Source organism: Leopardus geoffroyi, chromosome D2 (assembly GCF_018350155.1).
Source record: "Leopardus geoffroyi isolate Oge1 chromosome D2, O.geoffroyi_Oge1_pat1.0, whole genome shotgun sequence".
Taxonomy (NCBI): Eukaryota; Metazoa; Chordata; class Mammalia; order Carnivora; family Felidae; genus Leopardus; species Leopardus geoffroyi.
In genome coordinates, this window is record NC_059334.1 from 22,028,707 (window position 1) to 22,172,885 (window position 144,179).

At 41.4% G+C, this 144,179-nt stretch overlaps 1 protein-coding gene and 1 non-coding gene across 3 annotated transcripts; both read right to left on the reverse strand.

The window, feature by feature from the left end:
- Positions 1 to 8,531: 8,531 nt before the first annotated feature.
- CCDC6 (coiled-coil domain containing 6) lies at positions 8,532 to 119,296 on the reverse strand. Of its 2 annotated transcripts, XM_045437473.1 has the most exons (9): positions 118,183 to 119,290; positions 67,771 to 67,920; positions 49,438 to 49,566; positions 35,063 to 35,166; positions 33,083 to 33,243; positions 27,301 to 27,457; positions 25,870 to 25,970; positions 13,865 to 13,989; positions 8,532 to 12,826 (listed from the first exon to the last, which is right to left on the reverse strand). In XM_045437473.1, the coding sequence occupies exons 1-9, from the start codon at positions 118,489 to 118,491 to the stop codon at positions 12,632 to 12,634; spliced, it is 1,431 nt and encodes a 476-aa protein (XP_045293429.1). In that variant the 5' UTR covers positions 118,492 to 119,290; the 3' UTR covers positions 8,532 to 12,631. The 2 variants fall into 2 exon arrangements, with proteins under 2 accessions (XP_045293429.1, XP_045293430.1); XM_045437474.1 differs by lacking the exons at positions 8,532 to 12,826; positions 13,865 to 13,989 and adding an exon at positions 23,720 to 23,983 and having other exon boundaries at positions 118,183 to 119,296.
- On the reverse strand, positions 17,671 to 17,774 carry LOC123577576. Its single transcript, XR_006701934.1, has one exon. It is a non-coding gene; the product is annotated as a U6 spliceosomal RNA (small nuclear RNA).
- Positions 119,297 to 144,179: the final 24,883 nt, after the last annotated feature.

The window sequence follows — 144,179 nt, forward strand, 5'->3', positions numbered from 1 at the left end:
TGCTAGGACTTCCAACACTATGTTAAACAATAGTGGTGAGAGTGGACACCCCTGTCGTTTTCCTAATCTCAGGGGGAGAGCTCTCAGTTCTTCCCTATTAAGGATGATATTAGCACTGAGCTTTGTATATATGGCTTTTATGACATTTAGGTATGTTTCTTCTATCCCGATTTTCTTGAGGGTTTTTATTAAGAAACTATGCTGTATTTTGTCAAATGCTTCTTCTGCATCTATTGACAGGAACATATGGTTCTTATTTTTTCTTTTATTAATGTGATGTATCACATTGATTGATTTGTGAATATTGAACCAGCCCTGCAGCCCAGGAATGAATTCCACTTGACCATGGTGAATAATTCTTTTTATATGCTGCTTAATTTGATTTGCTAGTATCTTGTTGAGAATTTTTGTATCTTATTTGAGAATTGTTCATCAGGGATATTGGGCTGAAGTCTCCTTCTTTGTGGGGTCTCTGTCTGGTTTGGGAATCAAGGTAATGCTGGCTTCATAGAATGAGTCAGAAAGTTTTCCTTCTGTTTTTATTTTTTAGACAGCTTGAGAAGGATAGTTATTAACTCTGTTTTAAATGGTAGAATTCCTCTGGAAAGCCATATGACCCAGGACTCTTATTTGTTGGGAGATTTTTGATAACTGATTCAATTTCTTCACTAGTTATGGGTCTGTTCAAATTTTCTATTTCTTCCCATTTGAATTTTTGTAGTATGTGGGTGTCTAGGAATGTTTCCATTTCTTCCAAGTTGTCCAGTTTGTTGGCATATAAGTTTTCATAGTATTCTCTGATAATTGCTTGTATTTCTGAGGGATTGGTTATAGTAAGTCCATTTTCATTTGTGATTTTTATCTATTTGGGTCCTCTTTTCTTTTTGAGAAATCTTGCTAGGGGGTTATCAACTTTGTTTACTTTTTCCAAAAACCAACTCTGAGTTTCATTGATCTGTTCTACTGGTTTTTTGGATACTATATTGTTTATTTCTGCTCTGATCTTTATTGTTTCTCTTCTTCTGGTGGCCTTGCGGTTTCTTTGTTGTTCTGCTTGGAGTTCCTTTAGGTGTGCTGTTAGATTTTGTATTTGAGATTTTTCTTGTTTCTTGAGATAGGCCTGGATTGCAATGCATTTTCCTCTTAGGACTGCCTTTGCTGCATTCCAAAGGGTTTGGACTGTTGAACTGTTTTGCTTTCATTTGTTTCTGCATATTTTTTAAATTCTTCCTTAATTGCCTTGTTGACTCATTCATTCTTTAGTAGGATGTTCTTTAACCTCCATGCATTTGGAGGTTTTCCAAACTTTTTCCTGTGGTTGATTTCAAGTTTCATAGCATGGTGATCTGGAAATGTGAATGATATGATCTCAATTCTTTTATATCTATTGAGGGCAGTTTTGTGACCCAGAATGTGATCTATCTTGGAGAATGTTCCACATTCACTCAAGAAGAATTCTGCTGCTTTAGGATGAAAAGCTCTGAATATATCCGTCAAGCCCATCTGGTCAAGTGTATTATTTGGGGCCATTGTTTCTTTCTTTCTTTCTTTTTTTAATCTTCATTTATTTTTGAGAGACAGACAGAGTGTGAGCAGGGGAGGAGCAGAGAGAGAGGGAGACACAGAATCCGAAGCAGGCTCCAGGCCCTGAGCTATCAGCACAGAGCCCAATGTGGAGCTCAAACTCACAAACCGTGAGATCATGACCTGAGCTGAAGTCAGACGCTGAACTGACTGAGCCACCCAGGCGCCCCTCAAGGCCATTGTTTCTTTATTCATTTTCTATCTAGATGATCTGTTCATTGTTGTAAGTGGAGTATTAAAGTCCCCTGCAATTACCACATTCTTACTAATAAGATTGCTTATGTTTATTGTTTTATATATTTGGGTGCTTCCGAATTCGATGCATAGACATTTGTAATTGTTAGCTCTTCTTGATGGATACACCCTGTAATTATGATATAATGCCCTTCTTTATCTCTTGTTACAGCCTTTAGTTTAAAATCTAGTTTGTCTAGGTATGGCTACTCCAGGTTTCTTTTGACTTCCAGTAGCATGGTAGATGGTTCTCCATCCCCTCACTTTCAATCTGAAGGTATTCTCATGTCTAAAATGGGTCTCTTGAAGACAGAAAATAGGTCTTGGTTTTTTTTTAATCCATTATGATACCCTTTGTCTTTTGATTGGAGCATTTTAGTCCATTTACATTCAGTGTTATTATTGAAAGATATGGATTTAGAGTCATTGTGTTATCTGTAGGTTTCATGTTTGTAGTTATGTCTCTAGTAATTTGTGGTCTTTGCATCATTCCACTTACAGAGTTCCCCTTAGGATCTCTTGTAGGGCTGTTTTAGTGGTGATGAACTCCTTCAGTTTTTGTCTGGGAAAACCTTTCTCTCTCCTTCTATTCTGAATGACAGGCTTGTTGGATAAAGGATTCTTGGCTGCATATTTTTCCTATTCAGCACATTGAATATTTCATGCTACTCTCTTCCGGCCTGCCAAGTTTCAGTAGATAGGTCTTCTACTACCCTTATGTGTCTACCCTTGTAGGTTAAGACCCATTTGTCCCTAGCTGCTTTCAGAATGTTCTCTTTATCTTTGTATTTTTCCAGTTTCACTATGATGTGTCATGCAGAAGATCGATTCCTGTTACGTCTGAAGGGAGTTCTCTGTGCCTCCTGGATTTCAACGTCTGTTTCCTTCCCCAGATTGGGGAAGTTCTCAGCTATGATTTGTTAAGTACACCTTCTGCCCCTTTCTCTCTTCTTCTTCTTCTGGAACTCCCATGATACAAATATTATTATGTTTCATGGAATCACTTAGTTCTCTAATTCTCCCCTCGTAGTCCAGAATTTTTTTCTCTTTTTCTCAGCTTCATCTTTTTCCATAATTCTATCTTCTTTTTCACTTATTCTCCCCTCTGCGTCTTCAATCCTCACTGTCACCAGTGACAATCCTCTGTCAATCCTGTCACCACCTCTAGTTTATTTTGCACCTCATTTACAACATTTTTTAATTCATTATGACTATTTTTTTGTTCCTTGATCTCTGCAGCAACAGATTCTTTGCTGTCTTCTATGCTTTTTTAAAGGCCAGTGATTAATATTATGACTATTATTCTAAATTCTTGCTCAGATATATTGTTTAAGTCTGTTTTGAGCAATTCTCTAGCTGTCATTTCTTCTTGGAATTTCTTTTGAGGAGAATTCTTCTGTTTTGTCATTTTCACTAGTTTTCTGTCTCTTATGTGTTTTAAAAGTTTGTTATATGTCCTGCACCTGAGAGCTCTGCTATATTAAAGAGTGGTCATACACTGTCCAGGGCCTGGCCCTTCAGGAGGTGTTTTTTGGAGTGTGTTACTTGCTCTCTGTTTTTGTGACTCTGGTTGCTTTATCACCCTACTCATAGTTTGTTTTGGACTCTCCACCAGGTGTGTTTTGATTTGTTCATTGAAGTAGCCCTCTGTTTCCTTCTCAGGTGCACATCCTCCACTTATCATTTTTAGCCATGACACAATAGATGTCAGTTGCATTTATACAGCAGCTTTACAGACTGTTCTCAATGGATTTTCCTTCTCTGCTGAGCTTCAAAGTTTCTAAGATCTTGGCAGCTAGGAAGTGAAAGGCAGAGGGAGGGAGTGCAGGGCAGGAGTGGCATCTGGGTGTGTGCCCACTGGGGAGGCCACCTGAGGAACCCAGGATCACCATGTTCCTTATTTTGGGGGGTGGTGTATGAAATACTTTCACTTGATTGCAAAAATTAGAATTTCCTATGGTAGCATCTCTAGCACTTTCTCAAAACTCCCTTCTTCCTTTCCATCCTTAAAATCTCTTGATCCCCTTGCCTCTATTTCTGAAAATTTTACTGTAAAGTTCTCAAACATACAAAAGTGGATAATGGAATAATTATCTCGTAATTTAGGCAATCAACATACTGCCCATCTTGTTTTCTCTACACTCACACCCACTTCCTCACCCTCCCCCATAAATTATTTTAAAGCAAACCTCAAATACCCTATCATTGCATTTGTAAATATTTTATTTATGTATTTCTAAAAGGTCTGCTCTAAAAGATGCATCTAAAAGATGCAGACCTTTTAGAAATGCTACTTTTATTTACAGAAAAGAAATAGGCCAAATATATTATATACATCAATAAGAAGAAGGAAAAAAATAGCAAAGGAAAAGTAGAGGGATTTAGAAACCCCATAATTCAGGACTCAGGTAAGAGTTAGCCCACCTCAAACCCACATCTTCTGCTGCTTCAAGGTCTTCCCTTTTCCAGCCATACTCTGGGGCCCGCTGGCAACCCTGTCACCGTCCTGATGGCTCTGCCGAGTCAGCCTTTGGACTCATATTTAAGTGGAAAGCTCTGCCAGGTGCATAATCTGCCTAAAGCCCTGGAGAATCTTCCCCATATGGATTTCTGTTTCTGTGGCCTTCCCCGGCACCTTCCTTCCAGAGTCCTGACATTTCTCAGGGATCTGGGGCCCAAGTTCTCAGGGAAATAGCCACTGACAAGGATAAAAACCTGAAAGAAAAAAAAAGGCAATAGCCACAATACCATTATCATAGCTGGAAAAGAAATTAACAGCACATCTTTCATACCAACTAACCAGGGAGTGTTCATTTCCCCTTTGATTCAGGCACCTTGGTCTCTTGCACATATGCATACACATAGGTCAGGGGCCTCGGTAAATAAAGTTCACAGGTTTTCCTTCTTTCCAGTCTGAACCACCCCCAACCTGTTTTGCTACTATACTCTAGACAACATCCCAAAAATTTTGTAGCAGCTGCCAATGACCATGGCTCTAGAATCCCTTGTCTGTGAGGCCTGCCTCACAATCATATGTCCACTTTGTCCCCACATTTCTTTTCCATCAAGAGATCACATGTCCTAGAGCCAGATGACTTGGCCTTGCCACTTAACAGCTTGATTCACCCCAAGTTCATTAAACATGTGTCTTAGTTTATAGTCCAACAAAAGGGAACACTATACAGGGCAGCCTGTCTAGTCTAGACTGGCTTCCAACAAGTCAGGGGAAAATGAGCACCCTGCAGGGCTCCTCAGCCCCCCTCATGATGCGTCTGCTTCTGCGGAATAAAGTCCTGGCCTCCTGTCTTGGCTGCAGGATAGGGTGGTGGGGAGAGAAGGTAAAGGCAGAGTTGAGTGGAAAAGACACGTGGTGCCTTAGAACCCGCGTGCTCAGGCTCCTGAGGTGAGTATGCTGGGTCTAAGCAACAGTCTTGTACTTGACACGTGGGATGCTTCCCACAAGAGCAGATGCCTCACAGCCTTGAGACTCCTGAGGGACTCTCACCCATCTTTTGTCCTCTGCTGAGTCCAGACCCCAGCCTGCTCTCAAGCCTGCAGCTGGGCTTGGCGTTTGGGGTCCCCCAAATAAATGACTTTCCCCACTGTCACCACTGCCTTTGCAATAGGACACACACACAGCAGAGGCTGGAGCCTCCTCTGATTGCCCCCTATCCCCATCCCTCCGTGCTCCCAGCCAGAGGTGCCCTACAACTGCCTCAACAGGCTCACAAGAGCCGACTGTCACATTTCCAGGAATTCTGTCAGCTGGCTGTTAAACATAGACACTATTAAAAATTAAAGTATACAAATTTATAATTTAAAAGACTGTATTGAAGCAGTTAATAAATACTGAAAATATCTTATATCCAAAGCTGAGAAAACCAGAGTTGGGCCAGACTTGAACTCACAGGACACCTGCTAGTGTACTGGCTCCCTTAAACCTGAGGCTTGCTGCCCAGCACTGCAGTGACTAATAGGAACAGTCAGTTCCCAAAGTTGAAGATCCCCCAAGAGCGGCTCACCACCACCCCAGCAACACACACACCAGGAAAGGGGGGAGGAGAAAGGTAGGTCAATTAGGCTGAACTTGAATTTTAGGAGTGGCCTTTTATTTTATTTTTTTGTTTATTTATTTTGAGAGAGAGAGACAGAGACTGAGAAAGAATCCCAAGCAGGCTCCATGCTCAGCATGAAGCCCAACGCAGGGCTGGAACCCATGAAGCATGAGATCACGGCCTGACCCGAAGTCAAGAGTTGGACGCTCAACCGACTGAGCCACCCAGGCGCCCCTAGGAGTGGCCTTTTAAAGGAATAAAGAGCACAAACAGAAATCCACAAAAGATGTAAGTATCAAGTTTGTTGTTTTAAATTCCAGATATTGTATTTTTTTGTCTCTAGAAATTCAATTTGGTTATATTTTGTATTTTTCATTTTTCTCATCATGCTCATGCTTTCTTCTGCCTTCCTAAACACATGGAGAAGGTTCTCATATTCCTGTCTACTAATTCTATTGTCCATTTCACTTCTGAGTCTGGCTTTTCCTTTTTAAAATGAAAAAAAAAATTAAGTAATTACTAAGATCTCTTTTGGGGACAGTTATCTTGAAAGTTACACTAAACCATTTATAGAGTACCAGAAAATATGATCTTCAGAAAAAGCTCTAAATGTATTTAGTTCAATAGCATTCAATGTACTGTGGAATTAGGGATGATACCAGAAAACTTCAAAGGGCAAGAATTCAATCTCTCGTGTCAACATAAACATTAGACACAAAATATAATCTATCACACACTGACTTCTTCCTCTATTTCCAAAGAGAATATTAAAAACGTTTGGGCCTGGATTAGACATTAGTGACTGAATACAATTGCATTTTCACAAAATTTTTAATACTCAAATGTTAAAAACAAAACCCCAGATTTATGTAGTTTTATTTACCTAAACACAAAGTTTCTATCAAAACTGTTTCAATTTCAGATGCAGCAGGTGGGCATACCGCCTCTAAAAGATATCAGAAGAAAAAAAAGCACACATGTAGCTTAAACTTTACTTACTTGTTGTTAAAGCACTTTGTTTAAATCCTGTTTTCATCAAACTCTACCTAAAATAAGAATGGCTATCCCCATTATACAGATTCAAAAAATGAAGCTTGCAAATGAAGCCAGGACTTGAATTCCAAGGTCCTGGGTAACTCCTCAGGTAACATTTTTTGCTAAGACCTAGCTGCCAGGAGTACAGAGGTCTTCATCAAAGGGCTAACCAAATTAAAAACTCTTTCATTAACTAATAGTTAACACGGAATCTGGCTTAAGCCAGAGTGAGTCAGAAATTACTCGATTCATTTAGCACTTGTATACAGAAAAAGGCCTAGATTCAAAGTCTGCCCTCAGAAGACTGTACTGCACCTGGGTTCTTGAAAACTAGACTCCTAATTAGGACTATGCTCCTAAGGCAGGATTCTGCTCACTACTGCGCTTTCCCCCATTGGATGCTAGGGGCTCACAAAAATGCAACTGACAAATGATACTGCCCCCAAATGGTGAAAAGTCAACCCCAAACACCCATTCTAAGTTTCTTCCCAAATGAATGGCTGTGGGGCTAATCTGTATCTTGTTGTGTGAAGGACAACACTAGAGGCTCCCGTCTTCATCTTCTCATGTTAGTAAGGCAGATAATGGTATTTCACAGGTGAGGGACTGGAGTTCCAGAGTGGTTAAGTAACTGGCCCAGTTAAAGAGCTGGTACTCAAACCTGGAATGGATTCTGGAGCCGTGCTTCCTAAAAAAGTAAAAGAGTAGAAGAGTAAATCACAAGAGACTTTAAGAATAAGCTCGCAAATATACCAGATGTAATATCCAAAGCCTCAATGTGTGTGCATGTGGGTGTCTATATATGTATGAATCTACACACAATATAGACACACATATATATATTTGTGTAACATTTTGGGAATGAGTGTCACTTTTCATAATTTCCTAGGTTTATGGTTTTAAATTGAAATATAACAGTTATGGAGCAGTGCACACAAATCATAAGTATACAGCTCAGCGAATTTTCAGAAAAACTCAATACATCTAGGTAACCAGCACCCCATTTAAGAGACAGAACAGTCCTAGCTCCTTTTGTGTCCTGTCCTTAAGTTTACTTTCTAGGGGTGCCTGGGTGGCTCAGTGTTGGACTCTTGGCTTTGGCTCAGGTCATGATCTCACGGTTCATGAGTGCATGCCTCCTGTTGGGCTCTGCGCTGACAACGTGGAGCCTGCTTGGGATTCTCGCTCTCTTCCTCTCTCTGTCACTCCCCTGGTGGTGCGCTCTCTCTCTCAAAATAAATAAACTTTAAAAAGAGTTTTTTTTTTTTTTCAACGTTTATTTATTTTGGGGACAGAGAGAGACAGAGCATGAACGGGGGAGGGGCAGAGAGAGAGGGAGACACAGAATCGGAAACAGGCTCCAGGCTCCGAGCCATCAGCCCAGAGCCCGACGCGGGGCTCGAACTCACGGACCGCGAGATCGTGACCTGGCTGAAGTCGGACGCTTAACCGACTGCGCCACCCAGGCGCCCCTAAAAAGAGTTTTAAAAAAAGTCTACTTTCCAAGGCAGACTTTAGTATCTAGAATCAAAGTTAGACGTCCATCAGAATCAACAGGGAAACAATGTTCATTTTCTGACTCAAAGACCAGAAACAAAGAGACAGGTTTTAAGGCTCAATAGGTACATTTTAAAAAATTATCTTTATTTAGGTTTCTGATTCAGCACATGTATCAAAGACTAATCAACATAAAGAAGTAAATAAGACATTAATTGGAAGTCTTACAGCTCTCTAAACTCTGACCAAGTATGTCAAGATTGCCACTATCACCAGAACTCCAACCTAGTCAAGTTGTAAACAAGCTATCATGAACAACATACAGTGTGCACGGAGATGCAGAGGCAAAAGACAATGCTAGCACTTGGCTCTCCTCTCTTCCTTGTTGATGTCTTTCTATTTGACAGTCCGCTTTTGTTTTCCATGCTAAGTTCCAAATGAAGTCCAAAGGCTCAGGGTCAACCTGATCAAACACTCTTCCGGAGGAATGCATTCTCAAACTGTTGTGCCTGCAACTTTGTTTTTGCCAGGATGAAGTTCAGATCGAGATGTACAGTACAATCTCGATGACGGTGCAGACCAAGTCAAGAACTAAAGTTGAGCAGTAACTCGAGTTAAGGCATGAATGCACACACACACACGTGCACACACACAGCACCCACGTGATCATGAATGCAGGATTCCTTCCACTGCCTAATGAGAGATAACCAGAGCTTGGCAGTTAACTGTAACTGCTGAGCATTCTGGAAGATGCTCCTCATTTTATGCTAACAGGTGTGTGTGTATGTTTTTAAAAAAATAGAAAAAAGAAAACAAGAAAAAAAAAAAACAAAAAAGAAACTAAAAACCCCTTAATCTCTTACAATGGCTCTTGAGCATGGAACTCATGTAGCAGCGTCAATGGCTGGTTCTTTAATAAATTTGGAAATAAAAGGTTGTTTCACTATGTATTTCTTTGGTAGTTATCACTACAAAGTTTTCAGTGTTGGTTACCTATAAGACAAGTACTAGACAGAAGATCAAGTTACACAGAAATGACTCTTCTGTACTGGTAAGATAAAAATATTGCGTTCTCGAAGCACAGTTACTATGCTTTTTCTTGCCTTATTGAGCATCCTCTATAAGCAAGGCTTCGTGCAGGAAAAGTTCATGTCTACCTAACAAAGGGCGATACATACTCTATTTTCCTACAATTGAACAGTTAACAAAAATTCACATTATCAATTATCTCTGGTCAAATCAGTTAGAAGCCAATTACAAAGGGACAGCAGCACTTGGTGTCAAAGCCACATTCTGGTCACACATTCATTCCATGGTTGTGGTATCTCAGGAGCTCAGAATTTAAAACTCCTTTCAATTAACAAAGGAGCAAGTTAAATTAAACCTTAAATACTTCCACCCTCTGCCAAATTTCTAGAATTCTGTCCAGAATGCCAGCATGCTTGATGAGAGAAAGCAGTTCAGAGCCCAGAGAGGTGTCAGGTATTACAGAAGTTAATTTGGTTTTGTATAGAAGGCATGGTAGTCTGGCAACAGAGTACTTATCCTATTAGCAGCACAGTGGTAGCCAAGGGTCTCTGTCAGCAAGACAGGAAAAGGAAGTTACTGAAGCTACTGCTGTTCCCGCCTGCCTTCATGATGGCTACGGATTTTACAAAGGCCTTCGGGGCATCAGTCCAGGGTTACCCTGGGTGAGTGAGCAACAGGAATGGCAGGAACCATATTTAGCCCCAAAGAGAAGAGCCTGAGGTAAGGCAGCTTCCCATGGGTGAGGGGACTCCTGCCTCTACGGGCTTGGGGTCTGAATTTTATGGGTCCCTCATGGCTAAACAATCACTAAGAAATGGCCCTAGCATGTGTACCGCCCATGCGGGACAGGCTCTACGTGGGGTCAAAAACCCTTTAGAAGTACACAAAACAGCATAAATTCAAAATAGTAGTGTTTGTTCTCTCAATTCTGAATGTCTGCAGGGAGAGGCAACAAGATTTATGTTGAAAAGTGCTGTTTGAAGGAGCTGTGGTCTATATTGAAAGGAACTGACTAGTCCAGGGGCACCAGCACTACAGTTCTGCAAAGTCTGAATATCAAGAACCTGTTTCTAAAAGGCATTTGTCAGGAACGGTCTGCTCACGCCAAGTGCTTTCTGTTCACCACATGGCAATGTCTGGACTAGTGTGCTTTCAGGAGGTAACTCAATGGACAGGAAGCAGAGGAAACTCGTTGCTTTATGGACGTTCCGATGGGAGTGCAAGCTGCTATTCAACAGCATTGAATTCTATCATCTCAAGCAAGACTCTTGTAAACACAGACCACGCTTTTCCTAGGAGAAAAACCAAGAACTGTACCATGAAGGCAAACCTTGTTTGCCCCTTCTCAGAATTCCTCGGAATGGCAATGTACCGGGAGGGACAGCGGGCTGTTGGTGAGATCCCCGGGTTTGATATGACCTCGTCTGATCGAATTAAAAACCTAAAGCCTCAATAATTAATTGCCGAACTTCTTCCCCATATTTGAGAACTGCACTATGATTATGCATATTACGTACACGTTATAAATAACATTTATATAGACCAACTGGGGAGTGAAGTTCTCAGTTCAGGGGTGGAAGCAGGAAGAGGTGAAAAATCCTACTGTTGCTTTTACTCTCAAGTTCTTAAAATGCTAGTCAAACACTATTATCCAACAAGACTTGTTTCATTCTGTAATTCTTAAATATGCATTCGAAGGCAAAAATGGAAGTTTCTATACTGTACACTATTAAATATCTACAATGTCACGGTTCCTTATTTTTAGGAGTGTGTTCAATAAAGAGCTAGCTATTAGAGATGGTTGTCACAAAACAGGGACTCTTAAAAATTACTGATAAATTAATTTTCAGTTCTCTGATTATATCCAACAGATACACATTCTCATCATAAAATATACATTCTCTAGTAAGTTATTTTCATCCACAGCATATATAAATATGCAAACACAAGTGGTAAAAATCACTTTACTACCAAAGTACAAAACAGTAACTGCTGAAAAGCAAAAAATAAAGATGTTGCAAGTATTAAGAAAAGAGTGACTCACAGTGTTCCACTTCAAAGTGAAACCAAACAATTTATTTGTGCTGAATGAATGGAAATAATGTATTCAGAGTATTCTTTGTACACTGCACTTGCTTATACTGGGCGATGTAAGCGGTCATCAATGCTAATGTGCTACTTTCTTCTACAACTCTTCTCTTTTCTGCCAAGCAATAAAGTATTCTGTGGCCATTATGCCAAGATATTCCTATAATGTTCATTTCAAATAGTATTTTCTAATATTTTGCACCTTTAAAATATTTGTTCAAACTCTATTTTAGGGGAACACAAAGAATGGAAAGGTAAACAGCTGTTTTTGTTACAATCACATTGCCCTCTGCAGCAGAAATCAAATAGCATGTTCTAACCAGCCATCAAAACCACTGGTTGGTAGGACAACATTTATCGACTCATGTTAGAGGGGCCCGGTCTGGGTAGATTAACACTAAAGATAAGGAAAGAATCACACCTTAATCTACAATAATTATCCATCCCACATGTGGAAAAGGTACAGCCACGTGATCCATCACTTCGGCCTGTTTTACAAGAGAACGGATGTTGACGTATACTGAAAAAAACCTATAAAAAGTGTATCTGTAAAAAGCTCTATTAAAGAGTTTATGGTCTTGGGCACTGATCCATCTAACTTTCCATTCTACACCGAAAGCTAGATTTTCAAAGGTCTGAATTGTAGTGCTGAATTACTGGGATGTTTGGTAAACACCATTATAATGGGGGTTAGGGGTGGGATTAACAGCTCAGTAATTTTCTGCAAATTTATGAAAACAAATATAAAAAAGATATCCCTTTTTATTTTACAAACCTAAAAGCCAGGAAAATGAAGCTCTGGGGCCAAGCAAAAATTGCACGCTGCTTCTGAATTACCAAATATTGACTAGCAGATGCTCCAGCCAGGGAATGGACGTACATGTAGATTCAAGTAAAACACTGATGGAAAAAGTCGTCTGTTTAGTGTTGTAGACCCACAACACTGGCTGCGTTTCCGACAAACACTTACAACACAATTAATAGTGAAGCCTAGATAACCTCAGTGCAAATAAGTCAGATCCAAATATGCCAGGGAAGGAAGCCTTTGGCGTCGAGGAGACGGCTCCACTGTACGAGTCCCAACGTGAGATGCAGACCAAGCACATGCATTAAGGCTGGGAGGAGGGGTGCCCCGGATGTTGTGAAGGGGCGGGTTGCGAGGTGGCTGCCGAGGGGGCCGCGGGCTGCATGGGCGGCGGAGGTGGAGGTGGAGGGGGCTGCACTGGGGTCTGTGTGTTGGGAGACGGAGGAGGCGTAGGCCGTTTGAATTTGTCAGGACTGTTGCTTCTCCGTGGTGAAGGCCTCTGTAGACAGGACAGAACAACAGGAGGTCAATCTGGGTCCAGACAGCTCATTTCTAACACAGCCTGACAAGCAGGAGCTAGTGAAAAAGGGGAGCAACAAAGACCAGAAACTAGGGATTTCCTAGTCTATCCCTACTGGTTTCTGAACTACTGATGAAAACAAGGTGGAGTTTGCATCTACACTCACGAAAAAGCTATACATAATTACTATGAAACTTGCATTGACCAAACAATTGGACTTGGGCCCTTCCAGGAGACAGCCCTAGAATTAAAAAACAGCTGTCTCATTCTCCACTTAAATCTTTTCTGTCCATTGTATGTCCCCAAGTTCCTTCCATCACTCAAAGTAAGTTTTCAACCTCCTATGAGCTACAGCTCAACCAAATGTTTCTGCTTTTACATAAAGCCATCAAACCAATAAAAACAACTTCAGAAATACCTTACTGCTTTTCCAGAATAAAAGTCTTCTTTTAAAGATTCCCTTACTGGACATACCCTCACATCTCTCCTATTCTCAAACCATTAGCTACATTTCCAACTGCTCTATTAGTCAACTAAATAACCAGGTCTAAAGAAAAAACTCCCTAGTGAAGTCTGAACCAAATGCACTTAAGGTTCCTTCTAATCCCAGGAGAGAAAATTCTGAGTGAAACTAGAAACAAGGCTAATTTCAGAAAGAATACTGGGGATCAGTGAATTGTGAAGATGCAGACATTGTGGCAACCAGCAATGATTCGTTATGGCAAAGAGCCGGCCAGAATCTAATCGAGGCATTGGCCAGAGTTCAAATAACATTTCACAAAGAGCAATTTTTCACAGAAAGTGAAGCTGAAATTTTTGTCTCCCAGGAAGGATTTTACTTTCAACACCAGAACTTAGTAACAAACTGCTGGAAGTCTCTACAGTTTGAAGGTGAACTGATGGTGGGAGGGAGAAGAAAGGTAAATGTCTAAGGGCATCGGGCCTGGTCTCCTGAGGAGGTCCTGTTGCTACCAGCAGCAGGAGTAAAGTGTGGCTTCCTGCCCTATGGCTACTTACTGTGATGCCATGGGATGCTCCCATGTGCTGCACATGAAGACCCGGGGAATTGTAGTAAGACATTCCGGCTCTAGTCAGTGAAGTTGGTGGCGTGAAGCCAACTGTATGACTTGCATATGATAGACCTGAAATATGACAATAACAAGTATTATTTCAAACTCAATTATCTGCTGTCTTCAACCATCTAGAAGACCTTAAAATGCAAACGTTCTCCATCACCAATAAAAATGAACACATATGAGAAGAGTGCTGGGCTCACCGAATGGCCTGCTAGGTCAAAGGGGAAATGATAGTCAAGTCCTGGAACAGAACACAGTGCCCAGAGATAGGTCCATGCATAAACGGTCAAATAATCTTCAACAAAGGGGCCAAGAATTCATAATGGGGAAAGCCTAGCTTCTTCACCGGAGAAAATTGGATATCCACATGCAAAAGAACGAAACTAGACCTCTATCAAACACCATACACAAAAATCAACTCAAAATGGACCAAAGACTCAAACATAAAACCTGAAACTATAAAACCCTGAGAAGAAAACACAGAGGAAAAGCTTCATGACATTGGTCTTAGCAATGATTTCTCAGATGTGACACCAAAAGCACAGCCACAAAAGCAGAAAATAGACAAGTGGGACTATATCAAACTCAAAAGCTTCCAGAACGAAACAGTCAACAGAAAGGGAACATATGGAATATGAGAAAATATTTACAAACCATGTATCAGATAAGGGATTAGTATTCAAAATATATAAAGAACTCCTACAGTTCAATATCAAATAAATAATCCAATTAAAAAATGGGCAAAGGATTTGAGTAGACATTTCTCCAAAGACATACAAATAGTCAAAGGCATATGAAAAGATGCTCAACATCATGCAACATAATGTTGCAAGAGCAAAGATGTATAAACAACCTAAATGTCCATCAACAGATAAATGAATAAAGAAAACACAGTATATACATACAATGGAATATTACCCAGCCTTTAAAATGAAAGAAATTCTTTTCAAGGAGAACACGGATGAACTTGGAGGACATTATGCTAATATAAGCTAGTCACAGAAGGGCAAATACTGCATGATACCAATTATATGAGGGATTTAAGTCAACTCATAGAGGGAGAATACGGTGGTAGTTGCCAAGGGCTAAGAGTAGAAAGAGAATTATTGCTCAACAGGCATAAAGTTTCAATTATACAAGAAGAGTAAGTTCTGGAGATCTACTGTACAACACTGTGCCTATAGTTATAGTTAAATTTTTGTTAAAAGTAGATCTCATGGTAAGTGTTCTTATCCCAATTAAAAAACAAAACAAAACAAAACCAGACCTTGTTAGGAGTCCAACTAAGATGTAGGGAAGTAGTGAAAAGACAGGAGAAGAAATAAAAATCAAGGAGAAAAACAGAGCAAAGGGATAAAAATCAGATGCAAGAAAACAGGAAGTGTCAAAAGAGACACCAACAATGAGACAAAACCACTGTGTGTGTGTGTGTGTGTGTGTGTGTGTGTGTGTGTATGTGTGTGTAGCTGTTATAAAGGCAAACAAACAAAAAAAAAAAAACAAATAAAAAATCACCACGGAGAACTTCGCAACTTGAGGATACTCAACAAAGAAAACAGAAGCCCTATATATGTCACTGCTCCCCCAAAGCAGCTGATATTTAGGAAATAACCCCCAGCCCACTATCATGTTCTACATAGTCTCCATCTAGGACCCCAGAATCATCTCCAAAGTGTTTTTAAAATACTCAAGCCCAGACTTTCCTTAGATAGGTCTGGGTTGGGGAACAAACAGCTGTGTTTTTCAAATAATCCAAATGTTCAACCTAAGCAGCTCAGGAACTACTGGTCTAGAGGTCTGGGGCATTGCTTATTTATCAGTGAATAAATACAGCTATCTTTACATCTTTGAGTTCCCAGCATCTACCAGGGTTATCCAGCACAGAGTACATCCCATATGAATCAATGGAATGAAAATGGAAACAAAGGGGCAATTCGGGGAGTTTGGGCAGAACAACCTATTTTCAATCACTTTGGTTTTGTTGTTATTTTATTTTAACTTCCATATCGTTAAACATACAATGGTATATTAGTTTCAGGTGTACACTATAGTGATTCAACAACTCCACACATCACCCTGTTCTCATCACAACAACTGCACTCCTTAATCCCCCCATCACCTATTTCACCAATCTCCAACCAACTTCTCTTCTGATAGCCATCAGTTTGTTCTCTATAGTCTGTTTCTTGGTTTTTGTCTCTTTTTTCCTTTGCTCATTTGTTTTGTTTCTTAAATTCCACATATAAGTGAAATCATATGGTATTTGTCTTTCTCTGACTTATTTCACTTAGCATTATACTCTCTTAGAACCATCCATATCATTGCAAATGGCAAGATTTCATTCCTTTTTATGGCTGAATAATATTACATTGTATGTATATATACCCTCTTCTTTATCCATTCATCAATCGATGGACACTTGGGATGTTTCCATATCTTGGCTATGGTAAATAAGGCTGCTATCAACATAGAGGTGCATGTACACCTCTGAATTAGTGTTTTTGTATTTTTTGGGTACTCAGTAGTACAATTAATGGATCATAAGGTAGTTTTACTTTTAACTTTTTGAGAAACTTCCATACTGTTTTCCACAGAAGCTGCACCAGCTGCATTCCCACCAACAGTGAAAGAGGATTCCTTTTTCTCCACATCCCCTCACCTTTTATTTCTGGTGTTGTTGATTTTATCCATTCTGATAGGTTTGATGTGATCTCTTATTGTAGTTTTTGATTTGCAATTGTTGTGCATCTCTAATAATGAGTGATGTTGAGCATCTGTTCACATGTCTGTTGGCCATCTGTATATCTTCTCTGGAGACATGTCTGTTCATATCTTCTACCCATTTTAAATTGGATTATTTGTTTTTTGAGTGTTAAGGCTTTTTAATTAAAAAAATTTTTAATGTTTGTATTAATTTTTGAGAGAGAGACGGAGCAAGTGGGGGAGGGGCAGAGAGAGAGACAGAGAGACAGACAGACAGACAGAATATGAAACAGGCTCCAGGCTCTGAGCTGTCAGCACAGAGCCTGACTCAGGGCTCAAACTCACAAGCCATGAGATCATGACTTGAGCAGAAGTCAGATCCTCAACTGACTGAGCCACCCAGGTGCCCCTGGGTGTTCTTTTATAAGTTCTTTATATATTTTGGATATTGACCCTTTATCGGAAAGGTCATTTGCAAATATCTTCTCCCATTCCATAGGCTGCATTTTAGTTTTGTTGTTTCCCTTGTGGTGCAGAAGATTTTATTTTGAGGTAGTCAATAGTTTATTTTTGCTTTCATTTCACTTGCCTCAGGGGATATAAGATATATCTAGAAAGAAGTTGCTCTTGCCAATATCTGAGACATTATTGCCTACTTTCTCTTCTAGGATTTCTATGGTCTCAGGTCTTACTATTAGGTTTTTAATCCATCTTGAATTTATTTTTGTGTATGGTGTAAGCAAATGGTCCAGTTTCATTCTTTGGCATGCAGCTGTCCAATTTTCCCAACACTGATTTGTTGAAGAGACTTTTTCCCATTGGATATTCTTTCCTGCTTTGTTGAAGATTAACTGACCATATCATTGTGGGTTTACTTCTGGGTTTTCTAATCTGTTTCGTTGATCCATGTGTCTATTTTGGGGCCAGTTTTTGATTTTTTGATTACTATACTTTTTTGATTACTATGGCTTTATAATATAACTTGGAAGTCTGGAACTGTGATGCCTCCAGTTTTGCTTTTTCTTTCTCAGATTTGCTTTGGCTAAAAAATACAGGCACTCCACAAACCTGCATGTCATCCTTGTGCAGGGGGCATGCTAATCTCTGTATCATTCCAGGTTTAGTATATGTGCTGCTGAAATGAGTGCCATTTTCAATCACTTTGAATCTAAGATCAGCCAATGGATGTCAAGCGACATGAACTCCACTTAGCCTCTTTTCTGAATTACACAAAAACAAGAAGCTGTTAAGGATGCTTTTTTTTTTTTTTTTTTTGGCTTCCATGGCTGAGACATGCAGCCACCAAGCCTACCTTTAGTTGTCTTTATTTATATAAAATAAATAAAGGTTAGGGGCGCCTGGGTGGCGCAGTCAGTTAAGCGTCCGACTTCAGCCAGGTCACGATCTCGCGGTCCGTGAGTTCGAGCCCCGCGTCAGGCTCTGGGCTGATGGCTCAGAGCCTGGAGCCTGTTTCCGATTCTGTGTCTCCTTCTCTCTCTGCCCCTCCCCCATTCATGCTCTGTCTCTCTCTGTCCCAAAAATAAATAAACGTTGAAAAAAAAAAAATAAATAAATAAATAAAGGTTATTTTATTTCTTGGTTTGACCATCAATTAGTGCTATTTCACATGTTTCTATTCCATTTGTGGATCTTGAGTTGACATTTAAAAAATGGAGGGCTGGGGGCGCCTGGGTGGCTTAGTTGGTTGAGTGTCAGACTTCGGCTCAGGTCAAGATCTCACAGCTTGTGAGTTCGAGCCCCGCATCAGGCTCTGTGCTGACAGCTCAGAGCCTGGTGCCTGCTTTGGATTCTGTGTCTCCCTCTCTCTCTGCCCCTAACCCACTCACATTCTTCTCTCTCTCAAAAATAAACACAAATAAACAAACAAACAAACAAACAATCTTTAAAAAAATGGAGGGCTTGGGGCGCCTGGGTGGCGCAGTCGGTTAAGCGTCCGACTTCAGCCAGGTCACGATCTCAGGGTCCGTGAGTTCGAGCCCCATGTCGGGCTCTGGGCTGATGGCTCAGAGCCTGGAGCCTGTTTCCGATTCTGTGTCTCCCTCTCTCTCTGCCCCTCCCCCGTTCATGCTCTGTCTCTCTCTGTCCCAAAAATAAATAAATGTTGAAAAAAATATATTAAAAAAAAAAAAATGGAGGGCTAAAGTATAAGTCTTTGGAAACTAAGTGATCATGTTTATTTTTAACCACAAGGGCTTTGCTCAGCTGGAGGAGGAAAGAAGAGGTTTTATTTAACCCTAATTCTGTTTCTTATGCAAGTGATGAAATTTAAGAGATAAACTATGGATCCTTATCCCAAGACAGAGAAGCTCATAATAATAATAATAATAATAATAATAATAATAATAATAATAATAATAAATATCTAGCCTATTTTGTAGCATTACAAGGTTATTGGTATGTTAAACGCTAATCAAGAATCTTCAAAGACTCCCTGTTGTCTACCTAAGTTGAAGAAAAAAGAATGTCTTCTCTGGCTATTATAAAGGCCTCTGCACTTGGCTCCAAACTGTCTCTTGAGTATCAAAGCCCTTGCCCAGCCCCATATCCAATGAAATCAGAATCCATGGGAGCAGGACCCAGAACAGCCTGTGGTAAGAACCACAGTGACCTTATCACTCTTGATTCTCACCTCTACTGCTCAGTTCACACCAGCCCTTTGCCTGGGATGTCTTCTCTGTACCTTCTCTCATGTCAATCAGGACCTCGATCAGCCTCTGAAGAGGCAAACAGCCCAGACACTCTAGAGCTGACTGTCATATTAGCTCAGACTCTAGTTCTGCCTCTTGGCACCAAGTGACAGTGGACTTCAGATCCATCAACTGTAAAATGAGATTACTGTAGTGGCCTCGTAAGGTTGTTGTGGGGATGAAATGAGTAAATATCACAAAGTGCTCAGAGTGCCTGGCCAACTATGGCCTCATTAAGCTTCAGCTCATTAAGCTCCTTTAAGGCCCATCTCTAAAGTGCTCTAAGCTGGTAGCTCTCTTTGTTTAATCTCTTCTTAAACTATTTAGATTTTTTTTCAATTATAACTTTTTATTTTGAAACCATTTACCATCCACATGAAGTTGCACACACACTACAGGGGTCCTGTGGGCCCTGCAGCCAGCCTCCCCAGGAACATCTTCCATAAGCACAGCACAGTGTCAACCCAGAACACGAACACAGGTCTACCACTAGTGACCAAGGCAGAGACTTGAGTTGGATTTCATCAGTTTTTATTGTACTCTTCCTGTGTGCATGTGTGTACACAACTCAAAGTAATTTTATCACATGTGTAGATCCAAGTAACTCACGACAACCAGATGCAAAACTGCTCCAACAACACAAAGAAAGCCGGTCATGCCCATCCTTTCCCTGGTCACACCCTCCCCCTCATCCTACACCCTGGCAATGACTGGTCTGTTCCCCATCACAGTAATGGTGTCACTTTGAGAATGTTCTAGAAATGAAATTGTACATCATATAACCCTTTGAGAATGGCTTTTTTCATCCATCGTAACACTCCCCATGCTCCATCCAAGTTCTCACACGTTATCAGGTTAGTTCCTTTTTACTGCTGAGTAGTAAGTATTCCACAGAGTAGATGTACCACTGTTCAACTACTCAATTTTTACATAAATTCATTATGCTTGGCCTTATAAAGTTTCTTGCAAAGAATTTGTTTATTGTATTTCACCCCCTTCCCCAGGCCCTACTGTTTGTTGATGATAAGCTCTTAGAGGCCAGAGACCAGGTCTTAGTACTTTTTGTTTTCCCTTAAGTTCTAATCATCTTGCATCTGACCCGCTAGCCCATGAACACAGTACAGGAGGAGATGGCGTGCCTGGGTAGCTCAGTCAGTTGGGCATCTGACTCTTGATTTTGCCTCAGGTCTGAGCCCCCTGTCAGGCTCCGTGCTAAGCATAGAGTTTGCTTGGGATTTTCTCTTTCTCTCTGCCCTTCTCCCACGCTTGCACAAAAAAAACAAAAAACAAAAAACAAACAAACAAAAAAAAAACAAAAGAAAAAATACAGGATGAGAACACAAAAACCTAGGTTGAAAATGCCAACCCCCAAATACCAGTCTACTAAATCGAATACTACGGCTTTTCAAAGTTATTGCTACGATAAATTTCTCTGGCTCTCATAGAAATGCATTAACTAAAGTAAAAATGTTAAGACTTATTTCACTGTCCACAAGCTCAAGGCTGCAAAATTAAAAGATGATTAATTAAAAGCAGTTCATGAGAAAAACTACTAAGCAAAATGAGGCAAATACAAAATATATATAATCTGTATGAAACCACCTCTCCAAAGGAACATTGTAAGAGGAGGGGGGTAGGGAAAGGACACAACTGGAAACACTAAAATATTAACTCCACCTTTGGATAGAGGGATTCTGGACTCTGGAAAGAGGGACTTTATTTCTGCTTATATCCTTCCGATTGTCCCCAAATTTTCTTTAGTATCTTTTTGCTAATGAAAAAAAAAAATGTAAAACTGGACTAAAGGCAGATATACCTTTTCTTCCTTTTAAGATTATTTTAGGGGCGCCTGGGTGGCGCAGTCGGTTAAGCGTCCGACTTCCGCCAGGTCATGGTCTCGCGGTCTGCGAGTTCAAGCCCCACGTCAGGCTCTGGGCTAATGGCTCAGAGCCTGGCGCCTGTTTCCGATTCTGTGTCTCCCTCTCTCTCTGCCCCTCCCCCGTTCATGCTCTGTCTCTCTCTGTCCCAAAAATAAATAAACGTTGAAAAAAAAAAAAAATTAAAAAAAAAAAAAAGATTATTTTAAATTACAATTTTAAGAGATTTTAGTTCTACAAATCACACATAAAAACATTGTCTTTGCAAAAACACAGACAATATAGACAGGATTTCCTCTTTAAATCTCCCTAATGTGGCTCTGTCTCCATCCCTCCACCAAGACTGCTCCTGCAATGTCAGCAGTGTTTCTGCTCTGCCAGCTGCAATAACCATTCTCCACTCTTCATTTTACTTGACCTTGGAGAACATCTGACGAAGCTGACCACTCTCTTCTTGTTGAAAGGCTCTGTGAGATCGTATTCCAATTTTTTCCTTCCACTCCCCTGGTAGCCACTTCCCAATCTCCTTTGCCAGTTTTTCCTTCTGAACTTGACCTCTAAATATTGCAGTTGCTTCAGGATCAGACAGGAGGGTGTTTCTCTGCTCCTTTTATCTATTATGACTAGGTGAGATCTCATCTATTTCTGCAGTTTTTTGTTTGTTTGTTAGTTTTGTTTTTTAATTAACTTTTAGGGGCATGTGGGTGGCTTAGGTCAGTTAAGTGCCTAACTTTTGATTTCGGTTCAGGTCATGATCTCACAGTTGCTGAGATTGAGCCCCATGTTGGACTCTGCACTAACAGGGTAGAGCCTGCATGAGATTGTCTCTCTCACTCCCTCTACCCCTCTCCCACTCACACACTCTTTCTCCCTCTCAAAATAAACAAACATTTAAAGTAAGTAAGTAAATTCGGCACCTGGGTTGGTCAGTGGGTTGGGCATCCAACTTCGGCTTAGGGCGTGATCTCACGGTTTGTGAGTTCGAGCCCCATGTTGGGCTCTGTGCTGACAGCTCAGAGCCTGGAGCCTGCTTTGGATTCTATGTCTCCCTCTCTCTGCCCCTCCCCCACTCGTGCTCTGTCTCTCAAAAATAACATAAACATTAAAAAAACTTTAAGTAAGCTTCTAATTTTAGAATAGTTTTAGGTTTACAGAAAAGTGGCAAAACCAGTACAGAGAATTCCTGTATAGACCACACTCTGATTTCCCTATTAACATCTTATGCCAATATGACACATTTTTCACAACTAATAAACCATTACTGATACATTATTAATTATTAATATTATTATTATTAGCTCAGGTCCATACTTTTCTGGACTTCCTGAGGTTTTACCTAATGTCCTTTTTTTTTGTTCCAGGACCCCATTTAGGATGACACTTTATATTTAATTGCCATGTCTCCTTAGGCTCCTCTTGGCTGAGACTGTTCCTCAATTTTCCCTGTTTTTGAGGAGCTTGTTAGATTTGGGGTATACTGATGAGGTATTTCATAGACAGACTATCCTTCAATCAGGATGTGTCTGATGTTTTCCACATGGCTCAGCTGGGGTTACGGGTGTTTACAGAGTAAGACCACAGAGGTGAAATGCTATTTTCACATCAAGGATACACACTCCCGACAAGGCTCCCCATTGTCGATGTGGACCCCGATGGCCTGGCTGAGGTCACATATGTCAGGTTCCTCCATGGTAAGGTTACTCTTTTTTTCCCCTTTTCCATACTTATTCTTTGGAAGGAAGACCTTATGTGCAGCCCACACTTAAAAGAGTGAAGAGTTATTTCCACTGCCTTGACAATAGAGTATCCAAAAATTATTTGGAATTCTTCTGTATGGGAGATTTGTCTCTTCTCCCTTATTTACTTATTCAGTCACTTATTTATATTAGTATGAACTCATGGATGTTTGTTTTATGTTTGGGTTATAACCCAGCATGACATTATTTCTTGTGTTGCTCCAACAGTTCCAGCTTTGGCCTCAGGGGGCTCTTTTGGTTGGCTCCTGGGTCTCTTTCACATACCTTCATCTTGTTTTTTGAGCACCTCCTTACTTGGCAGCATTATCAGATTTTTCAGGTTCATCCTGCATATCCCCTTCTCTAAGCCCTAGAAACATCCAGTTCTTTTCATTGGAGAATGGAATTAAAAACCAAGATCTGAGCAGTGAGTATGCTTGTTGCTACTGGGGTGTAGACCCTTTTTCAAACTTCCTTAGTCCCCATCTCTGATTTAGGCACATCAAAATATGCTAATTGGGAGTGTCTTTTGTCAGGCTGCATCAAATAATGGACAACCTGAAAGATAACTGTTGACAAGTAATACTCTGCTCATATATAATCCACATATGTAACACCACATATTATTAAAAGGATCTTTCGTAAATTCTAGGAAATACACTTTTCAGTCAAACTGAAAGAGAACTTAAAACATTTCAACAACTTGATGAAACCCGAGATTGCCAATGTCAATCAGAAATGGTAAAGGAAGAAACGAGCCAAAATGCTTAGCATGGAAATGGAAACTATTTTTATGAATAATATAATTCTACTAAGAAAGTGATTACAGATTCTTAATACAAAGAACCACAACTTCTTCCAATAAAAACTAAATTGAAAAGCAAACTTGAAAATTCACGTTTTGCTGATGAACTACGTATGGGACAGCAAGGGACTAGATTAGGAGTAATTCTGCTGCCAAGTACGAGATAAAATCAACTTCGATGATATTATCGAGCTTAAAATAAGACACACATGTTCTTCTCACTTAGGCTGGCTGAAAGAAAAAAAAAATCTAGGTGTTACTTATTACTTAGTTTAAGGAAAAAGCAAATGGCTTATCTATACAGGCACGTCCCACACTACAGGGACAGGTGCAGTGACAGTCAAAATTATGTACACAGAGTAAGATCTTCCTATAGAAGATCTGTTACAATAGAAGTTAACATTCCCAGCCAAGGTCTGACTTTTGCTTTTTTTTTTTATTCAATGACCACATTAGGTTTAATGAATTGGAAAATACATGTCTCTAAGGATTTCTTCAGGTTTAAATAAATCAAACAGAAGGCTAAATTATACTTCATATGAATCAACATCACCATCAACTATAAAATCTACCCCCATCTTGCTTCTTCCTAATGCATGCCTTCCTTTTATATCAATAAATCAGAAGGCAAAGAGTTTTATCATGGTAATGAAACCCAAGCATTATTTGGGGAAAACTGAGAGGCAGCAAGGCAGAGGAGCTTTCGGAGAGATTTAAAGGCCATGGGAGAACAGGAGAAACAGATTCCAGAACATCCTTTTGGGCAAGAACAAGGGGGAGATGATCATGCATTGATCTATGATACGAAGTCCTTTTGGTTTGCAAACAGCTCCTCTTTACCCTGCCTGAACCAGACAAAAGTTGCCATGCTTAGTGCTGGACATTCTTTTGATTTCTCCTCTTAAAAAACAAACAAAAAAAGGTCACAGCAGTATAGCACAGGGCTGAGATCCTAACCTCACAGCATGTCTGTGGCAACATGCATTACTGTAGCATTTCCCCTCATCCACCTGAAGGGCATTCCTCTTTGTCAGTGTTGCAACAGACAAGGTGAGGCTGTACCTAACATGTAGCTGTTTTACTTTCCAAAACCACAAAGCCTTTCCTGTGCCACTCTTCCAAGCAGGCACCTCGCGTTATTCCACTGTGAAACTCCTCCCCCCGACACTCTTTTTCCCCAACTCTGTTTAAAATCTGTTTACCAGCAAGGACAAGAAACTCAGACTCGTCCCCTCGGTCACAAGACACAATCCTTTGGCTTGCTACCTTTTCTTTCCTCCCTCCGCTCCACTCACCCACCCCCGCCCCCGGCTTCCTCTTTCTTCCTTGCTGGATCATTTACTTGCCCTCCTGGCCCGAGAGCCCCACGCTGTGCTGGTTCTGAGCCAGAGACCCTGGGGGGAGAGAGTTTTCGGGGTCAGATGAAGACAAGCACGCCTTTGAGGGAAAGGCTTCTGAGCAGCAAAGCCAGATGCAGAAGCAAAGCCAAAAGCAAGGCCAGTTCCTTCTTGCATGGCCTGCCTACTAGGGCCCCGTCCCACTCACCCATCAGTGGGACTATCAGGAGGCAGCTTGTGCTCAAAAGAATACAAGCTTTGGAAATAAGAGCCACCCTGCCTTGCAATTTCCTTGGATCTAAGACCAATAGCCAATGAATTTCTGAATCACTGCTTCCTCAATTTTAACATGAGAAAAATGATGCCTACATGAACTATTCTGAGGATAAAAATGAGATAACGTACGTACAACATAACAATAGAACCCACAGGAGATATGCTATGATCCATCTTAGAAAACATCTATCCAATGCTTTGTCAATCCACAGGCACTTAAAATCAGTCTAAGACTGTCTTTTTAAAAAGAATTTTTGGAGTTAAATCCTTTTTAAACAACAACAAACAATCTAAAAACACCAGCTGGCACAATAAAATTTATGCTTAAAAATTTCAGATTAAAACTCAGTCTTGATAGTGATTTGTTTTAGATGTTTCTGAAAAACACAGGACCATTCACCCTCTGTTTACAAGATTTTTATATGCTGGAGGGGAACATATTTGGAGATGCCTATTAGATGTCCCAGATATCAGTCACAGAAGTAGCTGAGGACGTGTACTTACCGGGTGATATAGGCCTGCTGGAACTTGGAGAAGGTGTGTAAGGGATCGGGCTGGACACAGTGCGAGGTCTTAATCCTTGTGCAGACATCTCATTAAAATACCTAAGAGGAGAGGGGGGAGATTATCAGAACTGTCTGCACTTCAGTAGTTCCTAAGAGACCTCCTATGAGAAAATGTTGGGGGTTCATATTTTGAGGTCAAACTCGGGGTATTTACAGAGTGATGTATAAAGCTAGGAGACATGTATAAAGTGGACTTGGGGGTCACACAGCTCCACCGCTTGGCAAAGTCCTCTCTCTAGGGGTACGGGCTAGGGAATTTGGAATGTTCTAGCTCCAGGTGGAGGCTTGCCAACAGAGCTGCTCCAGTCAACAGAGAGGACTGGGCTTTCCTTCCTCATACAACAGCTATGTAGAAGTCTACCTCCGCTATCCCAAGAATTACAGACACATCCATGCTTTAATGGCTACATTTAAATTATTATTTGAAACTCAAAACCAAACAAGCCCTCTCAGATTTATGTCATCAAATTAAAGCTTAAAGATAATGGTATTCCCATGAACTGGAAGTCAATCATTTACTACACAAGCTTTGCTTAACAAACAGTCACACGCTAGAATGTAGTAACAGACACTAGCACAGCACATGTACCGCAGCCACACTTGGCCATGCCATTCCTCCTGGATGTGGAAGTCATATCAGACCTGAGAATACTCAGGCGTGATTGTTAGGGAAGTCAGCCTTTATGCTGTGAACAAGCACAGAATGCTGACAAGGAGAGATTTCAGCTTGAGAGACTTCCCAGTAAGCTCACCTTCAGAGGCCATACAGCCAAAGGAAGAAATGGCCGTGTGTGCAGACATCTTTATGCCAGGGAAGATCTCAGCCCTGATTGTCAATCAGTTTATGAGAACATGAACACAGCCGTTTCCATGCTGGTTTATTTGGCTTAAAGAAAACCAGGCTCCGAAATTTCACATGCATCTCTCAGCTACCCACTGTTGACTCTTCCTGCCCCTCCAGGGCAGCCCACCGTGGTGGCACCTACATCCTGCTCGGCAATGAAAAACACCTCTTCATCTTTAAGGAATAAACAACTTGGAGACATCTCAAGTTTCCAACTATTTTCTTTCTCTCAAATGTGACATTGTCATTCCTAGTTCAGTATACAATATAGCTGCTCAACTAAGACTACTACTACCAAGTAGTAACTTTGAAAAGACTTTTTTTTTTTTTTTTTTTTCGGTCTGTGATTAAGGAAAATGGCCAATGCTCTTCACTTCCCCATCCTCAGCATCTACTTGGATGCGGGCGGTGGCATCACCATGGCGAGCGCGAGCCATCTCCTTCCACATCCAGCAGGATGCGAAGGGAGACCTCTCGGGACCTGGTTTCCTTTATTTTTCCACAAGGCTCAGAGGACGTGCACACCTTTCATCATCCATTTCCAGGCTGGACTCGCTCTCAGAGAGCTGCCGACAGAGGGCTTCCCTTCTCTCCATCTCCCTCTGCAGCTTCCTCTGCAGCCGTAAGTTCTCTTCCCGCATGTGGCGCTCCTCCTCCAGATACTGCGCCATCTTCTCGGAATCTGAAAGGCCAGAGCTCTCCATTAGACCACGGCCAGAGCAGGCGCCGTCACACCCCCACGTGTACTGTGAAGGCCGCCCAGCAGCAATGCTGAGGCAGCGGCTCTCCCCCACCCCTACCCTCTCGCCCGGGGAGATCTGGATCTAAGGCTTCCCCTTCGTGTTGAAGTTTACCCACGGTTTGCATTTAGAAAAACACATGCATACAAAGCGGCACTCGGAGTAGTTAGGCACCTTCACTCCCACTTACTTGCCTTCTAAAGTGATGTTTGTGGAAGAGGAAATGGTGGAGCTGGAGCCAAGTAAGGGCGCCGCTGGAGCCGAGGGGGGAGGGGGCCAGCCAGGGAAATTGCGTCAGCCCTGGGCTCCCCTCAAGGAGGCACCAATTCTGCTGCCCCTCAGCTCCAGACACAGAGGGAGCCCATCAGCCTGTTAGCACACCAGTGAGAACCAGGCTACTAGAACACGCGGTAGGTTAGAATTCTCTTTATAAAAATAGAAATTGACGTAGTGAATAGCTTTAGATGGAATATGTCACGTCTAACTTTCCGGGTGTGTGTGACTCTACTTCCCTGACTCATGCACAGCCTGAGTCAGACGGCAGGTACAGACCCGTGTGCAGGTAGGCTCCAGGGACGGAGTCCTGCTTATGACAAATTCCCGTTCCTCAGGAGCTGCCCCACTGAGCGAGGCCTCTGCTACAGTACCCGTCTCCTGGACCAGGGTCAGTTAGCCTCAGGGCTGGATGGAACCAAGCCAAGCCCATCAGATTCTCCATACAGAAATCTGAAATGTGGAACTGACATCTTCATGGGGCTCTACAACGTCCTTGTGCTGAATTCTCTGGAGCTTTCACAACCCCTGCCCTTCTGAGATCACTCTGTGCAGGACTGTGGGGTACTTTCTGGCACCATTCCAATTAACAGTAAAACGTGACCACCCCCAGCCCTTTGCTGGTTTACATCTGACAGAATGTGTTGTTACTAAGTCACCAAAATAATGTTAACACAAAATGTAGGGTCAACCCATCTTCTTGCTTCCATCCTTTTTCCCTCCCTCAGCCAATGAACATCCTGGGAAAAATAAAATCTCCACCTATTTCTCATTTCTAAAAAATAGCTACAAACTCAGAGCGGTCATGGTCATGCTGAGGAAACAGTCCTATAAACTATTGCTCCATATTACTAGCCCACTCCAAATTTAAGAAGGAAGGAAGGTGTGGAATGCCACAATGACCACCTCTTCCCCACAAAGTGACCCTACTTCAACTCTCCAGTCCAAATTACTTTCAGTTTTAAGCACTTCTATGAAGTTCTGATGTTTTAGCAAATAATGACTTTTGATGCTAAGTATTCAATGATTTCTAAGACCACATCATTACAGAACATATAAAAGTTCTTGAATACCCTTATTTTAGAAATACAAATAAAAATACCAAAATTATTAAACAGTTATGTGCACTAAACACTAAATCCCTCAGTTGTTTTCAATATAACCAGAAACCCTGCTGTCTAATCCAGATGCAAAAATTTCTTTAATTGAAGGCATGCTGGGAAAATATTTACAAAGTACACTTTTAATATAAATGATTTAAATTATTTCATCCCAAATATGCAAGCATGCAGAATTTTTCACTAGCTCTACAGGAAGCACTAGATTGGCCCCTTGGAGTATTATTGTTTCTAGAACAAGAGGGACGGCTGTTGGAGCAAGTTGCCTTTCTTTTCCATAAATAGGAAAGCTTCAGAGAACTGAGTATTTATGAGGCTTCAAGAACAATCAATTTAAGAGAAACACTGTCTTTCAGATGCAATCCTTTAGCATCCGAGGAAATCAGCAGGGGAATACTTAATAATCTATACACAAGAACATCAGTCAGCAGGAGTGATGGCTGGAAGACTTTCATGGCAGTTGGGCAATTAACCCAGAAGCTAGAGGACAGAGAAAGCACCAAGCCCAACACCTCTGAGTGTTACAGCGCTAGCCGCAGATGGCTGACACCATGGTATTCCTTGGGTGCCCTCTGCTGGCACACTACCACACTGGATTTCAAGAGACTGGATTTACTCCCATGAGTGAGTCACCACCCTCTCACCCTCTCTCACAGAGTTCCCAGGACTCAGGGGGCACAGTTGATGCTTCCCCCATTTTCAGCCATCTTGGAACACTTAGTCACAAAGTTAGCATCAATAGAGGATGACTTCCAGACAGACTCCAAAGAGGCAGTTCCCATATGATCCAAAGATGGCCTGTACATTTTGCATCCCTTTCAAGTTTACACTTTTAGAAAATGCTGATGCCCGGATCCTACCCCAAACAAATCTGAATCCTGAGGATAAAGCCTCTCCACTGGGATACTGAAAAGCCCCCAAGGGATTTTCATGTTTATCCAGAGCTGAAGAACTATTGGGAGAGAGGTTCAAGTTTTGATACCGCTGGACTTGGAGGGTAAGGAGCCAACTGTCCCATCAGCATGGCAGAGAGGTGGGGTATCTGACCTCTGGAGGATGAAGGAAAGTCACTAACTCATCTTCTCAACCAATCCAGACCAAATGTGAGCAGCAGGGAGCCACACGCCCCTTCTTCCATTCAGCTTTCTCTGCCCTCATGAAATTGAAATAGCACTTATGGATGCTCCTGTAGTCATCTGCAGTCTCTTCAAAGACCAAATAGTGCCGTAGGAAGAAAGTTATGGGAATGAAAAATTCTTCCCCAATTTCTTCTAAAAGTTTTGCTGGGGCATAAGTATACATGAGAAAGAACTGTAAACTGACAGCACTGGAGGAAGTTCAGAAAGGGGCTAAAAGACATCTGTCTGACACACCAAAAATTCAAAAAATATCCTAACATAACTAGTATTTGAAAACTGATTTGTTTTCATGAAATATAAACACGGGTTTTCAACCCGAGGTACACATCAGAATTCTTTGTATTAAAACAAATGGAGGACCAGGCTGTACTCCTAGAGTAAGCCCAGAATCCTGTATGAGGTTAGACAGAATGGACCCCCAAAAGATGTCCACATCCTAATCCCTGAAGCCTGGGATTATGTCACCTTACATGGCAAAAGGGACTTGGTAGCTGTGACGAAGTTAAGGACCTTGGGGATTATCTGGCTGGGCCCAAGGTAATCAAAGGGTCCTTGTAAGAAGGAGGCAGGGGAGCAGGAGTGAAAAGATGCAATCCTAGCTAGATGCAGGTAGAAGTGATGCCAATGCAAGAAGGAACTATGACCCAAAAGTACAGGCAGCTTCTAGAAGCTGGAAAAAAACAAGGAAACAGAGTCTCTCTAGAGCCTTTTACCAGAAACCAGCCCTGCTGACAGCCTGAGTTTAGCCCAGTGAGAGATATCTTGGACTACAGACCTCCAGAACTGAAAGGTAATATATTTGTGTTGTTTTAAGCTACTAAATTTGCAGTCATTTGTTACAGCAACAAGAGGAAATGAACATTGTTTTTTAATGGTTCCAAGGATGATCCTGAGTCACCATCCCGGATGCACTACTGGACTAGAATCTGCAGTGAACTTTAGAGAAGACAATGTTAAGGTATGAATCACCAAAATTTTAAATGCACATTCACGTGACTCAACAAATCCACTTCTGGAGTTTCTCCTGAAGATGCTCTTGCTCAGGTATCAAATGTGTGGACACAGATGTCCACTGTGGTTGCAGCATCACAACTGGTGTTAACTAAATTATGGTATAAGGTATCCAAGGGCGATGTACTCCAAGATCCCACAGTGGATGCCTGAAATCAAGGAGGGCACCAAACCCTACATATACTAGGTGTTTTCCTCAATATACACACCTATGATAAAGTTTAATTTCTAAATTAGGCACAGTAAGAGGTCAACAAAGTAATAACAAAATAGAACAATTATAACAACAATTATAGCTACATGAAGTTGTCTCCGTCTCTCTTGTAGGGAGGGCAGGCCACCCAAGATGGGCCACTTTGGCACGAACATTATTTTGAAGTAAAAGCAATCCAAACCCAGCAGATTTAGGAAAAGCTCTTTACCTTCCCCTCCAATGCCTGCTTGTACCAGAAAGAGAGCTATAAACAGAGATTCCTCTTTACCTAAGAAACTTCTCTACATAATAGGGCTTTGTTTTCCAAACATCTCCTCTCACCTTCCTCCTGATGGTCTGTCTCTCCTTTGTATCTTCAGAACCCTCCTCCCTTTGTCCAAATAAGCTTCATGTTGCCTGTAGGTTTCCCATACATATGCTATTAAATTTGATTTTCTCCTGTTAATCTGTCTCATGTCAATTTGATTCTTAGTCCAACTAGAAGGACCTTGAAGGGCAAGGGAAGGTCTTTGTCTCTGACACTCTCAAAATATCTTACTGTGCGTACTCACCCTTCTTGTGATGATGTGACATGATAAAATGCCTACATGAGGAGATGGAAATGAGGTGAATGACACAGGCATGTGACATATCATCAGGCTACTACTGACCTTCTGACGCTAAGTCAGGAGGAGAACCATCTGCCTCTGGACTGCAGTTGACCACAGGTAATGGACACCACGGGAAGTGAAACCGGGCGTACGGGGGCACTAGTGTATCCACTTAACCAAATACCAAGCATCCTTTTATTTTTTTTTTAAATTTTTTTTTTCAACGTTTATTTATTTTTGGGACAGAGAGAGACAAAGCATGAACGGGGGAGGGGCAGAGAGAGAGGGAGACACAGAACCGGAAACAGGCTCCAGGCTCTGAGCCATCAGCCCAGAGCCCGACGCGGGGCTCAAACTCACGGACCGCGAGATCGTGACCTGGCTGAAGTCGGACACCCAACCGACTGCGCCACCCAGGTGCCCCCCAAGCATCCTTTTAGAAAAGGAGTAAGACATCTCTATGTATTAGCAAGGAAAAAATTACGAGATACAGTAAGTAAAAAAAAGAAAAATACAAGAGTGTGTTCATTGTGCTTTTTGTATAAAATAAGTTTATCTGGAAGAAGAAATAAATAAAAACTGTGTAATTGTGAGACCTGGGTGGTTGGGGTCAGGGGTGAGAAGGACAGCTACTTTTCCCTGCATATCTTTCACTACAAGGTCTATTCAGACCCATATGAGCAACCCAACTGCATAAACAGGAGAAGCCCAAGCAAATACACAGTGCCCTAGGCAAGTGTTCAGAAATCTAGTTCCTTTGATTTCTAACTCAACATCTTGACCTTTTCCAAAATAATCAGTATAAATTTTTAAAGCATTTATTCCTTAAGTATGATGAACAGATGTTATCTGATGCTAAAGTTTAGTAGTAAGGAAAATAAATACTATATTCTCTGCCTTAATTCCCCAAAAGTACATTTGTTACTGCAATCTTAGAGATGAACATGGGGCAGAAGATTAATAATAGTGCCTGATTCTGGACCCTCCTCAAATTATTTGATTTTCTAGAAGTATTCTAAACTATTTGCCTTGTCCCACTATAATACTTTCAAAAATAATCTATTCCAGGATGATAGAAAGATTTCTAGACACATGTACTGGTAATGAAATACAGTATGGATTTGATTTATGCAAATTCAATGGTAAATACTGGTAAAATCCTGTAGCTGGGAAATGGATTAATTCTGTACTCAGAAGACCAGTGAAATCAGAGGCTACATACGCTGTAACTGAGCGGCTCTCAGCTGCTTCTTCAGCCTCTCCACTTCATTCTTTAAAAACCTGATGTGGCGCATCATGTTTTCTGGAGAGTCTATCTCCATGGAGATGTCTCTAGGCGACGGGGGCGCAGAGACCGGCTGGTCTAATTTCTCCTGCAGGATTCTTCAGTGAAAAGAAAAATTCCAACAATGAAAAACAGTTTGCCTTAAAAGACAAAACAACCTACTAGCTGGAGGGTTTGTTTTAATAGCAAACTCCTGTAAATCACCAGAATTCACAGGGTTGCCATTTTATATCTACTTCTGAGCTCCCTTACCTAGTAGGATCCAGTCAAGGTCAAAAGGCAGGGCTGTAGGATCCACCCTTTTTTTTTCTTTTCAGGGACCACTGATAATTAAGCACTAGCGAGAAAGTCTGCAATGTCTGCTTCTGCTTATTATGCCTGGCATACAGTAGGCACTCAGAATTATCTGCTACCTAAACATTCATCATATTGATTTGTATAGTTGACTAAAGAAATTTCACTCAGTGCTGGTGAAACTTACAAACTCCATATTATGAACCCCCTTGGAAGGTGGCTTCACATAGACTCCACTTCTAAAATTCCCTCCTGAAAAACCAATCCTAACGGCATGACAAACTGGACTGAAGGCCCTTTACTTTTGGCCATAGCAGAGGCAAAAGGATAAAGAACAAAATAAAACGAAAATCACTGGGTTAATAATTGGTGGTCCCACCTTCTCTACCAATTATCATTATTTTGAAGCACATGGAATGTGAATATTCAACAACTTTTGACCTACAGATGATAATTTCATATTACTTAACACAATACTCTGGTACTTATCTATACAAAACCTCCAGCTGCATTCTGCAAAGGAAGGCAGACTGACAATGGACCTCCAAGTCCCCTTTTATAAGCTGCTAGGGTTTTGGTTTGGTTTTTAACTTTTTACCTGTAAATTTGCCCAAATGCAAACTGTGAATCACCTTCAGGCCTGCCCTTGTTGAGAAAACTGGTATGTTAAATACTATAATGATCCCTGCATTTATTATATTAAGTAACTTTTAATAATTCAATTTATTAGTACCACTACAATAATGCAAAACAGCCAATTCACCTACAGCTTGAATATTTCTCCCAGGGATAGAGCTCTATTTTTCACTTAAAGACAGGACTATATTTTGCAAATTTAGAGATGAACTCAAAATAACTTACGGATGTTCACGCAGACCAAATAGTTACGGGAAAAGGACTCTGGTTAGCAAACAAAAGATCCTAGTAAAAGTAGCTTAATGAACATTTTTAAAAAACTCCCTTTCCATACCCATGAACACATCCCACATACAGAACCTCCCTGCCATTCTTCAAGCCCTGCTCCATCACCCCCGCAAAGTACATAGTACATAGAAATTAGGGCCTGACAGTGTTTTGCATAAAGGGGTTCAAGAAACATTCGCTGTTGAATGACATTTCACATCCATGTACCTACTTTTAGCACAATTCCTAACCTTAACTACATCAAGTTTTTTACAGTAAGTTTTAAAATCGATAATTTTCCTGTTAAAATCTCAGCTTTCCTCATGAAATACATTCTAGAGATGTGTAATCATTAACTGTACACAATATACATCCTAACCACTTTAGAAAACTGGGAGAGCCAGTTCAACAAGGTAAAAAGTTGAAATTGCAACCACCTTTCAAACAATTTAAAGGTGAAAAATAGCACTTTAGCTAATCTCTTCATAGCCTTTAACCCCAAATGAAAGGAAATTTTACTAGGACGATAAGAGAGAAATATAAAGAGGTGACCAGCATGAGAAGAGTTCAGAAGGCTGTCAACACTTTTTTGGTTTGGCAAATTAATGAATGAGTGCATCACCCAGGGCATCACAATGCCCCTTCTGTTATCCTTGTCACACCCAGCTCAGCACCCCAGACATGCACACACACCGTACTGAACAGCAAGACTAAACAAACCGCTTTTCAGCTTCAAGTTTGTCCATCCTTTTCCAGAGACGATTAACTAGTGCTTCTTGTTCTTGTTCCAAAGTATTTTCAAGGTCGATCTTCTCTCGTCTCAACTAAAGGAAGGGAAAAAGTTTTACTGAGAATAGTAGGCCATTTAAACCTTGTTAATGAGGTTTTTTGATTGGACCATTAGGACCCCCTTGCTTGGAGAAATCTGCAAAGAAATGGCCAGTTTCCTGGCACAGACACATTAAGAGCATCTAGTTCTTAAACTTCAACTGAGAAAACTGAGAGAGGTTCACTCTTTGATGTGAATGCTTCATTGCCCTCTGGTACATGAATCACACTGCTTGTTTCAACATTTAGTCAAGACACACGAAAATCTTCTTTAAAGAGGGTCTGGGGGAGCTGTGCTTACCACTCACACCAGGATTTATCTGGGTCTGTCCCCCCCAGGTTCTGCATGTAGTTAAACCAGAAAGGTTATATTACCATGTATATAAAGAACTCAAACACCCCAAGACAATTCTACATACTGGTTAAAGGATGCACAATACTAGTAACTTCTGAGGAGGTAGGGAAGAGAAAGATCTGATTTGGGGGAAAGTATGCAGCTGCAAAGGAAACCCCCAAATGCACTCTACTTCATGAAAAGAAGCAAACATGGAAAAATTCATTTAATCAATCAATACTGGGCAATATGCGAATACTGTGAACAAGGCCACTGGCAGGGAACCAAAAAATCAGAATTTTCTGCCCTTCATGACACTTACATTTTAGTGGGGGCATAGATAGTAAGTGAAATAAGTTATATACTTTGGTGGAGAGCAAAAGAGAAATGAAGAAAAACAAGGCTGGCAAGAGGGATAGAGAGTGCAATGCTAAATTTCACAGCCACAGTAGAGGGAATGTGTTATATCATTCTTACACTTCTCTACATGTTTGAGATATTAAATAATTGTAACAGATTTTTTTTTAAGAGAGAATGGCTATGGTACTGCCCCTGTGCTGTCTCTTCAACCAGTAGCAATTCACTTTTTCAATCACCGAGTCAACAAATTATTTCTGATTGCACAGCTGCAAAGATGTCCTTAGCAGGTCACAGAGACTCCTCACTGATCAGAGGTCCCTGTGTACACAGTAAAATGAGACCAGTGCCATGTATAAACCGTAGGCTTTTAAAGCAACCAGAGCAGATCTTATTAACAGTGAATAAACCAAGATCACATGGTCAAATGAAAATACAGCTTGGAAATACCTTCCCTGCATGGGGGTGGGGAGGGGGGTGGGGACTCAGAACAAGTCAGAAGCATTCTGTGCAGTGAAGCTGGGAGCACGCGAATGCACAAATGCTCTTCGGAATGTCAGACACTTTCAACCTGCAGCAACCGGGAGAAACCCTGGAGCAGCTCATGGAACCCCTATTAAACTGCGTGATTCTCTGCACTGACCACATGTTTAGCCAAGCTTTGAAGTACAATTTACAGCCATTTTTTTAAAGAAACAAAATTCCAAGGCATTTACCCTGTAAGGATCCTGTTCCCATGTTTAACTAAAAGCATTATAGAGAGTACTTGGCAAGCAAGGAAAATTTCAAGCTAGGAATTGTTTTACCATAGGGATGCCTAGTAAACTTATATCAAATTGCTTTTAATTTTAGAGTAATCATGCATAATGCTAATCAATAACTCTGAAAAGCAAAATCAAGACAAAGCTGTCTCTACCCATGTACAACTTACTAAGCATGTGGCTATTAGCAGATCCTTATCCACTAAATGAGAAGCCTGGCCTACCTGACCTGTGTGGTCCCCTCCAGGACTAGCCACTATCATTCTCTGTGAGGCTTAAGATGGCAGCTGTCTTCAGTCTGAGCCAGTTCAGCTCCAGACCCTTAGAGATGGAGGGAGCAAGAGAACCATCTAAGGCCATCCTTTCATTTCAGCGCCAAGAGACCACTGCCCTGGGAGATCGTGTGACTCTGGCAAAGCGACATCACCAGGATAGGAGTGGGAGCAGTCACCACGGTGGCCAAAAGAACTGGGTCCTGTCCAACCCTCAACTATGGGGATCCTGAAGGGAAAGTAAGATTTAGGGTAAGTTACTCTGATTTGCGAGCCAACAATTCTTGGGAGCAGCAGAGCAGAGGGTAGTTTAGGAGTCTGACACGATGCCCACACAGGTAAGAGAGCGGGAGAAACAAGCAGAAAAGGTACATGAATCTCAGGTTCTTTTCAGCACCTACTGGTTGAGCTACAAGTTATCAATTTACTGCCTTCAGTGAACCAAGGCTTCCTGTGAAAGCTGGGTTTGCTGTACCAATGCTCTATGAACTTACTTCCATGAAGCAGACGACACAGGAGGCCCCAGCTCAGCGGCTCAGACGCAGGGGTTTCATTACACAGGTGGGCAGTGCTGTAGGAGTCCACATTATCTTTAAGCCTTAGAAAGGGTAGGGTCTTTCGGGGTTTTTTCAGTTTTAAAAAATCTCAACTTTTCAATAAATGAATTATGAATGAATGAATGCTTTTAAAAAATTAAAAATCTCTGGGGCGCCTGGGTGGCGCAGTCGGTTAAGCGTCCGACTTCATTCAGCCAGGTCACGATCTCGCGGTCCGTGAGTTCGAGCCCCGCGTCGGGCTCTGGGCTGATGGCTCAGAGCCTGGAGCCTGTTTCCGATCCTGTGTCTCCCTCTCTCTCTGCCCCTCCCCCTTCATGCTCTGTCTCTCTCTGTCCCAAAAATAAATAAATGTTGAAAAAAAAAAATTAAAAATCTCAACTTTTCTGCATTGCTGAGGAGCTCTGACACTAAAGGGCAAAGAAGTTAGAGGAAATGATATTATCATGATTAATTATGATTATGATTAATACTCTCTTAAGTTCTGGATCAGAGTTGCCCTTCCGCCTCTTGTCTAATTCCACAACCTATACATCTGGAGCCAGAGCATACACACCAGCTCTGCCGATTCAGACAGAAGTAGATTTTTCCATGCTTGCACCGTCCTGATACCAGACAGTCCTCAAAACTGACAGTGTATGTTGAGTTTACAGAGTAGGAAGTCAGAGAGTCTTGTCTGAATGGAAACATCAGCCCAGTGACACACTGCTTTCCTTATGCTGGTCTCTAACTGTCATCCTCTCCCCAGCTCCTTCCTAGTAATACCTGAGGGCTTTTTACATTCAGTGTTCGTACAACAGGCGCCCATTCATCTATCGCCAACATCAAATTCTCGGGCAAACCCAAGCCACTCTGACTGCTGATTCTGCGAGCACTCAGCACCAATGGATATCACGGATTTGTATAATACTCATTTGAAAGCCTGCTTTATAATTAAGTCAGTTCAATGGACTGCCAAATTCTTTTCTTCTCTTCAGTAGCTCTCCTTTCCATCGCAAGTTAATTAATGTCAGACCAGGAGTTCTTATTATGTTCCCAAAATAAATATAGAAACTTTAGTGGATAAACTTTGAGTATAATAAATCTAGCTGGCTCATCTGAATTCACAGCCCATCCTATCTGTATCTTCTCAGTGGGCAGATACTGACCCATTACCAAAAAAGCAAAAGGTAGGGGATGGCCGAGAGATGGCTCCAAACACCATCACACTGCTTTCTCACTGCAGCATTTTCTGATTTAAAGAGAACTGGGACACTGGGGGCAGAGGTATGAGAAAGAAATGGTTAGCCAAAAAACCTCATGAGAACTTCAGCCTAACCATCGTGTTCAATCCTAGAATCTTGGAAGGTCTTAGTGAACTTTGTTCAATCTATATTAAAAAGTTTTAGTCTAACAATATTATCCTTGTTTCCATGGGAAAATATATTTCGAGCCCCAAACCTATGGCTTAAAAAACAAACTTTGGAAGGCAGCCCATTACAACTAATCCAAGATAATAAAAGAGAGGGAAATGCCCATGAAATAAGAGCTATCATACAAACAGAACACAGACACACAGTTTGCTACAACATACAGGAGAGGGTAGTTTAGGTGGTGACAATGTAAGGAGAGTACCCCATGTTTAAAAAAGAAATCACAGAGTCCTCTAAGACCTATATTAACCAACTCTTAGTTGACTAGATTTTTTTTCCCTAAAAGAGAGAGATAAATCCTAAGAAAACAAGTGGGTACTATGGATTAGCACAACAATCCCCCCGAACTTTCCAAGTTAGGTAGTATCTGAAGGCTATTGATAATTTAGCCCAATTGCCAATCAATTTGTTATATAATACCATTATAGATGTTCAAAGTGGTGACCCTGGAGATACAACAGAACCACTTGGGAAAATAACAGTAAATATTCAGAAAATGACTAAATTACAGTAAAAAACAAAACAAAACAAAATGTATTTTTTCAATGGCTGAATGTTTGTGTCCCCCCCCCCTCCCAAATTCATATGGTAAAGCCTTAACCACCAATGTGATGGTATTTGGAGGTGGGGCCTTTAGGAGGTAATTAGGTTTAGTTGATGTCATGAGGTCATGACCCCCTTGATGATGGGATTCATGTCCTTTCTAGAAGTCAAGAGAGACCCTGAAGCTTGCTGCTGTCTGCTCTCCCCCGCCACATGAGGATACAAGGGGAAGTGGGCAGACTGCAACTTGGAAGAAGGTCCTCATCGGGACTCCATCACACCAGGATCCAGATCCAACCTCCAGAACCATGAGAAATGAGAAACAAAGCCAGTCTATGTTGTTCTAGCAGCCCCAATGGGATAAGACCCTTTTGTTTCTACTACAAGGAGTAGAGCCAATAAAAGATCTCATCCCATCCTACTTTGCCAATACATTCGAGTTAATCAAGGTTTTACATAGACATAGGAAAGAACGGGATTCATGAGGGGGCTATTAAAACAGATCAGGGGCAACTCACATGAAAAGAGTTGAGTATAATAATACATCATGGTCCTTACTCTGTGGCAAAGCCTTGTTCACAAATTAAAGCAACAGACATGGAGTAAAACTTAAAAGCACTGTTAGTGCCTCTCTTGGTGTCTGTTCAGGCAATCACTGGAATTTTGCTCAGCCCTGAGAATGCTCCTCCTAGATGGAAGATATCTGACCCTTGCCTTCTGAAGAAAAAATAATTTTTTTTTTTTAAGAAATCAAACTGCCAATTTTTATTACACATTTTATTACAGATGAGTTAAGACAGGTGTTCATAGACCACAGAGCCCCCAGGTACCTATCTGATTAACCAAGCTGCAGGCTGGTTTCAAAATTAAAACCAAGTTCTAGGTCATCACCACTGCTAGTGTAATGCAAATCCAAATAAGAACCGAGGGAAGCTGGTCAGTGAAGAGCAACAAAAAAGGAGAGAAAGGCTGCTCACTTTTAAGTCCAAGAAGTCAAAATCACAAGTGAAAAATCTATCTATGTACATCAGGAATATACTGATAGAGGAAAAAAAGGAAAAAGATGTTAAAAAAAAAAACATAAAGAACTATACAGCAAGATAATTAGGGCTGCCCCTTGGGTGAACAGAATATTGGTGATAATTTCTCTTCCCGCCTTTTCCTGCTCCCACCCAATTCTTTAATGAACACTTACTATTTTTGTAACAGAAGAAATTTAAAGATGTCTGATCTTAAAAGTGAAAGTTCCCAGTACAATTTAACAGTACATCCATTAACTGAAGATGATAATTTATATATACAAAATCCAGAATAAGCCAATAAAATCTCAGAGGATAATAGTCAAGTGTCAGCTATTTGAAATACTCTGAGAATTTTCCAGATAACCCAGAGTCAACCTTCTATACTACAGCTTCCAAATGTTTTCTCAAAGACTTCTCCTATAAAAATTAGATTTGTTTTCTGATGAACTGAACTTCAGGACAATATTAATATCGCATCAATATTAACATGTAAAAATGACATTATTTCATCATTTTACCAGTTTAATAAATTTTATTAAAGTTTAAAACTTTTATTCAGTGATGTTGAGAAATGAAGGCCTTTTATGAAAAAAAACACACACACACAGAATTATTCAGATTTATATGGTTTCTGGACTTAAGTTTTCATCACTTAACTGGGATAATATACAAATATGCATAGTGGGTAAATAATTCTAGGGGACTTTTAACATAAGTACCATTGATGGAACAGGGTGTACATTCTTTTGCTACATCCAGACTGCAGTGGAGAAGACCTGGGAAAGAAGTCATAACACAGGGTATGTTGTAGATACAGTATCACATCAGTGGCTACCGCCAGTCCATTATCTAAAATAAGCTTAAGAAACTAACATTAGGGAAACTTCTCTTGATATGCTTTATCCAAAACGGAAGTTTCCATGAAAAGTCATAACTGCATCCATCCCACTTCCTTTATGCAGAGATGTTGGATTTACTTAGACATTCATTCATTAGCCATGCATGTTTAGCTAAGGAGAATGCCCTTTCTAAGTCATCAAATTACTGCTCTGGTCATAAACAGATTTCATGCATTTCAAAATCACAAGCAATGAAAAAGCCTGAGTACAGTACTCTCTGGATGTTATTGCCCTTACTGTAGCATACCACAGGACTTCAATTTAACTGGCGAGAGTTTTCACACACATACATGCATGACCAGAAACACACACTGTTGGATCATGGGGAGGTATCTCTTTCCTTGCACAGGAAACACATTTTGAATTTTTTCCCTGCCACTATGTAACAACATTTGCACCAACTGATCCACATGGCAGGTGTTATCTGATACTTCAAAATAAAGTCTGACAAGATGAAACACAGTACGTTTTTCTACTTAATTGAAATGAGATCTAGCAAAGAAATTCTGAGGGATTTTCCCCCCCATATCCTGCAGGAAGACTTCCTTATCTGTGTCCCTGACAGAACTCAGAGTTTACTTTCCCAAGTCTGGAGTTGGGACCTCTCAGTCGGCTTCATGACATCCTTGGCTTCATGACATCCTGTTTTCTGGATTACAAAACAAATCAACTGAAAAGAGAGCCCACTGATGCTTCCTTTGACTACTGGAGGAGTGCCCCCAGCTTGCTTGCTTTCAAGGCACAAAATTCCACTAATTTTTCAGTTATGCTTTGAGGCTTTTTCCCAGCTCTCCCAAATAAGCAGTAGGTAAGATGCTTGTACCCAGGCTTCTCAAGCAACCCAAACACCCTCAAGGACTTGCTACAATCAAATTGCCACCCAGCTAACTTCACAATTTACTATGATTACGTCTGGCTGTACCCTAATGCATTTTGCATAAATATGCAGGCACAAGTTATGATGTTTTATTTAAAAATAAAATAAAATCAGGGTAGCAAATTGTAATACCCCACAGTTTTTTTTTAAAGGAAGAACAAAGGAAAAAAAAGGGGGAAGATGAAGAAGAAATAAGAATAGTAGTTATTTGAGGGGTGGATTGTAATCCAGGTAATGTTTTTATCATTTGTGTACTTCTGTGTCTTCCGATTTTTCTTGAAAGAGCAATAGATTATTTTCATATAAACATTTAATTAAAAACTCCCATGATTTCCATAATTTGAGATTAGCACTTGATATCAAATTTCAAAGTATGCAGTGGTCACTAAATTTCATCTCTTTAATGGAAGTAAACCCCAAGTAACATGGTTGTTCTTTGGGGGGAAAAACGGCACACAGAAATCAGCAGGTACTACCCAGATTCCTCGCACTGCAAGAATCTGCAAGGGCAGCAGTTAGTGTGAATGGAATTCTAATAGAACCCAGTAGGGCCACATTCCCTGTGAATTTTAAAAATACCTTGGCTCCACAGCAACTAAAAAAAGATCAACCAAAGATGCAAAACTGGTTTGTATTTTGAATGAATTATTTTGTATACAAGTGAGAAAGGCCATTTTGTATCCTTGACTAAGAGCAACTATTCTAAGAGTTGGAAACCTAAAACTTTCCTTTCTTTCTTTAAATTTGTATTTTAGAGACAGAGAGAGAGAGAGAGAGAGAAAGCACACATGCTCAAGCAGGGGAAGGGGAGAGGGAGACAGAGAATCTTAAGCCGGATCCACGTTCAGCATGGAGCCCAATGCAGGGCTCCATCCTATGACCCTGGGATCAAGTTCACCTGAACTGAAATCAAGAGTCAGATTCTCAACCGACTGAGCCACCCAGGTGCCCCTCCTTTCTTCCTAATAGAACTTAAAATACACTAAATGTGTCCTTGTTTCACTTAAAAAAAAAAAAAAAAAAGGGACAAAATTAAATCTTGTCCTAAGGATTGAAATGCATCACTCTAAACCACAGCCTCTGCATTTGCTGGTTACAGATGGTGAGAGACACCAGGATAAGTGGGTGTCACCTCTGCAACGATCCTGTAAGCTGGGGTCTTGTCAAGCCTCTGTAAGCACCTGATGCTGCCAGGCTGAAGGTAACCACTGAGGCCTACAGCTACGTGGTTGCCTCATGCAAAATGCTGACTGTAAAGATAAACTATGCCCTCAAAGACACCAAAGATGCAACTCCTTCTCTTTCCTTGCCCAGTAGCAAAGAGGAAGGATTCAATTTCACATCTTCATGAGCTCTCTTCTCTGTCTCCAGTATCTCTGCTCCACACAGTGCTGACACTCACTTTTTACTGCATGTCTTCTCTCCCATTGTCTCCTCTCAATCTCTCCTTCCCCGCAACAAGGCTGGATTTAGATCTATCCAACCACGTGTGTCCATTAACAAATAATTAAACCCGGTGCCAAGGAGCTTTTGGGTGTCTCCCATGGTTGTAGGGGAAAGGGGGTCGGGGCCACCACAGAGGCCTCACTGCTCCCCTCCACCACAGCCACGCATACAGCATCCCTCTTCACTGGCCTTCCTGGAACAGGAGATCAGACTGCACGAGGCTGGGACCTAACATCATCTTTGTTAGCAGAGTTTGTGCAGAGAGCAGGCACATAACAAAGATGTGCTGAATTAATACAGGATATGTACCATACAAATGCACTAACTATAGCATGGGCACAAAAGAAAGCCAAAGGGGCTGGGTCACAAATGACACTTGAGCACATTCTGACTCATAAATTGAGGAGACAAGGTCAAGGAAGGTGGTAAGACATTTGTGGCTCAAATAATATGCATTCTCATTTTCCTGGAAAATGGGTAGGGTAAAGTACCATAGTAATTAGATGGAAACTTTCATTATTAACAGCAGCAGCTACCATTTTTGGAGAGCTTAATAGATGTGAGTCACCAGGATACGGTGGTGAGGTCAACATTGTGCTTTCCCTCCTTCAATTTATTGGAAAACTTATAGGGAAGAAACATTTCGTATAATTGTTTGCTAGTTGCTGTTTGTGTACCAAGTATTACAAGAGAAATAGTGATCATTATGTAAATACTTTTACAGCAAACACCCCTAACTGCCTGGAGGAGGAAAGTCAGGTAAGATGAAGGACAATGGGGCAGGCGAGGGAGAAAAGCGGTCCAGGCAGAGGAAACAGATCCATGGAGATGTGGGGGCAAGAAAGCATGGCACACAGCAGAGCATGATTTTCAAACTGCAGGTCATGAACCATTATTGGATTGTGAAATTAGTCCACTGTGACCTACATTTTGCTAAAAATGAAATGGAATTCAATAGAAAATCAAAAGAAATGTTGTCTTATGGAACTTGTCCCAGTCATATATATATGGGTACAAAAACATCAGTGTACTGGGTTGCCATGTTAACTTATCTCTTGCTGTGCAGTCCACACTGGAAGGATTCTGAGTGGAGGAATGAAGAACTTCAATATGCATGTAGTGTGAGGAAGGGCAGGATGCAACATTAATCCCCTCAACACACCTAGGAATTAGGTACTAATGTCTATTTCACAAAAGAGCTCAAATTGCTTGCCTGAAGGCATACAGTTTATTCAGATGGAAGGAAGATTTGAACCAAGGTGAGAGTTTCCCTAAAAACTACATGGGATACGATGTTTATAAACGGATGCTAATGAGGGGTGCCTGGCTGGCTCAGTCAGAAGAGCAAGCAATTCTTCATCTCAAGGTCGTGAGTTCGAGCCCCATACCGGTTGAAGACATGACTTAAATAAACTTTAATACAGATTAAAAAAATGGATCCTAATGAATGAAATTGCCATCCCATTCTGAATACAGCTTTAGACAAACAGTGTCTCTGCTTTGGGAACAGGAAACAGCTCAGATAAAAGATGATGCACCAAATTCCAGAAGTAACAGAGAAAACTATACTCACTATGCCAGCTAGAGAAAAGAAAAAGAGTAGGGCATCTGGTAGCTGGCAGGCAATCCTGTTCACGATGTAAATGTTAGCTGAATTATGGGACTAATTCTCCATTAACTTATTCCACTTTTTTCTGTTGTACTACCTAAGAATGATTAAGTATCTAGTCCACCTGCTTATGGCCACTATTTTCTTCTTTCCCATAGTTTTCCATGCCAAGTGCACAGAGGGCCCTCCAGAGCTGCTGAGTTGAACTTCACTTAATAAATAGGCAAATGTGGACTACCTTTTGATGCTAGTTATCCTTCTCCAGAGAAATAATAAAAACTCTTCCTGGTTGGCAGAAAACATTCAAGATTAAGATATCTTGACACTAAAAGAATATTCCAAGTTCTAGATATTCTTACTGTCTCCTAAGAAAATGTGAATGCCGAATAAGAGACAAACAATGACCATGTTTAAACAAAAATTCTCAAATAAGGGTTTGCAGGCAGTGACCACCAGTTAAAAAAACAAAACGAAACAAAACATAAAAGCACTAAAGTCATGTTGACCAGACTAATCCTAGTCTACAGTGAGGGGGTCCCCTGGCATGTGAGTTGCAAATGATATATGTGATAAGGGAAATGTATCTAGAATATATAAGGAACTCTTAGAATTCAATAATAAAATGATCTTGAATGGGCATTTTTCTCAAAGATATAAAAAATAGCCAATTAGCACATGAAAAGATTCTCAAAATCATTAGTCACCAGGGAAATACAAAACCACAATGAGATACCAGTTCACATTTACCAGGATGCTATAATCAATATGGCACAGCCACTTTGAAAAACAGTCTAGCACTCTCCCCAAAAGGTACACATGGAGTTACCATGTAATCCAGCAAGTCCACTCCTAGGTATACGCCCAAGAAAAATGAAAACATATATCCACATGAAAAACTGTACGTGAATGTTCACAGCCACATTATTCCTAATAACCAAAAGATGGAAACAACCCAAAATGTCCATCAAATGATGAACACATACACAAAATAGGATATATCCACACAGTGAAACATTATTCAGTCAGGAAAAGGAGTCAAGTACCGATACATGCTATAACATGGATACAAGCCTTTTATTAAATGAAAGAAGCCACTCACAAAAGATGACATACTATATATGATTTCATTTTTATTAAGTATCCAGCATGAGCAAATACAGAGTAGTGGCTGCTTAAAGGGAATGGGAAATTCAGAGTGACAGCTGAAGGGTACAGGGTTTCTTTTTGAGGTAATGAAAATGCTCTAAAATTGTTTGTGGTTTTGGCTACACAACTCTGAATATACTAAAAGCCAATGAGTTGTACCTTTTAAATGGATGATTTTTATGGTATGTGAATTATATCTCAATAAAACCACTACCACCACTACTACCCACCCCCAAAAAGTGAACTAAGATATTAAGCAGAAGAACCAGGTTCACATCCAGTTCCTCTTGAATCCAGTATCCAGGCCCCGAACACTATACTGTACCTCCTTCCAAAACACAAATGACAGTTACCTGGCCAAATCTACACTTAAACTCTTCCAGCAAAGCAGCGGTATACCATAAGACACATGGGATAATTGCCTTCAAATAGCTTACAGTTTAAAAACTATGTTTATTGTCAGAAGAGCAAAGCCATGTACTACATATAAATCTATATAATACATAATATAGTACATGCCTTTGCTCTTCTGATAACCTATGATACAGAATATATTCTATAACAGAGACTGTGACATATAGTATATCATATGGATGATAATCCTGAGAGAGGATCAGATCACATTCATAGAAACAGAGATTTATTTCTACTGGAGGGGAAAAAACTGTTCCCCCTTAAGCATTGACTAAAATTATTTGTAGCTAAACAGAATACAGCAAAAGATCCCCAACATTTAATCATCCTGGACATACTAAAACAAAGCAGGGGTCGGGGTGGGGGCAGTTTCTCATCTTAATTAAAACAGGACCTTGAGGGGCCCCTGGGTGGCTCAGTCGGTTAAGTGTCCGACTATGGCTCAGGTCATGATCTCATCCTTTGTGGGTTTGAACCCCGTGTAGGGCTCTGTGCTGACAGCTCAGAGCCTGGAGCCTGCTTCTGATTCTGTGTCTCCCTCTCTCCCTGCCCCTTCCCATTCGTGTGCATGCATGTGCGCACTCTCTCTCAAAAATAAGTAAACACTTAAAGATGTTAAACAGAAACTTTACATCCCAGATCTGAGGCTTATTTTCAGAATAGGGCTTTACAATGCATATATTCCATTGTGGAAATCCATTTCTTAATTGTTGAGGTGTGAAATAACCCTAAACGTGTATTAAGTCATTAACCTGGCAAGAATGTATGCCTTGGAATCATTTTAAAGGGTTTCCATGATGAAAGTCGCTGGAGCCTTTAGACAGTACAACAACTCGTTCTCTCTCTCCCATAGACTAGAAGACCAAACTGTCCTCTCTCTGATGTCAGACCACTACCTCCACCTTGTGGCCACACTAAACCCTGGAGTCACAGCCCCTGTCCCATAGACTCCTTAAGAACTTCTGCAAATACAAGAAAGAAGCCATTAACACTCAGCCATCACCATGAACGCTGTGACCAAATGAAGTTCTCACAATACAAAGCACTGAGAGTTTCACTTGGTCACTTGGTTAGCTCTTGATGAACAAGTATCAGTACTTGGTGTGTCAGAGACCTTCAATAAGAATCTTCAAAGCTTTAACTTGAACGGAACTGGTTGTCCCCTATCCTAGGAATTAAACAGGTGAACTCTGGAACAAAATGTTTTCCAACAGCGTGTGGATTTTTCCAAATTTAGATACTGCATCTGAATTCCAAAGATGAATGGTAAGTATAGATTACTCTGGATGTATATCAAATAGCCAACCTTTGAAAATAGACCTTTTTTTCCTTTTACCTGGAAGGGATAGAAAAATGTTTTTAGGACCATTATTCACAATCTTAGAAAACCCAGTGACATCCCTTTCTTTTGATATAGGGAGATACAAGAATAACACAGAAAACAAAAGTCAGTTAGATGAGTTTAAAGCCAACCTGGACTTCTTCCCAAACCTGACATTCCCATCACCATTTCGTTCTCAGGTAAAATAATGGAACTAGAACGGCCCTGGGTAGATTCCACAATCAGTCAGCATGAACTAAGATACAGAGAAAGACCCTAAAGTCGGGATAAATCAGACAACTTTGCATGAAAGGCTTAGCCAAACCGTCAAACTGGCAATCAGGATTGAAATCACAAAGAGCTAAAAGACCTTCGTCAATACGCTGAATTTTACATGGAAACCACATCGCTGTACAGTATGGTCAGCTTCTTATAATTAGCTTAGGGAAAGTAAAATTTCAGGACATTCGATTGGGGCAAAAGCATTAGGGAGCATCTAGACTAGGGATAACAGGAACTTTTATCTGACATACTAACGCAGATGGGCTGACAATGGCTGCCCACAGTTCTGTGTGTTGAAGGAGCACAAGACCCAGTCTGGACTCCCAAGGCGAGGACCCTGCTCAAACACCAACATGTGTGGAGGGCAGTGGACAAAGGGATTGTACACTATGACTTGCCACCTTTTGTACCTGGTTAAGCTTGCCATTCCTGATTTTAGTTTGCCCTTCTCTGTTTACAAATGGAAAAGCTGGGCCCAGAGAAGGTAATGCAAGGTCATACAACTAATGAGAGGCTGAGTCAGGATAAGCAACCAAATCTATGCCTCCATATCTGTACCAACAAATCACATTGGGAAAAGATAGGGTTCATATCATATTGCTAATAATTCAAAGAAGAAAAATGCTAATTGCCTCTTCTCAAGAACCCCTGAAAAAAAGTTTTAGTTCCACAGCAACACTGTCTCAGGAACTTTCACAGAATCTATCCTGTGGTTAAAAATACATTGTTCCCCCTTTGTAAAAGGAACCTAACATTTCGTACCTATAAGTCAGTACATCACAGTATATCTCCAGAAACTTTATTAATTGCAGTTAAAAAAAGAGAAAGTGTGAGACAGAGAGAGCAGGTGCTCCACAGACTTGTCAATCTTACTACAAAAATGAAGTCTCCACTGTGGGAAGAAACAGCTGAAAAATATTTTTCACTCACATGCCCCAGGGTATCTGAGGCCAAAAAGAATAAGGTGAGGGAGAATAATATGAGGAAAAAAGTGTATTGAGAAACTATAGATTCTTACCTGCTCTAATGTAAGCTGCTTCGAAATGGTATCATTCTCCAGTTTTTTAATTTTCTTCATCAGTTTGTTGACCTGGAATTCCTGCTCTTGTTCGAGATGCTGTTCTAGTTCGGCTTTCTCATGCTGCAACTGGAAAATGGAAAAATCACAGACGTGGGAATTGAGACACTCAAAAGCCACGGAAACACCGGCTCCATAAGCTGATTACACCAAGTAAGAAGTATCATCACAGAAGCTACAATCCTCATTTCTGCTGATACCCAAGTGCACACCTAGTGTGTAACCTGCTCCGAGGGTCCTCTAATTCACGACCACAAGTTAGAGTCCACGTACGTACGCTCCTGGCCTGAGCCAAAAGGCCACAAGTGACAGGGCAAATACACCTGAGCATCAAACCATGATTAAATACAGATTGTTTAGTTTTTAAAAACATAGAAGTTGTTGCCTCTGTAGAGAGGAATTGGGAAGCTAGGGATGAGGTAAGGATGGAAACTTCAAATATAAAACTAACGTTTTCAAAAAAATATCCCTATTCAAACACACACACACACACACACACACACACACACACACACACACCCTTCAGTACTTTTCAAACTATATAACACCATAAAAATTATATTAAAAATAGAAATTTTACAGTCAGTTTTAATTAAATGAATTAGTTTACTCAGATTTTTATGTGTGTAAAGAAGGAAGAGATGTCACAATCACAAAACATATTTAGTAAATTATTCTGAATGCTATGTCTCAATACACTAATAAGCATCCTTTGGCAAAAACCAGTAGAATTAATTATCTTTCTATAATGAGACTGTACATCACACCTCCTACGTCTTTCCTAAAAGCCCAGGAGGGAGGCTTCTTATTTATGCAGGTAAAACATAAGGTTAGGGTTGCCTGTGTGGCTCAGTCGGTTGAGTGTCCAACTCTTGATTTTGGTTCAGGTCATGATCCCAAGGTCATGGGATCAAATCCCATGCAGGGCTCTGCATTGAGACTGCTTAAGATATTCTTTCTTTCTTTCTTTCTTTCTCTCTCTCTCTCTCTCTCTGCCCCTCTCCCCCTGCTCACGCTCTCTCTAAAAAAATAAAAGAAACAAAAGATAAGGTTATGGTGTCACTGAAAAGTTTTTTTAAAAGGTCCCCCAACCATCAAAACCAAAAGGGAATCGAGGAAATGACAACCGGGGTTCTATGCATTATTTCTAACATTCTCAATTGGGAGTGTTCATTCACAGCAGGGGTTGGAGAGAATGACAGCAACAGGGCCCAACAGAGATTAAGTAAAAGCCATTAAAAACAATGAAACACATGTACTTTTATGTGGGGGTCTAAGAGGACACTGATGCCTACTTTCACCCTCAAAATCACTTCTTCAGGCAGACACTGTGTACCAGGTTCTTCATATGCATTAGGCAGGCGTGATCACTCCCATTTCCTATGTGAAAAAACAGGAGACTGGACCAAGATAATTCAGCTGAAGGCAGTGAAGGCTGGGACCCACATTCTGCTCTGAACCCCAAGCCAGTATTCTCCCACTGGATCCTGAGCAAACCTAGGAGGAATCAGCTTCAGACTCCGCTAGCATCTAGTGCATCTTTGGCGTTTAAAAAGTCAAACGACCCGGGGCGCCTGGGTGGCTTGGTCGGTTGAGCGTCCGACTTCGGCTCAGGTCATGATCTCACGGTCCGTGGGTTCGAGCCCCGCGTCGGGCTCTGTGCTGACAGCTCAGAGCCTGGAGCCTGTTTCAGATTCTGTGTCTCCCTCTCTCTCTGCCCCTCCCCTGTTCATGCTCTGTCTCTCTCTGTCTCAAAAATAAATAAACGTTAAAAAAATAAAAATTAAAAAAAAAAAATCAAACAACCCAACAGAAAACAGGACGCCACAGACGCTTGCCTGGAGGACGCTGTGTCTCTGGGTAAACCCTGCATATGGCATGATGGGCAACCCAAAAAGATTAGCCAGGCCTGAGCAACCTCCATACAGCTGCACCGAACCCTCACCACACCGACACAATTACCACTGCTCTGCAAGCACATACTTGGTTAAAAAAAAAAGGTTAAAATCTGACAGTTTTCTAAGCTGGAAATGTTGACTAAACAGATGCTTCTTTCTCCAACTGTTTTTGATGTGCAACTTCAAGAAAATCTGGTCAACCTTGCAGGGACCCAGGAAAAAAGCAGATGCAAGGAAGTGACAAGTCTATTTTTAGCTCGTTCTTTAAAACTCAGGTTCTGCAGGATCAAGCAGTAATTACAAGAAACAAGAGAAACCAACAGAGAACAAGAAGAGCTCTTCAGACACAAAGACCCTGATGCAACAAGACCACTCACGAGGAAGAAACAGCAAAGCATGCCCATCCCCACCTAACACTTTTACTCCGTTACATACCTGTGTACCTTCCATCTGTAAGTACTATGTTAGACGCAGGGGACATCTTGAGTGAAGATGTCACCCTCACCCTAGAACAGTTCATGAGCACCAAGCTTAAATGGTATCTACTGGTTTTAGAAAAATAAACTTTAGTCTTAAAACCTTTAAACATTCTGCATAGTAGTTTTTACACCAGGTATGTTTTCCTCCAATATGCTTTCAATTGTTGCCATTTTTATTTAAAAGAACCCCCTCCCTTTTTTTTTTTTTTAAGCATTATTCTTCTGCCCTGAGGTAAATTAAAACAATCAAGGATGCAATCTAACATTGAAACATGTCTGGCCCACAAAGCTAGAATGTTAATCTGAGAAAAAGGTAAGGCTGTCATTGGCTTACAGAAAAATATTCCTATTTAGACAGATGGTCTATATTGTCAATATCTGATGAGGTATTTCCTTTAAGAATACAGATTAAACTAGTAATAAAATCCATAAAAGCTCTCCATTTTAAGAGGCTTTTCCCTCTCAAGAGATATCCCCTAAGGAAAATTTGATGGTAAAGCTGTTGTCACCAGAACTCAAGTGAGATCCCTGGGTTACACTAACCCATTTGGGAAAGATCAAGCCATCTTGAGATCTGTCTGCCAAAGATGCCCGTGTTCATCATCCCCCAAAAGATGCGCGTGTTCATCATCCCCCGAAAGTCAGGGCTGGAACAAACAGCTTTGCTGCTTGCTTTGTTCTGACATCTCTCAGGTGACAGCCAATTTCGGGGCAGAGCGTGGAGTTTCTGAACAGAGCATTAGAAACAGGAAATAGGTTCTTCCTTGGAACAAAGAAACCACCAATACAAAGAGAAACACACAGATACAGAGACACCCCCTTCAAAGTCATGAGAGTTCAGATGAGCAAGAAGGTGAGAGGGCAGAAAGGGATCTTGAGGAACTAACAACTGCAGAGTCCACCTGAGGAACATTCAGAAATTGTTGGTTTTTTAACAGATACCATGTAAATCCAAGTCACTTGGCCCCAACGGGGCTTGAACCAACATCCCCAGCTCATGACATCAAAAACCCTAAAAGGAGCCTCGTTCAGGCTGACACAAGCCAGCTCTCAGAAATAAATTTCCTACGTGTAGGCATAAAATTCAAGGCATGATTTTAAATTTCTAATCAAAGGTCTTAACATTTTATGAGCAACTTTAAATCTTCCAAGAAGGTCAGTGATCCTAAACCAGAGCAAAAATCATTCGAACTGAGAAGTAAACAGTCAAGCAAATTCTATTAATGTGAAATAAACTCACGTGTGTGCCTTAAATATATCTAAAGCAAAAGGCTTAGGCAGATTAATTTTTTAATCAGAATTTTCTATAAATACACTTTATAAAGTCAATCACAAAGATTATGCAAGGGTTTTATGACTCCTATTTATGCAATATAGTTAACATTAATTTTGAAAAGTGTAGAACGGAAATTATATTATGTAACAAATGATCCACTGGCAGCACATTTTCAATGGAATTAGGGCTATATGAATAAAAGTTTGCTACTTAGGTTTCACCATCAAAAACAAAACAAAACCAACATAACTGAAAGCCATAAGCAAAGATACAAACTATAAACCTATGAATTTCTAAGTATTAAAACTTGAGCATTTTGTTACCATATCCACTCATTATATATGAAGCCCTAAAGCAAGCTTCCAGCCTGTTAAAAAAGACAAGTATAACATTAATTTGATCTCAAATAGGCTAGGCTTAAGCATCATTCGATCACTCACAACTGCTATCTTACAATTTATAAAGACTTTCTGGAGCCACTTCTGTGAACCAGGCCTCTTGTATAAGAGACTCCAGAATTCTTCACTGCATGACCTTTATTCTGGGTCGAATTCTCACTAGCAAGTAGAAGCACTGCAAACTGTTCACCTAAGAGAACCATCACAGGTGCACATGTAGGTCGGCTGTCGAGCCAAGCCTCCCAGCCGGCATGCAGCAAGTTTGCCAAATCCCAGGCTGGGTGAAGCATGTTTGCGAGTCTGGGTTTGTTGTCCATCTAGCTACTGCCAAGTGAGGCAAGCCTCCAGCCACCAGCCCCAGGACCCAGCTTTCTCAGTGCAATTCAGAATAAACCCAAGATGCTCCCACCTTCTTTCTCACTGGTCCAGGCTAACACTTCTGTGTACTCACCACCCCCATCCCACAGCCAGCATCCTTGGTTTACCGACAACTACCAAAAGCTAGAACTAACTGCACTGGGCCAAGTAAAGGCCACCATAGGACAATAACTACATGAAGTCATTGGGATGTCAAACACAATTATATTATTCATAGAAGCTTTGCAAAAAAAAAGTTCAAAACTAGGTGAAAAGACATTGAGTCTTTTATGAACCAACTTTTTAGCCACTCTATTGAGGAGTGTGAGCAGAAAGTCAGCTTCCCGTTTCAAATTCATTATATCACCACTAAATGCCTCTTGGGCCCACACTTATTCCCACCTCCAAACCCCTTCTGTTACTGGTACAATTGTTCTCAATCAACACCTCATATCAGTTACCAGTTGGCATTTAGTCAGCCTCCAGAGCAGCTGTCAAACCACCCTCTTCTTTGTACGCTCATGGCCCCAATCTAGTTCAAGTCTTTTATTATTCTTCACTGGGCCACTGCCAAAGCCTCCTAATAAATCTCCCCAGATTCAGTGTAGATCATCCTGACAGACAAACCCTATTAATACATCAATATTCTGCTCAAAACCCTTCAATGGTTCCCTGTTTACCTGCAAAAGTATAACATCATTGGCATGACATTCAAGTCCTTCCGTGATCCAATCCTATCCAAGTTTCCCATGCTTTCCTCATGCTATTTCACATTCTGCCCAAGTGACAGTCTAAGGTTCATGAGCATAAATGCCTTCAGGGTCCAGACACCTAACAAAGAATGGATGTGCCAAAAAACAGCACATGGTTGTAACTGTGTTAAAGGCAAAGTTCATGTCTTTTACTCTTAAAAGAGTAAAGACTCTTTTACTAAAATAATAAATTTAAAAAACTGAAACCCATGATGCTGGGCAAACACTTCTGGAAACGACTCCAGTCCAGGGGTTGCACACCCCTGCCTCCACAACCCTGGTCGTGCTGTACCCTCTGGTAGAGTGCCTGAATCCCTCCCTCCAACCTATTCAAAGTGAGCGATGGCTCAGAAAACATCTTCCACAGTACCTTCCCACATGCCCCCAACATACTGTATCCTCCCCTTCTTTAAGCTGTGAGGAGCACATTGTACCTGTGTGCATGATAACGGTCTAGTTCATGTTTCATATCTTTCTATTAGCTACTTCTAAAAGCAGCTAATACTTTAAGGCACTAGTTACTATGTACCAAGCATTTTATATGGCCATAACTCTGTGGCAGATACTATCTTTTGCATTTTACGAAGAAGAAAACCACAGCTTAGGGAGGTCAAGTAACTTGCTCAAAATCACACAGCTGATGAGGGGTAGATCCAGGGTTAAAACACAGGTCTCTGACTTCACAGCCTTCATCCTTATCCCTGATGTGTGCTGCCATCCTCGAGCACCTGTATACATTCTCGATCACTCTTACAGGACTGCAAGCTCCATGAACAGCAGTGACCAGAACATAGTGAATTCCACTCCAGATCATGACAAATCTCTTGTCCATGCAAACACTGACTCACTTCCTTTACACTGTTCCCTTAGAGTAAGCCTCAGGATGAACAAGACAACTAGGTAAATATAAAGGGTGCCATTACTACATATATAGTACTCTCAGGTGACCATCACCTAAGTCAACAAATGTTAACACTGCCCGCTCTCTCCCAGAGCCTAGTGTATCCTTCTGAATCACAGCTCTCCATCTCTGAGGGGTGATCGCTCTCCTGATTCTCACTCATAGTAAGAACTCCTTGAATTTTTTTCTTTAAAAGAAATTTTATTGCCTATGTATTTCTAAACATGAGTTTTGCTTGGTTTTGCATTCTTTTTTTGTCTAGCTTCCTCTGCTAGATAAACTTAGGATTTCATTCACCTGCATTACTTAGTTGAACAGTATTTTTACTGCCTTATGATATCCCGCTGGATGAGCACAATTTGTCTACTCTATGGACACTGAGTATTTGGGTCATTTCTGGTTTTTTACTATTATGTGCAATGCCACAAAAAACATTCTTGTATACATCTGGTGTACATATGCAAACATCATGAATATATCCAGGACTGAAACTGCTGAGTCACAGACCGTGAATATTTCCAGTATCATTAGGTAATGCCAAACTGCTCTAAAAGCAGCAACCATTTCCATTCCCTGAGAGCATACAGAAGACTTCTCTAGTAATATCTTCTTGTGTTCTATTTTGCCTTTCTTGATTACTAATGTATACTTGTTCATTTGTTTCCTGCTCATATGCCTATCTGCTTGTGCAAAGAGTCTGTTCAAGTCTCTATCCATTTTCTTTGTAGCAGTCCATTTTTCATACTGATTCGTTAGTCTCGTGTTAGTTATACAGGTTGCAAACATCTTCTCTCACACTGTGGCCTGTCCTTGCATTCTCTTTATGTGATTTCCAATGACATGTCTTTGTTCTTCTCTAGGCATTACTTAATGGCAATACTCCCAAATTTCTCTGTTGAAAGAAATCTATCCTGCTGCCTATCTGTAATCTCCATATGGATGTCTAGACCACTCAACTGAAGTTCTGACCTTCTCACTCCAAGTCTACTCCACTTAAAGCCTTTCCCATCTTAAATTATGGTTAACTATATTCTTCCAATCATGGATGCCAAAATCTCCAAGTCTGTTTTGAGCCTGTCTTTTGCTCATGCCCACTTCTAATCCATCCTCAATCCAATAGGATATTCCTTCAAAATGTACCTAGAACCCAATGGTCACCATCTTTACTATCACATCCTAGAACAATCAACCCTATCTCAGTGTGGATTATGGAATACTCTTAAAATAGACAGCCTAGCTCCCACCTTGGCCTCCACTCCATAATTTCTTCTTGAGATAGCAATCAAGGCAAGATCATTTCACTACTTTGTTCAAACCCCTTTCCTGCCCCCCATGGCTCCCACTGCAGACTGAATGCCAAACTCATGATTATGGCTCAACGGCTCTACGTGATCTGCATGCTGGCCACGAAACCCCCAATACCCATTACCTCCTCAATCTCAACTCTTACTCCTCTCCCTCCAAGACTCCACTCCAACCACATTGGCCTCTCTGCTGCTCCTCCAACATGGCAGGCATGATCCCACCCAAGGCCTTAGCACTTTCCTGTCCCTTCCAGCTTCAATGCTCTTCTCTCTGAAATCCACTTATAGGCATAGGGTTTTTTTTCCCCCTAACAAATACAGTACCATACTATAAATGTATTTTCTTTTAAGTTTATTTTTTTTATTTTAAGAAAGAGAAAGAGAGCAAGCCTGAGTGGGGAAGGGGCAGAAAGAGAGGGAGAAGGAGAATCCCAAGCAGCCTCCAGGCTCTCAGCACAGACTGTGAGATCATGACCTGAGCCAAAATTAAGAGTCAGACACGTAACTGACTGAGCCACCCAAGTGTCCCTCTTATGATTTAAGAACATTTTTTCTCTAGCTTACTTTACTGTAAAAGGATGGTATATAATACAAATAACATAAAAAATATGTGTTAATTGACCATTTATGTTATAGGTAAGACCTCCAGTCAATGGCACACTATTAGTGGTTAAGTTTTTCAGGGGAACTAAAAGTTCTACACAGATTTTGATTGGGGGAGCAGAGAGAAGGATTGGAAGGAGGAGGTGGCACCCCTAAGCCCTGTGCTGTGCAAAAATCACCTGCATTTTTTTCCTCGAATGTTTGATACAACTTGCAGTAAAACCATTTGAGCCTGCAATTTTTCACTACAAAAGGTTGTTTCTCACCTACTCAATTTCTCTAATGGTTACAAAGCTCAAGTTTTCTATTTCTTCCCCAGCCAGTTGTAGACAGTATGTTTTTCTATTAATTTGTCCGTTCCATCTAAAATTTCAAATGTACTGGGCACCTGTGTTGCTCAGTTGATTAACCGTCCAACTTTGGCTCACGTCATGATCTCACAGTTTATGAGTTCAAGTCCCACATGGGGCTTGCTGCTCTCAGTGCAGAGCCTGCTTTGGATCCTCTGTCCCCTCTCTCTGCCACTCCCCTACTTGGCACTCTCTCAAAAATAAACATTAAAAAAAGACTAAAAACAATTTAAAAATTTCAAATGTATTGCCATATATGATTACTCATGAGTTATTCACTCTCCTTTTGAATAGCTACAAGAAAAACTGTGATATGTTTCCTGTTTCGTAACAAAGATTTCAAGCTTGATCTTTGTTTCTTTGAACGTAGTAAGCATGGCTGCTCTGGAGTCTGTGTCTGATAATTCCAATATCTAAAGTATTTGTGAAGTCCATTTCTGTTCTTTCATTTCTACTGGTTGACATCCATGAAATCTCATATCCCCATGTGCCTGGTTCTCCTTGAGTGCTGGGCAACATATTTGAAATTGTATTTGTAGGTGAAATTTGTGGTCTAGGATGATGGTATCTTCCTCCAGAAAATTCTGTTTTCTTCTGCCAGGCACCAGAAGATTGGGTCTACCTTAATCCAAAACAAAAGCTTCATGATTACAGTTCACCAGGTGATACAAAACTAGTTTGTTCTTGGGGCCCCTGGGTGGCTCAGTCAGTTGAGCGTCTGACTTCGGTTCCGGTCACGATCTTGCAGTCTGTGAGTTTGAGCCCCGCATGGGGCTCTGTGCTGACAGCTCAGAGCCTGGAGCCTGCTTCAGATTCTGTGTCTCCCTCTCTCTCTGCCCCTCCCCTGCTCACGCTCTGTTTCTCTCTCAAAAATAAACATTAAAAATTTTTTTTAAAAAAACCTGGTTTGTTCTTATCCTAAGGTTCATGATTAAAGTGTAGGTCATTTATCGCTGTCTCCATCTTTGGCCAACGCTGAGCTTTAACTTCTGTAACCTCAGCTCCACACAACTACCATAGCACAGCTCAGTTTCTCTGCTGTTCCATAAGAAGCAGCAAATGCTCAGGACAAAACCAGCCCTGGGAGTTTGGGTCTTCCTAATCCTCACCTCCCCCAGATCATAGCCCAGCAGGCCTTCTCCATCTTGCTAGTTCTTCATGTTTTAAAAAATATTTAAGAGCATTCTGTGTAGGTTTTACTGATCCTCAGTGAGGTTTGTCTGAATTACCTAATCTGTCATTTTCTAGAGGGGGAGGTATAAGCAATTTTTGCAAGGCAATAGCTAGGCTCTTCCAGAAAATTATTTTTTCAACATTTATTTATTTTTGGGACAGAGAGAGACAGAGCATGAACGGGGGAGGGGCAGAGAGAGAGGGAGACACAGAATCGGAAACAGGCTCCAGGCTCTGAGCCATCAGCCCAGAGCCTGACGCAGGGCTCGAAGTCACGGACCGCGAGATCGTGACCTGGCTGAAGTCGGACGCTTAACCGACTGCGCCACCCAGGCGCCCCTGGAAAATTATTTTTTAAATGCTATTTTCTTGTCAACATCAAGGACAAGCCCTCGTATTTTTTTTTTTTTTTTTTTTTGAGAGAGAGAGGGCACAAGCCGAGGAAAGGAGCAGAGGGAGAGAGAAGAAGAGAGAGAATCTTAAGCAGGCTCCATGTTCAGTGTGGAGCCCAATGCGGGGCTCGATCCCACAACTGTGGGATCATGACTTGACCCAAAATTGAGTCAGATGTTCAACCGACAGAGCCACCCAGGAGCCCTACAAGCCCTCATGTCTGAACAGATGGCTCCACTACAACATCGGCTTCCCATCCACCCAAAATACCTAGTGGGCTAAGTTTGAGTTTGCCAGATTCCCCACAGCACAAAGTTGTTTAAAGCATTAACGCCTTTAGAGAAATCTGGTTAGAAGAAAATTAAAAAAAAAAAAATTTAACATTTTTTGTGAGAGACAGAGAGAGACAGAGCATGAGCAGGAAGGAAAGGGGCAGAGAGAGAGAGAGAGAGAGGGAGACACAGAATCCAAAGCAGGCTCCAGGCTCTGAGCCATCAGCACAGGACCCAATGTGGGGTTTGAACCCACGAACTACGAGATCATGACCTGAGCTGAAGTTGGACACTTAACCAACTGAGCCACTCAGGTCCCCTAGGAGATTTTTAAAAGATGCTCCACAAATAATATAAAGAAATCCTTTAGGGCCTGGTGTCAGCCTACTGCATTGAAAATGCAATTTGTAAAACCTAACACTTCCTTCTTCTGAGGAATAGAGTGTTCAGTCCAAATAAAGAATTCATTCTAACTTGAGACATTACTGTGAACTAAAACAAGGCCACACCTTTATGAATAAAGAGGAAGAAAGTGAAGGTAGCTCCGTATTTTAAGGTAATTACTGACTGGGCTGACTGTAAACGGTTTTGAAATAGAAAACCTACCCAGGAAGTGCAAAACAGGGAACATTTATAACTGCAGTGTTTTAAAGTCATTTAAAAAATGTTTCCAATGATGGCTCAAGTCCATCTACAGTGGAGCCAGACTCATCTTTTCACCTAGAAATAACCATGCTTACTCCTACCCTGGAGAATAAAGTAAGCTCCCACTCCAGCTTCATCTCATTATTTTTAATTTCATTGTCTGTCTACTTTTGTTTTCTCTCCACCTGAGTTTTCCCACACTTTTCAAAGGAAGTCAGCATGGGAAGCTTGAAAGCCTCTACTCCTGCCCTTACATTTTTGGAGTCCACACTGGCACATGCAATCTAGACCTAATGTCAACACACATGCATACACTTGGAAAGAAACTCCATGATTTCTTAGAGTCTAAACAACTGTATCATGTTCATTTTATTTTCTAATCGTAATGCAAATTGTGTTGGACAGAGATTTCTGGCAGGCTATTAAACAGGAAAATTCTGGCTCATAATTTGGCCTCTGGAGGCTACATCATTTAAAATGCATTAAAAACATCCCGGGAGCCTTTGCAGATGTATTGGGAAACACAATGTACAAGCCCCTTGCTCCATGAAAAGAAACAAAGAACAGACAATGCTGAAGTTCAGAATTTTTGTAATAAAAAACAACACACACACACACACACACACACACTCTCTCTCTCTCTCTCTCTCTCTCTCTCTCTCTCTCTGACCCTACTGTTCTGTGAGCTATAAGTAACAGCAAATTTTTCAGATCAGCATTAATAGCCCTGAAAAAAGCCAGGAGGGCCACTGCTCTGGCCACCGTAATGAAGAACATATTTCAGAGTCTCTTCTCCTCTTCCATGGGGAGGGCAGAAACAGTGTTCATCCGAACTGATGCGAAGGTCATCCGAGCCTAGGTGCCTTTAAAACTAACTAGAGTATCTCATGTGTATTTATTGCCCTGACATGAGATTTTTTATTTTTTATTTTTTTTTCAACGTTTATTTATTTTTGGGACAGAGAGAGACAGAGCATGAATGGGGGAGGGGCAGAGAGAGGGGGAGACGCAGAATCGGAAACAGGCTCCAGGCTCTGAGCCATCAGCCCAGAGCCTGACGCGGGGCTCGAACTCACGGACCGCGAGATCGTGACCTGGCTGAAGTCGGACGCTTAACCGACTGCACCACCCAGGCGCCCCAACCCTGACATGAGATTTTGCTGCCTGCCCAAACAAAATCACTACACTGCCATCCTAGTAACTAGGCAGACTCGGGGTGAGAGGCAGGCAGCCTCACATTCTGGTGCACATGCTTCACAAGAAGGGATCTGAGACTCTATGCTCACTGGTTGTGCCCGCGGGCATGCCTGCTACCCTGAGACACAGCCTGTCTGGGGCTGGGGAAGCACGCACTCCAGAGAGCACAACCAGTAAGATGGTACTTGAAGGAGAAACCGCTTCTCCAGAACTGAGGGGAGGAGAAGGAAAGGGTAAACCAAGTGGTAAGCCTTTGTCTAGATGAACAGGCAGGTTCAGGGACTTACTTGAAATCTTCCTGTCAGTTTTATTCCTGTGCAAAGAGACGGAGGAATAACGCTGTCGCCTCATGTCCCTCTGAGCTGCTTGGCTATCAGTCACTTGGTAGTGGCAGCTTCAGCAGTGGCTTTTGCCCTCAACTTCCTTCCTTTCCTGTCTCACCTTTCTATGGATGCTAGGAAACATTAACTACATGTGTTCCAGAAGGCATTCTAACCTCAAGGACCAAGTCAGTAATAATAAAGCCATGCCATTAAACAAGAGATCCAGAAAAGTGTTATTCTTAAGTACTTTGAATCATCAATAAGAATGTGCCCTTCCATAAGGATATAATACTTTCTACTGTAGCGACAGTGGCATTATTTTCTGAGGACCAGATCCAATTTCAAATATGAATCAAAAGTACAAAACTATTGGGGTGCCTGGGTGGCTCCATCAGTTGAGCGTCAGACTTCAGCTCAGGTCATGATCTCACGGTTTGTGGGTTTGAGCCCCGTGTTGGGCTCTGTGCTGACAGCTTGAAGCCTGCTTCGGATTCTGTGTCTCCCCCTCTCTCGCCACCCCCCCTGCTCATGCTCTGTCTCTCTCTAGTCTCTCAATAATAAATAAATGTTAAAAAAAAAATTTTTTTAAAGTACAAAACTATTAACCTATTTGTTATTTTAAGGTCTAAAATTTAAAAGTTGGATTAGATTGAAAAAAGTCAGAGATATATATGTAATACCCAGTACCCTTCTTATCTTAGCCCTGTTCCAGGGCTTTAAAAAAAGAAAAAGTATTCATTAGCAATTGGCAGCAGTTGAGAAGATTGCAGACAAAAACAGGACTTCCCAAAGAGCAGAAGTAAACTTGATGCATCAGGCTCGCATCAAAGCAAGTGAAAAAAATCCAGGATTGCTAAAGCCATTATCAATCTCAGCAATGACAGGTCTTCCAATATGCATGATTGGTGATTGGTAGTTAACAGGGGAGTTAAGAATTATTTAAAAAAAGAGTTTTAAGACTGAGGGCCCGTGGAATAAGTCATATTAGGACTGACAAGACAGTTAAGCTAGGTATTAAAGCAGTCTGATAATACTAGTTCTTAATGATTTGAGCATTCCAGAATCTTCTTTCACTTGCAAATGCACCCAAGACTGCAGCAGGCTTCACTGCACTATGATGCATGACAGTCACAGCTATGATAGAACTCTGAGCTCTCAAAGCCAATGACACAGAAGGTTCCAAAAGGTAAGGACAAAACAGGCATCAGAATTTTTTAATTTCCTTTTTAGGAAATAAGACATTTTCTATTTACAAAAGTAATACAGGTTGCTTTTACAAAATAAGAAGGAAAACGATATAAGAAAACTAATATAACCCAAAGCTTAGCACCCAAGTATAATTACAACTAACATTTTGGAAAATAGTCTTTTAGATTGTTTTTCTAATGTACATGTTATATATCAAAATCTGATGAAGAGTTTGCTCACAAAACATTTCTTGTAAATTTTAATTATAAATTCTGGTTAAACTACAACTTCTGTTTGAGGCATTCCAGAGCTGAATCTGGTTCAGATGCAGGCTTGTGCTGAACTTACCAAAGTACCAGAAGGTTCTTTTTGGGACAGTTCTCAATCAGATAATCAATTCTATGATCTGGGCTCAAAAGGATGCAGATTTTTCAAATAAGTTTTAATAAAATGAAAGTATAATTTTCTGGCCATCTAGGGGATATATACAAAAGCAAGAGAGAAAGCATGCTTTTTGTGTGTTTCAGTGATGCTTAACATATGTGAAAATATTTAGGCTATATCCCAAACTTGATCTTCTAGGACAAAAGGATTTCCTCTCATCCACACTTAAATAAACTTCCATTTGTAAAGGTATTAGATACCAGTTCTGTTATGGCAGATGGGAAGGGAAGGGAAGGGAAGGGAAGTGTGTCCCCCACAGCAATGATCTCAGTTTGTTTTCAGATCCAAAGAATCCCTTTGAAATGCACATAAAAGCACTGTCCAATCACTATGAGAGACAACAGTCAAAGCATGGTGACAAAACCAAAATTGTTCCACAAATGGCCTCAGTGGCCTTGGGGTGAAAAAGGCAAAATACTTTCATGGTGAACAGGTCAATTCACTCTTTCGTCTATCAGGAACACCTGCATACAGTTTCTCTTCTCAGGCTTTTCAAAAAAAGGTCTATCTAGAAGCACCATCCTAGAGAGCCATTTTAAGTAATTACAAAATTAGAAAAGTCTACTGGTACCAATTAGCCTAAAAAATCTCCAGATGGAGATCAGTTCTTCCACACTGTGTGGCAGAAAATGTGAGCCTTCAACAAAGGGGCTGATATCCTGAGGCAAGCCTCAGGATGGGTAACAGAGGGTGGCAGACCCTCCCGCAGCCAAATTAGCTCTCTCCAACTGGCCAACAACAGAGGAGGGCCTTGGGGTTCTACAACAAAGGTATGCTGTGATAGCTGAAGTCTAAAGTGAGAGATCATCTGTCATGCCACAGAACACACATAGGTCTAGAACTTGCCAGAGACGTCAACCTCAACTCCCTGCCACCTATCTCCTTTCAAGGGCCTAAGAACCAGGAAGGCGGCATGAGGAGGATCTGTTTAATGGGTACAGAGAGTTTGGTTTTCAAGAAGTTCTGGGATAAATAGTGGTGATGGGTGCACAACAGTGTACCTAATGCCACCACGTTATACACTCAAAAATGGCTGAAATGACAAATTTTATGTTATGTGTATTTTGCTACACTGTATATATGTGTGTATATACATATATGTCTGTGTGTACACAGAACCAAGCTGGGATTCCTGAGAGATGGTCTTGAAGACATGCTAAGTATTCACTTGTCCAGATTCTTTAAGTTCGACCACAAACGAGCTACAGTCTTACTAAGAGCTCCCCAGCAACAGAATCATACCTTCATACTATATTCCTTGTTTTGACTTGGCCACATGACGGTTAGTGCTACATGTTATATACTACTTTTGGTAAAAAAAAAAAAAAAAAAAGTTTATTGCACTGTTCCATTTGCATAGTATTCAATCTCTGTAGAAAGATCCATGCCTCTGGAAAATTTTAAGTTTGTTTTTTTTTTTTGTTTTTTTTTTTTTAATTTTTTTTTTTTCAACGTTTATTTATTTTTGGGACAGAGAGAGACAGAGTATGAACAGGGGAGGGGCAGAGAGAGAGGGAGACACAGAATCGGAAACAGGCTCCAGGCTCTGAGCCATCAGCCCAGAGCCTGACGCGGGGCTCGAACTCCCGGACCGCGAGATCGTGACCTGGCTGAAGTCGGACGCTTAACCGACTGCGCCACCCAGGCGCCCCTTTAAGTTTTTAATATATGAAAATTATTTTTCTCATGATCAAGTATAAAACTACTTAAAAAATTTTTTTAAATTTTTTTTAATATTTATTTATTTTTGAGAGAGAGAGAGAGAGCGAGCACGTGAGTGCGTCGGCGAGGAGGGGCAGAGAGGGAGGGAGACAGAATCTGAAGCAGGCTCCAGGCTCCAAGCTGTCAGCACAGAGCCTGATGCCTGGCTCAAACCCACAAACTGTGAGATGGTGACCTAAGCTGAAGTCCGACGCTTAACCTACTGAGCCACCAGGCGCCCCCCTCCCTTTTTAAAAAAAAAAAATTTTTTTTTCTTTTAATGTTTTTGATTTCTGAGACAGAGAGAGACACAGCATGAGAGGGGGAGGAGCAGAGAGAGAGGGAGACACATAGTCTGAAGCAGGCTCCAGGCTCTGAGCTGTCAGCACAGAGTCCGACACAGGGCTTGAACTCACAAACTGTGAGATCATGATCTGAGCCGAAGTCTGTCGCTCAACCGACTGAGCCACCCAGGCAAGCCCGCCCCCCGCTTTTTTTTTAATGTCTATTTATTTTTGAGAGTGAGAGCACAAGCAGGAAGGGGCAGACAAAGGGGCAGACACAAGAATCCAAAGCAGGCTCCAGGCTCCAAGCTGTTAGCACAGAGCCCAATGCAAGGCTTGAACCCACGGACCGGGAGATCATGACCCAAGCCAAAGTTGGACATTTAACCGACTGAGCCACCCAGGTGCTCCAAACAATTTTTTTTTTTTTAGATATAAGAATTATGAAAAAAAAATTACTGTATTTCTCCAGGTTATAGCTTTAAATTCACCTCCTTTTTCTGTTGCACATGGCTCTTCTGTTCTTTTAGTGCCTTAAGGGATATCAATGTCTTTGGGAAAAAGGTGGGTTATGATAATAAACTACACATTATAGAACCATTCACAGTGAAGATGAACCTTTATAGAGAACAGAAGCATGATCTGGCTAGGTTTTGGCTGCTTTATAAATAATTTCGTAAAAGACTCTAAATACTAATAGCCATTTAAGTTGAAAGCAAACACTGTTTCCTCCAGTGTTAAAAATTAGAGCACCTGATTACACGCTAAACTAAGAAAAACAAACTGTAATTGCATCCCTCTAGTTCTAGAAGCAATATGCAGAGTAAGTTGTCTGATGCTGCCAAGGTGAGAGAGAGCCAGAGGTCAAACTAACCTTGTCCCTCATTTTTTCCTCTAAATCTGAATGCACACGAATCAATAACGAGTTCCACACAGAAACTGTGCCATAAATCTCTGCAGGACAATAATGCCTGGCTACCTCTACACTTCACATTTCAACAGCGGCCATCGAAACCGAATTTTGTGTGAGACGGTAACAGTATCTTTATTCAGTAATTAGGCAGAAAGATGGGGTCAAAGTTGACTGAAGCACTGTCCAGTCTTAACATTAAAGTTTCTTTACCAAAGCTTCCGGCTTTCTCTCACAGGATTGTCCATGTTGGAAGATAAGAAAAGGATTTAGGAAGCTTTTTAAAAGCCTCAAATATCCTTTTATTATAACTTCACTAAAATACATACTTCAACCAAATCAATGAATGAAACAGTCAGCAATGCCCTTGCATGGAGGGTACAAGGGGTGCGTCTACCTAGCTTCCACACTCACCTGACAAAGTTTATCCTCCTGGAATAATTTTATATCTGCTAGTGATTTTGGACAATCTGTGCTCAGTAATGAAAACTTAATATCCTACTTATTCTTTTTAAAAAAATTTTAGTGTTTATTTTTGAGAGAGTGAGAGCGCAAAGGGGGAAGGGGTAGAGAGAGGGAGACACAGAATCCAAAGCAGCCCCAGGCTCTGAGCTGTCAGCAGAGCCCCCCGTGGGGCTCAAACCCATGAGCCATGAGACCATGACCTGAGCTGAAGTCGGTAGCTCAACCAACTGAGCCGCCCAGGCACCCCTCCTACTTATTCTTAAGTTCATGGTAAGTAGCATACAAAATATTTGCCCTAAACAAATTTTACTTTTGTAATTTATAAGCTTTGAGGGGAAAAGAAAGGAGAAAAGGAAGGAGACTCTGAATGAGAAAAATCAAACCTTCCTGTATGTTTTGTGTTGTGTCTTCTATAACCTATCCGACATTAATGCTGTTTTAATAGCTGTCTGATACTTATTTGCTCAGTAACATATTACTCACCCATTTGAACACACCTGATTGTATGTAATTTTAACTACCGATCACAGATATCTTGTATTCTCCACCCCCCAAACTGACATTTCACTTTACAGCTTCATATTTTAATGCAGAAGACCCATTTCTGCTACACAAATGTTGATTTATTCCTTACAGAATCAACATAAAAGGAGAAAAAAATTCCACATTTACTGTTAATCCTCCTATTTCCAAAACACTACTTACAGCAATTGCTCCTGTGCTAAGGCTTCAGGCTCATCAGAAACTTCTTCAGGTGCCCACAGCATAAAATCCCTTACCCAAGCAGATGAGTCACAGAACCAGTCTGGAGTATCACACTGCTTCCATCTTTACCTGGTCTTTTCAATCTCCAAAAAACTTTGGCTATAAATGTTTCAAGCAAAGTACTCTATCAAAGTCATTTTTTCCTAGAGAGGAAAACAGGCAGAGAAGATGTAAGGCGAGAAAAGATAAATTTACCTGCATCAACTTTCTGGAGAGCTCATTAGTGAGGAACTCTTCTTCCTTCTCATAATTTACAGCAAGGGTTTCTTTCTCTTTCTGCAAAGCCTGAATTTTCTTGAATAAAGTGTTACTGATGAATTCTTCTTCTTGCTCAGCCCTGGCTTGCTGTTAAAAAAAAAAAAAAAAAAGAATTAAAACAGAGCAACAACAAAAAATATGTTAAGCAAACAGGAAATTCACAATGGAAATAATGTTCTTATTTGCAGAAAGGGCACTCAGTTTAATTAGATCTCTATTTTTACCTGTGAACCAGTGCACCCCAAGACACATAAACCAGAGGGGCTGAGCGGCAACCCTAAAAGAAAATCTGGCTATTACCCCAAAGAGCCTCCCTGAACTACAGATGGCCTTCTTCTTAAATTGACGTTTTGAAGAAATTCATAAAGACTGTTTTACTGTTTTTAGAATCAATCCCCAATCAGTAGAATACAGAGAGCTCATCAGATGGCACACAGGTCCAATTCTGTGCATCAATTCATGATAACTCTCTGCAAGTCACTACATCTCAAAGTTCTGTAATAAAGCTGAAATATCTAGGCAACATTTTTTTACTGAAGCAGGGTTCACCTTTTGAGGATGTTACTGAAAGGATTTGGATAAGCAATTATAAAAGCAATGCACACTGCATGCTCAACGAATAGTAATTGGAAGGAAATACACACCAAATGGTGATAAAGTAGCTACTGAGGTAGGAATCCAATGGATGAAAAGTAAGGGTGGATGAGAGGAGTTTTATTTTTTACTTTATTAATTTCCCTACTGGGCATTTTTTGGAGGTGAGAGCAAGGACAGACATTACTGAATTTTAAGAACAGAAGAAAAGAGGGTCAGAATAATTCGAGAAGAAAATATTCTTCTGAACCACTTCCCCAAACCTGTATTTTAACAGAATACACACCAAAAAACTAACCATCCTTGAAGGAAATTAATCTTTTCAGAAATAGGAAACTTGTTTCAAGTGAACTCAACTCTACTCAATGCACTTTTTAAACCCCATCATTTTGAGGCATTAATCCCAAACAATGTGTTCCTGTTTTATCAGCCAAGTCAAGGGAGAAAGAACTATATCAATTCCAAGTTGCCAGCACCTGTCACTTCAAGAATATGAAAGCCAGAGAGCAGGAGACAAAAGGGCACCAGCACTAAACAATTACCACCTTTATTGTACAGCCTCTGACAACCACTCCCAAAATCTGGTGGCTTAGATTTCTGGACATATTCTCTAGCTTCCCCAGCATCCAGCATCCAGCATCCGTGCCCAAACAGACTGGTTTTCTGAGTCTGTCCTCTGTGCTCTCCTGTCAGTGGCCGAAAGGAAGTCCTTCAGTCCCCAGAACTGCTTGTCAAACAATTCTACAAAAGAGAGTAGCATGTCGTATTTCAACTGAGAAACAGAGCTATAGAAAAAGTGAGAACTTTGGGACCAGGTCCAGCACTCAAGTTCTTTAAGAAACCATTTGGGATATGCCCGGAGAGCTGAACATAGCTAATAAATGTTTATTTCCATCCAAGAGCGCCCAGGGAGATATCCCTAGGTTCCCGAGGGCTCCCAGACACTTGATGTTTTGTCAGCCCTTCCCAGGGCCCTAGTCTCCTCTCCACTCCACGGCTGAAGGTACTTACTCTCCCCCTTGAAATGAGTCCCCACTCCTCTTTACAAGTCACACACTTCCAGGTGGGCCAATGGGCAGGAATCCCAAGTATGTATGGAGGCACACTTAACTCACACATCTAAGCCTGCAATCTGTTTAAGCTACTTGTTTTTCTGGTTTTGACTGACAACATCCTACACAATTTGATTTCTGATTATTCTAAAAGTTACAGAACAAAAAGGTAGAGGGGAACTGTAAGGCTTTTGCTAGTGATACCGCACTTACTATTTAAAAGGGTGTTTGCCATAAATTATTTTTATCAGGTCAGACTCAACTTTCTTGCGTGTTGCCACACACTCGGTATTTTAGACAACTGGTGTATATGATCACAAGCAAGAAGAGCCAGACTCAGGCTCAGCAGACCACCCTCCCCTTCTGCACTTGGGGCCTGGAAGTAAGAAGCTGGAAATAAGAGGCTAAGCCCCAAGTGTGTGTTCTCGTAGCTTCCACCCCTGCCTCCCCCTCCATCTAACCATTAAGTTGCAGGGACAACAGATTTCAGTGTAATATAAAACAGTACTCTGCGATAAAAAGTAGATTAGTGGTTGCCAGGGGCTGGGGGAGGGGATGCGTGGGAGATGGGGAATGACTGCTAATGAGTGCAGAATTTCTTTTTGGGGTGATGAAAATGTTCTGAAATTAGTGCTAACAGTTTACACAACCTCGTGAATATACTAAAAATCAATGAGGTGTACACTTTAAAAGGATGAATTTTATTGTATGTGAATTATATCTCGATTAAGAAAAAGCACTCTGATAATTAGCAGGGCCTGTATTTCCCGGGGCACCTGGTCTCCTTTGCAATTCTTCCCAGGGAAAGCAGCAAAATGTTAAAAGGATGGGGGCGGGGAAGTGTTGAGGAGCACTGGATCTGCTCTAAAGTGCCTTCCAAAGTAAGTGACACATCGCTGGTCATGAGAGGCTGAGGCTTTAGCTAACAAAATTATTCACCATTTAGAATAGCTGCCTAATTCTAGGCAAAGCCATTAATGGAAAATGCGCGCTCAAGGAGCCCTGAATAACAGGAGGAACTGCTGGTGGAAGCTGGTTACAGCCTATCGAACTTCACAGGGGTTACCGGGGGTTACACAGATTCCATCAAAGGCCTCCTTTAGCGAAGTTTCTGGCACTTTTTGGTTCTGTGTGTTACCCTGCCTCCCACAGCATCTGACGTCCAGAGGAGAAGATACGGGAGCACAGGAGTCCAGGTGCCCAAGCTGTAAAACCTCACTCACCCTTTTTCTAGTTAGTCACAGGTCACTTTAGGAAGGAACACATAAATGAGTACAAAAGATAAGATGCTGTATCCAATATAGCCTCAGAGGAAATTTCTGAAAGATCAGACAGAGTGTACTGACAACCAGGGGTAAAAAAAAAACTTGATTATCAGAGTATGAGCCATGAGTCACACAGGCAGTCAGTAGCCACTGACTTCCCCACGCAGCTTTCTCCCATGCCACGTGCATCAGGGGCCCCATTTCAGCCTTAGTCCTGGCTTTTTCTTCCCCTAATTCCAAAACAAGCCTTTTATTTAATCTGGAAATGAATTATCTTCCCAGTGTGTTCCCCCCACAGAAAAGCCAAGAGCTCAGTAAAGAGTGGCCCAGGTGCTAAGAAGCAAGCCCCAGGCACTAGCAGTCAGAAAAACAAGGGGACAGAGCAGAGATAAAACAGGCTACCTCAAAAAATCTCATCGGTTTTACCAATCTATCTCCCTTTTTATCTGAAATGCTTGACAATGTCAACATACTTAAAGACATCCAAACTCAAAAACAAAATTGTATTTCAAAAGCTAAATAAGTGAATCATGGTTCACCTATAACTCCATAAACTCTGAAAAGAAAATATGAAAACTTAGGAATGCTTTGAAGGAGGTTGTGTTCTGTATATGTCTGTAAAGTTGAGAACTGGGGAAATCTGGGGAAAATTTTTAAAATATCTGTAACCATATCTGCATGTTCAATATGGTTCTAGATGCTGTGTGTAGAAACTGGGCGACTCTGTATACTGTACTCACATATTTGCACCAGCTATTTTGACACTCTCCTAGCAGTAACCATTGGGATCTATAAATATGAGGACTAGAGCAGAAAGCAGGTCTCCACCATTCCTTCCCCATCCTACCAGAAGTCCAATGTTAAAAAAAAAAAAGGGGGGGGGGTACAGAAGAGAAATAGGGAAGGGGGCAGAACAGGAGAAATTTACCAAGTACTGTGGGAAAAATAAACACCAAAATTCTTAGAAAAATTATCTTCTCCTGAGTCACCACATATTCAGGCAACCATACTCTAAGTAAGCACTTAGATTTTCTGTGAATAAGGAAAACACAGCTCATTCTGACCCACTGCTATTATGATCAGAGCACAAATTTCATAGGATATTTCAGGGTGATTGTTTAGTTCTTCTGTTCTTTATCAACAGTACTTTGGAGATCAAGGGTAGGCGGAGAAAGCAGAATTCAAAAACTCTCAGCAGCACCACTCACTGCTGACAAGAAAATCCAAGTGCCAAAACCAAAATCATGTGGGATGATGCAATTCATGATCTATCAAGCACAAGGAAGAGAACAGTTTTCCAAAGCAAGAAATGCAGGCAATATTTAATAGCAGCCATAGGTAAAAGATATAATCAAGAGAAGACACAAATGACTACCAAGATCACACATTAGTATTTGTGTTTTTTTTTAATGTTCTATTTATTTCTGAGAAAGAGAGACAGAGAGAGAGAGAGAGAGAGAGAGAGAGAGAGCAAGCACAAGTGGGGGAGGGGCAGAGAAAGAAGAGGGAGACACAACCCAAAGCAGGCTCCAGACTCTGAACCCTCAGCACAGAGCCCAACACAGAGCTCAAACTCACAAACCACAAGATCAGGAACCACAAGACCAGAGCTGAAGTTGGATGCTCAACCCACTGAGCCACTCAGGAGCCCCAACATTAGCATTTGTTTTTAAAAATTACTTTTAAGGTGACTGCTTGTTTTAATAACAAAAAACCATAAAACTAAGATACCTTGAAGCTCTCACGCTTAAGAGCCCAGGCAGGCTCTATTTATTATTTTAATTATTTAAATTTAGGAATCTATTTAAATGTATTATTAATTTAAATTGACTATTCTGTTGCCTAGTCACATTTTAATGACCCACATTTTAATGATCTTAACGTCTCAGTTTGAAAGGGCATTGGAAACCAAACTGTTACGATAGCAGGAACCAACCCAGCACAAAGCCAGGGAAGTGAATAAAACCCTGCGTTCCGTCCACCGTCCCTCCACTTGGTTCACCAGAGCACACGTGGCTTGCTCTGGATGATGCTCAGAGTTCAACAGAACTCATGACTGATGGCTGGTGCCTCTTCAGGGATCAGTCAAGTACCAGGCATACCAGTGGGTTTGTCAACACCAAACACAGTCCTGCAGTGGTTCTGCACCAGCACCAGCAAGGGAGGGGTGGGTGGCAGGTGACACAGTCCATGAAGTACCTTTGTTTCTTTGACTAGGAGAATGAGAGAGATGATTTCAATTACAGGTGTCAGAACTGGAATTTACCAGCTAGTCTGTGGGAGCACAAGGTTACATACACACTGCACTCCAGGCCTATCGTAAAAACAATGAATAATCGGTAAATTAAAGAGCTTATCTGTTCCATTCCAGTATTGCCAGCCAATCAGTAAGCACACAGGCATCACAGCAGAATCTTTATTAGCCCTTGCAACTGTGCTACTGTAACCCAGATGCTTAGGTCACTTACAGGACTGCAGGCCGAGAGAGCAAACAGCAACAAAGGGTGACCTGCAGGACAGAAGAGCTCGAGGATCTCGAGGTTATGAAGGACTCTAATTGCTACCAAGTTTTTTTTATCAATCAACCTACAGTGTCTCACAAACCAGCTGTAGTGGAAGACCAGTCCTCACTATTCTGGTGTCAGGCTGCTTGGTTTACAAGACACCTTTGCCCACGTCCAGCTGTGTGACCCCCAGGAGAGCCATGTGACCTCTCTGGACCACTGCCTTCTCCTCTGTAAAGTGAAAATAATGGCACCTCCCTCTGGGTTGTCTGTAAAGATATATTCATACAACTCACAGAAAGAGTTTATTAGCACAGTATCTTGCATAAGAAAGCACTCAAAAGACACTTACAAAAAGGCTTGGGGAGAAGCATGGAAGGATTACATGGAGGATTGATGAGAAAACAGTCAAGTCTTACAGAGTCTCCCTCCACTTAACTAAAAAGTTGAAATGGACATAATTATGGTACATCCATAGAAAAACACAGAATGGAACCATCAGGAATACATGGTCTGCACTTACTGTCATGAAAAGATGCCCACAACAAAAGGTTAAGTGAAATACCAAAGTTGAATGTTTGTATTGAAGGTGGAACAAAACTATGTTGAGTTCCCAAAGAAAAACCACATATCAAGGACACAGTGCATTATGAATAAGTTAACAAAAACGATTTACAGCTCTACACATTTGTACTAACCACCCTACCCTCAGATCAGCTAAGGTTTCAGATATTCAAATTCTCATAAAGTATAAAACAGTATTATCTGAAACATTGCAAAGAGATAAAATATGAACAAGCAGCAAGAGAATAGATCAAGCAGACTTGAAAAAGAAAACAGAACTTCTTGAAATCAATGTTTAAATTCATCTTGCATTTTGTATTTCAATAGCAAATTTGACACAGTTGAATCACAAAGACTGAAAGAAAGACTTAAGAATCAATCCAGAATGTAACACAAAGAAACAAGAAAATGGAAAATGTGAAGGATAGCAATAGATACAGGAAGGAAATGAGAAGATTTAACACACATCTTACTAAAGATCAAGAAGGAAAGAATATTGGAAGAGATGATGGCTTCAGATGGTATATCCCAGAAATACTATCTGAGAATCTCCCAGAACTAATGAAAAACATGTACCTATAGATACAGAGAGCACCAAGAATTGGTGCCTAGACATATTTTAATCAAACTGTACAGCATTAAGACAAAATTCTAAAAAGAGTCTAAAGAAATGACAGATGATCCATAAATAGTCAAGTAGACTGGCCATCACTCCTCAACATCAATAGAGAAAGGAGACAATGGAGAATTCTCAAAATGCTAAAACTGGCAAACTATATACAAGGTTATCAAGAAAAACTATCTTCCAAGAAAGAAACAAAACCCACATTTCTCATATAAACCATAACTGGGTTTATCACCAACAGACCTACACTAATAAGTCTTCTACAGGATGGACTTACCCCAGAAGAAAGGTCTGTAGTGCACAAAAAACTGGAGAGCAAACAAATCAGTAAAAATGAAGGACAATCTCAACAAAAACAGTGTCTAGTCTGTGAGGTGAAAATGTCAGTGACCCCTTTTGCTCACCTACAGACCCCAATAGTTAAAACCAGAAATAGACAAGCCCACCTAACTCATGCTCTAACTATATAACCCATGGTGTTCATTTCTTACTGCACTTTCTTGCAGCATTGACAAAGCCATTCTACAAGGACCACAACATTCCGACCACCAGGCTAGGAGAGAGTGCCCAGAAGACCACACCCCACCAAATCACCTTCCCTGCCCCTAATCATGGCTGAACACAGACCAACCCCCACCCATGACCATGTGCTCCCTGCCTCCCTTCTTCAAGGACCCTCCTATGGAAACTACAACTATCACCTCACACAGTGCTGGAGAGGAGGCAGAATGCTGCTACCACTTTGCAAAAACAGTCGGGACGTTTCTCCAAGTTAAACCTAGAGTCACCATACAACTCAACCTCCTAGGTATACACTCAAGAACACTGAAAACTTTTTTTCCTGCAGAAACTCGTATACAAGTGTTCCCAGAAGCACTGTTCATGATAGCCAAAAAATGGGAACCCAAATGTCTATCAAGTGATGAACAGACAAAATGTGGTACGGCCATAAAAAAATAATAAAATAATGTCCTGACAGTACAACATGGATGAACCTTGAAAATATTATTTTTACTAAAAGAAACCAGATGAAAAAGGCTACAGAATGTATGATTCCATTTACAACAAATGTCCAGGACAGGCAAATCCAAAGGGACAGAAAGTACATTAGTCATTTGACTAGGGATAAATGTAGGGGGAAATGAGAAATGTCCACGAAATAGTATAAGCTTCAGTTCTGGGGTGATAAAAATGTAATTAAACACTGGTGATGGTTACATATGTTAGTAAAAACAACTGAATTGTACATTTTAAAAGGGTGACAGTTATGGTATGCGAATTAGATCTCAATTTAAAAGGGGGTGTGGGGGGCATGCTTAAGCCACTCTGGGAGACACAACAAACCCTTCGGTCCCCAGGGCCAAGCCCAAGAGCCCCTGCTTCAGGAGAAGAGGTAGAAGCAAAACCAGTCAGTAAGTGGAGGAGGAGGCGGAGTCCTTCCTCCAGAACTCGGGCAAAGATCCACTGCCTCTGGAGAATGGGTGGGAGACTGTCTTGAAGACCCACAGCAGATTCAAGTCAGAGACTGGCTACCGAAAAGACGGGCTGAAAAAAACGGTATCTCCAGGCACACAAACCTAAGACTAGCCCTGAGGAACTGAAAACCACCCCTTCCTCTACAAGGAGCCTAGAGAGGAGAAACCACCAGTGTTGCTGAACAAGGGGCAAAGGCATGCAGATTATACCGTAGCCCAGGCATTCAGGCACTTCTGAAAGATGAGAAGGCAGAGCAAGAACACTGAGGAAAACAGGGTACCCCAGGCCCCACTCTACGTGTAACGTACTGGAGGAATTTAAAGCCTGTGGTAGGGGCACCTGCGTGGCTTAGTCGGTTAAGCGGCCGACTTCGGCTCAGGTCACGATCTCGCGGTCCATGAGTTCGAGCCCTGCGTCGGGCTCTGTGCTGACAGCTCAGAGCCTGGAGCCTGTTTCAGATTCTGTGTCTCCCTCTCTCTGACCCTCCCCCATTCATGCTCTGTCTCTCTCTGTCTCAAAAAAATAAATAAACGTTAAAAAAAAAATTTAAATAAATAAATAAATAAAGCCTGTGGTAAAAGGACAGAAATACAACCACCAAGAAAACTCAAACCCAGTTCAATTACTGATTAGACTGACTCAATCTCACACTGATGGGCTAACAAAGAGACATGCTCATTTCTGGGCATAATTTTTCTCAGTCTTCTACAGACAATGTCTGTAGTCAATCAAAAATTACAAAAAAAATTAGGGGTGCTGGGCTGGCTCAGTCAGAAGAATGTACGACTCTTGATCTCAGGGTCATGGGTTCAAGCCCCACGTTGGGTGTAGAGATTACTTTAAAAATAAACAAATAAAAGTAAAAAGATCCTATACAAGTAGGATAAAGGGTTTTTTTTTTTCCCCCTCTTTACGTATGGGACCAATTCAAGGCACAGTTTTCAAAAGTATCTTGTATTTTCTCATTTTCTCTCCTATTGATCCATATTGGTAGTACATTCAAAGTGCTCTCAAGGCCCTGCCCTGGTACAGCACAATTCCCAAACAGTACTTTCCCCCAAATGAATCGCGACACCAAATCAGCTGCCTTCCTTTCCTTATAAAACAAAGCTCTGAGCACTTAGCAGCCCTTTCAACTGACAACTGAGAAGCAATCGGACTGACCTAAATTATACTAAAATATGAAAGACTGTTTTCCTTACCCTGAGGATTTCCTATGAGAGGAAAGAAGAATATAATAGGATCCCTGGCTGAGTACTTTCACTGAGAAGTTCATTCCATCAATTATCTTGCTACACTATGTAATAAACCATCACAAAACACAATACTCATAAAGAACAATATATTATTTGTCATCATTCTATACGTGTTCCCTTGGCTGGTTTCAGTGAGCTTGGTCATGCTGCTGCATTCAGCCAGAAGTTCAGCTGAGCTAGTATGATCCAAGATCAAGGGAGTAGAAAAAGATTTCATCTTTTTTTTTTTTTAATGTTTATTTATTTTTGAGACAGAGAGAGACAGAGCATGAACAGGGGAGGAGCAGAGAGAGAGAGAGGGAGACACAGAATCCGAAGCAGGCTCCAGGCTCTGAGCTGTCAGCACAGAGCCCGACACGGGGCTCGAACTCATGGACCATGAGATCGTGACCTGAGCCGAAGTCGGACGCCCAACCGACTGAGCCACCCAGGCACCCCAGATTTCATCTCTTAATGAGAGAAGCAGTAAAATATTACTCAATCAGGATACTTCCCTTTTTTCAAAGCTTCTTCCCTTCTTTTGAAGACACAGATTTCCTAAAATCTCTCGAAGTTTTTCTGTAAATGATCGGCATGAGAGAGAAAACAACTCTAGAATTTGGTTAGTACTTTAGGTCAGTGTTAAGTTGGACCACCTGCATTGTCAATGACCTAACTAAATATAGCCAGAGCCTTTTTTTTTTTTTTTTTTTTTTGGATCATACACGATCAATTCTTCCTGCTAAGACTCATTTCCTTGCTTGTTGACAGCACTAGAGGATATAGAGTCTCACACTGGAATAACACACATTTTCCCAATTATAAACACAGGAACTGGTCCTGCAATAGCATGATGGGTAATGTCCTCAGATCCTTAAGGAATATACAGAAAGAGATCAGACCAAAAAAAGTCCATGCCTGAGTCTCAAGGCACACACATCTGTAAGAACTGTCATAAACTAGACAGAACAGAAATACAAAGAGAGAAATGACCACATCAGTGTTCTGTTGTGACTCCCATCACTCATCAACTTACATCCACTGTCTTCTTCACCTTGAAGATATTACTACCACCAGGGTACATCGTGGCTCAGAAGTCAAGGGGAAAGTTATCCACCACTCTTGGGAGACATGTTCTTAAAACTGAGCCTCTAGGGGCACTGGCTGGCTTAGTCTGTATGGCACGTGACTCCTGATTTCAGGCTTGTAAGCTCGAGCCACACATTGGCTGCAGAAATTACTCAAAAACCTAACTAAAGAACTAAATAAATAAATAAATAAATAAAATCTTAAAAACAAAAACCAACTGAGGCCTCTGTCATTTTTTCCCAAGAAAACCACTAATGCCACACCCTTTATACCTCTACTGATCTCCAAACACCTCGAGGTTTCCAAATTTGGTGCTGGGGCAGTAACTGAGACCTGGAGAACAGGAATTTGAAATATACACAGCTCGACATGCTCGGAAAATGAGCGTTACTACTCGGTTGCCAACCTAGAGAAAAGGTGAGCAGCAAGCACGTCCTACTCCAAAGGATCCATAGGGGGAGCCATGGTACAGTGGTCTCAATGGAAAAGGATGGCAGGCCCACTACAGACAGAAAGACAGGTATCCTTCCTCCCAAAGGTATATTCCCAAAGACAGAGGCATAATGAAGAAAATTAAAAATGATAAAACAAGTTGTTCTTCGAGCAAAGACTAAGGTCACTGGTAGTCAATTTCACAATACAGGTAAAGTTCACTGCAGATGATTATTATCCCAGATTGAATGCTGGACATGCACCATTCACCGTGTGCCTAAACTCACAGTTTCCTTGTACCAGGAACCCTGCATGATTAAACATGTCCCCACTATTTCTGACATGGGCAGGGGTGAGCCTCAACACTACTCCTAGGAGTCATCCCTTGTCAGTAATAGGCTTCCCCCTCAATACTAAAGTTCCCAACCAGAATACCTGACAAGTAGAAGCAGAAACTAGTGATTAGAGTTTTTAAATTTAATTCAATACATATGACAGAAAATCCTACATGGCAAGCACTCTATGGATATGGCAGTGAATACCACTGACCTTGTCCCTAGCCTGAAGGGGTACATAATCCTCCTAGCAATTAAAGGAAAGTAACATCATTAATCTATACATTTAGCAGTTGGCCTTGGAGTGATCTTGGCTGCATAAAATAGCCTAAAGAATCAAGGGATTTAAAAGGAGATTAAGCTGCACAGAAGAAAAAGGTTAAGTATTTTATCCACTACAGTAACAGAAGAAATGGCCAGCACGTAAGCACTCAAACACGTGCTAAGGGGTATAAATGTACACAAATATACAAACTTTATATTATATACATATATACGTATGTACATAAATATACATATATGTGTATTTATAATGAGGAATTAACTCTATGGCAGGAATTAACTCCTACACTATATGGTAACGTCAGTCAATATTTAAGTATCGATTATATTTCTGGCACTGTAAGAGACCCCTTCCAGAATTATCTCATTTGATCCATACATGGGCTTCACACATTTCAGCCCCACATAAAAACAAGAGCTGAGAGAGGTCAAGCAACTTGCCCAAGGATCCAAGCTACTAAGTATCAGGACTACAATTTAACCTAAACCCTGGACTGGCTCCAAAGCTCCTGGTCCTTTTACAGCCTGCTCCACCTTTCCAGTGACAATGTCTTCCCCTGGTGCAAGGGATGTAGCATCGTGATCCAGAAAGAAGTCAAAACTCTCCAGCTCACTATTAAAGCCAACACGTGTCATTCACAGAGCCACAGAGAACCACAAAGCAACTCCTCTTTGGGAGGAGATACCCTGTAATTTCCTTCCCCAAACAAAGTAACTGAATGTTGGGTGACTAACAGGTAATCTTTAAGAAAGACACAAGAGCCACTGTTTGCTACAGCTACCCACCACTGCTCCAAGTGGGAGACCACACATTTCCTGATGGTACACAAACTGTTGTTCCCGCGCATGTCACGCTCACAGCACGCTCTGGCAATTTAGCTTTACTCCATCCACATGTGTTCTCCCCTAATCTTTCAGGGTGAATAAGGGTGTATGTGTCAGGGTGAGGGAAAACAGGTCAAAGAAATCACGGGAGCAGTTTGGCCATAAGCAGGCCAGTGAGGATATAGATTCAAGTTTATTGGGAAACTGCAAGATAAGAAGTCACCCTCTCTATGTGTAGAAAAGACCTAACGTAGCAGCAGCCCTAACCACTATCCTTTTAAAGGCTGTTTACAAGCTCAGCCCTTGACTGGTGACGGAAAACTTGAATTTGGAAAGGATCCCCACCACCCTGATAAAAGGGGCTCATTGTGTCAAAACTTTACAAACAATATCATTTGTGATGAGCACCTGCTTTCCTCTGGGAGTCTGGAATTTTGGTACATGCTAAGCAGAGGGTACCTATGTGATCAGTCCCAGTGAAACCCTGGGTGCTGAGTCTCTGTTGAGCTTCCCCGATAGAAAACATTCCACGTGTGTTCTCACCTGTCACTGGGGGGAAGGAAGTACATCATGTAGGACTACTGGGAGAAAACTCTTGGAAGCTCATGCTGGTTTCCTGCAGACTTCACCCCTGTACCTTTTCCCCTGTGCTGATTTTGCTTTGTAGCTTCTCACTTAGGCATCAAGACTGAATACTGAATCCTGTGAGTTCTCCTAGCAAATTATCAAACCTGGGGGTAGTCTTGGCAACCAATGACATACCCTGCATCTAAAAATAATCTTTCGGGGCGCCTGGGTGGCGCAGTCGGCTAAGCGTCCGACTTCAGCCAGGTCACGATCTCGCAGTCCGTGAGTTCGAGCCCCGCTGATGGCTCAGAGCCTGGAGCCTGTTTCCGATTCTGTGTCTCCCTCTCTCTCTGACCCTCCCCCGTTCATGCTCTGTCTCTCTCTGTCCCAAAAAAAATAAACGTTGAAAAATAAATAAATAAATAAATAAATAAAATAAAAATAATCTTTCATCTGTCTTTCAAAAACCATGGGAGCCACAGAAAGGGACACACCCCACACCGTAATGATTTTGGTGTAGTGGTATAAGCTATAACCCAAAGTCTGAATTTAAGTGCACCCTAAGAGAGCCATGACACTACTTAGCCAGAAAAATCTCCCCCAGATCTCCAGACTCTTAACCAGCTGCCTACTTACCAGCTTCAACTGGAGATCATGGAACCGTTACCTCAAACATAACCAACACCAACCAAACACATCTTGAGTAAACCTTGGTTCTTCTTTCCCTCGCTGCCTTGTGCCCATTCAATCCATCAGAACACCTTGTTTCTAACTGAAATAGATCTAGAATGTTTCTTTCTATTCTTGCAGTTGCCTTTGTTGCAGCCACCATCTTTTACCCAACTGACAGACAACAGCCAGCTAGCCCGCCCTGTTGATTCTTCCCCTCTTGCTCTCGAACAATCTATGCTCTCTGCATCCAAAGTGATTTTAGAGGCAGAAAACTGAGCACGTCACTGTCCTGGTTCAGGCCCTCCAGGGGCTTCCCAGGATACTCAGAAATAGTGATTCCTTCCTGTAATCTACCAACCCTCCATGATGGGAGTCCCCACCTGCCTCTCCCACCATGCTCATGACGTTACCACCACCCAGCACATCTACTCCCACACATGCCCAGCTCATGATTCCTGAGTGGGACCCCTCTGCCACATGGCGGACCGGCTATCTGTCATTTCACCTCCCCCCAAAGAAGCTGCCCCTGTCACCGAACCTAAAGTCAGCCCTCAGTCACCCAGCCCATCACTGGAAGCCCATGGCTTCCTTTTCATCAGAGTATCCACTGCCACTCGAATGTTTTTCCTTCTCTGTCTCCCTGTCACTGCTCACCAGAATGTGGGCTTATGAAGCACAGCGGATCTGCTGGTGACTGCTGCAGCTTCAGAGTCTAGATCCGTGCCTGGCATATGGCAAGCGCTCAAATGCTGGACACATGGGCACCTTCTAAAATGCAGGAAAAGCCTTCTCTTAATCTCTGAACCTTCTCTACCTCACTCTTCTCTTGGCTAGCTGATGGCCACAGCAGCGAGTCAAGTTCTCATGACCAAAAAATGAATACGGTACTATCACTGCCTTTGGAGCAGCTGGTCTAGTAATTCTATATCCTTCACAGCCTTCCACACCCCACATCAGCTTCCACAGATGCCAGTGATACCAAAACACAGCCCCGTACTTGGCAGCTCTGACTTCCATTCTCCCCTCCTAGCCCCACTGCTACACACTGCTCGGGATGGCTGACCGTAGGGGACTGTCCCCCCAGCCTGAACTTTCTTCTTCCTCCTTTCCACAGCAGGACCTCCTCACGCTCTAGTTTGACCCGTGACTATCCAGCCAGACTGAATTTCCCTGCCTCTCTGTGAGTGAGGTGAGCCTGAGCCCTGAGACCAATTTCTGGTCTAGAGGAGGTGAATGGAAGCAGCATGCGACTCTGGAGTCACATCTTCAAAAAGGAAGTGTTGTCATCCACATTCCTCCTTCCCTCAAGATGGACTCAGACCTGGTGGTTATGAGGCAGCTCCTGCCCCAGAGGCAGGCGAACCCCACACAAGATGGTGGAGCAGTAACACGGGAGACACAAGCTGGTGAACACTGTGGAGCCCGGGGCTGGTGAGTGACACTGCCTCCATATTCTGGGTCTCCCTTTCAGCAATTTAGATGCTGCCCCAGTACAATTCTTGAGATGCAAACTCATTGGCATGAGAGAAGCAGATCTAAGTTTAGAAATTAAAAGCTCCCACAAGATACAGTAAATTAAAATGGCAAAAGGCAAGAGGATGTATATTATGATCCCATGAGTAAAGTTTTATTTAATAAGGATACATAAAATGCATTCATCTAATAATAAATAAAAATTGTAACTTTATTATACTATACAAATGCATATAAACATCTTGCATATAAATCATTGTAAATATTTTAAAAATTAATAGAATTGCACCCAAGAAATGTTAACAGAGCCTCTGGAATTGTTAAGAGGCTAATTTGTCACACAACATCCACAGAGCTGAGAACACTGCTTTGTGCATACTAAGCACTAAGTTCTGTAAATATGACTATTCACTTTGCATTTGTATGTGTAGACACACACACACACACACTGGGAGGGGCTGTCCTGCCTACAAGCCCAGCACCAACATTACATTAACATCACCTATTATTAAAAAAAAAAAAAAAAAAAAAAAGATGGGGCACCTGGGTGGCTCAGTCAGTTGAGCAACCAACTTCAGCTCAGGTCACAGTCTCACGGTTTGTGAGTTCAAGCCCCATGTTGGACTCTGTGCTGACAGCTCAGAGCCTAGAGCCTGCTTCGGAGTCTGTGTCTCCCTCTCTCTCTGCCCTTCCCCCATTCATGCTCTGTCTTTGTCTGTCTCAGAAATAAACAAATATTAAAAAAAAGAAAAGAAAAGAAAAGAAAAGAAAAGAAAAGAAAAGAAAAGAAAAGAAAAGAAAAGATAAATTACCCCTCTCCTGACACAGTGTGCCAGCTCTGAGGAGGGGGGCCCTGGGGTTCTGAGCAGAGGAAAGGACACTGCACTAGCAGTTGGGAAACTTTGGCTCTGGTCCTGGCTTTGCTGTTAACTCCTAATTAACCTTGGCAAGCTTCCTTCTTCCCTAAGCCTGCATTTCTTTCTCTATAAAACGTGAGAGAATCGAAAGTCCCTTATGACACAGCAACTGACAAAAATCAGTCACATTCTCCAGAAGAACTCTAGGGAACACCTTTTGTCATCAGAGGACACTAAGGACAAGAAAGATAGCCAGTCAGTGGGGAATGAGAACCAAATTATTCCCCCATTCAGTGCTCTTCCCACATCCTCCTCGTCCTGCCCTGGCCCTTACTCTGCTTTGAACAGCAACTCTTACAAAGTATCCTCCAAACTCAGTGGACAATTAGCAGCAAAAGAGTAGTACTCTGATTAAACCATAAGGGAATACAATTCTCCCCCAAAAGTAAAAGGCTCCTGGATCAAGGGACTTAGAGGGGAGAAAGGGGGGGGGGGGGAGGGGGGTTGAGATAGAGAAAGAAAATAGATTTCTTACAAAAGAATAGAAAATACTTCCAAGAAAATTAGTCCATTATGAAAAGTACTGTTAACACGGTTATCCATCCCTTCTAAACTCTATGCCTATACAATTTGATAAAATCAGTTCACATTATAGGCACACATCACTTCACCCTGCTTACTATGTTGTAAGTATTCTCTGTGATTAAATGTTCCTCCAATGATTTTTGATGTGGGAAATATACTAGCTCACTGATGTGCCCAAACAATCTCCCTGACATTCCAGATATTTCCAATGCTTCCACCCTAAGAACTGTTACAGTGAATATGCTTGGACAGTATCCAATACTGTACTAAGCTGGATGCTCCTTCCAGCAGATTCCCCAGCGCTGGATTTCAATACAGAGTTAAGATATGGGGATTTAAAGCAAACTGCTTCCGACATTCTTCGCAGCTACAAAGCTGTGTCTGCTTCCTGCGCAGTTGCAGGTGAGAGAGGGGTAGCCAATTTACTCCCCCGTTTGTCATTTGCTTGCTCCTTCAAATGTGTCTGGGGGTTTGGTTTCTACGCTGACTTTCTACGGAAGCCAATTCCTCTTAAGAGGGGAAAGTCATGATGCTTTGGTTAAACTGGAACAATGGCTTTGGATTTAGGGGTTGATGTATGAAGGGTCTCTGTTTTTCTGTGAGGGAGGAGAGAGAGCTGGTTTAGCTTCTAACAAGGGTTTACCGTGCAGCATAAAATTTCTAATCTGGTTGCACATGAAGATACAGTGGTCAAACTACATTACCTCCTTGATACCCAGGGCTAAGTCTATTGTGTCTGGTCAAAGAGTATAACCCTTAAGTAATACACGAGTAGTCACTTCCCCTGATACAACTTCCAAGAAAGCTCACTAACCTGCTGTCAGCAATTAAGGTGAAAACCTAGCACAGGTCCTCAATCTTTTAAATGCGACTCCAAAATCCAAAACACTCTGCAAACCGAAAGCTGCAACCATTGGGCAGGAAGCCAAGTAGCCTGAACTGCATTTGTTTGGGGGCAAAGCCTGATCTAAAACGACATGAGGCAGCATGCAGCTTTATCACTTAGTGTGGCTCGTCGCATGTTCCGCTGATGTGTTTGCTGATGGACTGTGATGCCAACCTATTCAGAGGGGTCATATACGGCAGGTGCCCAACACTACCTTTCCACACCCTACCTGTTAGGAGCTGAACTGTCTCCCTGCCCCCCTGACAAAAGATATGCCGAAATCCTTTCTCCAATTACCTGTGAATGTGACCTTATTTGGAAATAGGGTCTTTGCAGATACAATCAGATTAAGAGGAGGTCATTAGGGTGGGCCCTAACCCAGTATGACTGGCATCGTTATAAGAAGGGAAAACGGACCAAACAAGGATGTGCCATGTGACTGTGGAGCAGAGACTGAAGCGTTGCGGCCGCAGCCAGGAGCGCCCAGAACTACCAGAAGCTGGCAGAGGCATGGGACTGTCCTGTCCTAAAGGTTCTGAGGGAGCCCAACCCTACATCATCTTGGTTTCAGACTTGCAACCTCTAGAATCCTGTGAGAGAATAAATTTCTGTTGTTTTAAGCCACGAAGCTTGTGGTGCTTTGTTACACCAGCCGTAGGAAACTAACGCACCCCCATCCTCGCCACCAAAAATCCTGAACTCTAAAACACATCTGGCCGCATGGGCAAGAGACGGTAGGACTGTACTTTCAGGTGCCATTTTATTCTGCCCACTTCAAAGTAACTCTAGGTTCCATTCACGGTTGCTGGCAACGGGTATTTATAAAATCTTCACAAGTTTATATAAAAGCTGTTTTTGTATTAAGGGGGAGGAGAAGCAGGAAGAGAATATACAGGACACACAGTTAACCTTCAAAATTAGCAAAACAGAACAGCTAAAACCATCCAGATACATCTTAACTGCTTTTCACAAGAATAAATGTCCCCCATTTCAGTGATATGGAGGCAGTATTATACTTAAACACAAACAGCTGCCAACATCCAAAATGATGCAAAATTAACCGAGGTTAGTCTTTCAGAGTCCTTATTAATATGTAACACCGGAAAGGAAACAAGGTGAAAGAAGGGAGTTTAATAATGAAGTGTATGCATATAATCAGTGTATATACTCATTTCCTTACTAATAAACGTGTACACAAGTGCCAAAGATATAGGGAATATAACAAAGCTATAATGAGAGACAGAACCTTAAACTCTAGCAGGAATGCAACAAAGGAACAAATTGGTCTCCTCCCAGTTCTGAAAACTTCTCTTCGCCTTCTGTTCTCCTACCACTCAAGACTGGAATTCTAGTAATTTGATAATTTCTGTCAAACATATTACAATAATCACATTGAAATATTCCATTTATAGAAAGGTGATCCATGGGTCAACCAGAGAGATACACAGAGACTGATGTATGAAGGTGTTCACTGAATTGTCATCCACACAAATGCAAAGAACCAATTCATCTAGGAACAAGAGACTAACATGGGCAGAATAATGCCCTCCTCTACCAAAAATAAAAATAAATAAATAAAAAAGATGTCCTTATCCCAAATCTGAGAACCTGTGTCCATACTACTTACATGACTAATTGGAATTAAGGGAAGAGATGGAATTCAGGTTGCTAATTAACTGACTTAAAACAAGGAAATTATCCTGAGATATCTGGGTGGGCTCAGTGTCATCACAGCAGTCCTTGCACAGTGGTCAGAGTGACAACACATGAGAAGGGCTCCTCCTGCCATTGTTGGCCTTAAAGATGGAAGAAGGGACCAGCAGCCAAGAAATATAAGTGACCTCTAGAAATTGGACAAGGCAAGGGAATGGATTCTCCTCTACAGCCTCCAGAATGGAAGGCAGCTTTGCCACATCTTGATTTCAGTCCAGTGAGACCCATGTTGGACTTCTAACCTAACTAGAAGAAAATAAATTTGTGTGGTTTCAAGGCTCTTAGTAATCTGTGGTCATTTGTTACAGCAGAAACAGGAAATACAGGCACTGAAAAATGGTCATTTATCCTAACAATGGAATAATTATGCTGCCATAATTAAGAACAAGGGACAATTGTGATGATACACCTTCAACAAGAAAGAACAGGCTGGGAGCCACACCACCATGACCCCAATTTTGCTTAAAAACCTCAAATGAGTTAGAAAGAACCAGAAGCTCAAGCAATTGAGGTGGTTCTGAGGCATGGCACTGATGACATGGGAGTGAACCCAGTTTTCAAAGTTGCTGCAATAAATAGTTATTTGTCATCAGAAAAAAATATTTAGAGTCTGACAGAGATCTGCTCGACCAAGGCAGCTGTGACAGGCTCCTTGGTGACTGAACCAGGGAAGGCCTGGGATGGACAAACTCTGAGGGATGAGGAAGAACATGCAGAGGAAAAAGGAGGTTCAAAGAGCACAAAGTTGAAAGATTCTCGTCCAGGTGAACTTCAAGAACAAAGACCTTTACTGAATCTTTCCGAGTCTCGGGTACACAGCAGGTGCCCCAAGCACTGGCAGATCATCTGCAAGTTGCTGACATGCCGAACTCTACTCCCCACATCCAACTGAGGCTCCCCAAGGCACAAAAATGGTCTTAGTTCTCCAGTGACAACGTCGCACAGTTTGAGGGGTCTGCCCCAACGCTATTGTTCCCTCAAGCCCTAATATTTTTAGTGATTTTGCAGAATGCAAAGTTTTTCAGGAACACATATATCATGTCAGGGCAGAAACCCCTATATTCCATTTGATGTCTTAAGACCTATGTAGGCACCAAACTGGCTGAAACAGACCCAGCCCAAACCTCTGGCCACTCCATGCCTGCCACATGGCATTCTGAATGTGTTGGATGATACTATGCAAAGAACATTGATATTTGGGCATAATTTCATACTCTGTACTTCTACCAGAATACTCAAATAAATTCTGCAGTCCTGAAAAAATAGTGGTTACTACAAAATCCTGAAGAGCAGTTTCACCATCACAAGCACGTACGTGAGCAGTGTGCACGTACAGACACAGATGTGTGCAGACCTGTTGTTTCTTTCAAAGCAGCACCACTGATGTGTGACATGCCCAGCTGCCTCACTGAATGGGCTACTTGCCACCACTATTCTCCCAATATGGCATTTTTTTTTTTTTAAAGCCTCTCCTCTACCTAGGAAGGATACCAGCCCCACATGTTTTTGACAGGAAGCACTGTGTTATACAAACCATACCTATTAAAAACAAACAAAAAAAAATCTAAGAAAGCTACCCAAAAGTGACCCCACTTCCAAAACTGTACAAGAAAAGGCTAAAGGCCACCTATATGTAACACATGTGCAGATATCTTGAATATATTAGCAAAATGCATATGAATACAGTAATGTATTAAAATTTAAAAATTACCTAGAAGGGCTTATCCCAGGAGTAAGAGGCTAGTTCAACATTAGATGATGTATTATTGTATTTCATTACATTAAGGTTTTGTAAATATCATCTCAACAGATGCAAAACATTTGACAAAACTCCACTAGCTCGTGAGAACAGACAAAACAAAGCCAACATCCTATGTCCAAGCTTCCACCAAAAGCTTTCATCAGACACCATATTTAAGAATAAAGTACTGGGGCGCCTGGGTGGCTCAGTCGGTTAAGCGTCCGACTTCAACTCAGGTCACGATCTCGCAGTCCGTGATTTCGAACCCCGCATCGGGCTCTGGGCTGATGGCTCAGAGCCTGGAGCCTGCTCTGCTTCAGATTCTGTGTCTCCCTCTCTCTCTGCCCCTCCCCCATTCATGCTCTGTCTCTGTCTCAAAAATAAATAAACGTTAAAAAAAAATTTTTTTTTTTAAAAGAATAAAGTACTAGAAGCACTCCCATTAAAGCTGGGAACAAGAGAAGGATGCCTGCTATCATCAATATTATTCAAGGTTGTACAGAACGTCCTAGCTAATGCAATAAACAGAAAGGAAATATGGCCAAGATGCTTCTTATGTTAGGATTAGCTCCCAAGGCCAGCATGCAAGTGGGAAATGGCATAAAGTCAGTTTTCCTTTGATTATGATATGGTCGGGGTGGGGCTAGGGAACCCTGTTCTATTATTAAAAAAAAAAAAAATGCAGCAGTGGAAAGGTACAAGAAAATATGCATAGCCAACTGGCAAGACGAGAGACAGACCAGGGCCACAAGGCTCATGGAGTAAGAATGAAGAAGCCAACACTGTTTAAATTAGTAGTCTCTTCTGTTTACTAGGTATAAATAGCCAAACATGTCAAGTTAAAAATGAGTATGACCTGGGGCACTTGGGTGGTTCAGTTGGTTAAGAGTCCAACTTCATCTCAGGTCATGATCTCATGGTCCGTGAGTTCGAGCCCTGCATCGGGCTCTGTGCTGACAGCTCAGAGCCTGGAGCCTGCTTCAGATTCTGTGACTCCTCTCTGCCCCTTCCCCACTCACGCTCTGTGTCTCTCTCAAAAATAAGTAAAACATTAAAAAAAAAATGAGTATGACCTAATTCTATGGTAAGACACTGTGAGATGCTAGAAAAGGAGGGACTAGAAATCTGTCATTCCAGATGACATCCACCTAGAAGGTGCTAAAGAACCAACCAGTAACTAACTGTTTAGCAGGTAACTAGAGGTCAAGCAACACATTAAAAACACAAAACAAAATCATTCCTAAATATGAGAATGTAAAATAGAAAAAATCCTGCTCACATTGGCAAGAACAAGGTACCTAAGAAAAAAGACTGAAGCCTGCACATGCTAAACCAAGTATTTTTAAAAGCGTCACCAGAGGGTTAAAATAAAGAAATACAAAACTTAACAAATGGATATATAGGAGATTTAGAAGATATAAATTCTCCCCAACCTAAAATCCCCACAGGATTTAAGGGGTGTGACGTGTGGGAGGGAAATCATAACAGCCAGACAGTACTGAAAACAAAAGGTCAGAATAGTGAAACCTACTATAAGGTTGTAATAATCTAAACAGAGTTATTAACGCAGGAATAGAGATTAAGGAATCAGAAAAGAGTGTTCATAACTAAATCTGGATACTTACGTGATTTAGATGCTATTTCAAAGCATTTCAATAGGATAAATGACCATATATTTAAACAAAAACAAAACTAGACAGCATCCCAAAACATGCACAAGAAGTACCACACCTGGCAGAAGTGTCTACTTTCTAGCTCCTCTTTTTTTTTTCACCCACTTGCATTGGTTTGAAGCTCTTGGACAACTGATCCAAACACGCCTCATCTTTTTCCCGTCCTTTTCTTTATTGTCAGGGGGACGTTGCAAGGTAAAACTCACCATTCTCACTAGCCAGTTTCACATTCTGTTCCATTCATACACAGCTGTGGCTCACAGATAAGGCTACGTTTATAAGCATTCAAGAAGCAAAACAGAAGGTGCCAGAAATCAGAAGGTTAAACGCTGTGTTAGACAAGAAAATGAGAAAAGCATGTGCTAGTTAAGTCCCATTCCTAGTCCTTGTGACAGGGTCAGGAGTCTAAGGTGACCCAAAATGTGACATCCAAGCCCCTAACTCTTCCTAACCAGAATGCTGGGCTCACCAAAGTGCAAGTCTTGTGCTCACCCTCCTTTAAAAAGCAATCACATGAGATATTTCAGTACCTCCACCGGGCATCCCCGGATGAAGTTTTCTTAGATGAAGACCACCCCCTTCCAGAAAATGTTTCTCTTTGTGGGAAAGAAAAGGAAAAGATGTGGCTACAGTGCTCAGAGAAAGTTTTGCACATCATCTTGGCCACCTCAAATCTTTTTCAGAAGCAGGTACGGTACAAATTAGCAGATACCTTCTCATTGTGAGATCAAACCATTACATCACAAGGGGTCATTAAGAAATTTGGGTCCCTGTTATAATTACCCTCACTCAACAGATAAGGAGAGAAGGGTCAAGTGTGATTAAGCAATTGCCAAAGGGCCATGTGACTGCACAAAGATTACCTAAAACCTCTAAAAACCAGTCCACACAGGGCAACCCCAGTCACCTAAGCAGCTTGAAAACAGGGATCTAAAGGGTAACGTTCTAAATACACTTTCTGTTCAGAATTCTTATTTAGGTATTTTAAGGAATAAGTATCAGCTGAAAGTCAATCCTATTTTTTTTTTTTTTTACATTTATTTATTTTTGAGAGACAGAGACAGAGCGTGAGCAGGAGAGGGGCAGAGAGAGAGGGAGACACAGAATCAGAAAAAGGCTCCAGGCTCCAAGCTGTTAGCATAGAGCCCAATGCAGGGCTTGAACCCACGAGCTGTGAGATCATGACCTAAGCCAAAGTCAGACACTTAACCAACTGAGCCACCCAGGCGCCCCAAGTCAATCCTATTTTAAAAACACCCCTATTATAAGTGCAGATTTCTGAAAAACAAAAACGTACAAACTTTCCTTGAGAAAGAAAGAAAGAAAAAAAAAAAAAGCATCAGTCTCTGATATCCAGGAGCTGGTGTGTGACACTCATAGCTAAATCTCTGTATTACTAGAAACTCATCTGACACAGTGAGGTCATGTTGTTCTCCTGGAGGATAAACAATCCCACAGAACATCCACATCAAACAAGGCCACTCTGGGACCATGACAAAATGAGACAAAACAAGATCCCAGTGAAGCCCACAAGATGCCAAACATCCCCCTCTCTCAGCTAAAATGAGTGACTGCAGGGGCACTTGGGTGGCTCCATCGGTTGAGCATCCGACTTTGGTTCATGATCTCATGACCTGTGAGTTCAAGGCCTACATCGAGCTCTGTGCTGACAGCTCAGAGCCTGCAGCCTGCTTCATAGTCTGGGTCTCCCTCTCTCTCTGCCCCTCCCTTGCTCATGCTGCCCCTCTCTGTCTCTCAAAAATAAATAAACATTAAAAAAAATTAAAAATAAATGAATAAAATGAGTGACTGCAGCTTCTTTACCAATTACAGCTGTCATCGACTCTAAACTGCCCTCTCCACTGGTAAGATTTCCTGACACAGCCAATCAGAAAAGTGCTTTTTGAAAACACCCGATCTAGAGAGAACCTGTGCTTTTGCAGACCCTCCCAAGATTACCCAACCAAAACCCAAATCTTATAGTAGGGTCTAACACCCTCTCACTCCCAGGCAATGTTCTCTCTCACCACCAGGGGTAATATACTCACCTCTTCCTTGACAGGTGTGTTCCTGCTGGTCTTTGGCTAAAGGGCACAAATTCCATTTTGCAAATTTCTAATTTCTTTTCCCACCTACGCTTACATCTTGGTAACACCAAATTTAACTTCATTAACAAACTTTTCAGAATCCTAGCTACTGCATAAAAGCACATTATATCCACAAGACAAAATGTGTCTGGCAGAGACATTAATCCCATCAAGAGTTTTACGCCATTCTTTTAAAAATACAGAAATGCATTTCGTTATTAATAACAGAATCTTTCCTACCAAGGACTCTGAAAATTCAGACAGCTTTTTCTTCTCAAGTTCAAGGCAAAGCAAACTGGGACGACACCTCACAGACTACATTTTCCAAATCTTCAAGTTTTGAAACTACACACACACGGGATTGTATAGCCCTGTAGCATAAGTGGTTTTTCTAGACACTCTAGATCCTGAGACCTCATTTCAGAAAAGAAGATATCAACAGCATAGATGAATCTCACAGACATTAATGCTGGGAGAAAGGACTCAAACACTAAGGAACACATACTGTAGGAGTCCAGCTAAACAGAATTCAAACTCAGAACACGGGTTAGTCTTGTAGGGATGGTGACTGCAGGGAGCAAAGCAGGGTCCTGGGTGTTAGTTATGTTGTTTCTTGATCTGGGCACAAGTTATACAAGTGCCTTCAACGTGTGGAAATTTACCAAGCTTACATTTAGCATACATGCATACTAAACAAGTTAGGATTCAAAAAGTTTCAAAAAAAAAGCGGGGGGGGGGGGGGGGGGAGGATGAAGTGTCAGCATGTCAGAGAGCAGCATCCACTTAACTGAGACTCTAGAGGTAGCACATACCCGCCATTTGGGCCAGGTTCTCAACCTCTCCAAGCCTCTTTGTCCAGCTGTAAGTGAGGATAAATGATTACACGCCATAGGGTTCTTCTGAGGGCACAGGAGAGGATGCTACACCTGGTGCACAGTACATGGTAATTCAACCAGACGATGTCCTGCCTACCAGGCTTTGCCCAGCATCATCTCTGTACAACTTGGGGAGGAGTGGTCATCTCTGACATGACCAGAGGGGATGGCACAGAGCAGATCAACGTCCGGATGACCGCTTCTGCCCTCCCTTTAACTATCCCCTCCTTGCCCATTCTCACCTTCTAGGCCCATTCGGGTCTCACGAGGCTCTTCCAGTCACCCGTGCCTTCTCTCCTCACTACTTCTCACAACATCTACCATTTCAGAGAGCACGAATTCTGTCCTCAACACTCCAACAGTGCTGTACGATTCAAGCAATACCTTTCTGTGGTCTTCCCTTTGTTCTCACAGACACAACCATTTTAAGGGGTGTTTGCCTCCTAGCAATGTCCACGGCCGCTGGTACCGAGGGTCACATTGGGTCAGAGAGGCAGAGCTGCCCTTAAGAGAATGTGAGGCCAGGGCCCTCTGTGAGGGGTAGGCGTGCACCCAAGTGCAGCACGGCCTGGAAGGCTAAAATGCTTTTAAGATGAACATCAAGGCAGCATATTCAAAAGAAAAAGGAAAGTATTGGGGCTTCACGTGGGGGAAATTCCGCCTGCTCTGTCTGGGTGTCCCAGAAGGGCAAAACGAGGTCAGACAACTCTGACCCATTCCTCTCTTCGGGGCCAGCTGAGGTCTACTGCAACTGCAGAGTCACTCTGAGCTTCTTTTTATACACTGATTTACTCCAAAATTTACTGGGGTTCTTCGCATAAATATGTAAGATTTTAAAAGGGAAGGAAGCATGGATGGCCGGAGGGGAAAAAGAGAAAGTCTAACAGCCAAATAAAACTAAAAGTTACACAGGTGCTCATCAACAGGTCTTTTTACATTTTGAAATTTTAGCTCTGAGTGTCCTAGATGCCTAGTAGTTTTTGCTGCCCCAAAACTGAAGAACTTTACTTGGTAATAAGACATGAGAAAATAGTTTCTTACGTGAGTCCTCATAAAAGCAACACTGTGACAGGGCAGATAGCACTCAAAAATATGTGCCCTCCCATGTCCCTGTTCCTGAGATACACACTGAATACTCAGGAATGGAGTGACCTGATATCTGAAACCTACTCTCAGATGGTTGGGCAAAAGGGGGTGGGGGGAGGAGGGGGAGGGAGAGGTTTGTGTGACGTGGGAGTTGTAGGACACCAAAAACTGGTGAATTTAAGTTAAGTGAGGAGTATAAGGGTACTCATTGATCTGTCTACATTTTAACTGAAAAAAAAAAAAAAAAATTAATTCAGAAGGAAAAAGAAAAAAAGAGGATATATTGTTACTCCCAAAGCACAGTAACAGGGATCCTAAAGGGTCCCATCAACTTTTAAGTAAGCAGTTGAGTTCACTGCCCACTCTCTCACCTCCTTCCTGTGTATTAACAACTCCCCTCAGCACCTAGTCTTTGAGTTAAACACCATGTGTCTTTGCAACAGCCACACAGCATTATCAGTCCTGCAAAAGACTAAAAGTACAGCAAGTCCAAAGTGATACTGGAAGGTGGGGACAAGGAACTAGGAAAGGAAATAAACTCCCCTTTTGTGACTTCCAGGTGAGACAATGGCATCAATACCCTGCAAAGGATGAAAGGGTCAAACACTAAGATGCACTCAGGTGTAGCAGATGACACAAGTACCAGGAGTGAAACTGGAAACAGCACCAGCCTTGGTGGGAGCTGTCACCTCCTTCCCAAGGCTCTGTATTTAGAAACCCGGCTCCCCTTTTCTTCTCTTCACCCTTCCCTATTCTATCAACTGAACTCATGGAAGCACGGGTGAATGATAGGAAAAATCTAACCAGCACATTTCATTGCAAGGTTGCTCAAATTATAAATCTTGTCCAACGAGACTGTATTAAAAGCCTGTGTTCCTTTTATTGGTTCTACTTACAGAAAGTGGAGTGAACTCAATTGATTGTGTGTTTCATGGGGAAATCCATTTTATTCTTAAACTTCTAAAACAGATTTGAGAATGTGGGCTAGGACCTATCATGTGAACTGATGGTGACTGGAATGGAAAGCCTGTCTTAAGAAAACAGATCTATAGACTCTGAACACAGTACATGCCAGAAAGTTTCATGTACTGTTGTTAGAGTTCAAAACCCTCAACAGAGAGCCCCATACTTTGAACAATCATAATACTTCCTACCATTTTACAAAGACTGTCACCTTCTTATATGACCCAAGGGAGTGATCTATGCTAGCCAAAGATAGGTCTTTAGTGCTACTCCAAAAACAGTTTGAAAGAATGAGAGGTATGTCATTAGGTGAAAAAGCAGGATAGAGAAGAACACATGCAATGTGTTCCCACCGCTGTATGTTTTCTTAAGGGCTCAGCCAATATAGCCCCACATAAACTATGTGCATAAACGATATCCAGAAAAACACTTAACAACTAAGAAAAGATTAACAGTAGTTACATCTATGAAGACAAACCAGGGTCAAGGATAAGAAACTACCTACTCTGGGGCGCCTGCGTGGCTCAGTCAGTTAAGCATCCGACTTCAGCTCAGGTCATGATCTCACGGTTCGCGAGTTCAAGCCCGGGGTCGGGCTCTGTGCTGACAGCCTGGAGCCTGCTTCAGACTGTGTGTCTCCCTCTCTCTCTGCCCCTCCCCAGCTCAGGCTTTGTGTCTCTCTCTCAAAAAATGAATAAAACATTTAAAAATTTTTTTTTAATTTTTTTTTTAAAGAAACTACCTTTCATTTTAATATGGCTTGAATTCCACATGCACCAATTACATGTTTTAAACCTACCTTTCCAAAAAACATAAAACTAGGTCTTTCAGTTTTAACACGGATCAATGTATGCATTTTATGTTGGAGGAACAGAAGACTCAGGTGATCTCCACAAAGAGTAACAGCAAGCAGGCTCAGTGATTGGGGACAAGTGATGAGCAGTTAGTATTATTTAATGACTGAATAAAGAAAGAACACAGGACGCATCTTGGGGAAAATGCCAGTAGGATGTTCCTGCTTATCGTCATCTACAGACTTAAACCCACCAATCGCAAAGAGACAGAACAGCCGTGAGCAGGAAACACAGAAGAGCTCTCTACCTTACAAACTTGCTATATAAGCAAGCCCTGTGGGGTGGGGTTCCTGGTGCCCTCTGCAGACCCGGACCATACCCTAGATAACCCAATTCTTCTCCATTCCTCTCCCCAGGCACTAATCCTTGCATAAGGAAGGGAATTTTCCTACATCTGACCCTTACTGAGACCCAGCCCAAGACTCTAATATTAACTGATCCTCCCCACTCACCTTTAACCTCCACTCTGGCCCCAGCCTCTGGCCTACCTCACTGGTAGTAGGAGCAATCCACCTTTTCATCCAGGCTCTCTTTCCATCCCCAACATAAGCAGTCAAAGTCTGAAATATGCACAGGAGACATTTCAGAGACAGCTAGAACACAAAAATGCACAGGCTCCAATAAGGAATGTCTAAAGTCTCTGACTCCTTCAGTGTACAGATTAAAGGGATCCTCGACACATTTCTAAGATTCTAAGAAATCCCACTGAGGACATGTGAAGAGTCTACCACCTAAGGATCTAAGATTCTAACAGATGTCAGAACATACCCTCTGCCATCTCCGCCTTTTATTCTTCCCTTGTACAACGGAAGCACAAAACAGGCTACTCACCTTTCATCTAGAATGAGCACAGAATAAAATGTGACCCGGGGCAGAAGAGAAAAATCCATTTTGGATACATTTAGTCCTGTATCTACAGATTCTCCACCTTCATTCCTTCTCTAATCCTCCAACCAAGTCAGAAAGTTTGCTGAACAAGCAGTAAATCTTTTTGCCATATTTGGATATTAAAACATGAAGACTACTGGCAAAAACACATCCTAATGAAACACTAAAAAGGAATGGATTAAAATGGTATTTTTGCAAACCAAATGAATTCATCTGAAGAAAGTTCTAGAATGGCATAGTCACTGGAATAAAGACTATTCCTAACTTAAAAGCACGTATGCCAGCACTGCTCCTTGAAGTAGAAGCTCTAGATACTAAATGTTGTCCTGAAGCTGCAGGATGAGAAGCATGGACGTGGCCTTGGCAGAGCCCACATTCTAGAAGACAGTCTCCTCTTCTGTGTGACATTTTTAATACATGTTATTCAACAAAATTCTCAACTGATTTAATTTGTATATCCTCATAAGATTTGTCATACAAATCAGGATAAAATCACCCATCACAAAACATTTCAGTTTTTAGTCAGAACATGTGTTTTCTGAAAGAAGAGGAAGTGTAGAATACAAAGAACAGTTTACAAACCAAGAGACCTGGGTTGAAGTTCTGACAGACACTACTACTGGCTTCCATTGTGGACTTGGATAAGTCATTTCCCTGGTCTATCATTTGTAAAAAATAAGCATTAGACTAGCAGTAAATGGCATTTAAGGTATTCTCAGCTCCAAAATTTGAAGACGGCAAGAGCTAAAGCTAAAGAAGTCTCTTCCCTTCAAATGGATGCCTTACATATTTCACCACTGGTTCAGGTTTTATTCACAGTAGCATCAGAAGACAGACTATGAACACTGTCAAAATCTGCCCCACCTACTTCCAGATCCTTCCTCAGGCCACATCCAGATCGCACCCTGACCACAATCTCTCAGTTCCTCAAACTTACCATGCTTCTGTGACCGTCAGGATTTTTGCATGGCCTGTTCCCTTGGCCCAGAACATGTTTTTACCAATCCTCTCCATGGTTGACTTTTATTTATCATTCACATAATGGCAGCCCAAATGTCACCACAGAAAAGGTCTCCCTGGCTGCCCTAAACTAGTCGAGTTCCTGATTGTATCCTCTGAAAACCATATGCATGTTTCTTTTTTTGTTGTTTTTAAGTTTATTCATTTATTTTTGAGAGAGAGCAAGAGAAGAGAGCACGTGTGCGAGCAGGGGAAAGACAGAGCAAGAGAAAGAGAAAATCCCAAGTAGGCTCTGCACGGTCTTCAGAGCCTGATGTGGGGTTCGAACTCACAAACTGCGAGATCATGACTTGAGTCCAAGTCAGGAGTCAGACAGATACTCGGCCAACTTAAGCCACCCAGGTGCCCCTGCATTATCTTTCAAGGCATCTATCACAATTTTAACTGTGCAATGTGAAATTAGTTGTCTGATGTCTATCCCCTTCTGCCTCACCCCCACCCCACACCCAGCTAGAACACAAGCCCCAAGAGGCAGGGAATGTCCCCTAGACCCTATCACAGTACCTGGCACACAGAATATCCTCAGAATTACTTATGAGATGAACAAAGATGACTGGCTAAATGTGAAAGAACGTTAAATTCAATTTAAGGTCCAGAGCTTTCAACCTATCTTTAAGCAGGGGAAGTGGAAAATACTGCAAAGTAAAATAAAACCACCAGATAAAGAGTCTGAAACTAACCAGGAGAGAGAAATAATGACAATTAAACAAGTCCATTTAAGAAGGTTCTGGAGAGAGGAAAGGCTACCCTCATAATACCCAAAATGCAAACAATTCAGTAACTGATCAATTCATCACAGGAGACTTATCGTAATTCAAGATCGTAGACAACAAATGAAGTGATAGTATAAAGAAAGACAAGGGAGAAAAAGGATACCAGGAGATGTGCCCCTAATATTCAGCCATGAATTCAGGTCATTGAAAGCAATCTGAAAGAATACCTAGCAGTGTTACCTCCAGGATTTCTTCTGAATCTCTCTTTAAGATTTTAATTTTTTAAGTAATCTCTACACCACGTGGGGCTCTAACTTACAACTCTGAGATCAAAAGTTGCACACTCTCCTGACTGAGCCAGCCAGCCGCCCATGAATCTCTCTTAAATGCACTATGTTACCATTTCAATAAAAACACAGTAGTAGCCACCCTACACTTTTTTCCAAAGGAGTAAATACACAGCAAAGTTTTACCTAATATGGTAATAATATTTCCTGTAGATTATGACATTAAGAAAGCATAAAGGTAATAATATTTCCTGTACATTATGACATTAAGAAAGCGTAAAGAAACTTCACTGTGGCAAACAAAAAAAAAAAAACAAAAACAAAAAAAGACCCAATGCCAAAAGCCAAGTCAAAAGATAAATGAAAATGGGAAATTTTTTTCCTACTCAAAACTAGAAAAAAGGGCAAGTCCCTGTAATATATGGAGTGCTAAGAAAATGGCCAAGGGAAAGACCAACACCCCAGTAGACAATTAAAAACTGTGAAGTGGGCATTTGCAGAAAAAGAAACACATATGCTTACCCATCCCCTTGAGAGAAATGCAGAATACGCCAAGATGCTATTTTTCCCCAGACAGCAAAATCCAGGTTTGATAAAAGCATGGTATGGGGCCACCATTATCTCACTCATATCCTACTAATGGAAGTGTAAATGAGTACAAGCGCTATCAAGGGCGATTTGGCTACATCTGTTCTATTACACATCAACAGTACATCTGAAGCAGCAACATCACTTCTGGGAATTTACCCAGGAATTCAGTACTGTAAAGTGGAGTCATTTTGCACAGGTGTGATTTCTGGCTCTGCCCCTCTCTGGTTTAGGACTTCAGACAAGTTACCTAATCCTTGGTGAGCCTCAGTTTCCTCATCTGTAAAATGGAGACAATACTGGCTACTTCACAGGCCTAATTTGAGGACTGAGCCAATTTAAGGAAAAGGTTTAAGAGAGTGGCTGGTACGTAAGATGCACTAGATAAGCATTAGCAAATGCAGTGTATCCTCTTAGATACATTCACCCATATGCAAAATGATCCATGTTCAAGGTTACTGTAACAACATGATACCAAAGACTGAAAACAAACTGGATGCCCAATGGTAAGAGACAGCCAGACAATGAATGACAATGCAACTGTAAGAAAGAATGAAGAAGTTAATGAATGTACTGTTATGGAAAATTCTCCAACATATAGTTAGGTAGAAGAGAGAAAAGGCACAGAACAAAAAAACATCTGTACCACCTTTTGTGTAAAAGGGAAGGGGAGTGCATATCATGAGATACCTTTCTATTAAAAAAAAATGCCAATTAAAAAATTAGAATTTTTTAGGTAATTATGTGACGTGATACAGACATTAGCTAATGCCATGGTGGTAAATCATTTCACGATTTAGAAGTCTACCAAATCAACAGGTACACCTTAAACTTACACAATGCTTTCTGTCAATTAGGTCTCAAGAAAGACGAAAAAAAGAACAGGGAAGGGGCACCTGGGTGGCTCAGTCGGTTGAGCATCCGACTTCAGCTCAGGTCATGATCTCACAGCTCGTGAGTTTGAGCCCCGCGTCGGGCTCTGTGCTGACAGCTCAGAGCCTGCAGCCTGCTTTGGATTCTGTGTCTCCCTCTCTCTCTGCCCCTAACCCACTCGCATTCTGTCTCTGTCTCTCTCAAAAATAAATAAGCACTAAAAAAAAAAAAAAAAAAAAAAAAGAACGGGGAGAAAAAGAACATTTTTAATGGCAGCATCTTTTTCAAACCTTAGGTGAAATTAATATCTACTCACAATTGTATACACCAACGATTCCCAAACTTTGTTGCTGGTAATTTTGGAATTACCTGGGAATCTTTAAAATTACTAATGCCTGGCTCCTATCCTCAGACACTGAAGTATGGGACCCTGGGTATCACAAGTTGTAAAATTCTCCAGGTGATTTGGATGGAGAGGAAAGTCTGGAATCCACAGACTGGAAGGTGAGAGGCTACTAGTTAGAAAGGTCAGATGAGCGTCCCAACAAAGAGCCACTGCTCTGAAAATAAACGAAGTCCCAAGCCCCCAGGTCAGCAGCCCACTTCAAACACTAGCTGACTTAGGCAAATTAAGAGCAAGGTAAAATTGTCTAGACCATCCCATGGAGGTGATTTCAACAGCCAGGACTCCACACACTTCTTTTTCTATGCCCAGGGCTTGGCCACCCTGCACCAGCCCCCACTGAGGCCTCTTATCACATGGAGTGGCCCTCCTGCAGAGCCCAGCACACATTTGGATAACTTCTGGTAAAAGGAGACTCACTCCCTTCACCAAACTTCAGCCAAGGAGCTAAAAACCCAGGCCATCTACCCTGCTATCCGCCCATCCCATTTGTCAGCACTGCTGCACGGCCAATAATTTAATCACATTTCACCTGATTCTTTATTTTATTTATTTTTTTTTTTTATTTTTTTTTCAACGTTTATTTTTATTTTTGGGACAGAGAGAGACAGAGCATGAACGGGGGAGGGGCAGAGAGAGAGGGAGACACAGAATCGGAAACAGGCTCCAGGCTCCGAGCCATCAGCCCAGAGCCTGACGCGGGGCTCGAACTCACGGACCGCGAGATCGTGACCTGGCTGAAGTCGGATACTCAACCGACTGCGCCACCCAGGCGCCCCCTGATTCTTTATTTTTAAGTTGAGACTCCCACTACCCCACCACCACCACCCTCTTACACACACAGACTTCCTGTGAGGCTCAAATGAAATAACCATGTTAACACCATTCTGTATCTGCTGCACAAGCTGCAGATTTCAGAGCTGCAGACTCTGGGCAAAGATGCTCATTTTTCTACCTGTCCAGAAGACATCTGTCTGCACACACTGCCCACAGCTTCCTGTCTGGTGCTCTCCAGCCCTGCGTGGCTTCACATAAGACACTACACCAGACTTTCTAGAAGCCCTAGATGCCAGCCCATCTTCCTAAGGCATGATTTCTCCAGAAAGCTCATCAGACACTTCCTAGCGAAAAGCCAGGGAAGACTGCAAAGGACGCCTCACTTCATACCTCCTTGCAGCAGACCTGCAAAAGCTGTGATTCTTGCCACACACACACCAGACAGTGACCAGAAGTCCACACCACTGGGCAACATGAGGGCTGGGAAGCCAGACTGCATACCTTCCTGAGAGCAGAACACATGATTGAGATGCTTGGGGACTAAGCACCAAGAAGCAGAGCAGCAGGTAAAAGGTCCCAATACCAGCTGCCAGCACACTTAGCAGGAAGAGATTTAGATCTAGGGCTAGCAGGCTCAAGGCACAGGGGTAAAGGCTTAAAGCAGAAAAGCAAGGATAACACATTTGATTCCAGAAAAGTCTCTCCTGTTTACCTTTCAAACACAAATTTACTACAGGAAATACTTTTTTTTCTTAGATGTGATACATAATGGTATGTGGTTATAAATCCTTATCAGCGATGCAAACTCAACTATTTATAGGTGAAACAATCTCAAGACTGACCACATGTTGATAATTGGTCAAGCTGGATGGTTTGCAAATTCACTTTCCTTTTGTGTATGCTTAAAATTTTCCATAATAAAAGTTTAAACAAAATCCTCTAACATCATAAAAACAAATTTCACAGCAGGAGAATGTGAGAAATGTATTCTAACAGCATGATCAAGTGCCAGACATTCAGCAGGGAGACAAGGCCACTAAGCCACTAACTTGAGCAGCTATTTTTCCTCCCAAGGCATCAGCCTCCTCATCAGAGCCCTGGGGCCCGTGACAGGACTGCCACTGGCCATGAACTCCTTTCTGGTGCTGGCCAGGCATCCTGAGCTGTTTCCCACTGTTGAATGCCGCATGCTCTATCAGAAGCGGCTGGTCTTGAGGATATTCAAGGTGTCAGCTCCCCACCTGTCTCTCCTCTGTGAGAAAATTCATGTCAGCCATAAAGGACGACATGGACACACAAGAAAGCATTCTAGGAGAGGGGCTTCTGAGGCTCAAGAAAGACACACAGGAAAGGCCGCAAGTGTCAATTCAGCCATTCAGAGCTGCAGGAGCTGCTACAAGCGGAGCCTGTGGTTTCCAGCGGCCATGCCTCCGTCCATGCAGATCTCCCTGGCATGTCCTTCACTCACATCCTCCTGGGGAAATAAAAACCTACAAGTCCGCCAACACTCTGTCATCTGTGAAGTGTTCGACGACAGCCCAGGCCAAACACAGCCATTCCATTTTCATTTCTTCCTGAGCCAGTCCCAGATCTGACTGGCCCCAGATCCCCACTGCCCTCCTCCCACTCTGCACGGGGTGACCTCTGAAGGCTGAAACTCCCAGTCCCCTGAAGCCAGCTAACTGCCCCTGGGTGTAGCCAGGCAGAGGTACTGGCAAGAGACCGGAGGCTGGGAGAAGAGAGAATCGGGGTGTTCTTCCCCTTCTTATCCACCCTAGGCAGCATTCCTGTCTCAAGGCCCAGCTGGCTCCAGCTTTCTCTGGTGCCCCCTGCCCCTGGGTTGATAACACTTCCTCCTCCCTCTGTCCTCCAGAGGAGGATGGGAGTGATATCCTGCTGTTCCAAACTCTCTGCACCCCCAAGGAGTGGTCTTCTCTACAGCTCCCCTACTTCTCTACAGCTTGCCCTACTGGGGCAACCAGGCCCTGGATTACATCCGCTTCCTCTCGTTCCACACAGTTTCCTCTTTACCGTGTGAGCCCTGCATGGGTGACTCGCCATCTTCCTTCGACTGTGCCATGGTCGCTGCTTTCTCACCAGTCTCTCCCACCAGCCTCTCAGCCTCTTCACAGCAGGCCCCAGGTCTGCTTGGGCTTCCGATGCCCTTAGCTCAGGGCCAGGCACTCAGTTATTCATCATACCCTGCCGTGCTCCTAAAAGGACGTCTCAAGCGTAGAGCCAGCACTTGGTAGATATCCAAAATCGGCTGAGTTAAATAAACACCAAGGATACCTCATAATCTTTTAAAAGTTAGAAGAAGGTCACAAGAAAACTCTCAGAAACATCTTTAAGGGACAGAAAGAAGGATGCTTTTGAGAGGAAACTGATTCTACGGATTCACCACCCATGAATTACAGCAACTTCCCAGACAACAGGCCAAGGACTAAAGTTATGAATTTAAAAAACAAAACTGTGCTATGTTCCCAGCTCCTACAAGAAATTTCGCAGACCCTTATAGCTGCAGGAATACAACCCAGTGGCTAAGAGCAGGGGCTCCAGGGGCAGGCTGCCAAGTCCTGGCCCCACCACCTACGAGCTGACTGACCCCAGACCTCAGCTCCCCCAGCCTGTAAAGTGGCGCGATTGTGCCCTGTGGCTTTGTTTCCGGAGCTAACTCAATTAAACAGGGCGCACAGTGCCATCAGTCACTATCCACAGCATAGCTCCAGGGTCTCCAATCCAAGTGCCTTCGGAGCAGGAAGGAAATAAGCAAGTGCAGCTGCTGTAGGCGTGAGAAGCAGCAGAAGTGATGCCCAAGACAACCAGAGCATCCATGCCTGTCCCACCACATTCTCTTTCAGAAGTCTTCTAAATCTCCAAAGCTAAGCCACTCGCTGTGGGCCACACGCAGGCTGCCAGTGAGTCATCCCTGAATCCTAAACAAGCCTTCCCAAGGAACAGGAGAAGACTGAGGCCCCAAAATAATACGCGATCGTCGCCTGGCCCCAGGAACTGTGAGAAGCCAAGAGGCCCCATTCTTCCCATGCCATCTCAGGTTGAGAAGGAAAGGAGAAATGAAATGAGAGGGTTGGTAACACATGGCCAAAGAGAAGGGACACCTGAGGCACACAAAGGTGGCTTCCAGAGAGGAATAAATACGTGGGTGGTGGAAGGGCAGAAAAAGTGAAAGCAAACAGAGTAGTTGAGGAAGAAGAAGGGCTGAGGTCCTGAAAACCCCGACAAGCCACACTAAGGAAAGGGCACTGGGTTGGCTTTGTGAAAGAAAAAGAAGATGGGCCAATCCATAATAAGTGGACAAAGTGGGAAAAGGAAGTCACGTGCTGCCTGTGTCCTGAGGGCTTTCAGAAGTCACCTCATTCATGAGGCAAACCTGAGAGCTAAGATAATATGATCTGTTTTTAAAGAAGGCATGTTGTCTTTGGGGTCAGGTAAAAGGCCAAATGATCACAGGACCAGGAAGAAGCAAAATGGAGATATTTTTAAGTCCTATGGGTTTTAAGACTGCTGGATAAAATACAGGATGCGTCATTAAATCTGCATTTCATATAATTTCTTAGTATACCTAGTTCCATGCAACACTTGGAACATACATATACTAAAAAAGTATTCATTGTTTATCTGAAATTCAAATATGGTTCCTCATCCTGTTTTTATTTGCCAAATCTGGCAACCCTATCTGGTTTCCAAATCTCTCTCCATTATATCAAGTTCACTCAAAGAACCTTGGGGTGGAAAAACAAAGGAGCTTATGAATAAAACTGAAAGGAGGGATAATCCACACAGATGGCCTAGCGGAGAATGCTGTTCTGCAACACATAAAATTGAGAGCATAAAAACGAAAAAGGTGAGCAGTGGGACCCACAGGAAAGTAAGAACTAGAGAAAGAATACACTGTGGCAGTGCTGTGTGGCAAAGCCTAATGGTTTTCATCTGTGGGCTAACAAGTGAATTCCAATTGCCTTTTCACATCACCCAACAGAAATTCCAATGACCCAGAGCTACAGGGCTCTGGGCCAAGCAAGAGCGAACCAAATAAAGGATTAAAGTCATTAGTGCTAATCTCCCTTACCTGAAAAAGAATGGGAAGGCATTCAAAGTACTTTGGGAGGGGGACTGAGACAGACCAAAAGACTCCAACAGTCTTGGCTTATGGCCACACCTCCTCAGCAAAAGTAGTAAGGGCTTTCCTGGGTTCAAGAAGGCTTACTTTAACTTATTTACAATGCTGGCTGAGTCCCTGAATTATACCAACTGTCCTCCTTGCCCCCCTTCCATTATACCAAAAGCCTTCACACTGGGACAATAAAACCACAACCGTGCCCTGGTGAAAAGCATGTTCCTTCAACCTTCAAAAAGTCCCATTTCTATTGCTAGAGAGAAAGATCCAGAGGCAACAGAAAGAGTACAGGTCACTTGAGGAGTCCCCTGCAGACAGAAAACTACCGGCCTCCCACAGACTGGTCCTGGCTCACAAGCTGGAGCTGTCCTTCATCATTCAGGAACCGCAAACCTGCAAAGTCAGTCAATTTCAAAGACATTCATGTTTTGGCTTCTGTTCTTTAGACCAGCAGCTAAACAGGAGTGGCACTGGTGTCTCAGCCATCAAAGCCCACCCTCTGGAATCCACACTCCCTTGAAACAGGGTCAGAAGTCACAAAACAGAGAAGCAAGCTTTGACTGTCTGCTGCCCACAGTGCTAAAGACAGAAAACTAGGAAAAGGCACACGTCGGCTCCTATTTCAAGAAATGACGGAAAGAGCCCTACAACCGACCTACAAGGAAAAATGCATCTCTTTTAGGAAACATGTTTGCCTCTTGCTCTCCTTTTATTTTTACGCCACCACACAGGCTGGCTTACTCCTGACTCACCAAACCCTAGGAAATCGGCCAGGTTCCCAGGCATCCCAAACTGCCAGAGAAACACAGGCCCTAAAAAGCCAGGATGCAGAGCTCCCCAACTTAAGGCCTCCAGACAGCTCAGGGCTTGGGGCCTCAATCGCCTCCCCCCTCAGCTTTCCAGATGTTATTTTGATAACACCATCTTACGAAGAAAAGTTCTGATTCTGAAATATATTTTGGAAAACAATAGGAAGTATGGGGATACTAATAATCTAAATACCATATTCCACAGGAATATTAGTTCACAAATTATCAAAACACTCTGATGTGCATGCTCTCATTTTACACCTACAACAGCAGTAGGATAGAGGTATGCTAAAGAAGGTAGTAAGCCCACCAAGGTTCACAGGCTCTGAACCCAATGTAACTTAGCTAGTAAGGTGGCCGGAGCCTCCAATGACTGGGAGCCATGTCCCGCAGGGCCTCGCATCCTCTGGTGTGCCACCCTCCTTTCCCACTGCCCAGTGAGCACTGCTGAGGGAAGGGGTGGGGTGACCCAGAGGGCACACACCAGAACAGTTCCACAGACACACAAAATGGGGATACTGCACAGCTTTAAAAAACCCTACCTCTATACGCAACAACAGAGATACTGTTTAATATCAGTAAATATACAAACTAGGATATCAAAGCAAAGAATCCAGACACGCAATAAAAACGTTCCGTATAAAACCACTTATGGGAAGTTTAAAATTAAGCAAAACAAATCTACAGTGACAGAAGTCAGTGCAAGGTTATTTTTTGGGGTGTGAGGACTAGAACAGAGGACAGGGGAGGTTGGTGAAGGAAATGATGATAATAGCATGTAGCTTGAGCAGGGTGATGATGACACTGGTGAATTCATTTGTAAGTTCATGCAGCATAAACTTGTGCATTCAAACCTTGTGCACTTTATGCAAGCATGTCATACTCCATTAGAGTTTATGAAAACCTGGGCACCCCAAAACAAATCCCACAAAGTTTACGGAGCATCTCCTACAGCGTCAAGGCTGTGGGAAAAATGATCCTTCAAATGGCAGAACTTTTCTGCACCAGTCACATGTGAGGTACCCTCAGATTGCCTATGTTCAAATCCCTGTTCTACCACTTACTGTGACCCTCAAGGTGTCACTGACACCTACACCTCATTTCTTCCTCCGAGACGTGGAGATGGCAAAGGGTTGCTAGGAGTTCCCACAAAAAGTGTTTTGAAATGTACCAGGCACACAGTAAAAGACAGTACCATGTAGCTACTACCATGGAATAAGACAGATCATCTCACAGGTGATAAATGACAAAGTACGTGCCTTCAAATAGCTTAGGAGGAAAACACGAAGAAATGTTGGCACTAAGCAGCCAGAGCAGATTATGAAAATACAGAACTGTTCCTATTGTTCCCCTGCCCCCTCCCCACCCCCCTTCTGCAGTCAGCTCCTGGAGGGGAGCCAGAAATGGCACCCACCAGGCTTGCCTAGCAGGGTCCTGCTCTCCTCCCCAGTTTGCCTCCTTTCCCCAACACTCAGGTTCTGAGTCAGGGAGGAATGCCCCTCTTGCCACGCCTCTGCCCCCATCTTCCTCTAGATTAACTTCCATTTATCCTTCAGGCTGTAGCTTAAAAATCACAGCCTGGACTACGGTCCCCACTTGCAGATTGAGTCAGGGGCCCTTCACCAACTTCCCAAGTGCTGTCTCATCCCACTGATATATATGGCACATTGCCTAGTATACAGCAGGTGATCAATACGTTTGTTTAAAAAAGAAAAAAAATCCACTATGACTGCGCTTGTCAGACTATTTTTAAGTAGAGGTTATAAAAGAAGTACAAAGAGACTGATTCCAGACTGGGACAGGAGCAAAGGGAGGGAGAAGAGGGGAGCCCAGATGGCTGTGCTATAAGCACAGGGGCAAGCTACCAGGGTTCCCTGGATAGGCCATAGACTGCCCCCTCCCATCACCATTTCTCTTCCAAGGCAGGGAGTCTGCTACCCTGGAAACACTCCCTTAGGCCTGGCATCCCGGGAATTTGCCGTGGTGACAGGGCAGCCGTGACTGCTCTCACTGAAAGAACAGGAGTGCAGAAAACGAGGAGGAAAACGCCCACAACAAAATAAAGACAAAACTGATCATAAATTGACTTATACCCCACCCTCCCCAGGCTGTGCAGCCTGCACTTATGCTCTGAGGACAGGCCTGCATTCAAATTCCGCCCCCCGCTCCACCCGCGGCCTGCGTTGGAAAGCTGGCAACTTATATAACCTTTCTGAGCCTAAACCTGCATAGCAATGCATTACGGCAGTACTGACCCCACAGGATGGTGCTAAGGGTTAAATAAGAAAATACAAGCAGATCCCTCCCAACAGTACCTAACCCCACAGTAAGTGCTGCATGAATATTAGCTGTTATCACAGCAACACAATCTACTTTGGAAATAGAGCAATGCTGGTAAATAAGAATTGTTAATTAATTTTTTCAATCTTTTGGGTTTTTTCAACCTTTCTTAAATTGTGATCTATTCAAAATGCCATCAAGGAAATTAAATGCTTGCAACACACACACACAAAGAGGGGCGCCTGTGTAGTTCAGTAGGTGGAGCATGCGACTGGATCTCAGGGTTGAGTCCCATGCTGGGTGTAGACATCACTTAAAAATAAAATATTTTTAAAAGTTAATTAATTTTAAAAAATACAAAATTTAAATTTAAAAAAAAAAAAAAAAGCACCCATGATTGATGAGGAGTCAGGGCAAAGTCCTGTCCCCTGACAGTGGGTTACTCCCTCTCAAGGTTCTTCTTGAGAGGGTGCCTCCTCTAAATGCAAAGTAGGACAAAAAGTGCTGAGCCCAGGGCTGGGGTACCACCCATGTTTGCTGGATGACAGAAAACCAGATGAGGGAAAGCCCCAATAACAATAAAAACTGGAGATGGAGCAAGATAACAACAGCACTTTAAAATCTTTTCAGTCCCAATTCATAACTTTAACACCAGGATAATAAAAAACAGCTAGCTGCTTTTGTAGATCACTATAAACTTTTCCTTTAAAAAATTTTTAAAAGTAATTTTTAAGTCACTAAGAATAGAGGTTATTAGGGCCTAAAGGTAAAGGGAAATGAGGAGGTATTATTTAATAGAGACAGTTTCTGTTTGGGATAGTAAGTTCTGGAAATGGATAATGGTAATGGTTGCACAACACTGTGAATGCACTTAATGCCACTGGATTGTACACTTATGGTTAAACTGGTAACTTAATGTTGTGTATATTTTACTGTATTTTTTTAATGTTTATTTATTTATTTTGAAAAGTGTATGGGGGGGGAGGGGCAAAGAGAGAGAGGGAGAGAGAGAACCCCAAGCAAGCTCCCTGCTGTCAGCACTGATCCTGAGTGGGCTCGAACTCACAAACTGCAAGATCATGACCTGAGCTGAAGTCAGATGATTAACCGACTGCGCCACCCAGGCGCCACTATGGTGTATATGCTTAAACTGTACTCTGGTTAGCAAAGATGTTAAAAGCATCTAGCCAATTTTTTTCTCCTCAAATTTTAGTGTTTCTATAATCAGAAGCTCCTAAATGAAGCAGAGACACAATGTTTTGACTCTCAGCAAATGTCTTTGTTTAGATAAATTAAGGCCTGTCTAGTGAAGACCAAAAAAAAAAAAAAAAAGAAAGAAAAAGGAAAAAAAAAAAAAAAAACCACCAAAAACAAAAATCTCAATAGAATAAAAGTTATTATTTGAGTTGGTATATTAGGATATCAGAAAAACAATCACCACTTACATGAAAATAATGTCACAAGTTGAGAAGCTCTTTCTATAATTAAACACCAAATAAATTACTTTTCTCAAGACTATTTTAACCTTTCTAATTCAGTCACAAAAAGCCAACTGCACAAAAAAGACTCTTTGCTTAGGAAAGCAACACATGAAGTGTTTCATCTACTGCAGGTACTAGATTTCGAAGAACTTTCTTTAGCTCATAGACTTCCATGTTGTTTTCACTCTGTCACTTTCCTCTTTCCTTCTATGGAAAACTTTTTTGAATCATGACCAATGTCTGGCTAAATATCCTAACTCTGCTCCTCAGTACCAAGTGGCCTCATTTGATCCGAAGTGCCCTGAGATGCCCTGGAGGGTATTAGCCAGATCACCCTGGACACACACCTGGCACCCACAGGAGGCTGGTCTGATCTGGAACAGATGCATGGAAGATTATCCCGTCAATCAACACTGCTTAAAAAAAAAAAAAAAAAAAAAAAAAACTGGAATTTGGAATTGCCCATAAACTAGTATCTCTAATTAACTTTACTGTATGAAGTCTTTACTTTCACATGGTTTGGGATTAAAGGCTTAGGAAATTCGATCCATCCAACAATATTCCATGAAAGGAATGTGGGTGGGCCTCAGGGCATAACAGGGGGAATAGAGGAAAAACCACTTAGATCATTTCAATCTACCGGCAGATGCAAATTATAAAATTAAGACATCAGTGGCATTTCTTTTCGATCACCACAAAAAAAAAAAAAAAAGAAAGAAAGAAAATTAAAAACAAACAAAAACCTCCCAGTACCACCTCAACATAGACAAACTGAGCAACCCGTTCTCCCCATCTTGGCCTTATAAAACCAACTACAAGCTAATTAAACTGTGAGTGAAGAGGGCACATCATTTCCCTTGAAGGGACTCAACAAGACAAAGAGGGTGACATAGACCTCCCTGGAACCCCTACAAGAGTCTGCTGAACCTCCTTTCTTGCTTGCACCTGCACTTCACCACTCTCTGACTGGAAAGTGCTGGAGAGGGAATGGCTGTTCCTCTGCTGAGTTCGCTACATCAGCAAGCCAGGGCCAAGCTGACGGCAAGTCCAGTGTAATGCTTGGGAAGCTGCTAGAGAAGCCCTTACACCGCTTCTGAGTGCTTCAGAGCACTGGCACCCAGGAGGCCAGTACTCCGAGAAGTACTGGGAGGTTGAATCGTGCCTATTTTTCAGGCTGTACTCCTCACATACCATTTTGTGCCTTACTGACAAGGCAAAGGGGGAAAGAAATCACAGAAAATTTCCCATCATTAAATAAGTATTATATTGAATTTTAATCACTAAACTGTACCCCATACAGTAGAGCTAGGGACCAATAACAAGGGGGGGGGGTTATTTCTAAATAAACCATAAATCAAACAATTAGCCTTTTTTGAACATTCTTCTCACCTAAACGAGAACACCTCTGCAAAGTAAGGTTTGTAATTTACTGGAATGAACAGTGAAATAAAACTCACAGCTGTGAGTTTCACAGCCATGAAAGATAAGAAAATTTGACAATATTGGGGAAGGAAGAGTTTGCAAGTTAACACCACTCTGAGATCCTGATGATTAGAAACATTTTCCAGAGCATTAGTTTCCCTGTCAAAAAATTTCAACCACCACCAAGCAAGAACACACTGAACCTGTGAACACTGACTTCACCAGCTTTGACAATAATTCAATCTATCTAAAAGCAGCTGCATTGTGATTGAAAACAAAAAGCAACACCTACCCACTGAGGGAAGAAGTATGGGAGGGAAAGAGGAAGAGGAAGGTTACTCCTGGTTCAGCCTGGCTGTAGTTGACAAGGTCAGATGAGCATTTCTAGGTGTAAATGCAACGATCGCTGCAAGGCATTTAAGAAGAAATGCAAGCACACTGCGTGTGACACCATTACCAAGCCCCTGCAACTCCACCCTGCAAGCCTCCCATGGACATCTACAAGGATTCAGCCAAGTCTCCCAATCTCCTTTGCAGATACTTCCCCAAATAGAGCTTCAGGTCACGGGTACTTGCAGAGATGCACGATAGCACATTGTTTCCCAGAGGCAGCTGTGGGGCATTTCAAAACTAACGAAAGTCATGAGAAAACACTGAAATGATCTATCACCATTACCAAAACTGAAATGGTAAATCTGAACATGCCAACAGAACCACATTTTCCCCCTAAAAGCCTGGCTCAAAAATCCTTGGAAAGGTGAAACTGAAGACACTTTGTCCCCCTTTCAGAGGTGAAGTGTATCTTGAACACCTAGATATAGCTACAAGGTAACCTATAACCTCACCCACCCTTAGAAAACAAGAGCTTGGGTTGCATTGATTGTAATGGTCCCCCAAAGTATACACTGTATTCATTCATCCATCTAGCCTCTTTAACCAACCCCTGCGAAGCCCATATTTCCTGTTGTTCAGAACACATGCAGCAGGAGAGCGACCCTATTCGTACAAGGTCAAGACAGAATGGGCACAAAACAACAACCACTGCACTACCCAGGGCCTCCTGAGTCAACTCAACATAACCTTGAGTATCTACCACATGCCAGGCACTGAGAAATGGGAGTGAACAAAGCAAAATCTGCCCCTGGAAGAATGTATACCCCTGCTGAGGGGCACCTATGTGATGGGGTGGTAGAGGGAGTGACAGATGGGTCCTGTGGGAGCACATGAATGGGCAAAAAGCCCACTGTGTGGCATGTACAGAGGCAGTGGCAATGCGCACTGGGGTGGGGGTGGAAAAGGTAGTATAGTCTACTAGGATTTACGAGGTAGAAGGGAAGGGAGGAGTCAGGGATAGGATTAAGGGCAGGAAGTCTATCCCAGAGGAGTCAGAGAGCCCTATTGAAATTCCAGCAACTAGCAGTTCAACCAAGTGAGAGCTTCTACAAGTTGAGGGGTAGGTGTGTGAAGCAAGCAGGGGCCAGAGCAAGAAGGGCCTGGTAAACCACAGAAAGTTTACCTGGATCCAGAGGGTAATGGAGAGCCACTGAATGTTTTTAAACAGGCAATGACTAGTTTCAGATTTTTGCTGTAGGCCAGTGTCTCTGGTCTTGAACAAGAGTCACTGCAAACCAGGTACTGGTGATTCTCCCACCCCAGCAAAACAAAAGGAACACTGCAAAAGACTGTCACAATCTCCTCTAACATTCTGTGTTTTTTTAATCAAATACAATTACATTACATGAAACAGAAGAGACATCAACATGAAGAATTTCAACTGCAGAAGAAAGCTAACCATATAGCCTTTGTAACAAAACTGAACCATGTACAATTAGACCTAACTGTGAGGTCAGACATTCTCAAAGTTCTGTCTAAACCTGGGTGTTTTCCATTAAGAATCTAAGCGGGAAAAAAAAAATTTTTAACAACAACAAAAAAAAACATACACCACACCTCTTTACAAGGGCAATGTCAATCTGACAGCTTCAGAGTCTGCCAAAATTAAGTCTTAAAAATGGAAAATAGTGTATTAAGCTTCCAGAGTAAATAACCCCAAATCCACAACATTTACTATATGGAAGATTTTATTGGTTAATGAAACCATTACACTGTTGATGTTTAAAATAGCCAGGCTTTCTAATCATGCCATACAAACCTGTTTTTCTACTGTAACTTCAAAATTCCTTTGTATTTCTGTATTTCCCTAAAGTTCTAGAATAAAGAACTAACTTTATAGTTAGAGAAAGATACTCGAATACTAGGCCTTTATTTTCAAACCAGACACATGCTATTAGGTCTGAACCAGTCTAGAAAAGGCATACGCCTTAGAGACCAGCCATGCCAGGTGAAAGCTCCACTTATACTGAGAATACTAGCAGCTCATCTAGAACTGTAAAACCATCCAACTAATGCCCATTATAGCATTTCCTCATCTCAGAGACCACCACCCCTGGACACCTCTTACTACAATGAATCAGATCATCTCCAATTACATTTTCACCCACAATAAAAGCAGGATAAATCTAGCCTAACATATAAAAGCTATTCAACAGACTGAGCATTTGTTTTTTGTGTATTTTCTCCACGCCATAGAAGAAATTATGAGCTATAATCAGCATCCTGGTTCCACTGCTGATTTACTGGGAGAAACTGGATAATCACTCAAAACATTCCACTCTTGGCGTAAGCCCCAAGTAAAACATACTAGGGGCAAGCTCGTGACTCCCAGATGCACCAGGCACTTGGACACACGGATGAAAGGCCTCATCCAGTTGATTCTTCCCTAGAGATAATGTTTAACTTTATCATACAGATGCTGAGAACAGGGACCCATGAAACCAGTCCTTTATTAAATAGGTAGCTTGATCCAAGTAAGCATTTACATACCAAAATACACAGAAATCATCACTAGTTAAGATTTCTACTAGCCTTTGGACTGGTTTTTAAAAGAGGGCACAACAATGAGGTACCTACACACCTATCAGAATGGCCAAAATCCAAAACAATGACAACAGCAAAAGCTGGCAAGTATGTGGATCAACAGGAATGCTCACTCACTGCTGGTAGGAATGCAACATGGTACAGCCACTTGGGAAAGACAATTGAGCCGTTGCTTAACAAAAATACTCTAACCACACAATCCAGTAATTGCACTCTTTGGTATTTACTCAAAACAGCTGAAATCTTTTGTCCACACAAAGCCCTGCACGCAGATGTCTGGTGCAGCTCTACTCTTAATTGCCAAAACTTGGAAACAACTAAGTCCTTCACAGGTTAATGGATTACTATGAAGACAGTAAAAAAAGATCAGTGGGTGCTAGGTTAGGGAGGGATGAGAAGGCAAAGCACAGAGGAGTTTTAAAGTACTTGGTCTACTCTGCAGGATACTACAATAGTAGATATGTGTCACTATACGTTTGTCCAAACCCACAGAATGTACAAACACCAAGATGAACCCTAATGTAAACTAAGGACTTTGGGTGATTATGATGGGTCAAAGTTGGTTCATCAGTTGGAACAAATGCGCCACTCTGGTGGGGAGTGTTGATAATGGGGGAGGGGAAGGACAAGGAATATGTGAGAAATCTCTGTACTTTCCCCTCAATTTTGCTGCAAACCTAAAACTACTCTAAAAAAATAAGCTGCTAAAAAAAAAAAAAAAAAAAGAGCCACACTCTTCCACAGTGTGGCTGATTAGCAGAGTACCTTCCTGGACATATGCAGGGAAAAGGAAAGACACTCACAATCACCTTCAGTGCTCAAGAATATTAAAGTTAATATTGTAAGTAAAGGAACTAATAAGAGCCAGGAGAGCAAGTAATAGGATTATGACACCATCTTCCCTTTAAATTAAAATATGAAAAATCTAGCAAGGCCTTCATTGAATTGAATATAGGCCTTATCACAAACTTTCTAGGCAGCTACTAATAAGGGCTATGTTTAACTTAGAGTTGTTAGGAGTTATCCAGCTTAACCTTGACAGAAACTACGACACAGTATTGTTCAATGGGCTCCTTACACCCACAGACCCATTTCACACAGTCACACACATCTCTCCTCCCATATTGCATACATGAGAGGTCAAGCCCACTTCAACACAACCTGGGTCCAAAATTCTCAAAAGCTTAAAAGAACTCTTCTCTGCATGTGCCTTAATAACACCTGTCAAATACTAAGGAACCAGGTAAACCACAAGCATTTTTGTTTCCTTGAAAGTATGAATTAGAGATCAAAGAAGAACTGAGTACCGAAAGGTACTTGTAGGCTGTCATCTAAAACAGTATTAAAACTCTACTCAGTACGGCCACATTTCACAAAGTATATCTGGTGGGGTGTCAGTTTTAGCTGAGGGTAAGTGCTAAGAAATAAAGCTACCACCTCACACACTCGTCAAACCAAGTGTTCAGAAGGCCTCCGATCTTATGCACCAGGAATGAACACATTTGTCCATGTGAAGCCAACGTGTTTGTGTATAATTTACAGACCTACTTATAATACGGTCAACTGTCAAACAGATACCCTTTCACAGTATCTCCACCCCTAATCCTCTCTCCCAAACAAACAAAAACAGTCTGAATTGCTCACTGTATACAAGAGGCTAGAGATTCTGTTTCATATAAGTTTTACTACTTTCTATGGTTCACATTCTCCAAGAGACTAACCCTCTCATTTACTAACTCGAACCTTAAATAAACTGCTTCCACCAACTTCCCCCTCTTCTCAAACCCCCACTCAGCAGAGACCTCTCTCTCGGCCAAGAAAGCTAGAGAAGGCTTGGAAGTGGCTGCCTCTGCAAATTCCTCCCTCTTCCTACCAAAAGGGCACTTCAAGAACTTGACAGTCTGGAAACGGGTGAATGTTGTTCCCATTCCATTCACCAGGACTGGATTTGAGCATGCAAAGTGTCTTTCTATAATCAATTTCTATTTAGGCTGCCAATCACACTGAAACTTTGGTGGAAATCTGCTTCTTAAGCAAATTCAGAATGCCATCCAGGTCCCATGTATGAGCTAGCACTGGGGGAGCATACACACCCACTCACACATACACACTCACTTCTCTGCTGAAGACTTTTTCTGGCACAGGGGCATCCTAAACTTGCCCCGTTTCATTTCCAGACTGTCATCTTTGATCCATTCCCAAATTCATGCTTTTTTCTCCATCTGAAGGTTCAGTCTCATCAGCTATGGTGCAGCAACTATGGTAATTTATGCCCTTGATTTCTTGACATTTTCTTCTCAGCTCCTGGCTGGGAAACTGTTTTGATCTGAATAGAGTTGTCTGTATGGGGATTCTGCATGTTAATGATGTGGCTAGCTGGCAGGGATATTAGGTGAGAGCACACGGTGTACTTTTTCCAGTTATGTTTCGCCTCATCACGGCTATAGTGGCCTTTCTAACCGCCTGCTTCGCTAGGAGGGAGACTACACACCTAATCTTACCCTCTTCGGGTGAGCCTCGGGCGCCAGGTGGAAACAGAACAGACAGTCTGTTCTCTCATCAAGTATCTGGACTCAGAGGCTAAATATCCCTAGACACTCCACCACCAATGAAGCAAACACACGTACATCCTCCTCCGCAAGGGAAAAGGAGTCAGTCGATACCCTTCACGGTTTCAGCCTGTCCAAGCTGCACACCCTTCACTCTGTCCAGGTTTAGTGTAAGATGCTGCATTCTCCAGGCTGTGCACTGCCGCTGGCACCCCCTACACTCAACCCGAACCAAGGAAAGGACTTCCAACGGAGGTGGGAGCATCAGCTCCGGTACCCGCCCTTCCCTCTCAATCCTGGCCAGAAAACTCCACTTCCCGGATTCCCAGCCACTCTCTCCCGCCCCCTCCCCGGGCGATCAAGCTAGCGCCGTACAGATGCCAGCGAAGTGCCCAGCCCAGCTACGCAGCCCCCGCACCCTAAGGCAGGCCCCCGGAACCTAATCCGGCTTCCTCCCTCTCCCACAGCCTAGGGGTCCCCAGATTCTGGACGTACACCTCAGGCACGCTGTGACTGAAAAAAAAAAAAAAAAAAAAAGTCCCACCCCGCCCCCCAGCCACGCCACCAGTCTCCAGCACTGCCCGGGAGGGGCCTCCTCCCCAGTGGCGAAAAGAGAATGTGGGTGGTTGTCCCAGCAGCTTTCTCCCGCACCCCGCGAGGGGCCTGACCCCTGAGGGAGGCCAGACTCGCGTGGCCCCAAAGGGACACCTCCCTCTCCCCGACCCTCCAGGGGCCAGCAGTTCTTGGCAGAGTGTGCTCGCTGCAGGTCCCCGGAAGGCTCGGGGAGTTCGGGGGCTGCCCGGTCCAGGTGCAACCTCTCCCGGAGGCGGGCGGAGGTCGGCGCCGCGGCGCGCCCCCCGGGGGAGCAACTCACGATGGTCACGCTGGCTTTGCGCAGGTCGCGGTTTTCCTCCTGCAGCGCCTTGCACTTGAGTTTGTAGGTCTCCAGCTCGATCTTCAGCACCTTGTTCTCCTGCTGCAGCGAGGCCAGGCGGTTGGTGAGCTCCTCCAGGCGGAACGGCGAGATGACAATGCCCCCCGACTTCCCACCGCCGCCGCCTCCCCCGCCTCCACCGCCACCGCCGCCGCCCGAGGTCGATGAGCAGGACGACTGCATGGCGGCCGAGCTGCTGCTGTTGCCCCCCGCCCCGTCCGTGTCGCTCTCGCTGGCGCTGTCCGCCATGGCCGCGGCGGGCTGGGGAAAGGAGGAGGAGGAGGAGGAGGAGGAGGAGCAGGGAGGCGGCGGCGACGAAGGCCGGGCTGCGAATGAGTGGGCGCCGGGCGAGCACAGGGGAGCGCCGAGCTGGGCGCCTGGCAGCAGGGCGCAGACTCCGAGCGGCGGCGAGAGAAAGAGAGGGAGCTTCCCGCTGCCAAGGGACCTCCTCTGCCAGAGAACAGAGACCCCGCCCGGGCTCGGGCAGTACTGCACTGGGGCTCGCTCCAGCCGGGCCTGGCGCGCTCGCTAGGCCGCCCTAAAGAGCTGGCCGAAAGCTCCGGGACCCGCCCGCCGCCACCGCCGCGGCCCGCCTCCCGGCGCCTGCCGGCGGGTCAGGGACTCGCGGGCCCAGCCGGGGCGGGAAGGCCAGGTCAGCCCTCGCACCAGCTGCGCGCTGGCCGCACGTGTTCCGAAGGAGGGCCTCCCGGCCCCCCGACCTAAGCCCCCAGACGCCCAGCCTCTTCCGGGCTCGCGCCGGCTCCCGGGAAAAGGAAACCCGGTGCCCCGCTAGCCTCGCAGGTGTCGGGGACACGTGGAAAGGTCACGCCGGCTCCCGCATTCAGCCGTGGCCGGGCCGTGACCGGGCAGTGGCCCCGTCTTCCGCCGACTGCGTGTGCTCCTGTCTCCCTCTGTCTGTTTGAAACATACACGCAGCCCTTTGAGTTTTATCTTCTCAGAGAGCTCAACTGGGAAGCCTAGGATAGCGCTAAGAGAACAGAAAGTTCCCCTGCCAGGAGCCCGAGTGGGGTGAAACAACAGCAGCCACAGGTTAACCTCGTTAAGAATTTGCGGAAGAGACATGCCACTCTCTTTGCTCCTCCTCCTAATAATCTCATAAACCACACTGCGCTCAATCTTTAAACAAGGTGCAACTTTCTTTTCTTTTTCTCTTCACATCTTGAGAACAGTGCCAGGACGTGTCACGCAATAGGATTAAGAGACTAGCGTTTATCTAATCCAAAAAGAAAAAAGAAACACTTTCTGTGGATTATAACCCATCTCTTTAAGTGCCAGTTTTCTAAGGTAACTGCAGACAAAGCATTATGCTGTACAAATAATGATGATTAAGTGGGAATACAGCATAACCATCACCCTCTTGCCCACTTCCAGAAAACTTTAATAGGTTAAAAATAAAGCATTAATTACTCTGATGTGATCTAATTCAGGGTTCTAGTTTTGAAGCATAAGAAATTCTAAATAGCCTTTTATTCCCCCTCTTCTCTCCCAAAGAAAGGCTTGCAGGAAATCCGCCCAGCAGGTGAGACGATTCTAAACATCTTTAAACTGTTGACACAAAACAGCTTTCACTTATGTATAAAAATTGGAAAGTGAAACTGACCAGACTAGTTATTACCAAGCTTAGTCAAGGGAAGAACAAACACTTGGAAACAGAAAATAGGAAAGAAAAAAAAAAAGTGTGAAAATTTTCTATTGCTTTGAACTTTTGGAAAAGTTTATAATGTGCTATGAAGGATAAAGAGGTGGAATTTAATGATTTTTATTCCTACTCCTCTGTTATCTTTAAACCTAAATTTGATCTAATGATTAAGCTGTTATTCTGTGGCTAATGGAAACTGGTACCTCAGAATAAACTAAAACCCCAAGTGTTCCAAATGACATCATCTTTTACCAAAATGGCTGCTTCTGGCAGAGAGCTGAGAAATACCAACTGCAATTAACCCCCAGATTTCTCCTAGTTACTTTTTAGTGCTAAAGGACTTCTGAACTTAGTCATTGTTGGTGTGGCAGGAGAAAAGAAGAAAAAGAATTGGCTTTGCTCTTAAGAAATATAGCCAATGTAAATTGTTAGAAGTGATCCAGTGTAATTTTCATTGAAACTTATTTCTCTCCCTCACTTTTCTTTTTGGGGATCTGGTACATGAGACCAGCAGCTCATTAAATTAGAAACGGCTTCTGGAAAACTCACTTGCTGGGTGAAATGGAAGAGTAAAGCTCGCAGGGAGCAGCACCACAGGGAGAAACTCAGATTTAACAGCATTCTTTCCCCTTTATTCAGCAGCGTGATAGAATCTTAGAGCAGGTCTGGCTTCCATACTTCACAAGTTCCTATTGTTTCCTATCCCATACTATCTTAAAACTTCCACTTTTAGAGCTTATTGCAACAGAAACATTCCTTCCAGGCAGAGCAAGGGGCGAGTCGGCTCTCTTAGCTTTATCACCAACTAACTGCTTCAGAAAGACCGACGGACTCCTTCAAGTCAGCATAGGGGTGGGGTTTAAAGTGCCTGACTTTCTTAAAGGGCCCACATTGTGATAAGCTTAAAAATGTATTGATCTTGAATAGGATGTGGAGGAAAACTGCATTTTGACATGGTATTTGTAGGCAGTAATTGTGTTTAGAAGACTTTGGGGGAAAGCCATCTTCTAAAGCTTCCCTGCTGATACAGATGGGAATAAACTGGGGAATATTTTTTCACTGTGGTTTTTATTGTTATTGCAAAGCAGAAGCGTGTCTAATTTTCTACTTCTTGTAAAAGTGATTCCCCTTATAAACAGACCATTTATCACAACATTGGTTCAGTAATAGCATTACAATGGAAACACTAGTTACAAAACCAATAATATCATTATAAAACTCCTTCTCAGCTATCTAGGGGAAATGAATCAGAAGAATAGATGGCAGTGTGTGCTGCCTGGAGGAAGAAGAGACAAATTTAGATAATCACTTCCATTGGAGAAATAATGAAATTTACCTTTGCCCTAAAGTCAAGCTGCAAAATGTAACAACAAAGGAAAAAATACCTTATAGTCTAACTGCAAGGCACAATGTCAAAATCTTTCTTTGTCTAATGCTATTTGTGCAGTTGATCTACCCTATGGCCTTGAACTTTCAAATAGTAAAACTAAAATAATGCCATAAATCATAGGAAAATTTTGTTTAATTTTTTATTGCTATAAATAAATTGCTGTACATATCTAGTTACGTTACTGTCACATACTAGTAATTTCATTCAAACTCTGAATGGATTTGGTGGTTGCAGGCTCCATTGTTACAGTTTGGAAAAGAATTGGAATGAGCCAGGTATAAGATGGCTATTACGGAGTGTCAGAATTTGGATAGAATCATAGAATAATGAGCCACTGTGTTGTTATCATTTCTTGAAATGTAGTTGATATTGAAATATAGCTTGCTTATTGAAATATAGCTTTGATTTAGAGGCTATCTATGGTCTCAGAGTCTAGCTCAGGGCTTCATAACCTTGGCACTATTGACACGTGGGTCTGGAAAATCCTTTGTTCTGGTTGGGGTTCGGAGGGGGTTGTCCTGTGCACTGCAGGATGTTTAGCAGCATCCCTGGCCTCCACCCACTAGATTCCAATGGCATGCTAACCAAAAATGTCTTCAGACATTACCAAATATCCCCTGGAGACAAAAGTGAGAACCACTAATCTAGTAGAACAATTACTTTTGCAGGGCAAAAGCAGATCCACTTTGGAGTGGCTTTTCTAGCAACACGTTCATTACATACCACAGAGCCATCAAGAGAGCCTTCTTCTAGGGGCGCCTGGGTGGCGCAGTCGGTTAAGCGTCCGACTTCAGCCAGGTCACGATCTCACGGTCCGTGACGATCTCACGGTCCGTGAGTTCGAGCCCCGCCTCCGGCTCTGGGCTGATGGCTCAGAGCCTGGAGCCTGTTTCTGATTCTGTGTCTCCCTCTCTCTCTGCCCCTCCCCCGTTCATGCTCTGTCTCTCTCTGTCCCAAAAATAAATAAAAAAACGTTGAAAAAAAAAATTAAAAAAAAAAAAAAAAAAAGAGCCTTCTTCTCAACTCATATTTCCAGTGTCAACTAACCAGGAGATCCTGGACCCAAAGAACCACATCCACACTTAATACTATTGGCTTTTTCAATATTTTACACTAATTGATGTCAAACTAGTCTTGCTATCCAGCATCCCACCCTGGCAAGAGACCATGACTACAAGATTAATTATATATATGATCTCTAGCCTCCTGTTTGTGTTCAGTCATTATTGGTTCAAAGGAAACAAACCATTTATACAAATGGCAGACAAAAGAAATATGTCATCAGCTAAAGTAAATTAGATGAGAATCAAGTAAGAATTTCAACAAAAAATGAAACATGATTTATATGTCTGGAGATTTGACAACCTACAAAACCTAAAATTTGTCTTGACACAGATCATATTGAATTGCTGACCTAGAAATGCTTCTTAAATGGTACTAAATACAGAACTAGAAAAAAAGTAAAGGGAAATCCCAGGCTCCAAAGCAAAGAGGAAAACTAGAAATAACCCAAATGTCCACCTACAATATAAATCCTGTTATATTCATGCAATGGAATAATACACAGCAATGTGAATGAGCAAACTATAGCTACATGAATGAAGCAACATGAGTTGCTTGGTGAAGGAAGCCAGACACAAAAGAGTATATGCTGTATGATTGCAATTATATACAGTTCAAAAATGTACAAAATTAATCTATGAGGTTAGATGGCAGAATAAGGATACTCTTTGGGAGGAGATAGTGTTTGGAAAGGATATTAAAAGATTTCTAGCAATGTTCTTTTTCTTTTTCTGGGTACTTGTTACATAGGTATGTTCTCTTGTGAAAAGGTATTGAGCTATCTATTTATGATCTATGTACTCTACCATATGTAACTTGCACTTCAACAAAATGTATTAATCAAAAAAGGGGAGGAGTGAGGCACTATAAATCAAAGTAGTAAACTGGCAGCTGAAACTGGGACAGCAGCATCGTAGGTCTTGTTAATCACGATGTTCGAGTTTAATACCCATCAGAGACAGAATATGAGGACATGTGGCCATACCAGGAAGGAAGATGTAACTAAGATGCCTACAAAATGCCAGACAGTCAAAAAGCTACACCGCACTGAAAGTCTTCCTACCAGCAAACAGGAAGACAAATAGGAAGATTCAGAGTTAAAAAAAAAAATCTCTTCGGAAAAGTTATCTCTAAACCTAAGCCTCATGAAGTTAGGGACTTCACATGTATACTGATACTACCTACATGGTCCAAAAATTCCCAAACTGACATAGTATCTTAAAAGTTGGGTTTGCTTGGGAAGTTTTTGGGTGATGGAAATGTTCTATAGTTTCACTGTGGTAGTGGTTACACAAATGTATGCATTTGCCAAATATCATCAAACATACTTAAAAAGGGAGTTTGTACTCTATGTAAAATCCAACCAAGAAAATAAACTGATAAAAAAAAATTGGCATAAAAATGGTAGCATTTCCAGTGTACCTGACAGAAACAACAAAAATTTACTCTGGAAGGAGTCTCAAAATGAAGATGGAGTTACAACTGGAAATTATAAAACACACAGAGAAATAATCCCTCTCAAATAAAAATTAGCAAAAATAAGGGCGTCTGAGTGGTTCAGTAGGTTGACCAGGAACACACCTACAGCCAAAAAAGCTAGCTTTATCTAGCTTGCTGCAATAAAGGAGAATGTACATCACAGAAATTATGGGAGGGATTTATTACAGGATTTGTCCTTGAACTGGGTGATTCTAAGCAAGGTTTAAGAAGGCAAGTGTCAGTTCTGAATTAGATACTGTCAAAAAGGGGATGAAATTTGGTGCTTGAGTATCTTGGTAATTTTTATCTAAGAAACAGGAGTATGAAAGTTGGGCTAGAGTTATCATTTGGAAAAAAGCAGTAGTCACTCATATTCATCAAGAGTAGGATGTTTACCCCACCTCTTATTGTATCACTATCAATTTCTTCCTTTATGTTTGTTAACAATTGCTTTATGTATTTGGGTGCTTCCATGTTGGGTGAATAAATATTTACAATTGTTAAAAAAAAATAGGATGTTTAGTTATTTTTATGGCTGCAGAGTATCTTTCTTTCTGTCTTGTTCCAAACACCAACACGGAATGGCCTTATCTGATCATTGCTTTTATTCTGTTAACATTGTCTTCTTTCAATTAGGAACACCTGAACTGCCACGTGAGCAGTTTTTCATTTCATTAAGTGATTAATTTTAAAAACCCTCAAGGAGTAAATTAATTAGCAGATTGGACACAGCTGAAGAAAGAATTAGCAAAGTAGAAGATAGATCTGAGGAAATTAGAATGCAGCACAGAGATATAAGAGCAGAAGTTAGAAGAGCAAGGTGCAATACACATCTAATGGATATTCAGAAATTAGAAAACAAAGCAAAAGAATAGAAAAGCAATATTTAAAGTGATAATGGCTAAGAACTTTTCATAATTGATAGCAAATATGAATGGTCATATTCAGGAGGTAAGATAAGAATGGAATAGGAAAGGGGCCCCTGGCTGCCTCAGTTGGTAGAGTGTGCAAATCTTCATCTCAGAGTCATGAGTTTAAGTCCCACATTGGGCATGGAGCCTACTTACAAAAAAAAAAAAAAAAAAAAAAAAAAGAATGGAATAGGATAAATAAAAATAGAGCTATAGCAAGAGAAATTCAAACATATGCTTGTAAACACTCTGAAGAATAAGTACAAAAAAATTAAAACAATTCTATGTAAAACCAGAGAGAAAAGAGAAAACAAGATCTAGAAAGGACAATTATCTACAATTAGAGTGTCAGCAGATTTCTTAATACCAATAATAGAAGCCAGAAGGCAATACAGTAATAACATCAAAGGGCTAAGAGAAAATAGCTGTACTAGAAATGTATTCACCGCTATAATACTTATTCAAGAATAAGAGTAAATTAAAGACATTTTAAGACAAATGTATTACCACTAACGAAGAGAATTTCTAGATGTTCTTCTAGAAGTATCAAGATACAAGAAAGAACCATGAGCAAAGAAACTTGGAAGAAAGTGGATAAATTTAAACAAATACTGACTATACAAATATAAAAAATAATGATGATAAATAATGGGAGTTTAAAAACCAACAATAATAATAATAATTACTATTTTAAGGAGAACTAAAATATTAGAAAACAACAACAAATGGGTAGAGAGGAATTGGAGCTAAGGCATTCTAAAGACTGTGATGTTCAAAGGAGAACAGCAAATACTTCTTCAATCCACAAGGAGATTTTAAAAATAAATAAAAGGTGAAAAGAATCAGAGAAAATCAGTATAAATAGAAATCACACACATACACACAAAGATGGTATAAATTTATACAAATATATCAGGAAACATAATAACTGTAATTGAACTTACCTATAGAAACACAGAGATAATCAGAATAAAAAAACAAATCCAACCATATTTTTATAAGCCTGTAAGACATTAAAGCCAACAACTTAAAAAAATTGAAAATAAAAGAATGAAGATATATTCTACAAATACCTACCAAAAGAAAACTGAAGAAGCCATATTAAAATAGGCCCCTCAAAGAAATCAAGTGTTACAGGATATAAAAGGAAGTAGGCATCCCATAATTAAAGGAACAAATAACCACAAAAATAAAACAATTAAAAAAAATTTTTTTTGAATGTTTATTTTTCAGAAAGAGAGAGAGAGCATGAATTGGAGAGGGGCAGAGAGCGAGGGAGACAGAGAATCCCAAGCTGACAAGAGAATCTGTCAGCGCAGAGCCTGATGCAGGGCTCGAACCTAAGAACTGTGAAATCATGACCTGAGCTGAAATCAAGAGTCAGATTAACCAACTGAGCCACTCGGTGCCCCAAAACAATTACAATTTTCATGCACCCAGTAATATAGCCTCAAATGTATGTATTAAAAACTAACAGAATTATGTGGATAAATTGACAAATCCATCATAGGTGACCGTAGAACATCTCTCTATTGAAAGATTAAGCAAATGAAAAATTACAAAGAATGTGAAAGATCTGAACATAATTAACAAGCTCAGTCAAATGTGTGTGTATACCTGTTCCCAATAATTATAAAGCAAGCATTTTATTCAGGCACACAGTTTACCAAAACTGATAAGGAACTCAGCCACAAAGCAGGTCTCAACACACAGTATCTCATATTTACTAGGTGCTTACCTCATGCCAGGTGCTGGCTGAATACTTTAGTGCCTCACATGTATTAATTTGTTTAATCCTCACAACAACCCTACTCAAATAGGTACTATGATTAGCCCTGTTTTTAAGATGAAGAAACTTAGGCTCAAAGAAATTAAAAAAATTGTCCCAGATCATCAAATGATAAATTGGAAGACTGGGGTTCAAACTAATGCAGTCTGCAGACATTCACTTTCCTTCTCTTAGGGAGAAAATGTTATAAGATACACACAAGAACGAATTCTCAACACCATAAATTAATAAATTTTGCTATTTGGTCATATTTCTTTTACTATATTTCTTTTTCCTAAAAGACAGAGAACACTTATAGTTAGCCCTCTTAACAACTCAGTTTGATTCCCTGGCTCTTCTTCATGATAGATATGTTTTCTTCCAGTTTATATTTTACACATTTATAATGGCCAATACTTGGGTTAAAAATGTCTTACATTGGTTTTGGTGAGCATGCATATGCAAATATGCACATACACGTGGGAATCAACTTTTTCAGTTATTTGGGAAAGGAAGGAAAGGACATTTTGATGAGGAAAAAATAGCTAATGGTATAAAACAAAAACATTTAGTGAGGCCAGAACATGAGCTGTATGAGAACAAGTGACTAAAGATGTAATTGTGACCAGATTTGAAGCATTATTTTTTTCATATCACAAGAATAAATTTGGATTTTATTCTGCAGGAAATAAATCAGAACAGTTGTCTTTTTCTTTGCTAAGGAAGAGAATGGTAGGTTTAGATATTTTGAAGTAAAATAGAGACATTACAATGTTTCACTCCAAATAATTTTCCTGCATGACCACAATACAATAATTATTACCAATAAAATTAACAGTAATTCCCTTACTAGCATATAGTACCTTATTATTTCCAGGTAAGCTCTACTCCCATTGTGGGGCTTGAACTCATGACCCCAAGATCAAGAGTCACATCTCTGCTGCCTGAGCCAGCCAGATGCTCCTGGTACCCAGTTGATATCATAATTTTCCTGATTGTCACCAGCACATCTTTTACAATTGTGTTATTCAAACCAAGATCTAATCAAAGACCACACACCATTGCATTGCATTTTTCTGTCTCTTTAGTGTCTCATTTTAATAAAGCCCTTCCATTACTTTTCTCATGTCATTAAAATGCTGAAGACTTGAATATCCCACTTCTAGATTTGCCTAATTCTTTATTTGATATTGTTTTAATTTTTCCCTCTGCCCTTTGTGTTTCCTAAATACCAAAATTTAGCTCTAAAACTTGTTTAGGTGCAGGTTAAATATTCTTAGCAAGAATACATCATTGGAGATGCTGTGTGCTTCCCACTGCAGCATATACAGGAAGCACATAATGTCTGGCTGTTGACTAAAAATGGATGCTAAGATTAGTCCCTGAGTTAAAGTGGTGATATCCAGTTTGCTATTGCAATGCTATGGTTTACCTTTTCCTCCCAACAAATAACAGGCAGAGCATCTTGGCAATGGATTCATTGTCATCTTGTCTCCTGTCATCACAGCCTAATAATTTCAACATCCATGGATGATCCTAGTTTCAATCAGTAATTTCTATAAGGGTTGCAAAATGGCAATCATCTAGTTTTGCCATTTCTTCTATATCAGTATCAGCTGTCATTCTTTTGTAAAGAAGAGTCTTTTTCCATTAGCTAAGATTATTTGGTTGTCCTGATACACAATTCCTACTAGACGTATACTCCTAACAGCCATGATTTCTTGCCTTGCCAAAGAATCAGTATCAAGCTTTCCAATCATAATGCAATTAAATGATAAATTATTAATAAAATACAACTAAAATAATATATATATTAAGAAATTTAAAATAGTTTCTAAGTAAATTGTGGGTCAGAAGTGAATTAAATACGAAAATTAACAGACATTTGTAACAATGATCATTTAAAATCTACTTACAAAAATATAGGATGCTGCTAAAGTAGCAAAACACCAGATAAACAAATAGTAAGTTTCAGCAAGGAAAAAAGATAAGGGGCAAACACCTAAAAGCAATTGTAAGTCAAGAAGTAAAAAATTTAGGCAAAATATACAATTTTTGTATGAAAAAAAATGACTTGCCAAGAACAAATAGAAAACCTGAAATATAACCATTGAGCAAATTGAATCAGAAGTTTAAAATGTTCCTCCAAAAAATACTCTTCTCTGAGGTCTGAAAGATTTATAAGAAGGTGCTACCAAACAATCAGAGAACAAATAATTCTTGTCTTACACAAACTGTTCCAGAGAATAAAAAAACAAGGAAATAACTCACAACTATTTTATGAGGACAATAAACCCGATGCTAAAACCATAAAGGGCCATGTAAAAAGAAAAAGAAAAAAGAAAAAAAACAGTTAAAGGCTATTAGACTGCTAACTATTCACCAAAACTATTCTCTCCTTTTTTAAGTACTCAATCAATGTCTCCCAACCTCCCTGGCCCCTGGGTGTGAGCATAGGTCAGTGTTCCTCAGAGTGGAATACAAATGGATGTGACATATGCCACTGCCATACATGAAAAATAAAAAATTTAAGCACCATCCTCCTTGCTTTTCTCTTTTATGACTAACCATAGTGGTAATCCCCAGGGCCACCATAAAGAACATAAACTCAAGGTGGCCTGTCAGCCTGGATCCCTAAAAGACTACATGTAGCAGGAAAGATATCTGCATCTCATATAACTAACAAACTATTATTATTCATTATATAAACAAGTCCTATATGTGAATAAGAAAAAAACCAGTCCATTAAAAGGTGGCGGGGAGTGGGGGGGAGGGGGGCGGGGAGCCACGCCTGGGTAGCTCAGTCGATTAGGCGTCCAACTTCTGCTCAGGCCATGATCCCGCCGTTCATGAGGTTCATGAGTTCGAGCCCCGCCTTGGTCTCTGTGCTGACCTCGAGTCCCGTGTTGGGCTCTGTACTCACAGCTCAGAGCCTGGATTCTGCTTCAGATTCTGTGTCTCCTTCTCTCTCTGCTCCTCCCCCACTCGTGCTCTGTCTCTCTGTCTCACTCTCTCAAAAATAAATAAACATTGCACAAAAAAAAAGAAAAAAAGGCAAACCCTATTAATCAGACAATTCAACAGAAGTAGAAAATCAAATTGTCAATAAACAACTGACAAAATGATCACTTTTACTACTGAAATACAAAATGATACCACTATGAAATACCCTCGCATAGGTTTCAAATTGGCAACAAAATTTAAATCTAGCAGTAGTGGGGCACCTGCATGTCTCAGTTGGTTGAGCATCCAGCTCTTGATTTTGGCTCAGATCATGATCCTAGGGGTTGTGGGATCGAGCCCTGCATCAGGCTCTGCACTGAGTGTAGAGCCTGCTTAAGATTCTCTCTCTCTTTCCCTCTGCCCCTCTCCCCCACTCACACTCTGTTTTTCTCTAAAATAATAATTTAGGGGAGCCCGGGTGGCTCAGTGGTTAAGCGTCCAACTTCAGCTCAGGTTGTGAACTTGCAGCTTGTGAGTTTGAGCCCCGCATTGGGCTCTGTGCTAACAGCTCAGAGCCTGGAGCTTGCTTAGGATTCTGTGTGTCCCTCTCTTACCCTCCACGGCTCCCCACTCTGTCTCTCTCTCAAAAAAATGAAAAGTTAAAGAAATAATAATAATTTAAAAGCTAACAATAGCAAATGTAGGCAAAAAATGAAGCAATGAGAACGCTCTTCCCTTATTCATTGTTGATAGAATGGTAAACTGAAGAACAGTCTAGTAATATCAATAAAACTGAAAATGCATATTTCTTATAATCTACCAATTCTTTAATATGCATTCTGGAAAACAACCACACATGTACACTAAGTACATGAAAGTAACAAGAATATTTGCAGAATTGTATGGAACAGCAAAATATAGGAACAAATAAATGTTCATCAATAGGACAGTAGACAGATAAACTAATTCTATACAGCTAGAAAAATAAATTCTCTAGAACAATATGTACCAACACAGATAATTCTAAAAAACCTGTAAAGAGGAAGCAAAACAAACAGCAGAAACATAGTACATATAATACAATTTAAAAGTAGGCAAAACAATGATCATTTGTGAGTATTTGCACATATACTTTTGCAATATATAAAGACATGTATATTGATAAACACCAATTTCAAGATACTGGTTGCCTCTAGAAAGGGAGAGAAGATAAAAAAGGGCTTCAACTTTGTAAAATTTTATTTCTTTTTTTAAAAAAGTTTATAAATTTATTTTGAGAGAGAGAGAGCATGACCACGACCGGGGGAGAGGCAAAGAGAGAGGAAAAGAGAGAACCCTAAGTGGGCTCCATGCTGTAAGTACAGAGCCTGATGCAGGGCTTGATCCCACAAGCCCTGGGATCATGACCTGAGCCGAACTCAAGAGCTGGATGTTCAACCAACTGAGCCACCCAGGTACCCCTATAATGTTTTATTTCTTTAAAACCTAAGTATATAGTGCTCGCTTCAGCAGCACATATACTAAAAAACTAAGTGTATAAAAATATATATACTGAGCCTGGTTGCCTCAGTTGGTTAAGCATCTGACTTTGGTTCAGATCATGATTTTGATGTTCATGAGCTCAAGCCCCACATTGGGCTTTCTGCTGTCAGCACAGAGCCCACTACAGATCCTCTGTCTCCCTCTCTCCTTGTCCCTCTTGAACCTCTCACACACTCTCTCTCCCAAAACGAAATAAACATTAATTTTTTTTAATTGGATGTCAATGTAACAAAATGTTGAGATTTGACAAGGCTGGATTGTGCATGGCAGGCTGTTTTAATACTTTTCTGTGTGTTTAAAATACAATTGATCATTATTATTTGTGGATTCCATTATTTGTCTATTTGTCTACTCCCTAAAATTTATTTGTAACCCCCAAATCAATACATGTAGGACAGTTGTGGTACATTGCAGAAGTGGAAAATTTGAGTCACCTGGTACACATGTTCCCAGCTATGGTAGAACAAGACAACACCCCACCTTTCTGTCTCAGCTTGTGTACTATAAAGTGTCCCTCTCATGGTCTGTCTAGTGCCTCATGTTTTGCATTTTTGTGCTTTCCGTTGAAAATTTCACTATTTAAATGGCCCTCAAGTGTAGTGCTGAGGTACTGTTTAGTGTTCCTAAGCTCAATAAGGCTGTGATGTGCTTTAGGGAGAAAATAACATGTTACATAAACTGCTTTTGGGTATGGGTCACAGGGCTGTTGGCTGTGAGTTCAGTGTTAATGAATGAACAAGATATATTAAATAAGGTGTCATTACAGAGATACGTACATAAAATAAGATTACATATTGATAGGTTGATGAAAACTTTGTGACAAAAAGCTCACAGGAACCTAAATCTGTATTTCTCCTAGAAGCAATGGCTCCTACTTTAGTGTTTACTAATTCAATAATTCAGTGTATACAGAGACAGTATAGATAATAACTACCATGAACAATAACAATTAACTGTATTTAATTAAAAATATTATAGTATCTATTTCCAAGAAAGATGCAGGCTGTGGTATCTCCCTGATAAATTTGAAAAAAAAAAAATGAAACAGAATGCCAATGTAAGAAAGAAGATAGTTTACAGGATGGATCTAATTTAACTAGAATGATTTGGACGATATTTCCTGGTTCTAAGATGTGTTTTTATATCCACTTTTTACACTTTTGAAACTGGGATGCACCCTATAATCTATGTGTTTGTTTCATGTGGAATTGTTCTTTTTATTTCTCTCAAAATGTCATTAAACTGATGGTAGGTTGTACTATTGATGATATTTCATAGTATAGTAAATATGGTGCATTTAAGTAATTCTGATCAGTTTTATTGATATCCAATTATTTCAAGGAGGGACACGTGTGTGGTTGGTGATTAGGGACACACCCTGTATGTATGTTCCATCTGAAGCCTCTGCCAAACTCTGCCCTATGTGGGCAGTAGATGTAACTAAGCTTCATCATTACATTTTCCCATCTCCTGATGGAAGACTTAGGAGTAAAGAGGGAAGAGCCTCTGAAGAATAACTCAGGTAAGAAAGACTGAGAGATGTGACAGCAATGCAGAGTATTACCAGATTAGAGACAGGAGGCGTTCTTTAATATATATATATATATATATATATACATATATTTTTTTTTTGAGAGAGAGAGAATGAAAATGAGGGAGGGGCAGAGGGACTAGGAGGGACTGAATCCCCAAGGCTCATGCGGGACTCCATCTCACCACCATGAGATCATGACGTGAACTGAAATCAAGAATCGGATGCTTAACCAACTGAGCCACCCAGGCGCCCCAGGGGAGGAGATCTTAAAGGGAAGAAAACACACGGGAAGATGAGATGGTATGAAAACCACATCTTGTAATGTACCTGGTTATATAATTTTGACTTTGGAAACATGTAAATGCTTTGTATAACTAAAATCAAAACAAAATGTTTTAATTTTTTAAAAAAGAATTGCTAAAAATCAAAAACTAATTCACACAAAGGAATACAGAAACCCTCTAGACTCTCCCTACAACCCTTCTGTAAGTCTAAAATTATTTTGAAACCAAAAGTTTAAAAAAAAACTAAGTAAAAAAATAACCTTTTTTAAACTGTTTATTTCTCTTGAGAGTGAGAAAAAGCACAAGCAGAGAAGTGGCAGAGAGAGAGGGAGAGAAAGAATCCCAAGCAGACTCTGTGCTGTCAGTGCAGAGCCCGATGCAGGGCTTGATCTCGCAAACCATGAAATCACTACGTGAGCCAAAATCAAGAGTCAGATGCTTAACCAGTTGAGCCACACAGGTGCCCCCCAAAATAAATAATCATAATTATATATCAAACTGGTGGCACAACAAGAGAACCTTTAAATGTCTATATATGGATGGCAGAACAACAGCCCCTTGAAGATGTCCTCACTTTAATATCTGAAGCCTGTGAAGAGGTTACACTATAATGGCTAAAGAGACTGTGGGTGTGATGAACATTATGGACTTTATAATAGGGAAATTATCCTGGATTATCTGGGTCCAGTATAATCACACAACCCCCTAAACTGAAGAACTTTGTCTGGGTGGAAACAGAAGAGCTGAAAGGGATGCCAGAGAGATTCCAAGAATGACAAGGATTCAGCATATTTTTGCTGGCACTGAGATAGAGAGACACAGGCACACAAAGCAAATAGAGGCTTCAGGAAGCTAAAAGCAGCCTAATGCCCACAGCCAGCAAAAGAATGGGTACCTCAATTCTACAGTCACAAGGAACTGATTTGTGCAACAATTGGATGAGGTTAGAAGTGGATCTTCTTCCCCAGAGCCCCCAGATAGGAATCCAAGATGGCCAACATCTTAATTTTGGACTTGTGAAACCTGGAGCAGAGAAACCAGCTAAACCAAATAGGACTTGTGACCTAGATTTGTGAGATGAGAAATTTGTGTTATTTTAAGCTGCTATATTTGTGGCAATATATTATGGCAGCAATAGAAAGGGATACACTATATTTTGGGGTCATCTGGGTAGCACAGTTAAGCATCTGTCTCTTGATTTGGACTGTGGTCATGGTCTCACAGTCCTGAGATCGAGCCCCACATCAGGCTTCAAGCTGAGCAGGGAACCTGCTTAGGATTCTCTTTCGCCCTCTGCCCCTACCCAACCTATGTGCATGTGCTCTCTCTCAAAAATATTAAAAGATTAAAAAAATGAAGCACTATATTTTGGCTATATACCTGGAGGAATATATTGTTAGGACAAAAAGAAGTAAAATAATTGTGAAACTTCATATGAAGTAGTCTTATTATTAGTAACTGCATTGGCATTATTTTTCTTTATTAATTTTATTTTATTTTTTAATTTACATCCAAATTAGTTAGCATATAATGCAACAATGATTTTAGGAGTAGATTCCTTAGTGCCTCTTACCCATTTAGCCCATCCTTCTTCCCGCAACCCCTCCAGTAACCCTCTGTTCTCCGTATTTAAGAGTCCCTTATGTTTTGTCCTCCTCCCAGTTTTTATATTATTTTTGCTTCCCTTCCTTTATGTTCATCTGTATTGTCTCTTAAAGTCCTCATATGAGTGAAGTCATATGATATTTGTCTTTCTCTGACTGACTAATTTCACTTAGCATAATACCCTCCAGTTCTATCCGCATAGTTGCAAATGGCCAGATTTCATTCTTTTTGATATATACTCAATTGTGTGTGTGTGTGTGTGTGTGTGTGTGTGTGTGTGTGTGTGTGTATCACATCTTCTTTATCCATTCATCCATCGATGGACATTTGGGCTTTTTCCATACTTTGGCTATTATTGATAGTGCTGCTATAAACATGGGGGTGCATGTGTCCCTTAGAAACAGCATACCTGTATCCTGTGGATAAATGCCTAATAGTGCAATTGCTGAGTCATAGGGTAGTTCTATTTTTAGTTTTTTGAGGAACCTCCATACTGTTTTCCAGAGTGGCTGGACCAGCTTGCATTCCCACCAACAATGCAAAAGGGATCCTCTTTCTCCGCATCCTTGCCAACATCTATTGTTGCCTGAGTTGTTAATGTTAGCCATTCTGACAGGTATGAGGTGGTATCTCATTGTGGTTTTGATTTGTGTTTCCCTGATGATGAGTGATGTTGAGCATATTTTCATGTGTCAGTTGGCCATCTGGATGTCTTCTTTGGAGAAGTGTCTATTCATGCCTTTTGCCCATTTCTACACTGGATTATTTGTTTTTTGGGTGTTGAGTTTGAGAAGTTCTTTATAGATTTTGGATAATAACCCTTTTCTGATACATCGTTTGCAAATATCTTCTCCCATTCTGTTGGTTGCCTTTTAGTTTTGCTGATTGTTTACTTCGCTGTGCAAAAGCTTTTTATCTTGATGAGGTCCCAGTAGTTCATTTTAGCTTTTGTTTCCCTTGCCTCTGGAGACGTGTTGAGTAAAAAGATGCTGTGGCCAACGTCAAAGAGGTTTTTGCCTGCTTTCTCCTCGAGGATTTTGATGGTTTCCTGTCTTACATTTAGGTCTTTCATCCATTTTTAGTTTATTTTTGTGTATGGTGTAAGAAAGTGGTCCAGGTTCATTCTTCTGCATGTCGCTGTCCAGTTTTCCCAGCACCACTTGCTGAAGAGACTGTCTCTATTCCATTGGGTATTCTTTCCTGCTTTATCAAAGATGAGTTGGCCATACGTTTGTGGGTCCATTTGTGGGTTCTCTATTTGGTTCCATTGATCTGAGTGTCTGTTCTTGTGCCAGTACCATACTGTCTTGATGGATACAGCTTTGTAGTATAGCTTAAAGTCCGGGATTGTGATGCCTCCTGCTTTGTTTTTGTTTTTGTTTTTGTTTTTCAAGATCGCTTTGGCTATTTGGGGTCTTTTCTGGTTCCATACAAATTTTAGGATTATTTGTTCTAGCTCTGTGAAGAACACTAGTGTTATTTTGATAGGGATTGCACTGAATATGTGGATTGCTTTGAGTAGTATTGACATTTTAACAATATTTGTTCTTCCTATCCAGGAGCATAGGATCTTTTTCCATTTTTTTGTCTTGTTCAGTTTCTTTCATAAGCTTTCTATAGTTTTCATGTATAGATTTTTCACCCCTTTGGTTAGATTTATTCCTAGGTATTTTATGATTTTTGGTGCAACTGTAAATGGGATCGATTCCTTGATTTCTCTTTGTGTTGCTTCATTGTTGGTGTATAGGAATGCAACCAATTTCTGTGCATTGATTTTATATCCTGAAACTTTGCTGAATTCATGAATCAGTTCTAGCAGTGTTTTGGTGGGATCTTTTGGGTTTTCCATATAGAGTATCATGTCATCTGCGAAGAGTGAAAGTTTGACCTCCTCCTGGCTGATTTGGATGCCTTTTATTTCTTTGTGTTGTCTGATTGCAGAGGCTAAGACTTCCAATCCCATGTTGAATAACAGTGGCAAGAGTGGACATCCCTGTCTTGTTCCTGACCTTAGGGGGAAAGCTCTCAGTTTTTCCCCATTGAGGATGATATTAATGTTGGGTTGCTCGTATATGGCTTTTATCATCTGGAGGTATGATCCTTCTATGCCTACTTTCTTGAGGGTTTTTACCAAGAAAGGATGCTGTATTTTGTCAAATGCTTTCTCTGCATCTATTGAGAGGATCATATGGTTCTTGTCCTTTCTTATATTGATGTGATGAATCACGTTAATTGTTTTGCGGATATTGAACCAGCCCTGCATCCCAGGGATGAATCCCACTTGGTCGTGGTAAATAATTTTTTTAATGTATTGTTGGATCCAGTTGGCTAATATCTTGTTGAGGATTTTTGCATCCATGTTCATCAGGGAAATTGGTCTATAGTTCTCCGTTTTGGGGGTGTCTCTGTCTGGTTTTGGAATCAGGGTAATGCTGGCTTCATAGAAAGAGTTTGGAAGTTTTCCTTCCATTTCTATTTTTTGGATCAGCTTCAAGAGAATAGGTGTTAACTCTTCCTTAAATGTTTGGTAGAATTCCCCTGGAAAGTCATCTGGCCCTGGACTCTTGTTTTTTTGGCAGATTTTTTATTACTAATTCGATTTCCTTACTAGTTATGAGTCTGTTCAAATTTTCTATTTCTTCCTGTTTCAGTTTTGGTAGTGTATATGTTTCTAGGAATTTGTCCATTTCTTCCAGATTGCCCATTTTATTGGCATATAATTACTCATAATATTCTCTTATTATTGTTTTTATTTCTGTTGTGTTGGTTGTGATTTCTCCTCTTTCATTCTTGATTTTACTTATTTGGGTCCTTTCCTTTTTCTTCTTGATCAAACTGGCTCGTGGTTTATCAATTTTGTTAATTCTTTCAAAGAACCAGCTTCTGGTTTCATTGATCTGTTCTACTGTCTTTTGGTTTGATAGCATTAATTTCTGCTCTAATCTTTTTTATTCCCTGTCTTCTGCTGGTTTGGGGTTTTATTTGCTGTTCTTTTTCCAGCTCTTTAAGGCATAAGGTTAGGTTGTATATCTGAGATCTTTCTTCCTTCTTTAGGAAGGCCTGGAATGCCATATACTTTCCTCTTATGACCACCTTTGCTGCATCCCAGAGGTTTGGGTTGTGGTGTTATCATTTTCATTGGCCTCCATATACTTTTTAATTTCCTCTTTAACTTCTTGGTTAGCCCATTCATTTTTAGTGGGATCTTCTTCAGTCTCCAAGTATTTGTTACCTTCCCAAATTTTTTCTTGTGGTTGATTTTTAGTTTGATAGTATTGTGGTCTGAAAATATGCACAGTATGATCTCGATCTTTTTGTACTTGCTGAGGGCTGATTTGTGTACCAGTATGTGGTTTATTCTGGAGAATGTTCCATGTGCACTGGAGAAGAATGTATATTCTGCTGCTTTAGGATGAAACGTTCTGAATATATCTGTTAAGTCCATCTGGTCCAGTGTGTCATTCAAAGCTATTGTTTCCTTGTTGATTTTTTGATTTGATGATCTGTCCATTGTTGTGAGTGGGGTGCGGAAGTCTCCTACTATTATGGTATTACTATCAATGAGTTTCTTTATGTTTGTGATTAATTGATTTATATATTTGGGTGCTCTCACATTTGGCGCATAAATGTTTACAATTGTTAGGTCTTCTTGGTGGTCAGACCCCTTGATTATGATATAATGCCCTTCTGCATCTCTTGATACAGTCTTTATTTTAAAGTCTAGATTGTCTGCTATAAGTATGGCTACTCTGGCTTTCTTTTGTTGACCATTAGCATGATAGATGGTTCTCAATCCCCTTACTTTCAATCTGAAGGTGTCTTTAGGTCTAAAGTGGGTCTCTTATAAGCAGCATATAGATGGATCTTGTTTTCTGTTACCCTATGTCTTTTGATTGGAGCATTGAGTCCACTGATGTTTAGAGTGAGTACTGAAAGATATGAATTTATTGCCATTATGATGCTTGTAGAGTTGGGAGTTTCTGGTGGTGTTCTCTGGTCCTTTGTAATCTTTGTTGCTTTTGGTCTTCATTTATTTGTTTTTTTTATATTTTCATCTTTTCTCCCCTCAGAGAGTCCTTGTAAAATTTCTCTTAGGGCTGGTTTAGTGGTCACAAACTCCTTTAATTTTTGTTTGTCTGGAAAACTTTTTATCTCTCCTTCTATTTTGAATGACAACCTTATTGGATAAAGAATTCTTGGCTGCATATTTTTCTGATCAGCACATTGAATATATCCCGCCACTCCTTTCTGGCCTGCCAAGTTTCTGTGGATAGGTCTGCTGCAAACCTGATCTGTCTTCCTTTGTATGTTAAGGACTTTTTTTTCCCTTGCTGCTTTCATGATTCTCTCCTTGCCTGAGTATTTTGTGAATTTGACTATGATATGCCTGTTGATGGTCGGTTTTTGTTGAATCTAATGGGAGTCCTCTGTGCTTCCTGGATTTTGTTGTCTGTGTCTTTCCCCAGGTTAGGAAAGTTTCCTGCTATGATTTGCTCACATAACCCTTCTACCCTTATTTCTCTTTCTTCCTCTTCTGGGACCCCTATGATTCTGATGTTCCTTTTTAATGAGTCACTGATTTCTCTAATTCTTAAATCGTGCTCTTTTGCCTTAATCTCTCTCTTTTTTTCTGCTTCATTATTCTCCATAAGTTTGTCCTCTATATAGCTGATTCTCTGTTCTGCCTCATCCATCCTTGCCGCCGTGGCATCCATCCGTGATTGCAGCTCAGTTATAGCATTTTTTATTTCATCCTGACTTTTACTTCTTTTATCTCCACAGAAAGGGATTATAATCTATTTTTTACTCCAGCCAGTATTCTTATTATCATGATTCTAAATTCTGGCTCAGATATCTTGCTTGTATCTGTGTTGGTTAAGTTCCTGGCTGTCGTTTCTTACTGCTCCTTCTTTTGGGGTGAATTCATTTGTTGCTTCTTTGAGAGTTTCAATTTTCTTTCTCTGTTCATCATCTTTGCAGTTTTGAATTTTGTCATCAAAAAGCTTTAGTTGTTCTATCAAGATTTGTAGGTAAGCATTGACTTCTGTAAGTTTCTTATCAAAGTCTTGGACACTAGGAACAAATCCTGAATCCAAACCTCCACAAGTGGCCAGCAAGAAAACCATTTGCCAAGGCCTCTTCCCTTAGTGCCTCCAGGGGAGGGAACCAGGGGCCACTTCCAAGCACCCTTTTTTTTCTCCCCCAGTCCATATCCCCCAGAATGCAGTGAAGTCTGTCCCACTACCTTGACATTATTAATTGGAAACTATTAGCAGATATATTAGTCATGGTTCTGGCAAAAAACAATCTTAAATTAGGATAATCTGAGGAGAGTTTAATAAAAACACTACAGAGATGTGGGCAGAGTGTAAGGCAGTGCACAAAGTCTTGTGCAGGAACCTATCACCCCTATATGTGAAGGGGCAGGAAAGTCATTCCCAGAACCTGTGAGGAGAGAGCTGTGAAGGAAGCCACCTGAGAGAAGCAGTAAATATTTGTCGAATGAATGAATGAACTAATTTGATTAAATAGCAGATCTGAAAAAAACTTCCCATGCAAAATACATAAGGAGAAAAATAGAATTCTATGGATCTAATAAGTTTTCTCTAACCTGTCCCTGACTCCATCTTTATGCCCAGATTTAAAAAAAAAATTTTTTTTAATGTTCTTTATGTCTGAGAGAGAGAGAGAGAGAGACAGAGCATGGGTGGGGGAGGGACAGAGAAAGGGAGACAGAACTGGGAGCAGGCTCCAGGCTCTGAGCTATCAGCACAGAGCCTGATGTGGGGCTCGAACACGGGAACTGTGAGATCATGACCTGAGCTAAAGTTGGATGCTTAACCAACAGAGCCACCCAGGTGCCCCTGCCCAGATTTTTTAAAATTGGGCCTATTGTTCCAGTTATTTATTCCTCTTTAATAAAAATATACATTCACCCCTTTTTCCACTCACCTTTACAATGTCCTCTCCCCATGAGCAGAATGTACTTCCTGTCCCAACGATATGAGCAGAGGCTTTAAAGGTGTTTTCATAGTATGGGCTTGGTCTCTTGCACACTTGTAATTCACCAATCATTGGTAGCTGCAAGTTCAAACAGAATGTGGAAACATGTGGAGTGGGCCTAAATTCAACTTGCAATCAATCTGGAGTCTGGAGCATCTCTACAGTGCTAAGAGATACCCAATCCAGTTGAGCCCAGACAAACACAACTAAACTAAAGGCTAAAGCAGAGCCTCCCAGTCCACACAGATTCATTCACACTGACTCAGAAACATCATACCAGAGGCACTAGCCAGAGCAATTAGGTAAGAACAAGCAATAAAATGCATCTGGATTGGAAAGAAAGAAGTAAAAACATGTCTATTCACAGGTGACATGCTCTTATATAGAAAAGTGTCCACTAATAAATTATCAGAACTAGTAAGTTCAGTACATTTGCAGAATTCTACATCAATATATAAAAATCAATTGTGGGGTGCCTAGGTGGCTCAGTCAGTTGAGCGTCCAACTCTTGGTTTCAGCTCAGGTCATGATCTCATGGTTTGTGGGTTCAAGCCTCACACTGGGGTCTGTGCCAATAGCATGGAGCCTGCTTCAGAGTCTCTGTCTCCCTCTCTCTCTGCCCCACCCCATGCTGTCTCTCTTTGTCTCTCCCTGTCTCTATCTCTCAAAACTAAATAAACATTAAAAAAATCTATTGTATTTCTATACAGTAATGAACAATCTAGTAATGAACAATCGAAAAATGAAACTAATAAAATTTCCAATAGCATCAAAAAGAATAAGTAATCAGGAACAAATTTAACAAAAGAAGAACAAAACTTATACACTAAAACTATAAGACATTATTGAAAGAACTTAAAGAAGACCTATGTAAATGGAAAGCTATCATTCTATTAGAAGACAATATTGGGCAATATTCTCCAAATTGATCTACATATTCAATGTGATGCCGAACATAATCCCAGCTCTCTCTTCCATAGAAATTGTCCAGGTAACCATAAAATTAATGTGGAAATGCAAGGGATCCAGAATACCAAAGCAATATTGAAAAGAAAAACAAATTTGGAGCAGTTACATTTCCCAATTTCAAAACTTACTGCAAAATTATGTTAATCAAGACAATACGAGGGATGCCTGGGTGGCTCAGTCAGTTGAGCGGCTGACTTTGGCTCAGGTCATGATCTCGCAGTTCATGAGTTTGAGTCCCACCTTGGACTCTGTGCTGACAGCTTGGAGCCTGTGTTTCCACCTCTTCAGATTCTGTGTTTCCATCTCTCTCTCTCTGCCCCTCCCCTGCTCATGCTCTGTCTCTCTCTTTGTCAAAAAAAAAAAAAAAAAAAAGACAATATGATACTGCCATAAAAATAGATGTATAGCTTAACAGTACAGATTTATGAGTCCAGAAATAAACACTTATATTTACACATAGCTGGTTTTCAACAAGGATGCTAAGACAATTCAATGTGGAAAAAATTGTGTTTTCTACAACTGGTGCTAAAACAACTGGATATCCATAGGTAAAAGAATGAAGCTGGACCCCTACTTCACACCATATAGAAAAATTGACTCAAAATGGGCCACGGACCTAAATATAAGGGCTAAAACTATAACACTCTTTGAAGAGAACATCTTCATGAATTTGGATTAGGCATTGGTTTCTTAGACACGGCAACAAATACACAAGTGACATAAAAAAAAGTAGAAAAGCTGAAATTCATTAAAATTAGAAAGTTTCATGCCTTAAAAAATACAAGTTCCCACATAAGGAGAGAAAATATTTGCAAATCATGTATCTGATAATGGAATGTATCTAGAATGTGCAAAGAACTCTTACTATCAATAATAAAAGGGGATTACTTAACTTAAAAAATGAGCGAAAGGAAGAAGGGCAGAGTGGCAATGTGGCAGTGCTGGTTGCTGGTGACCCTCTGGGAATGTAGAGTTGGAAGGCTTCTCCAGCGCAGCATGTCAATATGACTTGGGAGAAGCTGATTCAGCTGTAATTCATGTATTAAGTGCAGCTCGCCAGTGGCAGAAGACTAGAATATCATGACTGATGTGGTTACCAGGGACCTGGTATTAGCTATTTGTGGTTATACCTTCTACTCCATGTCCCAGGAGCATTTCCTAGGTAAGCTGGAGGACAAGGCCAAAGCTGTTGAAGCCAAGCCCTGGTGAGGGCATCAAGACCCTGAACCAGATGGGCCCTCTGCCTCTCCAACCTGCTAGAGCCCATCACATGGTGGATGATGCCCCATGACCCTATAGAAATCCAAGCCTGCCCACAGCACTGCTGGCCTCAAACCTGGACAGTGATTGAGACCAAGAAGCCAGGTATTTATACATTTGGCCATGTCAAGGGAATGTTGCCCACCTCACACTCACTGTGTCCATCACTGTGCCCTTCTTACAGTTTCCTTGTTTGAGAGTTGTACAACCTTGGCTTTTCTCAGGCTTTCTAATTTTGTGGTTTATTACCCTCTTCACTTTCCAGGTGCTTAGGTATTGTGGGAGTGGGGTGGCAGCTCTGTGTAGTGTTGGAACCTAAAGTGGGAAAGATGGGGTCAGGCTGAGGGTAATATGAGAAAAGGATTTGAACAGATATATCTCTAAAGAACATATAAAAATGTCTAATAGCACATGAAAAATGCTCACTATCATTAGTCATTAGGGAATTGCAAATCAAAATTGTGACATAGTATTTTACACTACTAAGAAAGAAATAAACAAAAACAGACATATCAAGTGTTGTTGAGGGAGTGGAGAAATTGGAACTTCATACATCACTGGTTGGATTGTAAAATTGGCAGCCACTTTGGAAAACAGGTTGGAAGTTTCTCAAAATGTTAAACATAGAGTTACTATGTCACCCAGCAATTTCATTTCTAGGTATATATCCAAGAGAATTGAAAACATCTGTCCATATAGAAAATTGGATGCAGACGTTCATAGCAGTATTACTTATAATAGTCAAAAAGTTGAAAACAACCCAAATGTCAATGAACTGATGAATGGATAAATAAATGTGGTATATCCATACATTGACTATTATTCAGCCATTAAAAGGAATAAAATACTGAGACATGCTATGACACGGATGAACCTTGAAAATATTTTGCTAACTGAAAGAAGTCAGGTAATAAAAGGCACACATGATTCCAATTCTATAAAATGTCCAGAACAGAAATAACCATAGAGATAGAAAGTAGATTCATGGTTTCTAAGAACTTGGGGGAGGGAGAAATAAGGGATGACTGTAATGAGTATTAAGGCCACATACACAAAAATGAAAGCTTCACAGTTCATATTTTAAATGCATATTCTCATAGGATAAGCCAAGAATCACAAAGCAGGGTCTGGTGAGTTTGAGTGGCATCTTACCCAGGTTCGTTACTCTACTCCCTCCTCCTTTCTCTCCCTCCCTCCCCTCTCACCTTCCTCCCATCCTTCCTTCCCTCATTTTACTTTCAACTTTTCACAATGGAGGTTTTGAAAGATTTAAAATAGGTAGTATAATGGACTTCCTATTTGTTTGAGAGTATAGTGGATAGTCAGATATACCCATCACTTACCTTCAACAATTATCAATATGTGGGCATTTTTTTTCTTCATCAATAGCTCCATTGATCACCGTGTTAGGTTTGGTACCCTGAGAAGGAAATGTGAAGACAGGATTAGATGGACAACAGGTTTATTGGGGGAAATAGCTCTGAGGGAAGGGAGCCAGAGGAGGCTAAGGGAACTGTTAGACTGTGC

Coding starts and splice junctions, on each gene's coding strand:
- CCDC6 (XM_045437473.1), bottom strand. CDS start 118,491: ATGGCGGACAGCGCCAGCGAGAGCGACACGGACGGGGCGGGGGGCAAC. Junction 35,167..49,437: donor AGCAGCTTACATTAGAGCAG/GTAAGAATCTAT, acceptor CCCTTCCTTTAG/TTGAGACGAGAGAAGATCGA. Junction 33,244..35,062: donor AAACTTGAAGCTGAAAAGCG/GTTTGTTTAGTC, acceptor TTTTCACTGAAG/AATCCTGCAGGAGAAATTAG.